The 144,179-nt window shown below is 41.3% G+C and overlaps 7 protein-coding genes and 1 long non-coding RNA gene across 9 annotated transcripts in view; 5 read left to right on the top strand and 3 right to left on the bottom strand.

Moving 5' to 3' along the window:
* Positions 1-378: 378 nt before the first annotated feature.
* Positions 379-70,513, top strand: LOC110529906 (AT-rich interactive domain-containing protein 5B). The gene is made up of 10 exons (XM_021612563.3): positions 379-1,077; positions 1,389-1,643; positions 7,884-8,118; positions 20,083-20,313; positions 44,457-44,587; positions 44,890-45,244; positions 47,634-47,686; positions 48,522-48,619; positions 65,588-65,801; positions 66,226-70,513. The coding sequence occupies exons 1-10, from the start codon at positions 1,057-1,059 to the stop codon at positions 68,161-68,163; spliced, it is 3,531 nt and encodes a 1,176-aa protein (XP_021468238.3). The 5' UTR covers positions 379-1,056; the 3' UTR covers positions 68,164-70,513.
* Positions 70,514-72,951: 2,438 nt separating this feature from the next.
* rtkn2 (rhotekin 2) lies at positions 72,952-80,067 on the bottom strand. Its single transcript, XM_021612577.3, has 12 exons — positions 79,654-80,067; positions 77,452-77,645; positions 77,295-77,353; positions 77,067-77,120; positions 76,746-76,863; positions 76,216-76,416; positions 75,908-76,002; positions 75,679-75,785; positions 75,348-75,479; positions 75,078-75,243; positions 74,853-74,960; positions 72,952-74,519 (listed from the first exon to the last, which is right to left on the bottom strand). Exons 1-12 carry the CDS (start codon positions 79,786-79,788, stop codon positions 73,951-73,953), a joined length of 1,938 nt encoding a protein of 645 aa, XP_021468252.2. The 5' UTR covers positions 79,789-80,067; the 3' UTR covers positions 72,952-73,950.
* LOC110529921 (protein ZNF365) lies at positions 80,059-87,035 on the top strand. Of its 2 annotated transcripts, XM_036986023.2 has the most exons (5): positions 82,950-83,088; positions 83,888-84,672; positions 84,928-85,099; positions 85,583-85,626; positions 85,956-86,239. In XM_036986023.2, the coding sequence occupies exons 1-5, from the start codon at positions 83,080-83,082 to the stop codon at positions 86,110-86,112; spliced, it is 1,167 nt and encodes a 388-aa protein (XP_036841918.2). In that variant the 5' UTR covers positions 82,950-83,079; the 3' UTR covers positions 86,113-86,239. The 2 variants fall into 2 exon arrangements, with proteins under 2 accessions (XP_090039740.1, XP_036841918.2); XM_090183614.1 differs by lacking the exon at positions 82,950-83,088 and adding an exon at positions 80,059-80,503 and having other exon boundaries at positions 85,583-87,035.
* A 10,791-nt stretch (positions 87,036-97,826) lies between these two features.
* LOC110529936 (2-aminoethanethiol dioxygenase) lies at positions 97,827-101,384 on the top strand. The gene has a single exon (XM_021612615.3). It carries the CDS (start codon positions 100,296-100,298, stop codon positions 101,043-101,045), a length of 750 nt encoding a protein of 249 aa, XP_021468290.1. The 5' UTR covers positions 97,827-100,295; the 3' UTR covers positions 101,046-101,384.
* A 747-nt stretch (positions 101,385-102,131) lies between these two features.
* Positions 102,132-104,680, bottom strand: LOC110529928 (early growth response protein 2b). The gene is made up of 2 exons (XM_021612603.3): positions 104,335-104,680; positions 102,132-103,946 (listed from the first exon to the last, which is right to left on the bottom strand). Exons 1-2 carry the CDS (start codon positions 104,510-104,512, stop codon positions 102,961-102,963), a joined length of 1,164 nt encoding a protein of 387 aa, XP_021468278.3. The 5' UTR covers positions 104,513-104,680; the 3' UTR covers positions 102,132-102,960.
* Positions 104,681-111,518: 6,838 nt separating this feature from the next.
* LOC110529943 (kinesin-like protein KIF11-B) lies at positions 111,519-119,747 on the top strand. Its single transcript, XM_021612627.3, has 23 exons — positions 111,519-111,708; positions 111,942-112,050; positions 112,217-112,349; positions 112,458-112,555; positions 112,693-112,771; positions 112,865-113,050; positions 113,778-113,902; positions 114,009-114,099; positions 114,245-114,487; positions 114,586-114,681; positions 114,800-114,888; positions 114,993-115,080; positions 115,194-115,382; positions 115,516-115,723; positions 115,814-115,986; positions 116,097-116,222; positions 116,320-116,478; positions 117,019-117,158; positions 117,306-117,585; positions 117,812-118,034; positions 118,136-118,293; positions 118,509-118,613; positions 118,715-119,747. Exons 2-23 carry the CDS (start codon positions 111,974-111,976, stop codon positions 118,823-118,825), a joined length of 3,177 nt encoding a protein of 1,058 aa, XP_021468302.3. The 5' UTR covers positions 111,519-111,708; positions 111,942-111,973; the 3' UTR covers positions 118,826-119,747.
* Positions 119,748-125,436: 5,689 nt separating this feature from the next.
* On the top strand, positions 125,437-131,327 carry LOC110532710 (uncharacterized). The gene is made up of 4 exons (XR_016483116.1): positions 125,437-126,916; positions 127,120-127,260; positions 127,903-127,975; positions 128,772-131,327. It is a non-coding gene; the product is annotated as an uncharacterized LOC110532710 (long non-coding RNA).
* A 12,019-nt stretch (positions 131,328-143,346) lies between these two features.
* Positions 143,347-144,179, bottom strand: part of LOC110529949 (cytochrome P450 26A1-like) — an 8,875-nt gene continuing 8,042 nt past the window's right edge. The window contains exon 7 of the mRNA XM_021612639.3: positions 143,347-143,992. Coding sequence (XP_021468314.2) covers positions 143,651-143,992 — 342 coding nt within the window. The 3' untranslated portion in view covers positions 143,347-143,650. The remainder of the gene's footprint in view (positions 143,993-144,179) is intronic.

A 144,179-nucleotide genomic window follows, 5' to 3' on the forward strand; every position in this document is an offset into this window, starting at 1 on the left:
TCTTAAGTCAAATCACCATTGACAATCGTGTTAATTAACAAACGGTTCTAGTATGAGTGCCTTTAGCTACATTTGTTTGAAACTTGCACAAATCGTAGGAAATATCTACCTCAGTGTAAGACATGAATCCCAAAATTGTTACCCCTGGTCTCTCTTACACAGTTCTCGGTTTAAAGGTTCAACTGATTTTAAAACCGTAGAAAAATAGCAGGCATGTTTTACAAGTCTCACATTTCAAATAATAATAGTCCTCCTAATCGATTATTGCATATCGGTCCTCAGCACAATTGAGATTAGCCTATAGTCTACAGCCTGTAACCTAATAAGAGAGGCTATGCTTGTTATTTCAGTATAATGGCATGCTTCATAAATGTCCGTAGGCACTCGTGACGCTAGGATTTACCAACTCGGCCAAATTTGTCTTTGAACACTTGTCACTTATTATTTATAGGCTACTTCGTTCGAGAGCACAACCGAACGACTTTGTTCCCACATTAGACTACCTTTGAGAAAACGTTTGATAGCTTTTTTAACTAGTTCAGAGTGTTTCTTTGAGGAATCCAGAGCGAGCGCCCTTGTATCATTACTGTGAGAAATGTTCTTTCATACAAACGATCTTTACACAGGTCCTGGAAGAGATAGACATTCAAATAGATTTCTTAAAAATTATAAAGGTAACACAATATTTTTCCATTGCACATAACTTAAATACACTATTGAGAAATTATCAGACTGATGCAGTGTTAATCTCATAGTTATTTTTGTCGAATTCAAATGATATTAATGGACACATGTGTTTTTCCTGATAGAAAAGGGACGATTTATGGGCACAATATTATCTAATGTTGATTCTTATTAGCTTAATTTATGCACAGCAACAAAAGCCATGCATTTGGTAATTGCGGAGCAACTAAATATTTTTGTAAGTGTTTAATATTATCCACAAAGAGCTTTTAAACTTAAAATAAATACAGGGTTCTTACAGGACCTTCGGCAATCCATTCAAGCCAACAAGTTTGGAGAGCGTGTTGAGTTTAATCAATTCAGAACGTCGAGATGGAGCCTAACTCACTCAAGGTAACATTATAATCATACACCAACATATTCTATTTTCGCATGATATTATCAATTTGAGGACAAACCTTTGTGTTTGCAGCTCATTTACAATTCTTTGGTGTTTTTGTTGTTTTTACATCATATTAGAATAAGTAAATATATAGTTACATGGTTCTAAATCAGTCCTAAAATCAGATGCAGGTGGTATTTTGTGCGTAATTTAATGATTTGTCAAGCCATAGTCATTGCGCATGTCGTCCCATTCAATGTTTCCACATTTTTGAATATGAATAACTCATTCATTAAGTTGCTTATTGCTATTTTCTCCACAGTGGGTAGGCTCGTCTTGCGGTTTACACGGACCATATATATTCTACAAGGCTTTTAAATTTCACCGGGACGGTAAACCAAGGATTCTGTCCCTCGGAGACTTTTTCTTCGTAAGATGTAAACCCGGGGATCCAATTTGCATAGCGGAGCTACAGCTGTTGTGGGAGGAAAGAACTACTAAGCAACTTTTATCAAGCTCAAAACTTTATTTCTTACCCGAAGATACTCTCTTGGGAAGGACAGTTAGTCATGGAGAGGTAATAACCTTCAAACATTCTGTTGATACTTCGATGTGGCATTTTCTGCATTCTTTGGTCATTCGTTGTATAACGTGCATGCATTATGTGATACCCACATTGATCCATCGCAAACTGCATAATGTGTCTGTCTATTACAGTGTTCTTGACTGCTTAGCCTATTTGTTCCTCATTGTGTCAACTGCTGAATGTGCAGTTCAATCGTATCCAGCTGTGCGTAATAACGCTCGTGTGCTGTATAAGGTTAATTTTATTAGGGGAAGAAAAATCCCCTACAAGTCCAGCGGGTAGGCTATGTCATTTTAGTTCTTCATGATGCGTGTCAAACGGTGATGTTGACTGAAATTGCGAAATGGTAAAGCATATGAGATCAAAACGCCTCGATTCAACAACACCATAAATATAATCTTTCATCATATCAAATGAATGGCTGCTGAATAAGCGCACACAACCTATTGAAGACGAGTGCTAGCACGTCTGACTTGTTCTCAATTTGCATAATTTCCATGAAATCATTCGCATTCCTAACAATATGATATTGTTGTCAGCTCAAACGTTCTGCCCTCTTATCCAGAGATTAGGACAGGTCGAAATGACAAAGCGTTATAAAACAACATTTACTGTAGTCTGATATGTTGCCATTGGCAATATGATTAACTGAGGTATTTTGTTAAGTGGCTAAATATGACGCCTGTATCACATTTCATAACCGCATAGAGCGACAAATCTTGGTTTTGTACATTAATTTATTGTGGGGTATATAAAACAATCAAACATTTGCTATATGCTACAGTAGCCTAACCAAATAGGCAATTCTACCGAAACACATTTCACGATGCTCTTACTTGATTTTGAGGTCATATGAAATATGCCAGCGGTTGCATTTGTCATTTAGGAAGGACAAAGCCTAGTTTGTATTTGATTAGCAATGCAAACATAGAAACGGACTTTTCCCCTGCTGATGGTCCTCTTGTGTAATACAGTAGCTATCATATTTCCTTATAGTGGACACTGCTATGAATACATGTAATTGAAACCTTTTATTTTCTTCACTCAACTAGAATCATCCAAATCCTTACTTTACATTAGCCTTTAACACAATGTAATGACTTTGTAAATACTTTGAGTGCATGCACAGTCCATCATTAAGAAACACACTTGTGCAATAAGGGACAAGTCAGCCCCACCCCTTGAGAAGCCTGATTTGCATTGCAAAGTGTTAACATCACGCAGGATTGGATATCTGGACAATATTATTTGACTCCTTCCAAGATCAAAGGACAGAGTGACTCTAGAGTGTTGGCAGTTGGAAATGGATAGTTATAGCAATAGCCTAGAGCAGAGCTGAAGTAGAGTATGACACAACATACGATGACATCTAAAAGTGTGATGTTGATGCCAACGACCCCCTTAAATGTGATTTTAAACTTGATGTTCTCAGCAAATTGCCCTATAAAGATTACATTGGAATTTCACTCAAACAAGTAACTGTCTGCAGTTATTACCAGTCAGTTAATGATCTTTATTTTATGACTGCCCTAATATGCAAATCTGCTTAGCCCGAGACAGCTTTCAGTTTGTAAGATATACGTGGTAGTTATAGCCTCTGACTAATGGGTACGTGTAAGACTACTTATCTACAGCACAAATGTGTTCATGTCATGAATACAATAACAAGTCATTTTCTCAGTGGGATAAAAGGAGGTTATAAATCTCTCTGAATATCCCTTCTTGAGTTCAATGCTCACCATATTATGTCATTTCCCCTCAGGCCTGGGTATTTGTATGCTCTTTGCCCCTCCCAGTGTAGGCAGGGACAAGAGAAACCCATGTCCTACTGTGCTCATTTTGCTTTCGCTGACAACCCTTCTACTCCACCATAAAGACTGACCGCATGCTATGTATAAAGGCATTGTGTTATGTGGCGCACCCATTATGATACAACCTCTATTTGCGTCTCTGCATTCTGTGGTCTGAGAACCGCTTCTTGCAAAGCAGTGACACAGTATTAAGTCTTACCCTCAACGCCCCCCTCCGGTACATGTTGGCTCAATACGCTGTCTTTTTTTGGCTCATGTTTCAAGAGAGCTTTTTTAGATAACACTTACTGCTACAACCATTTCAATGCTGCTACAGCTAATTGCTTGGGCCTGATTGGTGTCCTGCCTAAGGTACCCATCGTGGCAATAGACAATTGGCAAGTAGTCTGGTATTTTCTGTTCATACACTAATAATTTGTTATTATCTGTGATGTCACTTCTTGTTTGCCACTCTATTCCTGTAAATGACAAAGCAGTGAGGTATGAGAGCAGTGACTGCAGCAGTTGTATTGATTGCAGTAGAAATAAATGGTGGCATCTGTCCAGAATCAGCTTTGGTTTATGGCAAAAATCCATGCTTGTGGTGTTTGAGTGCTGGGGACCTGTAAATAGGGAAATCAGATTATATGTTGTTTATTTTCTTCTACTCTGATTTTCCTGGAGGGTGTATGTTTGCAAAAGTAATTCTAGCCATAGGAATGTTTTTGTTCAGTTATGTTATCTGGTAGTCCATATATACAACCAATAGCTCAATAGTCAGTGAGCATGATACCAAATCACCCTATTCACCCAACAATGTCACTAATTTAGGCTTGGGTGGGTGAAAACTATACCCCCACTGCAGAACAAGCCATTAAGTCAGAAACGTTGCCCGCACGTGAATTCCTTTTGCGTTTCGAAAATACATGTAAATTATTGTCAAGTTTTTAGGGCAGTACTGGGGATAATTTAAAATGTAATTTAAACTGAATGTCATGCCCTTCAAAGTAAAAAAAACACATAATTTTGGTTTATGTTATTTCCATACACATAAATGTGTTCTTTAATGCCGCTATTCTGTGATATATGTAATGATATACAGTGTTTTTTCCCTCAACACATGAAGAATTGGTGCTCTTTGGGTTGGTTTACACCTTGTCATTGACAAACCACTTTAACATCAAACATATTTCCCATAATGCATGACTCTAAAGCCCCAAGCTATAGTGGATCATTATAACCTTAGAGGACTGAAACCACAGATGAGCTGTTTCCAGAGAATGTACTTAGCATATTTTTATTCTTTAGTGAATGCTCATAGCACTGCTTCAGCCTAATATGATTTAGTCTGTGGTTATACACCCCACAGTCAAAATAAGTCAAATAGTATTCAGTTCTGTGTGTGTTTAAAGTATTTTTGAAATGACACACTGTACCAAACAACATAGTAGCTGCTTATAGTTTATGGCAGAAATCAGAACGCCAATATCTTGCAGGCATATATATTGTGACAACATATAACAACTATTTAACCAAGTTCTATTTTAAAATAGTTTCAGTAGAATACATCAGACCCTAGCCTCTCCTGTGCTCATTTTTACGTGGTTGAGTTTCGTTTTTGTCACTGTATCCAAGGTCAGTGTTGAGGAGAAAAGATAATGAACTCATATTGCGTTTCACTCTCTCAGCCTAGTGCACCAAAGAGCATTGTTCATGTCACCATGTCCATTACTCAATTACTAATCTCCTTTTGGCCCAAGGAATTCCTGGGTTGACCCCCTGAGCCACCAGACTGAAACCTTCGCAGCATGACAGGGGCTGACTGTGAGACTCTGACTCTTAACTGAAAGGCCTGTCCAACAAATGTACCGCTTTGCCCTACAATGGTGACATTTAGGAATGTCCGTTACTGTTCAAGTACTGTGGTGCTCTTTTCACAGAATGATATGGAATAATATGGATTTTATGGACATTTAGAGATCATGAAATCATAGCACAATTGTTGAATCTTAAGTCATAAAAGCACACCTTTCTATCAATTACACAGTTGACATTCCATACATGTTATATAGGCCTTCATGCATTATTTGTTGTAAAAGTAAAAAAAGGGAACATATCTGCTGTACTATTTCCTGTACTATCATGAACCTGTAATAAATCACATTGTAATATTATTGCTCCATAAACCACTGAGATTGTTGTAAGCCTAGTCACAATATCAACCTTTATTTGCAGTCTGCAAAAATGATATAGCAACAACCTCTCTTGTGAATTGTTTTATTTGAAGTGTCACATCTTCCCATTGGTAGCCTACAGAGACCTCTGACCTATATGCAGCTTGGTGGTTTTATCTTCCACTTCCTTCCACTATCAGTACCTTAACTCTTTATGGTAACTCAGTGTGGGTGTTTCACTGCATTTAAATGGGTGTTGTGTTTTTGAACTCATAAGATAATGTCATGACAGCTGTTGAATGACAATCACCTGTTGCATTCAAGTAAAACACATCACAAAACAGGATAGTTTGACACCCACACGTCACATACAATTGAATGATGTTTGGGAAACATGCAGTTTAAATGTTTCTTTCTGTGAGGAAACTATACAGCAGTGTTTCCTAAACTAGGGGTCGCCTGATTTGAAAGTGGGGTTGCGAGATACATTTTGCGCTTGGTTCATAGAACGGTAGCTGCTAGATGTGGTTGTAATACACAGAGCGGTTTCTGTTTTCTTCCTACAAATGTGGCTCTATCTTTTGAATGGTTTAAGCTACAAAATATTATGACCCCTTCACTGAAAGATAAGACTCTCACGTATGTACATACTTTCCCCCTCTAGTATGCCCACAAGCCGTTAGAACCGAGTGGACAAGACCAGGCACTAAATCAGACCATCAGACTTCTACACAGATCATACATTTTTGCCTGATGATCTTCTGAACTTCCCAATACCTTTCTGATGTATTTCAGTCACTTCAAACCATATCGTCTTCATGTTGAAATCCTGTCAAAAATACTGCCAGACTGATTTGTAATAGACTGTCATAGCCCAAAGTAAATATTGGTTGATTGGTACTTAAATGGAGTTCAATGTTATTTAAATGTCTTCCTTTTAAAAAGAAGACAGTCATGATGCCAGCAAACAGTTTCAACCACCAACCAACCACCACTTGACAGCACATTATAGGAGTTTAAATAACCATGTTTATGTTTGCGTTTACTATGAAGACACAGATATAAGAAGCTAACTATCTCAGCTTTTCTTATTTACAGCTTTGTTTTTGATTAACTCAGTTTTGCTAGCGGTGTGGAACTGGCATTGTGCAAATTTACTCTGTATGAAACGTAATAAAGTCACTGTATGTGTGTGTGTGTGTGTGCGTGTGAATGCTTAAAGGGATAGTTTGGGATTTTGGCAGAGGCCCTTTATCTGAGTCAGATGAACTCGTGGATACCATTTTTATGTCTCTGCGTGTAGTTTGAATGAAGTTGCTAACTAGCGTTAGCGCAATTGCTAACAATCATTAGTGCAATGACAGAAAATCTTTGGGAAATACAGTAGACTTCCAGTCATTACGCTACCGCTAGTTATGATTGGCTCGCGAAACTGCCTCTAACTTCCTTCATACTGGACACAGATACATAAAAGTGGTATCCAAAAGATCATCTGACTCTGGATAAGTAGACAAAGGGCTTTCTTGCCAAAATCCTGAACTATCCCTTTAAAGGTTGCTTCAGGGGAGAGGTGTACAGACTGTTGCAAGGTAAACGTTAAAAAGTGTGTTTCTCCAGATGGACACATCTGTCCTCCAGATTCTGCAGCTTAATAACAATCTCCTACCACTCCGGCCGGATAACAAGCCCATTACTCCTAAAAATGGAACCACATTTCAACATTTCTATGCCACAATTTTTCCATTGGAGTTGCAATTCCTCAAAAGGGATAGATCAAAAAAAGTTATTTTAGTTTGCCTCAAAGGGTTGAAAGAACCAGGAACACAACTTGTTCAAGGGTTGTAGACTCTCTAGAGTATTACATTTGAACAAAAGGTTGCTTAGAAAAGTTCACCCTGGTTACCATGGCAAGCTGCAGATGTAGGATCTTAATTTGATCACAGGAGATGTTCAACTTGTAGTGTATTAGAGGTTTCAAAAGGCTTTGTAATTTCCACTTTTAAATTTCAGACTTGATTTTCCCTTTTTAAAAATGTATCAACACCTACAAAAAAGTCAATTAATTATAATATAATGATAATTCACATTCCTGTTGCTGCAAGATTATTTTCCTGGCTCCTGGCTCAAATTAAAATCCTGTATGACCCCATCTCTAATAGTAACTCTTATAATAGTCTTAAGATGGTGTTATGAATTGACATATCCCTGTAAATTTTTTCCCTCCTGACCTCACGCTCCCTGCCCTCCTTCTCTTGTCTGTCTTATAGCACGAGGTCATTGCTGTGTCAGAGAAGGTGATTGTTCGGTTGGAAGACCTGGTGAAGTGGACAGTCCCAGAGTTTTCGGGATGGTCCCACGGACTGCGGGCAGCGCCTCTGAAGCCCTCTGTCCTGAGGGAGCTGGGTGCCAATGGGCGCAGAGATGCCCTCCACAGATACAGGGAGAGCACCTTCACCAGCGGCCTCAACTTCAGAGACATCCAAAGGGAGAGGGCTCAATTGGGTGAGGGCAACTGCTTTCCTGTCTCTCAAGCCATTTTGTTTGTCTGTCTATGAGTAGTCAGAATAAGTACTAGAATTCTGACCATAACATTTCAGTTATACATGGAATTTTAACTATTTGTTAATACTTATAAGCCTCTTATAGATGAAGGCTTTGTATAAAATAGTTACCAGTTTGGATTACACATCACATGAATGCACTAACACATTTATGACCAATCAAACATTTTTCATTATGCATTTATTTTTGCTCATGTTACTGTTATAATTGCATGTACATTCCTGTATAATTGCCTCAAACCTCTGGCATCCTTAATTTGTACCATTAATGTCGTTGAGGTATTTGATAGCTGCATTGTGGTATTTCACTGCTGCAGTGAAAATAACATGAATCACAAGATATGAAGGAGGCTGATGAGTCATGCTAAGCCTTGCTGATATAAAACAAGGGTTTATTTAACAAAAGAAATGTGAAGGACTTAATATTCCCTTTGAATAACTATGTTTCCCCCCCTTCAGATGATAGTGAAGCAGCAACATTGTCATAGAATGTTAATGACACATACAGCATTCTCTAACTCCAATTTCATATTTTTCTATTTGGGTTTCTCTTTTTATTCGTAGTTAACAGAATACTGACTACAGACAACTTCAACTTTTTTGCAAAAATCTCCCATTGACATCAATACAAGATATAAGGTATAGTCAGTCACACATAGTTGTATCAATTTGGGATTGGGCCCAACATCATCACCATATTCTTGGCACTTTCTAGTGATACTTCTGTAATGTTTTGCAATAATAAAAAAAAATCCATTACCAAAAAAACATTTGACTAGAGAATGACTGAAACAAGCAACAAAATAGAGAAAAGGCCCCTTCAGAATGTGTTATTGATAGTTGTTATTGTTTGGGGGTTGTGGATGATTCATAAATCCTTTAGTAGCTGGAGAGCTTGCTTGGTTTTGCCTTTGAGTGTTATATTGCCCTTGAATACACTCTATATTGTTAGATTCTAAAGAGAAAGTGGATTGGAGAATCAATAATGGCCGCTTTGTCGTTCTACGACATGAGGAATCAATAGTGTGTGTGCGCGAGTGTGTGTCAGTGTGTGCGTGTGCATGCATGTGTGTCAGTGCTTCTCTATGTATATGTGTGTGTGTGTGTGTGTGTAGTGATTGTGTATTAGTCATAACAAGAAATAACGGAGGGATAAAAACAGCTGTATAGATTTATTTGATGTCAGTCAGTCTCGTCACCTTCTAATATTCTCTGTGGCTGTATGATGCTAATGAGTGATGTGGCCGTTAATGACTCCATCAGGCTGTGTGTAAATGCACTTGTCCCTCCAGTGGAGTATCTCCCTGGCTGCCTGCTGAATGTGCCTTGTCAGCAGAACTCCCCTGGCAGGACACCAGCAGCCCTAGCCCTGTGGCATGTGTTCCCACCCCTGCCAGCTTGCCGTTGTCTCTCTAACGATAAGAGAGGGATCATTCAACAAGGACACGCTATTCCAATGAGCTTTGGTTTGGATAGCAATATAGCTGTGATGAACTGATGATTGAAATTAAATATGAATTAAAGAGATATTGCAAGTGTTCATTGAGTGTCCTGCCGCTTTCCTTGTAGGTTTTGTTAGAGCTTCTGAATCATTATTCACATTTTTTGGGAAACGATCATTTATAACCCAATGAGTTTCTTATTGTCGGGAAGAGCTTTCCTGCCTTCTCAGTTCTACTCATAACATTAATGATCTGTTAGCTAATTGTTGTTATAAATACGAGGATGTCCTTTCTGGATCTTGAATATCTGAGCCATTTATTCATAAAAAAACAGGATACTGCCAGAGGTTACATATAAATCAATTGTGCATTAAAGGGTAGTACAGTGTGCTATTGTTATTAAGGGAGGCTTTTTTTTTTACGTGAGTGTTTCCTAATGTTTCCTGGCAGACAGCCAATGAGAAGTACAGTGCATGGAAAACATAAAAAATGCTCTCTACAAATGTGTCATGAATAGCAGGATCACAGTGCTATTGTTCTTTATGTGAATTATATGATGTGATATTATAGCAACTAAGCTACATGCTCTGTTCACAGAGCATAGGGAAACAGAGGTCTCCACTGTCATTAATTAGAGAAAGAGTGCCCTTGCCTTGCCTGCTAGCTATAGCGCCGCATCGACCAGTGATTTTTAACAGTGTGAAGCGAGTTGAGATTGCTGTTATAATTCAAGTGCCATCTTGAGGAAGAATGAACTGTTTTCAAGGCTCTCCACATTCTAGAGTGCTGAGCAATATTACACTTATCTGGACCTGCAGCTGTAAATAAACCAATTCCACAATGCCGCTTTAGCAGGGAAAGTTTACATTCATTTCCATCCATCCCTAATAGAACTGTCCCAATTTTTGGCCTGTCGAAATTTGTTGTTCTATTCCAGTGGACTGGACAGGAAACGGAGAGATGTTGTGTAATACAGTGAGGAATACAGAGATTGTAAGAATATAATCTGGTGTTGAACGGACCACCTGTGTTCTATCTGATCAAGACCTATTTTCTATGGAAGATAGACATAGGAGCAACCTCAATGTGTTGTTACAAGAATAATGTGATATGGGCTCTCTACCGTAAAGGACATCTGGAAAAAGACATATGGCTTTAGATGTTGTCTTTTCACATTAGAGTTTTTTACATACAGTATATAACTGTGACATCAATATCTGCATCAAGCCATCTATTGTATGTTCCTACCATTTCCTGGTTGAAAAAATTCAAATAGTTCGCCTAATTTCAGTTTCTGTGACAAATAAGGCAAGTAAAGTGTAGGTGTAAAGCATCATAGTCCCATCTCAACTGCTGTGAAATATATTTTCCATAACCAATAATATAGTATTTTCAGCTGTTTGAAGCTGGTGTTCAAAACCGAAAGTAAAAGATTGAAAAACTTAACTTAAGAACGGGAAGCATAGAAATATAGCACATAGAACATCTCTACTGCTTTTTAGACTTGCTTTCGAGAGAGAGTGATAGAGAGCAAGAAGAAAGAGAGAACATGTGTGGATCATTAGTCATGATTCATCATTCACAACTGCCGCTCCTTCCCCCAGCAAGATTTGTGCTGTGACATGATGACAGGGATTGTGCAAGGTCACATTTTTGACTCTCTCTACCCCCCTCTCTTACTTCTCACCTAGCTGGAGGTCGATGATGAAATGATTTACAGGAAGCAAATTAAACCATGCTGCTTTCTAGTTAACAACACTGTGCCAACATATACATTCCTACTAGAATGAATATGGTATGTTTCACAGGTGCCCCATAGAAATATAATGAATCCAGTGCATAACGCATTATACATTATTTATGTCTGTCCAGATGCAGCCACTGGCAATCTTCAGAAAATGTTTCAGTGGAATATTTTAAATTGACGCAGTCGATGGATTATAACCTTCGCAGCATCTTTCAGAGTTCACCAAATTATTTATGCTGACACAGACCAGCAGAATGATAAAGAGAATAGAAAACAGATTTCTTTCACTGGGTTGAGTTATCCTGGCAATATACATATGATTGTAGTTGATGTTGCTTTTCTATTATACTATGGTAGAAAACCGACCATGAAAAATATTTTGTGATCCGATAGACAAAGGCATGGATTTGAAATGAAAGAATGTCTTGTTGTAAAGCATATTCTTCATTCAACTGTGTATTAATCCGATAGCTGCCGTACGCTCCCTTTGTCATTTTCTCTCCCCTATGCAATTTCCTCAAACTAATTCTTGGAACTATCCAAAGCTTTTGAAGTAATTCAATGGAGTGTTCTATTGATTGTGTGACTCTGATAGCAATGGGTTTTGGTTTATGGGCATGTTCTCTTCATTATTTTCAGACCTGTTGGAGAGAGAATCACAAGCTGTTTTTCCCTCACTGATCTGCTCATATCATTAATTCCCTTGACTGAAGTTTGGCCGGAAGCCAAAAAATTCTAAACGTGTAAGCAGTAAATTGTGTGGCGGGGTGGAAAAATCTATTAGATGTGGGGAGCGTTTGAGCATGCCTGGAATTTGAATGGGCCAGAAAAACACGTCCTAGCAGGCATGTGCTTTGTAATCAAATTTGGATTCCGATGGCAAAAACGGTTTAGTAATTTAGTCCTTTCAAAATGTCAGATAATATTTGTGTAATTTCCAGCTGTTTTTTTGCCTGTGTGCTCCAGGGGGTGAGAGGCTTTGCTGGTGGATTGTTAAACAATGAGTTTGGATCCCAGGGGTGACCTCACAGAGGAAGTGAAGGGTTTTGTCTGTCCATTAACTGGCTCTGAAACAACAGACTTGTTATTGATGTGACCTCTCCTAGAACATAAAAGGCATCCCAAACAGCTAGTATAACACTCACACACTATGCTAGTGACATAGAGGGAGCATTATTCCATTAAAATATTCCCTAATCTGGTTGCCTTGATTGGATTAGTTTTGTTAAAGTTGAACAGAAAAAAACTATAAAAATAGACATCAACATGGACACACAGACAGACCCAAATACTCAGACACCCACCCACACACATACCCTTCTCTTAAAGCCATCATAGTGACATTATTAATTTCAACCTGGGGGCATTCATTTTGCTTGCGAATAAACAATGTGGCTTTTATTAGATAGGTTGCCAAGGCTTGTTGAGTCAGTATGCCTTACCCTTTAGTTTTTATTGCCAGCCAATCATCCCACCATAATGTCCTTGAATATTTCATGAGAACATATATTAGTCCATCTGTGTTATGAATGCATTTCAAGCTGCTCCAGTTGCAGTCTTTTTGTGCACATTACAGTTACAGCCTGGAATTCAATCAGATCTGCACTGCGGGCAACCCATACTGCAAAAACAGCTTTACCATTCATATTCACTGCATAGGAACAATGTAATTGTTGTCAGTGGGGGGTTATTAGGGCTGTCAAACTCAGGTTAAATTATTGCCTTTCCACTGACATTGTTTAAAAAAAGTTTCAACATAAATCACAAGTTGCAGTATTCGTACATCGTCTTGAATAATGTGCATATTTTAAATGGCACGGTTAGTTTTCGCATACAAGTGTTACATTGCATGAGGAAAATATCACCCAATTCGGGAAGTACTTTTGGACAGTTTGAGAAATGTTTTGTTGTTTCTTAAAAAGTATGATACTTCTCCCCGTGAGAACAAAGAAAGGCACAGGGCTAGTTCATAGACTGTTTTCCGTCCTGTTGTCCTGGCAGTTATTTCATTTCCGTCCTTTGTGTGTTGGCCACTTGGTAAATCCGTATTATTCAGCAGCTCTGTTACTCTCCACCATTTCCCCCAGTCATTTTTGTGAAAACTCATTAAAAAGTGAACAGTTTCTTTGAGGCATAGATAGTGGATCTTTTGAGGAAGTTTGTCAGTTTTATTTGTGCGTTGTGTTACACATCAATATGAACAGACGGGCTAATAGGATATTTTAAAATGTAATGCTTCAAGGTTTTTGGGGTACAAAAAAACCTGTTTCATCAATATGGCGCTAATGTCATTATTCCGTTAGTAGAAATAAATGTTCCAGTAGTTGTTCTTACATTAATCCATGTAAATTGTTCATTGTACTGGATGTAATTATTTAAATAGGTCCAGTTGGCTTAGCCTATTTACTGTTTATTTTAAGCTTCCCTGTACAGATCTGCTGACATGAGAGGTTCTTACATAATGACAGGAATTCACAATGGGCTCTGTTGAGTGACAGCCCCCACCCAGTCCTCTCTCATTATAGTCCTTAGAATGGGAAACATGCATGTCCTGAATAGCCTGTTGTTTTCTCCCCTTTCCTTTCTGTCCTTAACTGAAACATATTAAATCATGTTCCTTTCTATGTCTGTATCCCCTCAGTGGTCTGCCATGATTTACAATGGGGGGCTTTGAGGAAATATACACAGCAAGTTTCGTCAGGAATGGCATGTAATTCCCTCTGACCCAATTCCCAATCTTCAGATGAATAGTTTTCTACCCTTCCCATGTAAACCTCGACTAAAGTGGGAACTCTGTGTCCCATTAAAGGTACATTTAAAGGAAACATCACATCCATTTTATTCCAGAATGCACAGAGAATGTACAGGCCAGGAACTCAGTCATAATCTTTATGATCCAAGATCACAGCTGCTCAATTGAGTTTGTGTCGAACAACGGCGCGTGACAAATGGAAAGGTCGGTCCATCAGAAGAGATTGTATATTATCTTCTGGGAGAAAAGGCCTTTAGATTTAGACATAGAAATAGTGGAATTAAATGCCTCAGATTTCCCCTGACCTTCTTTTCATCCTCAGAACTAGTCATTTACACTGAAAATCTCCTTTGGGCAAGGTTTTCTATGTAACAGCCTGGCCACTGTTAATAATTTGTGAATGAGGAGTAGCGCAACAGTGCAGTATCTAGATTGGGAAAGGCAAACAGAGCCATTCATCTCTCTGGATGAATAAAACAAAGAACAAGGTGCAATGTTGAGGCCTGTTTACTACAGACAATAGCTATTGACTGTCAGTTCTGTAAAATCTCTGTTTCTGCTTGTCTAAGTCGACTTTCTTGTTCCTACCAGTAATACCTCGCTGGTATATACAATTATGGGTCTCATGTTTGGAGTATGATTGTGGTGATGCAGGGTTGAAGCTATAATTTGGTTCAGGCTTAAAAGACCTCTGGAACATTGGGATGCTGCCTTGTTTGTAACCGCCATAGTCTTTGATAGTCAAAGGAACCAATTTGGCACAAGGAGCTCTGAATAATTTTATCATGTATTACAGAGCCTATTAAATGCAAACTTTTCAATCTAGCAATCAATAACACAGACAGCTTACACTGGCCCCATGCCAATGACATTAGAGCTGCTAGCGCTTGTTGCTAGGGAGCAGAGCCCGCTTAGGGGAAGGAATGTTTAATGTAATAGAATCACATAAATCAACTCAGGGAAAGTGCTCTTGTTTTTTTCTAAACCATTTGAAATGGGAGTATGTTTTTGAAAATGTCGTTTATTGCAATTTTTCAATGCAAACTGTGAGAACATCTGGAACCAAATTAAGAAGTGTTCAGAGCAATTGTGCTGCGTTTTTTTTCTGTACGCATATAGCTGTCCTAAATTCTTGCGCAGCACACTTGAATAAATTGAGGTGAAAATTATATAAACGTTTCTTTTTTGTTTCAGGACACCCTCCCCTCCCCCCAATCCCCCCAAAAAATAGAACAGAAAGAGGCACTTTAGTGCCATTAGATAATTAAGAACAGGAACCAACTTGCAGAGAGAGCAGCCCTCTGCTGTCCTTCCTTCATACAGTTTTAATAGAACATTTCCTCTGGGCGTTTGTGCCCTTTTGTGAGAAAACCATTCCCTTTGAAGGCTTTACAGATATGCCTTGTGAATATAACGGCGACTAATAGTTATCTTAAGGCTGATCTAAACCAGGAAATGTTTTGATACAACTGATATTATGGGTTGTTGTGAAGAGGCAAGTCAATACTTGATTGGAGCCCATTGAATCATGGTGGCTACATTATGCGTCATGAATATGAAGGGATAAAAGAAAATCTCCCTAGAGAGGAGAAGCTAGTCGTTACTGAAATATGATTGTCTTTTTGCATTCCGTCCAATATTTATTACTGGCAGATGCCATGCTTTTTTGGTTCAATAAAGACAAACAGCTTGAGAGCCAGCCTGCATATAGCTCTCTGTGTCACGTCCTTTATATGAAAACCGTAGATGCTGCAGGAAAGAGAGGCGGATGAATCAGAGAGGTGTTATACATTATGAAAGGAGTCTTGGGTAAATGGAAACAGGGCAACCTCTGAAATCAATACAGAGCTGAACAGCAAAAAAAGGCAGTGGATGGGGAGAGAATACAAAATAGTCTCCTTGTCCAGTTTCCCTAGTTTATTCCCTGTACTTTGATAAGCTTTACATTTTGTTTTGATATCCGTGCGGTACCTACTGTAAGAACAGATATCAATGTGTCGCTATTGGCTCATAAGACTAGGCTCCAGTAAATTCCTTGTCTGGTTAGATGATGTGGAAATGTTGACAACAGCAAATTTCAGCCGAGTGAGTGATTTAGGACTTAGTGACTGAAAGATAGTATGAGAATAATGTTTTTCAGCATTTTTGCCTCAGTGAACAGAACTTCACTCACGGTGTTTGAAATAGTTTTTTCCCCTGGTGCAATGATTTTAAGCTTGTTTGAAATGTAAGCCATACAACACCAATTTCGTTAATACATTGGGCTGTTACCTAGCATAAAACATTTTTTTTGAGTCTGTGTTGGAAAATAGATGTTCCTTTACTCTTCATCATGTAATCTTTGTTGAAGGAAACCCAGAAGTAGGTTTGAAAGGGTTGCTAGCATTGACCGGAGAAGTGGAAAGCAAAAAAGCTCTCATTGCCTATGGTTGTTCAGAGTAATGGTGATGCAGGAAGCAGCAGTATTATAAATAGTAGGCCTATATCCCAGAATCACCGACCTTGACCTTGAGTTGTCTTGGAATTGGAGTTCTGTACTTACTTATGCAGGCACTATAATCTATCTGCTGTATAATTATGGTTGAATAGCATATTTTGTAATACACTCTTATATGTCCTCGGTTATGAATAGTAATGAACCGTCTTGAATGGTTATGATGACATCCTGTCACATTGTGTTTATGCTGATGATACAGACCCTGTTGTGTATGTTAGCTTTGAGATGACTTGACGATGCATAAAAAAAAAAATATATATATATATATATATATATATATATATATATATATATATATATATACATACATACATACATACATACATACATACATACACACACACGTTACATGGTAGTTTAATCATCACAGAAGGGCCTCTAGGTCCTACACTAAAGGCTGCTTGTCAAAACCAGCTGCTTTAGTAAAGAGAGAGAAAGAGAAACAGCATAATGTTCTTTCTCTCCGTCTTTCAACTCTCTAGTGACAGAGCTAAGGCCCCAGCCAATTCAAATTTGTATGTAAAGATCCTTTATTTGAAAAGATCAGATTTGATGAACAAAGGGACATTAAGTGTGTACATACCATTCCATTCCATTATATACCATTCCATTATTTACCATTACATTATATACCATTATATTACATTATATACCATTCCATTATTTACCATTACATTATATACCATTATATTACATTATATACCATTCCATTATTTACCATGACATTATATACCATTATATTCCATTATATACCATTCCATTATTTACCATTACATTATATACCATTATATTACATTATATACCATTACATTGCATTACACACACACTCTCTTGCACACACCACACGTTTTCTTCTTCTATCTTCGTCAGTACCTAAAATTAATTTCCTTTCAAAATCCTATTTTCCCCTAAACATAACCCTTACCCTAACCTTAAACCAAACCATAAACATAACTCCTAACCACTAACCCCTTATCCTAACCCTAATTCTAACCTTAATTGTCACCCTAACCCTAAACCTAACCCCTAAGCTTACAATAGCCTCTGTCCTGATGAGGACATGGGAAATGTCCCCACGAGGGAGAATTTTTCTTGTTTTACTATCTTTGTGGGGACTTTTGGGAATTTTAGGTCCCCACAATGTTAGAGGAACCAACACACACACACACTTAGTCCTACTATACAGTAAATCCCCCATGGCTTCTTCCCCAAATTGAATATAATCAAAAGAATGCTGGGAGGGCCCTCAGGAGATTGCCAGGTTCCATAGTTGGCTAGTTCAAATAGAATCCTTGACATTTGGAAACAAACCATGTGCCACCAAGCAGTAATTGCATACGACCACAGAAACACACATCTGTGCTGGGTGTGTTTGAGGATGGGGGCTTTCATTGCCTGCCTTTTGAAGTATTATTAATGTGTAGTTATCTGGCTCTGTTGTCTGTGAAAGGTACCTGTATTGGACTATGGTATCTAATAGGGCTGGGCTGTGGACACCAAATTGGAGCAAGGTGTGCCACCAAACCTTGTTCAATAGAAATGCTCATTTTATATTCAGATCATATTTCATATAAATGATTATCATCAACAGTCAATAATATTGATAACTATGATGAATTATTCTCCATATCGCCCAGAACCTAGTTCAGGTACTTCATATTAAAAGTATCATTGTTATATTGTGGAATGTTTGAGTAGGTGCTACTATAGAATGCCTACATTCAAAACCTCATTATGGATTACACCTCTGGCTGGATATGTGCGAAGAAATGCCATCCAGGGATTATTCAACATATTCAGTCTATACTTATACTGTATGCAGAGTGAAAGAGAGCAAAAGAGAGGAGTAGGGAGAGAGAGGATGGTCAATTAGTGTTTAATTTCTGTGTGTGTAAGGTTTCCATTGTACTGGTCTACCAATTTGACCAACTCAACCTTACTCTTCTGTACGAAGGTTGCATACATGGTGGATTTTTATGCTTAGATGGACAAAGGGGTATATATTATTCTTTCAAGGCTAACAGTACTTGTTTGGGCTCAATACTAGTATATTTCACCACTATAAAATATATTGTTTTTCCTGTCACACAATTGCATGATATGCTTATAGATTGGGAAGGCAGGTAGCCTAGCGGTTAGAGCATTGGACCTGTAACTTAAACGTTGCAAGATCAAATCCCCGAGCTGACAAGGTAAAAATCTGCCATTCTGCCCCTGAACAAGGCAGTTAACCCACTGTTCCTAGGCCGTCATTGAAAATAAGAATTTGTTCTTAACTGACTTGCCTAGTTAAATAAAGGTAAAATAAATATGAGGCTATAGGATCTGTGTACTGCAGTGTAGTGTAGTGACGAAGGCATAAGAAGCTATTATCTGATGATAGCACCAGCAGTAAACAAAGGGGTTAGCTTATTTCAACCCTGCAGGCGTTACACAAAACGCTGAAATAAAACATGCATTACCTTTGACGAGCTTCTTTTGTTGGCACTCCAATATGTCCCATAAACATCACAATTGGTCCTTTTGTTTGATTAATTCTGTCCATATATATCCAAAATGTCCATTTATAAAGCACGTTTGATCCAGAAAAAAACAGCTTACAAAAAATGCAACGTCACTACAGAATATTTCAAAAGTTGCCTATAAACTTTGCCAAAATATTTCAAACTACTTTTGTAATACAACTTTAGGTATTTTTAAATGTTAATAATCGATAAAATTGTAGACGGGGCAATCTGTGTTCAATACAGGAAGGAAAACAAACCAGCGCCACTTTTCACGTCTTGCGCAACTCACAAAAATGTACCCAGTTTCTAGTTGGCCTACTTCTTCATTGCACAAAGGAATAACCTCAACCAAATTCCAAAGACTGGTGACATCCAGTGGAAGCGGTAGGAACTGAAAACACGTTCCTAAGAAATATCCCTGGGCAATGACAACCCAGGGAACAGAGAGAGGAAAAAAAAATTCTGAACAGTTAGTCCTCTGGGTTTTGCCTGCTACATAAGTTCTGTTATACTCACAGACATGATTCAAACAGTTTTTGAAACTTCAGAGTGTTTTCTATCCAAATCTATGAATAATATGCACATCTTATATTATTGGCATGAGTAGGAGGAAGTTGAAATTGGGCACGCTATTTATCCAAAAGTGAAAATTCTGCCCCCTAGCCCCAAGAGGTGTTAAGGGGCATTTCTTACATGCTTGTTTTCCTAAAGTGAGAAATCCTGGGAAAACTGCTGCTTGAATTTACTTATAAGTTGCTTAACACCTGCCAATCTAGATGTGAAGATATTTTAGTTGTCTTGACATTTGCCTCTGCTATTATCAGTATATGTCATACATAAAGTCGTACTCATTCCCGTATTCAAGTGAAATGTGTCATTATCAGGGGGTGGGGGTGGGTTTAAACTATATTTGTTTGGAACTAGGGCTGACTGTTTGTTTGAAATATTGTTTTGCTCCAGGCCAGGAAGATGACGGCAGGAAGGTTCTGGTGCTGAGCTATCCCCAGTACTGCCGTTACCGCTCTGTCCTGGCCCGGCTCAGAGAGCAGCCGTCGGCCCTGCTGACGAACCACACCGTGCTGGCTCTGGGCGGTATCGCCTCCCTACACAGCACAACACGCATCCTCTACTGCAGGGACACCTTCGAACACCCCACCCTGCTGCAGAACGAGAGTGTCTGCGACGAGTTCGGTAAGTCCCAAAATGCTAGGGTGCAGGAAGCACCTGCTCTGCTTTAAAAGGTTTTCTCCAATTTTGCACCGACTGAACACCGCACAGGGTTGAGGTCACTTCCACTTTGATTCAAGTCACTTCGAGGGATGGATTGAATTGAAAGTCTCTATGTGACCTTGAATTGAAATTCGCTATGTGGACCTGAGATGATTCAGTTCACTTCCAAAACGGACTGAATTGAAATGGAACTGACCCCAACACTGCAAAACACACCATACTGATGAGTATCATCTGTCCTTAAGATAGTCTTTGTTTAAAGGCCCAGCGCAGCCCAGTGATTTTCCTATGTTATATATATATTTCTACAGTATGAGATTGGAATAAGCCTGTGAAAATTGTAATAATTCCCTTTTAGTGTGAGAGCGGTTTGAAAAGACCTACTGAAATTTCAGCCTGTTTTGGTGGGATGGAGTTTTGGCCTCCCTAGTGACATCATCAGGCGGTAAATTACTTATAGGTCATTATCAATAACACGTCACAATATGGCGCAGAGCGTTTGATTTGTCTGCAAGGAGAACCCCAGCTTCGCTAAAACCATTGACAACTGCATGCCATTTTTAAGGATATATTAAAAAAGTGAACTATTTGGTTGTAATTTCATCAGCTCTTGAAGAGAATAGTCAGAACTACACAGTTCTGATTATTCTGGGAAAAACAATTGCGCACATTTAGCTCTATCATCTCTCAATATTGGCCACCATTAATTTGATATTTGTGTAATATAAATTCAAAGTGAACTATACCTGTCAAGTGTGAGTGATTTAGGTTAATTTCCTATCCTTTGTGGGTTCTGCCTGTCAAGCAGCATAAGGGCGCATTTTCCGATGTACTGTTAGCTGGTAATGTTTACTTTGCAAGCTACCGGTAGAAACTTTGCACAGTTGGCTAAACATAATGGTAAGTCAGGGCCTCCTGGGTGGCGCAGTGGTCTAGGCTCTGGGTTCGAGCCTAGGCTCTGTCGCAGCCGGCCGTGACCGGGAGGTCCATGGGGTGACGCACAAGTGGTCTAGCGTTGTCCGGGTTAGGGAGGGTTTGGCCGGAAGGGATATCCTTGTCTCATTGCGCACTAGCGACTCCTGTGGTGGGCCGGGCACAGTGCGCGCTGACCAGGTCGCTAGGTGTACAGCGTTTCCTCTGACACATTGATGCGGCTGGCTTCCGAGTTGGATGTGTGTTAAGAAGCCGTGTGGCTTGGTTGGGTTGTGTTTCAGAGGATGCATGGCTCTCGACCTTCGTCTCTCCCGAGCCCGTATGGGAGTTGTAGTGACAAGACAGTACCTACTAACAATTGGATACCACGAAATTGGGGAAAAAAATAATTTAAAAAGTGCTAAGTCGAACTAATGTGTTTTTTTCCTCCAACCAGGCCTCCCCTTTTCAACATTGTTTTTAGTCACGATTGCTGCTGACAGACATGATAGGCTGCATTAATTGATTTATGGACCACATCAAATTAGCTAGCTAATAACAGATCACGTTAATATGGCTAATTAACAAGCTACATTTCAGGGGATATACTAGATGGCTATATTGTTCGATTTGCTTGCCATTTATAGTTGTGATGACAGAAGTCTGACTGACAACTTTAACAATGTCAAGCTCTTTCCAAAAGCATAATCTCGGATGAAGCAAGCTAAATATCACATATTGCTATCTAGCTAGCTACATGCCAAATAGATAGGCTACCCTCAAGTGTTTGAAATGAAATGATTAATTGATGTTTACTGATTATGAAAAGCATGTAGTTACTCTGATGATCGAGCTTTTAAATGTGGAATAATCTGAACTGTTGTTCTGACTATGCTCTTCAAGAGGTGATGATATTAAAACCAAATACACTAATATATATATATATATATATATATATATATATATGTATATACACACAAAAGTATATGGACACCCCTTCAAATGAGTGGATTCAGGTATTTCAGCCACATTGTTGCTGACAGGTGTATAATATCGAGCACACAGCCATGCAATCGCCATAAACAAACATTGGCAGTAGAATGGCCTTACTGAAGAGCTCAGTGACTTTGCAACAAGTCAGTTCATAACATTTCTATGAAAGCTCGTCGCCATTGGACTCTGGAGCATCTGGCAGTCCGATGGTCGAATCTGGGTTTGACGGATGCCAGGAGAACGCTACCTGCCCGAATGCCTAGTGTCAACTGTAAAGTTTGGTGGAAGAGGAATAATGGTCTTGGGCAATTTTTCATAGTTCGGGCTAAGCCCCTTAGTTCCAGTTAAGAGAAATCTTAACGCTGTAGCATAAAATTACATTCTATATGATGTGCTTCCAAATTTGTGGCAACAATTTGGGGGAGGCCCTTTTCTGTTTCAGCATGACAATGCCCCCGTGCACAAAGCGAGGTCCATACAAAAATGGTTTGTCGAGATTGGTGTGGAAGAACTTGACTGACCTACACAGTGTCCTGACCTCAACCACATCGAACACCTTTGGGATGAATTGGAACGCCGACTGCGAGCCAGGCCTAATCGGCCAACATCAGTGCTCGACCTCACTAATACACTTGTGGCCCATGATTTTGAAATGAGATGTTCGACAAGCATGGTCATGTAGTGTAGTTATAACAGTTATTCAAAATGGCACGTCAATAGTTTTAGTGAACCCCCAGCAGCCAAATCTAACGCTCTGCACAATATTGTGACGTTTTAGTGATAACGACCTATAGACCAATAAAAAAAGAGTTCCAAACCTCTCTGCCAATAACATCTAGTTTTCAGTTTTTCCTTCCCCACTCAGACCACTCACAGATTTTCCTAGTTAAATTCTTGCTTGAGAAATTGATCTTTGCTAAAAAGCTGCTTTTGTTTCTTTTTGACCATTTTGATTTAAAACAATCACAGTAAGGTACATAATTGATTTGATATTGAGATAAAAACGGCTGGCTTTAACCCATTTTCTTTATAGCTTAACTCTTTGGACCTTTTGAATTATAGCTTAACTCACCGTAATTGTAGAACAGGTAAAAAAAATTTGGAGAGATTGTCTGTGTGGGTAATTTAATTTTAAAAGAAAAATGAGGAGGTGAGGGGAAACTGTTTTATGCGTAGGAAAATCTGGTATGAATGAATAGCAAGCTCACATTCTCCTGCTGCTCATACTGTTGGCTCATTGTGCCAGCACATGTAAGTGTCACACCACATTCAGGCACAAGTCTTTTTCACTCTCTGACTGAAGTGTCATTACGTAAACACCACTTCTTTCAGTACGCCACATTAATGTGTGTTTCATTCGTGTTAGGAAACATTAAATTCACCCATGTTTAATCCAGATTTGTATTAGGTCAAGTGCCAGGGGCAGTGAATAATGGGCCGTTGTTAAAGCTAGAAGTGACTGGAAACGATTGTATTTATGATTTTCCAATGCTAATCCTGACCTTTAACATTGGCCAAGTCTTTTTCTAGCATTGCCCATTTAACAGACGTTCTTTTTTTATTCAAGTGAATTGACAGCCACCTCACGGTGTGTGGACAGAATGTCATTTGTGTCACTGCAGAACTACTGGAACACTGCTAATAATTTAAATGCTGCTATCTAGAGAGGACCAAGGAGTGCCACTGTCATTTAGAGAACGTTAAGGGTTTATTTTGGTTTGGTTACTAAAGGCCCGTGTAATAGCAGGGCAGCTTGACATGATGTCACTTAGTATCATGTACTTACTTCCTATTTCCATATTCATGTAGCCTCATTTCTACCAAACTGTGGAGAGGATGATGACAATGTGACTATTGCATATTATTATCATATTTTCTGTGAACATACTCTTCTGTACAACCACACAGATATGACGGAAGAAAAATGAGTCATTACATAACATATTCTACAAAGAAAGGTTTGAAGAAATGTTAGCGTTCCAAGACATTTCCTCTGGGAGATAGTTAGAGGCAGTAAGATTAACTTTGCTCTGTGGTAATCATACTAAAATTGTAATTCTGTGGTTGGAATATGCTGTGAGAGAACATGTTGTCTTGAACATTGGTATAATTACATGCCTGGCAACAGTGGAACCATGCTTTGAGAATATTGTGAGACAAGTTCTTATTTTCCTGGACAAAGTAATAATGTTGCTTACCCTCCCTGCCCCCACCTCTGAGAAACATAATACCCATTGCTTAAATAAACAGTGTTTTGAAAGCTGATGAGGTACTTATGTTTGAGGTGAAACTACAGGCTCATTCGTTCGTTTAGTCTTTTATTCAAACTGCTATGTCTGGGAAGGAGATAAAATCTATATGTTTTTGTGCAAAAACTGTTGTTATTGTTTGCCTGTTTGAAATGTTTCCGCTCAGATTTTGGGGTTTTATGTTTATTAAAGTGGAACATTTTCTGGAATCCATCTGAATCCTTTTAGTAATCCTCGGGGGGGAAAGATTTATTGCTGGATATTAATGCTACCCAGATGCATAGATCCTAAAGAGATTCTATTTTTATCGTATTGTGAATTGAAGGGCACTCGCTCTGGAGTGTAAACTTTGTAAATGTTCCTGTAAAAGCACTGTAGCATGGCCAGGATGAGAGCAGAATATAAACACACTGATAAAGGAGTGATTTCCTTTGTGTGCCTGTGTCACTCCCCTCCACTGAATCCCAGTAGAGCTGGAGATTGCCTAAGACAGGCCCATTTTTATCCTGCTAAACTGTTAACATGTGCTCCCCTATAGATTGGAAGAATTCCTGCTCTGAAACCTTTCTTCCAAAGCTAAAATCAGGCTATATAGCTGCCACTGTTTTAATGTATTTGGGTAATCATAGAGATGTAATTTTCTTATCTTTCTGAACCTCCCATCAATTCGGAACTGTGTTAACCATGGTCATGCATTTTTTATCATCCATATGCCATATCATGAAACATTAGATTAAGGATTTAAGCATGAAAAAAAAAAATGTTTTCATGTTAAGAAGAACCTCACATTGGTACTGAACTAAAAGCATTTTCAGTCCACTGATAGCATGTGTGGTGAAGCATAATATCCCTTGTTTTGTATCCTAATCAGAAACAAGCTGCCCAGATGCACATTACTACAGGCCTTTTGTCTGTACATTATTACAGGCCTTTTGTCTGTACATTAAACAGCCTGGAGAGGTATGATTTATCTGGACAGAGAGAGTAAGGAGAGGACTTTCACAGGCTCTTGAAGTCACTTAATTCCTACACAACACATCGTATAGAGGTTGTGGAGTAGTATGCTGGGGCCTGGAGTCAATGAGTCACAAGGGATGATATTACACACCGTTGAAGTTTGTATTTTAAATGGGAAGTTTGAGTGAAAATAAGGCCACATGCAAAAATGGATGAACTTCCCCTTTAAGTGCGTTGTGTGGGCAGTCTTTTGCTCCTATCATATTTGCAGGTAGAGGAATGTTGGTATTTTTGAACATCATTTATGAGTATCGTAAATAGCATCACTCTTACTAACACTACTTCCTCATCACGGTACAATGAAGAAGGAAGGCATCTGTGTTATTCAGCGAGGGAAACATCTCACTATCTCTCAGAGGAATAAATTACCCTACAAACAGACAATAGGTAGTGGAAAAGCATGCCCTGACCTATTTGAAATGAGTATACATTTATTATTTATCACCACCACAGTTTAATGCTCAAAGATTTTACATGACAAAGTCGTCACAATAGCTCTTTGGTTAACTCAATCCCATCAAATGTAACTGGAGCATAATCTATTGGAATGCATTATGGTTTATTGATGTATGGCTGTGTTTATTCATGCATTCATTTATTTATAGGTCGCTGTGATTTCTCCTTTCCCGGTAATGAATAGCATAAGTCTTGAGCTCCTCCACTGCTGGGTAGTTATATATGAAACAGATTCTTTGATTTTTAAAAGCCCCAGCCAGACCCATTTCGTTTTTGTTTCACTCTGTCAATATCAATAATCTGGAAACGTTTGAAGGTTAGCCCATTTTTAGCAAATCCCACATTACGTAATTTTGTCTGTTTTACATTCGCTCTCACAGAAAGACATGCCGTATTTGGGACAGCCCCTCTGTGTGTGTTGTTAGGCTTGACTTTCATCCTTAAAAGGGATTTTCTTCTCTCTAAACAATAGCCATTTAGTGACACTGCCAACTCATAGGCACAAGGCAAATCTGAACTCCACTGTATGTAAACTGCTCAGATATATATTTTTAGAACATGACACTTAATGTATTTGTTTGATATTTTCCTCCTTTTTGACAACAGAGCAACACTTGTATCTTTCTTAATGGGCCAGGACAGAGGAGATGTATGTTAGGGTGGGGACAGAGCGTTTGGTGTGTTCAAATCACACACTGTGACTGGATCTAAATGGAGCACGGGGATGTTGTCAGGTTTTTTCAAGGTCAGAGTTCAGATCATTCTTTACTCTGCTTGTCAGCTTGGTTGTTTTTTAAAGCTGGCAGAGTTTGGAGAATGATGTCTGTTAATGAGTCCCAATGGCACGCTGCAAAGATCATGAGTGTATCACATGAGGAGGAAAGTGGACAGCGAGAATGAAAGGCAGAGGGAAAAATTGTGTGTTTAAGTAAAATTCTGATTTATATATGCATAATTTTAAAAGAGCAGGATTAAAGAATGCTCGTTGAACTGTACGTTTAAGTTAAATGTATGGTATTGTACATGTGAGAATGGTATAGGGGCAATTTAATGCTTGAGTGTACTTTGAGTGTATTAGTGTACACTCAAGCACTGCTACTTTATGAGTTTGCTCAGCACAATCACACACATTCACACCCTCTAACACACTCCACCCAATGAAAATGATTTCATAATCCTCACCATAATAAACGTCTTTGAACAGTTTAATTGGCTCTTCCTGGAATCACTCCGTTTCACTTCATTTGATCTGATGAAAGAGTAATGTTCCCTTCCCAAGGGGTGCATACACAACACTGCACAAATAAAGCTGCAGTGGCAAATGACAGCAATAATAAACAAGGCAAATTCATACGCACTTCTGATAATTTTAGCTCAAATTGCTTTTGTTTATTAGCTAATCATGTTAATTAGCGGATCTTGTTTAAAGTGAATTTCATATTTATTCCAGGAGGATGAAAGACCATGGTTATTCGGTAAAAGTGATGTATCAGAGGGTTGTTGGGTAAGATGTGACACAAATATTCTTTTCACACAACATTTTAAAATGACATACAGTAGACACTGCCATCTAAGAAGGTATTTTGAGCCTTTGTGACTTGGAAAGTGGGTCTACACAAAGACATGTAGTATATGTAAAGCTGAAACAGAGGGACAGAGACATGGACAACAAAAAAAGAGTATTGGTCTTTGCAGGGGAACATAATAAACCTTAGGGCCATTATTAAACAACATCCAGATATTACAGACGTGTCTTCAGTTGTATCAGGAGCTTCGAGGGCTGTTAACTTTAACTCAGTGGTTAAATAAAATAAAGATGTTTTATTGTCACACACTGGATAGGTGCAGTGAAATGTGTGGTTTTACAGGGTATCCCAACCAGATGGAATAGTAGTGGACATAAAGGAAGTGTGTATGCCCTCTTAAAAGGAAAGGTTCACCCATTTTGAATGTTATATAATTTTTGGGCATCTCTGAGTGATGTTCTACACTCTTAGAAAAAAGGGTGCTATCTAGAACCTAAATTGGTTCTTCGGCTGCCCCCCTAGGAGAACCCTTTGAAAAACAATTTTTGGTTCAAGGTAGAACCCTTTTGGGTTCCATGAAGATCCCTTTCTACAAAGGGTTCTACATGGAACCAAAAGGATTCTACCTGAAACCAAAAAAAGGTTCTACCTGGAACCAAAAAAGGGTCCTCCTATGGGGACAGCCGAAGTAACCCTTTTGGAGCTCTTTTTTCTAAGAGTGTATCGAGCTCTTGCTGAGCTCTTGCTGTTCATGCAGGCAGAAATAAAGTCGGTATGACGTAGCATTGTGTAAAAGACGCTCTCACTACACTGGAAGTTAATAGGAAGATTACTTTTAGATCACAAATATATCTATCATACAGGTCAGATTTCAATACTGTCTGATGTCATAATGCGGGAAGTCTTCTCTCGAATGAGCCATTGATCATATATATATATTTTTTAGATATTCCTACCTCGATGTGTAATATGTGTAATTTAACAGAGGGTGAACCAGATATGTCCTCTTCAATCCAGGGTGCATTGCATGGTGCGGTTGCAAACGTCAGACTCCAATGCGAAGCACACAATCTGCAGGTTGAACATGGTGAGATTGTAAACTCCTAAATTGATAGTGCAGTTTGTTTAGGTGATTTTACAGCTAACTAGCTACTTCACATGCTGATATTGACTTTCGTATTATTGTGTGTAGCTACGTTTGCTAGCTAGCCAGCCAACTCCACACTCCCAGTCGGTATTAGATAGAAAGTCACGGCTCAGGCCGCCTGTGGGGAAAACAACCTGTGGTTACCTAGGTTTCCCTCAGTGGCTCACAGCAAAACCGTAACCTTTTTCAAACGCAATTTTCTTGTTGTCTGCTTATTTTAGAAAATTACAAAACTACATTGAAGAAAAGTACGACATGTCTAAAGGTGACTTTTCAACATGGCCTGCTCCCAAGCATTCGCACTACTTGGAAAACGTTATATTGTCGGGCTTCCCTCATGCCCCTGTACAGGACGGTGATAGCAGCCATGTGAGTGATTGCTAGCTAGCTACCAACCGGAACAATAAACTAGCCAAGACCAACAACACAAACAAACAGACTATACAGCTACAAGTAGTGAATGGAGTTACAAACGGACTATACTAAACAAGTTAAATACCTTACCCGTGATGAAATGTTTTCCACACACATAGAGCTATAGATACGTGTAGCCATCTTGGACACCGGCTCCCCACAATTTCCCACTAACCCACACCAAATAGCCTGAAGCCATAGGGCTCTTCTCGCAATCTATATCTCCCTACGTGGGTGCATTGCGAACCATAGGTCGGGATTTCTGACCTGGTTACATGTACATCGAACACCACATCACCTTTTCGGCATGTTTTGTTATTTATTTTTTATTTATTTTGTGTGAATTTTTTACCCCTTTTTTCTCCCCAATTTCGTGGTATCCAATTGTTTAGTAGCTACTATCTTGTCTCATCGCTACAACTCCCATATGGGCTCGGGAGAGACGAAGGTTGAAGGTCATGCGTCCTCCGATACACAACCCAACCAAGCCGCACTGCTTCTTAACACAGCGCGCATCCAACCCGGTTGCCAGCCACGCCAATGTGTCGGAGGAAACACCGTGCACCTGGCAACCTTGGTTGGTGCGCACTGCGCCCGGCCCGCCACAGGAGTTGCTGGTGCGCGATGAGACAAGGATATCCCTACCGGCCAAGCCCTCCCTAACCCGGACGACGCTAGGCCAATTGTGCGTCGCCTTGCGGCCGGTTACGACAGAGCCTGGGCACTGCGCCACCCGGGAGGCCCTGTTTTGTTATTTCTGTATAACTAAAAATGTACTACAAAGTTGGCTCTTTTACACTGGGGTCAATGTGAAAGAATCTTTGTTTTCCCGAATTTGGGGGCCGGTCAAGGGGAATTCCTTATTATTACTGAATATCAACTTGGAGTATAGAGTTAGGAATTAGAATACTAGAATGGATATGAACCGTCATATGATGGGAAAAAGGTCAACCATTTTGGTCAGGGTGTTGGTCAACCATGGTTTGCCAGTGCTGTGATAAGATATTGTGTAAAATAATGAATTTAGAGAATTATCTGCAATGCATGTTTGTTAGTTTGCTACAATGCAGTCAATCAACAGCCATACACTGGCTGAAATCAGTTGATACAGGACTTAGACAAGTTGTAAATGCAACAAGTACTATATTGTATAATTTAATTTTAATTTAATGTATTTTTATTTCACCTTTATTTAACCAGGTAAGCTAGTTGAGAACAAGTTCTCATTTACAACTGCGACCTGGCCAAGATAAGGCAAAGCAGTGCGACACAAACAACAACACAGAGTTACACATGTATTAAACAAGCGTACAGTTAATAACACAATAGGGAAAAAAGTAAAGTCTATATACAGTGTGTGCAAATGGCGTGAGGATGTAAGACAATAAATAGGCCATAGTAGCGAAGTAATTACAATTTAGCAAATTAACACTGGAGTGATAGATGAGCAGATGGTGATGTGCAAGTACAAATACTGGTGTGCAAAGGAGCAGAAAAGTAAATAAAAACAATATGGGGATGAGGAAGGTAGATTGGGTGGGCTATTTATAGATGGGCTATGTACAGCTGCAACGACCGGTAGAGTTTTTGAGGCTATTTTGTAAATGACAACGTCGAAGTTAAGGATCGGCATGTTAGTCCGTTTTACGAGGGTATGTTTGGCAGCATGAGTGAAGGAGGCTTTGTTGCGAAATAGGAAGCCAATTCTAGATTTAATTTTGGATTGGAGATGTTTAATATGAGTCTGGAAGGAGAGTTTACAGTCTAGCCAGACACCTAGGTATTTGTAGTTGTCCACATATTCTAAGTCAGAACCTTCCAGAGTAGTGATGCTGGTTGGGCAGCGAACGGTTGGAGCGGGAGGCCACGGAAGGAGTGTTGTATGGCATTGAAGCTCATTTGGAGGTTAGTTAACACAGTGAAAGAAGGGCCAGATGTATACAGAATGGTGTCGTCTGCGTAGAGGTGGATCAGGGAATCACCCGCAGCAAGAGCGACATCATTGATATATACAGAGAAAAGAGTCGGCCCGAGAATAGAACCCTGTGGCACCCCCATAGAGACTGCCAGCGGTCCGGACATCAAGCCCTCTGATTTGACACACTGAACTCTGTCTGAGAACCAAGGCTGTTGAGTCTGCCGATAAGAACACAGTGATTGACAGAGTCGAAGCCTTGGCCAGGTCGATGAAGACAGCTGTACAGTACTGTTTTTTATCAATGAAGGTTTTGATATCTTTTTGTACCTTGAGCGTGGCTGAGGTGCACCCGTGACCAGCTCGGAAACCGGATTGCACAGCGGAGAAGGTATGGTGGGATTCGATATGGTCAGTGATCTGTTTATTAACTTGGCTTTCAAAGACTTTAGAAAGGCAGGGCAGGATGGATATGGGTCTATAACAGTTTGGGTCTAGAGTGTCACCCCCTTTGAAGAGGGGGATGACTGCGTTCACATTCCAGTCTTTAGGGATCTCGGACGATACGAAAGAGAGGTTGAACAGACTGGTAATAGGAGTTGCAACAATGGCGGTGGATAATTTTAGAAAGAGAGGGTCCAGATTGTCTAGCCAAGCTGATTTGTACGGGTCCAGGTTTTGCAGCTCTTTCAGAACATCTGCTATCTGGATTTGGGTGAAGGAGAAGCTGGGGAGACTTGGGCAAGTAGCTGCGGGGGGTGCGGAGCTGTTGGCCGGGGTTGGGGTAGCCTGGAGGAAAGCATAGCCAGCCGTAGAGAAATGCTTATTGAAATTCTCGATTATCATGGATTTATTGGTGGTGACCGTGTTACCTAGCCTCAGTGCAGTGGGCAGCTGGGAGGAGGTGCTCTTATTCTCCATGGACTTTACAGTGTCCCAAAACTTTTTAGAGTTAGAGCTACAGGATAAACATTTCTGTTTTAAAAAGCTAGCCTCTGCTTTCCTGACTGACTGCGTGTATTGGTTCTTGACTTCCCTGAAAAGTTGCATATCGCGGGGACTATTAGATGCTAATGCAGTCCGCTACAGGATGTTTTTGTGCTGGTCGAGGGCAGTCAGGTCTGGAGTCAACCAAGGGCTATATCTGTTCTTAGTTCCACATTTTTTGATAGGGGCATGCTTATTTAAGATGGTGAGGAAATTCCTTTTAAAGAACGACCAGGCATCCTCGACTTACGGGATGAGGTCAATATCCTTCCAGGATACCCGGGCCAGGTCGATTAGAAAGGCCTGCTTGCTGAAGTGTTTTAGGGAGCGTTTGACAGTGATGAGGGGTGGTCGTTTGACCGCGGACCCTTAGTGGATGTAGGCAATGAGGAAGTGTTCGCTGAGATCCTGATTGAAAACAGCAGAGGTGTATTTGGAGGGCAAGTTGGTCAGGATAATATCTATGAGGGTGCCAATGTTTACAGATTTAGGGTTGTACCTGGTGGGTTCCTTGATAATTTATGTGAGATTGAGGGCATCTAGTTTAGATTGGAGGACAGCCGGGGTGTTAAGCATATCCCAGTTTCGGTCACCTAACAAAACGAACTCTGAAGATAGATGGGGGGCAATCAATTCACCAATGGTGTCCAGGGCACAGCTGGGAACTGAGGGGTGTCTATAACAGGCGGCAACAGTGAGAGACTTATTTCTGGAGGGATTCATTTTTAAAATTAGAAGCTCAAACTGTTTGGGCATAGACCTGGATAGTATGACAGAACTTTGCAAGCTATCTCTGGAGTAGATTACTCCTCCCCCTTTGGCAGTTCTATCTTGATGGAAAATATTGTAATTGGGTATGGAAATTTTTGGTGGCCTTCCTAAGCCAGGATTCAGACACGGCAAGGACATCAGGGTTTGCGGAGTGTGCTAAAGCAGTGAGTAAAACAAACTTAGGGAGGAGGCTTCTGATTTTAACTTCTCTAGGGTAGGGGGCAGCATTTGGAATTTTGGATGAAAAGCGTGCCCAAATTAAACGGCCTTCTAGTCAGGCCCAGAAGATAGGATATGCATATAATTAGTAGATTTGTATAGAAAACACTCTAAAGTTTCCAAAACTGTTAGAATAATGTCTGTGAGTATAACAGAACTGTTTTGGCAGGCGAAAACCTGAGAAAAATCCATTCAGGAAGTAGGATGTTTTTTGTTGTTGTAGTTTCCTATTCAATGCCATTACAGTATCCATTGACTTAGGACTCAAATTGCAGTTCCTATGCCTTCCACGAGATGTCAACAGTCTTTAGAAATTGTTTCAGGCATGTATTCTGAAAAATGAGGGAGTAAGAGCAGTCTGAATGAGTGGACCCTTCCGTGTCACAGAGCTTTTTCATGCGCGTGACCGAGAGAGTGCCTTTCTTGTTTACCTTTTATATTGACAACGTTATTATCCGGCTGAAATATTATCAATTATTTAGGCTAAAAACAACCTGAGGATTGAATATAAACATCGTTTGGCATGTTTCTATGAACTTTACGGATACAATTTAGATTTTTTTGTCTGCCTGTTGGGACTGCGTTTGAGCCTGTGGATTACTGAAGAAAACGCGAACAAAACTGAGGTTTTCGGATATAAAGAGAGACTTTATTGAACAAAAGGAACATTTATTGAATAAATTACTGTCTTCTGAGTGCAAACATATGAAGACATCAAAGGTAAGTGATTAATTGTATCTATATTTCTGACTTGTGTATCTCTTCAACTTGGCTGGTTACTGTTTGTAATGATTTATATGCTGGGCTATGTTCTAAAATAATTGTAAGGTATGCTTTTGCCGTAAAGCATTTTTGAATCTGACACTGTGGTTGGATTCACAATAAGTTCATCTTTAAACCTATGTAAAATAGTTGTATCTTTTCTGAATTTTTATAATTAGTATTTCTGTATTTGAATTTGCCGCTCTGCAATCTCACTGGATGTTGGCCAGGTGGGACGCTAGCTTCCCACAAACCCTAGAGAGGTTAACAAGCATGAAACCAAGGCTTTTTCTGTTACAGAAGTCAACAAATGAGAGTGCCTAGGGACACGCAGAGCCTGGGTTAACCTCCACATCACCCGAGGACAGAGGAGGAGTAGGATGAGGGTACGGCTAAAGGCTATCAAAACTGGTCGTCTAGTGCGTTGGGGACAGAGAATAAAAGGAGCAGAATTCTGGGCGTGGTAAAATAGATTCAGGGCATAATGGGTATGGTGGGGTGCGGGTACAGTGGAGGTAAACCCAGGAACCGAGTGAAGATAAGAGAGGTTGCATCTCTGGACGGGCTAGTTATGCTGGGTGAGGTCACCACATGTGTGGGAGGTGGGACAAAGGATGTATCTGAGGCATGTTGAGTGGGACTAGGGGCTCTGCAGTAAACTAAAACAATGATAACTATCCTAAACAACAGTGTACAAGACATATTGACATTTGAGAGAGACATAAAGCGAGGCATAAAGCAATCACAGGTGTTGATTGGGAGAGCTAGCTAAGACAACACCTAATCAGCTAAGACAACAACAACAGGTAAAATAGTGATGAATGGGCAGAGAGGGTCTGTTAACTACACACAGGGCCTGAGTTTGAGGCTGGGGACGACAGATAAACAAAAAATAAACAAAATGGAGTACCGTGATTAATGAACAGTCCAGCAGGTGATCATAGGGTCCAGTGAACAGCAATAGATGGAACAGGGAAACAGTAGGGTAGTCCTTACCAAGCTAGCACGCGGGAGACACAGCGTTTAAGGTTAGCAGGCCGGGGTAAGTAGAAGCGTCTGGTCTGATGTCCGGCAAAGCCCGGTTGACGGCACAGGATGGGGTTACGTCGGCGGACCAGTTGTGGTGGTACGGCAGGGCGCCGTGTCGACAAAGGGTCCGGGCCAGATAGCGAAATAATTATTGGAGTTTGCTAGCCGGGAGATGCGCCTGGCTCGCGGCTAACTGGTGCTAGCTTCGGGGCAGGGGCGTAAGCCACTATAACCACTCGGTAGCAGCTAGCTAGCAGCGATGATCCGATGCAAAGATCCAGAGCTTACAGCAAGGATCCGGTGGAGTAGTGGATTCTAGCCATGTTGTGGCAGAGTCCGGGAGGCATCGGCTGAATAGCCGAATGATCACAGAGTAGGCCGGGAGGTGGGCCTGGCTCAGGGTTAGCTTTGGGGCTGGGTCACTCGGTGGCAGCTAGCTAGCTGTGATGATCAGGAGTAATGGTCCAGGGTTTACGGCAGGAATCCAGCGTTGTAGTGGAGAAAACTGTCCGATACTGGCAGGCTGGCAAGTATTATCCAGGCTAAAACAAACGGCTGGTGTCTGTGCAGAAGGTAAAGGCCGCTAGCAGTGGCTAACAATGACTAAATAGCTAGTAGCTAATTAGCTGGTTAGCTTCTGATGGAGGTTCTGGCTATAAGGTCTAAGAATTAGCGTATCCGTGTCACATTGGGTAAGGCGGGTTACCGGAAGGTATATTTAATTTAGAAATGGAAAAGAGATTGAAAATAAAATGAAATATATACAAAAAAATACAAAAATAAACAAGAGGACAGTTTTTCAAGAAATGTATTAACTTTTATTTATTCAGGATAGCCCAATTGAGACCACGGTTTCATTCCTAATGGTGCCCTGAGTACAAAATAAGACTTCCATTTCCCCCCATTCTGGAACTTAATGACATGGTTTCCTAATTGGCGGTCTTTAATCGGTTTTATTTGTCTCCCCCCAAGTTTTCTGTGTAAAACAAAAATGTAAGGAAGGTTGGAAATTATTATGTTTTAGTAAAATATTTGATCTTTTTGGGATTATTGCCGTCAACTTGCAGTCTACAAATTATTTGCAATTATGTTTTCCGGCCCCTCAACCATCCGCTCAAGAAAAAAATGACCCGCGGCTGAATCTAGTTGATGATCCTTGGTTTATGACATAGCTCCTCTAGTAATTTAATATGTCGTTATCAATAAAACATCACTATATGATGCATAGTGTTCAATTTGGCTGCTGGGAGGCAAGGAGACACCCAGCTCCACCAAAACCATTGGCAAGGGATTGTTAAATAAATGTTATGACTATATTTGGTTTTAATATCATCACCTCAGAACAACACAGTTCGGTTTATTCCACATTTAAAAGCTCGATCATCAGAGTTAAACAGAAAGTAACTGCATGCTTTTCATGATCAGTAAACATCAATTAAATCACGTCATTTCAGATACTTGAGGGTAGCGTATCCATTTGGCATGTAGCTAGCTAGACAGCAATATGTGTTATTTAGCTTGCTTTATCAGAGATTATGCTTTTGGAAAGAGCCTGACATTGTCAAAGTTGTCAGTCAGACTTCTGTCATCACCACTATAAATGGCAAGCAAATCTAACAATATAGCCATCTGGTTTATCCCCTGAAAGTTAGCTTGTTAACTAGCCATATTAACGTGATCTGTTATTAGCTAGCTAGCCAATGTGATGTGGTCCATCAATCAATGTATCGTCTGAGATTCCTAAAGATTGGAAAGCGGCCGCGATTATCCCCCTCTTCAAAGGGGGAGACACTCTAGACCCAAACCTATATCCATCCTGCCCTGCCTTTCTAAAGTCTTCGAAAGACAAGTGAACAAACAGATCATCGACCATCTCGAATTCCACCGTACCTTCTCCGCTATGCAATCTGGTTTATGAGCTGGTCACGGGTGCACCTCAGCCACGCTCAAGGTCCTAAACAATATCACAACTACCAACAATAAAAAACAGTACTGTGCAGCAGTCTTCATCGACCTGGATAAGGCTTTCGACTCTGTCAATCACTGTATTCTTATCGGCAGACTCAACATCCTTGGTTTCTCTAATGCCTCACCTGGTTCACTAGCTACTTCTTAGATAGAGTTCAGTGTGTCAAATCGGAGGGTCTGTTGTCCGGACCTCTGGCAGTCTCTATGGGGATGCCACAGGGTTCAATTCTCGGGCCAACTCTTTTTCTCTGTATATATCAATGATGTCGCTCTTGCTGCTGGTGATTCTTTGATCCACCTCTACGCAGACGACACCATCCTGTATACATCTGGCCCTTCTTTGGACACTGTGTTAACAAACCTCCAAACAAGCTTCAATGCCATACAACACTCCTTCCGTGGCCTTCAACTGCTCTTAAATGCAAGTAAAACTAATTGCATGCTCTTCAACCGATCGCTGCCCACACCCGCCCGCCGGCCTAGCATCCCTACTCTGGACAACGGTTCTGACTTAGAATATGTGGACAACTATACATACCTAGGTGTCTGGCTAGACTGTAAACTCTCCTTCCAGACTCACGTTAAGCATCTCCAATCTGAAGTTAAATCTAGAATCGGCTTCCTATTTCGCAACAAAGCCTCCTTCACTCATGCTGCCAAACATACCCTCGTAAAACGGACTATCCTGCCGATCCTTGACTTCGGCGATGTCATTTACAAAATAGTCTCAAACACTCTACACAGCAAATTGGATGCAGTCTATCACAGTACCATCCATTTTGTCACCAAAGCCCCGTATACTACCCACCATTGCGACCTGTATGCTCTCATTGGCTGGTCCTCGCTACATATTTATCGCCAAACCCACTGGCTCCAGGTCATCTATAAGTCTTTGCTAGGTAAAGCTCTGCCTTATCTCAGCTCACTGGTCACCATAGCAACACCCACCCGTAGCATGTGCTCCAGCAGGTATATTTCACTGGTCATCCCCAAAGCCAACACCTCCTTTGGCCGCCTTTCCTTCCACTTCTCTGTTGCCAATGACTGGAACGAATTGCAGCAATCACAGATGTTGGAGACTTATATCTTCCTCACTAACTTCAAGCATCTGCTGTCAGAGCAGCTAACCGATCGCTGCAGCTGTACATAGCCTATCCAACCAACTACCTACCTCATCCCCATATTTGTTTATTTGTTACTTATTTGTTACTTTAATAGTTCACTTTTATTTTCTATCACTCAAATATCCAATTAATGGTGGCCAATATTTAGAGATATCGTGAATCAACCCTCAAATATCTGAAATTACATGAACAATTGATGTTTAATGATCATGTTGATCATGTTGACTTTGGTGCATGCAGTTAGAGCTTAATGTGTGCAAATGTTTTGCATGGAATAATCAGAAATGTGTAGTTCTAACTGCTCTTCAAGATCGAGGTGATGATATTACAACCAAATAGTTACCATTACAACCAAATAGTTACCATTACAACCAAATAGTTACCATTTATTTGCCAATCCCTTGAGAACGGCACCTAGTTGTCAATGGATTTAGCATAGCTGGGGGTCTCCTTGTCCCCCCAGCAGGCAAATCGAACACTCTACACCTTATTGTGACATTTTATTGATAACAACCTATAGGATCTCAATGGCCAGAGCATAGAGCTAGCATTGCATTGTGGGTTGTGTAGTCAACTTGAGCTGCAACAGATTTCCACAAAGATTTTCACATTGCTACCAACCGTACAATGCCAAAATTATTTGTTCACAAAAAATATTGTTCTCACATGTTAGTGTTATTTAACACTGTTCATTATAGGAATTACTGATTTTGGGTGGATTTTTCCTTTAAAGACAATGTAGTTAAATGCTGGCAGTTAAATGCTGCGTTCACCTGTGAGGTAGGGAAGAAAGAGGCTGAACTGAAAAGGGACTATTTAATTTCCTGTAAACATACATGCTGCGATGTGGGCCTGTTGCCATGGGGACTGGGGTCCAGGCAACCTGCTGTTTTGACTGGATTTTGATGATGATTGATAATTACTACCTGGCATTTGGTCCCCATCTTCATAAACATATGGCTAGATTTGCCCTCCACGTTATATCTGGCAAATTGTTCCCTTTGATAATAGGTTTTTAATGTTCCACAGTTGACGTTTGTTGGGCATAGCAATAATTTTCTCATGTAATTATATTTGCGGTTATACAAGTCCCAGACATAGAATCGATTTCACATTGAATTTATGTGACCTATCCAGGATGGTGGCAGAATTTAATTTACAAATTCTTGTGACAAACAAAAGGATAGAGGGTGTTGTCAGATGTCGCATATTGAAATTTGAGCATTTGAAAATGGCTATTGTTGCATTGACTTTTGTTATTCAAATAGGGATTTGTTGTATTTTTAATTTCCATGATAAGAGCATTATGATACTTGTTAGCTTACATAAAGAGGCAATTGGAAGCCATGTCAGTATACAGTATTAAGCTCTGAAGGGATAACAAGCTGTCACGTTGTTTAACTACCTAAATGACCCACTGTGCACTTACTAGCATACTTCTGTACTTGTCACACTATATTTCACATCTCTGAGCTCCTGCAGTATAAGTAAACCACAGAGATGAAAGGAAATCCAAAGGCAAAGCTTTATATGAGTTACAAAGACTATAGGAATGCAAAAAAGCCTGGGTTCTGTTAGAGAGATAATGATCACTCATCCTCCCCTGTCAGTCAGCGTACTGAAGGAATCGTCTTTGTGGAAAATGGAAAGGACCACATAATACACAATTTGTTGGAAATTAGGAGGTTGGCTGGGGAATAACATGTTAAACATAATGCCAGAGGATGAGAGAAGATCAAATAAAGATCAAATACATTTTTATAAAATCACAGTGCTGCCCCCATCTCCCTTACTCCTCGCCTCTCTGTGTTACCCTCACTGTGTGACATTTCTAAATGAGGATCAAAGGCAACCTGCATACACTGAGTGTACAAAACATTAAGAACATCTTCCTAATACTAATAATACCCCCAATTCGTCGGGGCATGGACTCTACAAGGTTCTGGCCCATGTTGATCACAATGCTTCCCACAGTTGCGTCAAGTTGGCTGGATGTCCACTGGGTGGTGGACCATTCTTGATACACACAGGAAACTGTTTAGTCTGAAAACCGCAGCAGAGTTGTAGTTCTTGACACAGTCAAACCTATGTGCCTGGCACCTACTACCATACCTCATTCAAAGGTACTTACATATTTTGTCTTGCCCATTCACCCTTTGAAAGGCACACATAAAATTGTCTCAAGGCTTCAAAATCCTTCTTTAACATGTATTCTCCTGTTCATCTACACTGATTGAAGTGGATTTAACAGGTGACATCAATAAGGGATCATAGCTTTCACCTAGATTCACCTGGTCAATCGTTGTCATGGAAAGAGCAGGTGTCCTTAATGCTTTGTACACTCAGTGTATATGGAAGAGAGATATATATATACTTGTGTAAACATTAGGTTAAGACCTTAAGGCTGGGTGGGTCCCACCTTAGGCTGTTGTTCACTGGGGGATTTAGCTCATTTGTAGAAGTCTGTTTAATCCTAGAGTACCTGTAATACTGTGTCCTGACCTGTGTTAGGAGTAGTGAGCTGCCCTCTGTTAGAGCCTCCTTTCAAACACATCAGACTCAGTGACTGTGAAAATGTCACATCAATGGAGCTACCCAGCAGGAAAAACATACACAATCAGAAAGTTTGCTTCCAGTAGGGATTTTATGTGCTGTTATTTAAAAAAAGAAAGGTTGTTTGCTGTAGAGTTGTACATATGCTTGAATAATGGGTGAATCGGGAATAATGGGTGTTCACTAAAAGTGGAAATAATGGAAATGAAAAATGAAAAATATGTATGCAAATCCTGTCTCTTTCAACCAGCTCTCGCTTCCTCCATCCTAATCTCTTTCTGTCTCTCTCTCTCTGTTTAGTGAGCAGGTAGAACAGTAATCACTAACGAGTGATTGCATGCTTGGCATTATGTGTTGTGTTTCAACGTCCCCAGTGTTCACTGAGAATAAGCAAACCACATTCTTCATTAAATTTAGAATAGCTCTCAGCAACTAAATTATGTATTCTGCTGTGGTTGCATTTATATTCTACATGGCCTCTTCACTAACAAATACTTTTTTCTGGGAACCTTACAAATATTCGAGTGTACACGACTATCATGCAACATCTACGAATAGGGTGAAATACATTTTTAAAAACCTTAAATTCCTATAAGATTATAATAAATAAACCCTGTATACTGTTTATTTTGAAAACTGTGTCATCTGTAACAATTTCTATTATTTTGTAAATAGAACGTATCTTTTCAATTTTGATGCATCTGATGTTCTGACCATTTTCTCTAAATGACTAGGCATGGAAATAAGCCTGAGGCTACACGAGGGGCGTAGCTCACCTGTCAAATGCCAGAGTGAGAATGATTAGCATGTCAGACAAGTCAGACGCTGACTGCTGTTCATAACTTAATAACACAGATCAAATGTGTTAGCTCACCACATACTAATGTCCTCTCTGAAAAATAAATCGACTTTATGTGGACATTAGCCTTGTTTAGTTGTTCAAATAATACCCTGCACTTTAAATAACACTGGTGCTCAGAGGGGATTTTCAACCTAAAGGAAAAACATGAAGTTGTTCTGCAACTAACAGGCTTTCTTACTGTGTCTCCATTCTCTGTGTATGATCTTTGGCCTCATTTGGGTCACAGGGTTGTAGTGAAACGATCTCTCCCTTTTGTTGGGAAGATGTCGGACTTTCAAAAGCATATTTGTACGTCAATGAAATATAGGCCCTCCCCTAATTTAGTTTCATAGTCATGTGGGAATAAAAAAAGAGAAGTTGCTATTTTGGACCAAGAAAGTCAAAGTGGCACTTGCGTCAGCATTGCTTCAGTAAAGAGGGCAACTCATTGGTATGTGGTTGTGGATTTATTTCACTGAGTACAGCAGCATTTCACAAGATGTTGTTGCAGCAGCACTATTTTAGCGAGGAAGCATTTTAGTGTTATATTGCACCATCGCTCTACCATTGCCAGCTCAGATTTAAATAGTGTAGTTCAAAACAGGAGCGTACAGTATGTGTATGAAATCTGTAATTTCAAGCTATCAAGACATAATCATGGTAGTATTTAGATTGAATGTTATTCAACACTTTTCTACAGTGTTCTTTTTATTCATTGCTGCATAATCTCAGGAAATCTGTCAGATGAATGTCCACTGTTGACGAGTCCTTCAGATCCTGTGGCAGCGCTGTCTATGTGGAACTTCAGAAACCATTCGGAGGTGTCTAAGGGCTTTTGCAAACGTGCCGTCCACAGAATGATAATGAAGTTCTAGCCCTTAATTGAATTGGAGAAATTAGACAAGGTACTGTCAGACGTTAAGAGGAGCGTTGGACTGCATCAAAAGATCAAGTTGTCAGCTTGCATCGCTGTTGAGTTCCTTGTGACTTTCATGCCTCGGGGGTGCTGTTCATTGACAGAAATGATGGATTTGCCCCCAAGGGGTTATTTTATGTCTGCCAATGCCAAGAGAGCAAGCTATTATCCAAGGTAACTTATGTATTCGACCTGCACTCTAAATCTCTGCCACTTTTTACAGCTGGCCATTTAAACAGCTGTGTATTCCTCAAGGGGTTTAAACCAGCAACCTTCATATTCAACCTTAAGTCAGGTCAGTGACCCAAAAAAGGCCAGAGCAGACCTAATGCATGTGTGTTATTGTGAGGAGGGTTCCTTATTTAACTGCCATCAAGGAACATGATCAGTGGCATCCAGGCCCAGAATAATAAAAGGATTCCGCACATTTCTCCACTTGACCTTGAGGCTCATTTGAAGTCGATATCCTGAAAGTCTGAGGGGAGCTTTTTGATGTTTTCTTTTTTTTAACTAGCACAGATGTCCGCAGATCCATGTCAAACCCATGGCTTCAGCTCAAAGACAAATATCTGATGTAGTCAGAGGAGTTAACACACACGATTAGTTCTGCCCCAGAAAAATGTTTTGCACTATAACCAAATTACACGTTATAAATTGTGAGTGAATTGCATTATCAGTTTCTAAATCAAGTGTCAACCCCCTCAATCCTGGACACACTGCTGTGTAAATCAAACACACTTCTAAAAGCACTATCTGGAAATCTGTGAATCTCAACCATAGTCATCATAATGGGCATGTAACCTTTGACTCCCAGTCTTCACATCTGCAGCATTTGACCTGTGAAATGTGCACCGCACATAAAGTGTTTTACGCGATACGCTCTGAGTTACATGCTCAATGTCATGAGTTTACGGATTGGGTTTCTAAAAAAGGCCCACATCAAGAGGATTATTTAGTCACATCCCACTGTGCAAAAACTGGTTGATTCAATATTGTTTCCATGTCATTTCAACCCCCAAAATGTATGTGATGGACATTGAATCAACGTGCAAAAAGTAGTCAATGTAAAGGCATTTTCTTTTTTTTTTTCATCCAACTTTTAACCTAAATCTAATGACATGGTGATATTTTTTGTTGATTTCACATTGAATTCACAATAGTTGACAACTCAACCAAATGTAAACCAAAACTAGAGGTTGAACTGATGTCTGTGCCCAGTGGGTTATTGCTACATAGGCCTGTTCTAGAAATGAAATCTCTTGTTTAAACTGATGATACATGGTGAAAAACAAATCTAAGTGAGGTAGAGCTCAGGTCAGCTCGTTTGTATTACCATTCATGAGTCATCCATTATGCAGACTATTGGATTTCATGTTATTATAAGACTTCAACTTTATAGAGAGAGAAAGAAAGAGAGAGAAAAATACAGTACAGCAAAGCCAAGTAGCCTGAAAACTTGCAGTTACCAAGCTGATTACAGATCTTGGTGTAATTTTCCTTGCCTTTTTCCCTGGCTGTTTTGGAAAGAGCGTGAAGTAAAAGGTCATTGAGTCACAATAGCTTTCACCTCCTGTGATTACTTCCTCCTCGATTTCATTGGGCTTTGTTTTGCTTAATTTTTTTCCCTTCAAACCTTGATGAGAATTTGATCTGGCAAAAAATTATTCCCCTTGGCTGCCTCTAACCTTGGACATGATTTAATTGTAATTGCACACGAAATGCCTCTTTGAACTACTTGACTGAACCTGGCTCGAATCGAGTGCCTCCTCTCTCCTTTGAGTTTATCATTGTTTTTGTTACCAGGGAAGGCAGTCTGCCAAGGTGTTACAATACAGTTGTTGCTCAATGTAAAATGTGGGCGTTCAAATACTTTGGAGGTTTTAAATACTTTATGGTGTAATTAATGTGTACTGTGGAATTATCTGCCTACAAAGAAGTCCAATCAAACATGTTTATGTGTCATTAGCATTGTTGAAGGTCTCAAATCAGCAAGTTACAAGGAAACTAATCATGGGAATAATGATTAGATCAGTGCATGTGTTGTGCAACAACATGACCTAGTGTTCTCATAGATTTAACTTTACAGGATGGGAATTGTTATTCAGTTGTTTATATAGTTCTAACGCTACACTCCTGTGACATAGAAAGGAAATGTTTATTTACGAAGTGCTTATTACACAAATGATTCAGAAGAATCAGCTTGCTTGTCTTCCTTCCCTAGGCTCTGTGTGTGGTTGCCTTCCTTTCCCCAGAAACTTTGCCTCTAGGATACTAACCAGCATGTGTTTTGTCCCCATCTTCTCAGCCCCTAACCTGAAGGGTCGGCCACGGAAGAAGAAGCTGTCAGTGTCCCAGCGAAGGGACTCCCAGGGCCACAGTCAGGAGCCTCAGGGGCCCCAAGAACCCAGCACCCTAGAGAACAAGTCTCCCACCAAGGTATACCACTCACCTAACATTTGATTCAATTGCGGCCATGCATAAAGATGGCGGCCACCATGTACTTACCACAAATATCTGAATTCCTCCATCTTTATGCTCCTTCACCATTCACTTCAGTTTACTTCATATTGATTGAATTCAATTTTTAAAGGTTGTGATTTGTATGAATGACATAATTTTATTTCAGCGGGTGATATAATTATTTTGACAGAATCATTAAATAGCCCCCCCCCCCCCTACACACACACACTTCACGTTGAGTGTAAGCCCTTCAACTTCCACTATTTTATTTCCTACAGGTAAAACCTAACTGCAAGATAACAGTTCCTACCAGCAGGGGCACAACGACCAAACCCAGGATCTGTAAAAAGGCATCTGTGGAGGAGAAGGTGGAGAGGGAGGAGAAGATGGAGAGGGAGGAGAAGGTGGAGAGGGAGGAGAAGGTGGAGAGGGAGGAGAAGGTGGAGAGGGAGGAGAAGGTGGAGAAGGTGGAGAGGGAGGAGAAGGTGGAGAGGGAGGAGAAAGAAGAACCAGAAGAGAACCAATCAGAAGAGAGTGGTGCAGACGAGCAGGCCTTCCTAGTAGCCCTATACAAGTACATGAAAGAGAGGGACACACCTATTGAGAGGATCCCCTTCCTGGGATTTAAGCAGAGTGAGTGAAATATATTTATTTTATGTTCATATGAGCTTTGAATATAGGATATATGATCTTCACACACCTGTCAAAAGCATTATATGTGCATTCATAAGGGTTCTTCACACGGTCAGAACATGCAACACAACTCACTCAGATGTTTCAACAATGAGGTTTCACATGCTAGGGAAGATTATATCTTATATATAGAACCATACAAGAATGGTCATTCAATATTATTTTCATGGCACAGACATGCGTCATTGTGGTGCATTCACTCTATATGAAAAGATGCGATTTGTATTGTACTTTACTCTCTCTATACAAGTTTTACATAAATGTAAGTTCCGGTTCACAAATAACCCCATGTATATATTTAGAAAGAGATGTCATCTTCACACCAAAGATGCAGTTCTTAAGTAGGTCATTGTGGTTGAGATGATATGAGAGTGGCTCAGTATGCATGCATACGGTAGTTACTGAGTCTGCAGCATAGCATCATTTGTATCGAGGCATAATGCCAACTGTTTTACATACAGTACATGTTCTGAATTACAAACCAAGCAACATCATAATGCTTTTCTCATTAAAGCCCCCAATAATGCAGTTTAAACTCGTCCTTGGCAACATGACTGTTTAAAAAAAACCATAACTAATTCAAAATATGCTCAGACGCAATCAGCTTTCATTATTCCTTTCAGCCACTGCAATAGCCTCATTTATCAAAGCAAAACTTTCCTATTATGGAAATTGTGTTTCTGGTATTTTCTTTCATGAGTGGTTTATAATTAAGATAACGACTGTTTAAAAGCACTGGATTGTTGAACGGTATACACATGTATTCCTGTCCTCTTTTGATGTGCCTCCTACACGTTTTGTGTGATTGTTAACAGAAGCCATTCAATTACATCTTCCTTTCTAAGCCACTGGCTCTGAAATGCACACAGAGCAACCAATTCTACTTCGTCTAATGCACAATGTAGGGCAGACAGCGCAGCGTAGATAGAGGCAAAATACTGTAAATGAATCTTTCAATCTATCCCCTTTTATTTGAACGGCATATTCTACACAGTGCAAGGTTATAGCTCTGGCTCAAAGTTTCTTATCTGTTCCACCAGAAAGGAGGCTTATTTTCTTTTATTTAGCTTTAGCAGTTTGCCTGGATGCTGCACAGGACGTAAGATAAATGGACTTCAGAAGAAGAAAAGGTCACATGACAAAAAGAGGTTTCATTATCTTCCATTCAGTTGGGTAAACAGCTATTCCCAGCGTTGGTACCACATTCTGAATGTGCGATGGAAGTGAGTGTGAGGAAAAAATGGGACAGGGAGGGGGCTGGGAGTGTGTGTCAAGGTTGGTATAGTTTGACATCACATTGCACACTTTGAATGGCCTTGGTCACAAATTGGAGAGTGGGGAGTTAGGGAATTGGTATGCGTGTTGTTGGGTGGGGCGGCGGGGGAGGTGATGCGCATTATTTCAGGCTGCCTTTAGAGAGGTTCTTTATGCCTTGTTTCTAATTTGCCTGTTTGAATGTCTGTTTTAGTGTACATTGTGTTTTGTCATCCTTATCGTTGTGATAATGCCCGTTGAATAGAGTGAATTAGAGAAAAAACAGGGAGCAAGTCATCTAAGAAAGAACTATTCTCCCATTTTCTTTCCTTTTTCTGTCCTTCCTAATTCTGCTCGCTGTTGTGGTAATTACAGCCGAAGCATAACAGCCCCATTAATAAGCCATAGCTGCTATCCAGTTGCAAAACACAATGCTACTCTCTGCAGTTCAAATAGAACCCACCAGCTTCCTTTGTAATTCTCCCTGTGTATTGACAACAGACACGGAAGAGCAGGGAGGAAAAATCAATGCTGTCAAATGCGGAGATAGGAAAATGCCATTTTGACAAATGCAAGCCTTTGTGTACGCAGAGATTGAATTTTGATGGATTTCTCCCTAGGCGAGTCTTCCTTATTTATAGGTCTTCATATAAAAATGTTAAACAATGATGTTACAGAAAGCAGATACCAATGTCATTGTTTGGAAAATCTTACAATAACCTGGGTTAATTGTTTGCAGGGAAATATACTGTCTTTGTATTTTGATTATAATCACTATTTTGTACAATACCTATAATCAATTTGATATCGTCTGTTATTGGATCTTTGCATGTAAAATTCTATGCAAAATTGCATTTGCATTTGTGCCAACATTGTTAATGAGTGCTAAAATGTTAAGTATTACCAGATGCTCATAATGGTCTTTATTCAAATCCCCTTCAGCTGAATTGTTACATGAGCTAGCTAGGTGTCAGGCTGTATCTACCTGTAGTTTATGTAGCTATGTGACAGTATCTTTGTATGTGATGATCTAGCTGAATACCATTGATCTCCCTGTTTGTTGTCCCTCTAACAGTAAACCTTTGGACTATGTTTCAAGCTGCTCAGAAACTCGGAGGATATGAGTTGGTAAGTGTTTACATATGTCCTGCTCCATACTTAACTTTTATTTTCTTTAGGCTGCCTCAGTCGTGTTTTTCTCCAAAAATCTTGGTCAGGCCCACATTTTGCAAAATGATGCCGGTGTTTTAAACCCCCTCTAAGTGGAAAACACATGTTACTCTCCCATGTCAAGGAAATTGGTGAAGTCTGTCATTTTTTCCCATGTTCAGGCTCTAAAATAAAGTGCACTATTATACACAGCGAGACAGCAGAGCAGGGACATTTCACTTGGCAGCCTACCCCACATTTGTTCGGTACTAATGTGGGAAGTGTTTCCAACATTTTTAAGTCTTTTGATGTGAAAAGTAAACGCATTGCGAATGCCGGTTAGTTCATTTGCCACATATAGTCATACAGAGAGACGAGCCGCAAACTATAAACAGGAAACTAGTCATGTAATCGGGATGTTTTTCCTTTTAAAGCCTTTTTATCTGTGGATGATTATCAGTCTTTCATGCCTGCTGCTGTCTTTGTGAGCAGGAAGTTGTGTGGTTGGTTTGAGTATATATTTAATGGTGTAACTCGTCACTCTGGCATCTTAATGCATATATTCCACTGTACTGTACTTTTCCCTCTTACCCTTGCTGTGGTACAGATGGTTGTTGCCAGCTACAGCTGGTAGCATGTTATGGAGATGGTTTTGCATTACAGAGTAGTGTTATAGTCTCTGTAGCAAACTAAATAACTTTGTTAGTGTTATCCACTCACGTCGGGGAAATGACTAGCATCTATAACGATGTTGTTACAGCATTTTATTATGTTATATGATACAGCGTTATAAAAATCTGTTTCTCTCTCTCAGATCACAGTTCGCCGACAGTGGAAAAATGTATATGATGAGCTGGGTGGTAACCCAGGAAGCACAAGTGCCGCCACATGCACACGAAGACACTACGAGAGGTGAGTTATTAACAAAGCGCTGTCCCATTTTCCTAATACAGTGGAGGAAGAGGAATGCTACTCTCAGCCTCAGTATCAGGTGCATGTCAACTTTGCTTAGGGAAGTAAGGCTTCCTTCCTATCTCGACATGATGTCCTAAGCCGTGCCCACAGACACTCTCTCACCCTGCTGCTCCATGCATACTAACACAGAGCACAACTATATTCACCAAACCAGTCACACATCTCTCTCTAACCAGCCTTTATTATTGAGAGGGTCCCTGAACCAAAGCAAACAGCAAACAGATATGATCCTGGGGGAGACTGGAGGATATTATGCATGCACACACACATTCTCAAGGTTAAACAAACGCTGTGTGCTTAATACAAGATAACCTCTCTTTCATAAAGCTTTCCTCTTACGGCTAGTCATCTCTGAACCCCCCCCCCCCAGGCTGATATTTTCATGCCTCCGCAATGCTACGGAACAGATTTACCTGTCAAAAGAGAGGCATGCAGAGCAATATCACGCATGCATATGGGTGAGTATGTGTATAGACCTAGGCAAATGACAAACAAAGTCAGGCTGAATTGCTCAGTCAATGTGTGTAGGTTTATCTATGCTCTATGTACGAATGCATACAAAATGTAATAAAGTATTTGAATGATATCAAATAGCACTGCAGCTTTAAACCTCCTGCGCAGCCAGAAGGGACTGTATTTGCTCTGCCATTAAAAGCCCTTTCACAGCCCTGCATGGTTAGGAGGACTGGTATAGACAGTGTCAGCACAGCACACAGCACAGGGGGCTGGAGGGGACCAGTGAGGTGTTACTGCTGGCATTTTCTCAATAGAGCCACAGAAAGCTGGGAAATTGTGCTGAATCAATACAAACCAATAATATCTCCACTGCAGTGAATATCACCCTGTCAGAAAGAGAGCGGGAAATCTCAGCTGAACTCAGACAGACTATGGGATGAGAATTTTAGCTGAGGCTCACTATTCCAGTAGCTAGGAGGGCAATTAACTTCATTGTATTAGCTCAGCAAACAAAGCTATTCTCTCTCCCTTGGAAGTGTATGATAAATGACCCCATTTGTGGGTTTGGTGAAGTATATGTTTGGTCCCTGGTGGCATCTTTTATTTCTCTTAATGATTACTCAGCGTTGAAAACACAATGAGCGATTTAAACTAGAGCATGCAGCATTTCTCCCAACGTCTTTTGATTTGGTATTGGAACATTTCGGTTGTAATTGCACTAGATTAACTGAACGCGCTCATCTTGGTCTTTTGTTTGGGACTTTGAATGTCCCCAAGCCCTGACTCTAATTTGAAATTATCCACATTATCCATTTTCCTCTTCAATGGAAGTCATCTGAAACGGTTGCCTTGGAGACATTATTTTGAATGATAAAGATGGAAATAATGATTGTATTTATGGAGTTGAGCAGCGGGCAGTAGAGAACATAAAACGAACAGAACACAAGATAACCTGAGGTACTTGTCATTTGGAAAGTTGCTCATTGCAGCCATTCTACTGTTCATTAGCTTAAAGGGAAAAATCAATATTTAACATCCAACCCAAGGTCTAAAGCTCCAGCTGGGAAAGCTTTAATGATATTTATTTAAACCGTTTCCGAAGATTAGCTGTCAGAGCTCAGCTCCCTGAATTAAAAATGAGGTCATGAAAAGATGGCATCAATAACCTTGAAATAGACTGCTGCATTCTCTCCCTGCATGTCACTTCATGCTAATTCTTTGATTATACAGGTCAATGCCTTTTAGCTGCCGTTAGTTATTTAAGCTCTCACTTTCTATGTGAGCTGCTGCTGCTGCTACAGAAACAGTACATTCATACCGTACATGTTGTTACTCTAATAGCTCCTGTGTTAATGCAGAATTAATGCCTGCCGTGCATAGGCATTTTTATGTAATTGCAGGGGGGAAATATCCATGGCAACAGTGGAGGCAATTGAGAATAATTTTCTCAGAGGTTGTACCGAGTATAACAAAGAACAAGGAATTCCACTCATTCTTTTTTAATATAGCAGCTAATTTCAGTTATTAACTGATGAATACCAGATGTGCACACTAGATTGTAAATATTTATTTGGTTGGATGCAGTGTTTGTTTCTTTTGGATACATTGCAGACGATATTATTGATTCTTGTATGAATTCCTCGTGGTATTGGTGTGCCTTTGCACTCACTCAAGCTGCACCTCAGATTGAAAATATATCCCTTAGTGTATAGGCTCATAACAAATTGGAAAAACTTGGCCAGTCGCCACCCCGTGGATCATGTTAGAGTAGACTCAATCCTAAATACAGCCCTTGCTCAGCGTTGCATCTAGTTCCTCTATGCAACACACTGGTCTCTTTGGCTATGCCATGGTGTTCATTTTATTTAGTAACGAATCTTACCACAAGAGTTTAAATAGACACATTGCTGTAACAGCCTGATTAAATTTCTAGCTATAGGAAAAACCTACGGGACAGATTACAGCTGTGATAGCACTCAGATGAATGATGTTTGATTGCTCTCCCTCATCCACCTGCCATAATAAAGAAATAACTTACCCACATGAAATATTCTAGGCTTTTAAACCTAGTGCTTTTTGCAATTAGGGGCTTGCAAATGGTGCCATACTTGTGCCATTCAGAAATACTGATAACAAGTCAGAGGATTTGTTGTTGTTGCATTCTTGCCTTTGGCTTAGGAACAGTTCATTAGATATTTCTTGATATAGGACTTAATGATGAACAGACTTTTCACCATATTATAAATCTGGTCCTAATGTTGAGATTGGATCAAAGAACATAATATTCTACATAGTGAACTGAAGACATGATACAGTATCTAGCAGTTAATCCAAACACTTACCAGTCCATTGCTCAGCACCTGTCATGATTAAGGTTTGCTGTGTACAGTTTAATGCGGTTTAGCCTTAGGTGAATGGTAAAGGTCACTTTTAGATCTGGTATTTCTAGACCGGACAAAAGGCCCTAGTTTAGTATTCCTTCACTGCCCTGTTTAACGGCGTGAATCAGGATCACTTGAAGTGACAAAAGAGAGGCTTTGGATCCAAATCTTTCCCGAGCTGAGGGAACAATGACCGTTTATCCCTCTCTGATTTGGCTCTGAAGATCGATATTTGCATTTGTACAGAAAGGAGTTATTGTTTTGCCAGTTCTTTGAAGCAGCCTAATCATAACACATGGTGATGATGAATATGGATTATATTGTTTTTTGCTTCTCCTTCTCTTCCTGAGGTTGTAATACAAATCATTATTTCCTATAAATAGTTTGGCAGCCTATGGGCCTGTCCATCAGCTCTCAAGATATGATTCCTTTAACGAATTTAAGTTCAAATGCAGGCGGTTTAAAAAAAATCTCAAAGTCATGTATTGGTAACAATTAAGTAAGTACCTTACTTACTGTGATCGTTTTTTAATTAAAATGTTCAAAAAGAAACAAAAATAGTGTCTTAGAAAATAGCAATTTCTCAAACAACTATTTAGCTAGGATTGTCTGGGAGTGAGTGGGGAGGGGGAAACTGAAAACTTGCTGTTGGCAGAGAGGTTTGGAACTCTCTTTCTTATTGATCTATTAACTCATTTACCGCCTGGTGATGTCACAAGGCAGGCCAAAACTCCGTCCGACCAAAACAGGCTGAACTGTCAGGCGGTCTTTTCAAATAGCTCTTTCACTAAAGGGGCATTATCATATTTTTCACAATTTGTTTGGGTATTATTCTAACCTACAGTACCAGTCAAAAGTTTGGACACACTTACTCATTCCAGGTTTTTTTGTATTTTATTTTTTTACATTTTTCTACATAGTAGAATAACATTGAAGACATCAAAACTATGAAACAACACATATGGAATCATCTATTAACCAAAAAAAGTGTTTTATATTTGAGATTCTTCAAAGTAGCCACCCTTTGCCTCAATGACAGCTTTGCACACTCTTGGCATTCTCTCAACCAGTTTCATGAGGTAGTCACCTGAAATGCATTTAAAATAACAGGTGTGCCTTGTTAAAAGTTAATTTGTGGAATTTCTTTCCTTTTTAATGCGTTTGAGCCAATCAGTTGTGTCAAGGCCAATCAGTTGTGACAAGGTAGGGATGGTATATAGAAGATAGCCCCATTTGGTAAAAGACCAAGAACATATAATGGCAAGAACAGTTCAAATAAGCAAAGAGAAATGACAGTCCATCATTACTTTAAGACATGAAGGTCAGTCAATCAGGAAAATTTCAAGAACTTTGAACGTTTCTTCAAGTACAGTCTCAAAAACCATCAAGCGCTATGATGAAACTGGGTCTCATGAGGACTGCCACAGGAAAGGAATACCCAGAGTTACCTCTGCTGCAGAGGATAAGTTCATTAGAGTTACCAGCATCAGAAATTGCAGCCCAAATAAATGCTTCACAGAGTTCAAGTAACAAACATCTTAACATCAACTGTTCAGAGGAGACATGGTGAATCAGGCCTTCATGGTCGATTTTACTGCAACAACAAAAATCACTACTAAAGGATACCAATAAGAAGAAGAGACTTGCTTGGGCCAAGAAACACTAACAATGGACATTAGACTGGTGGAAATCTGTCCTTTGGTCTGAGGGGTCCAAATTTGAGATTTTTGGTCCCAACCACTGTGTCTTTGTGAGACGCAGAGTAAGTGAACGAATGATCTCCGCATGGGTAGTTCCCACAGTGAAGCATGGAGGGGGGGGGGGGGGGGGTGATGGTGTGGGGGTGCTTTGCTGGTGACACTGTCTGTGATTTATTTAGAATTCAAGGTACACTTAACCAGCATGGCTACTATAGCATTCTGCAGTGATACTCCATCCCATTTGGTTTGCGCTTAGTGGATCTATCATTTGTTTTCAACAGGACAATGACTCAACACACCTCCAGGCTGTGTAAGGGCTATTTGACCAAGAAGGAGAGTGATGGAGTGCTGCATCAGATGACCTAGCCTCCACAATCACCAAACCTCAACCCAATTGAGATGGTTTGGGATGAGTTGGACCGCAGAGTGATGGAAAAGCAGTTAACATGTGCTCAGTATATGTGGGAACTCCTTCAAGATTGTTGGAAAAGCATTCCAGGTGAAGTATGTGAACACTTCTTCAAATTAGTGGATTCGGCTATTTCAGCCACACCTGTTGCTGATCGGTGTATAAAATTGAGCACACCGCCATGCAATCGCCATAGGAAAACATTGGCAGTAGAATGAAGAGCTCAGTGACTTTCAACGTGCCACCTTTCCAACAAGTCAGTTCGTCAAATGTCTTCCCTGCTAGAGCTGCCCCAGTCAACTGTAAGTGCTGTTTTTGTGAAGTGGAAACGTCTAGGAAAACAACGGCTCAGCCGCAAAGTGGTAGGCCACACAAGCTCACAGAACAGGACCACCGAGTTCTGAAGCACAGAGACCTGACCTCAACCCCATCGAACACCTTTGGGATGAATTGGAACGCCGACTGCGAGCCAGGCCTAATCACCCAACCCCTCACTAATGCTCTTGTGACTGAATGGTAGCAAGTCCCTGCAGCAATGTTCCAACATCTAGTTGGAAAGCCTTCCCAGAAGAGTGGAGGCTGTTGTGACAGCGAAGGGGGGACCAACTCTATATTAATGCCCATGATTTTGGAATGAAATGTTCGACGAGCAGGTGTCCACATACTTTTGGCTATGTAGTGTAGCTACAGTAGTTGCCGTGGTATCCAAACAGACTAGTTTAGCTAACCAAACTGTTATGAAAATCAAATTCAGCAAACGCAATACTGTTTTCAATTCGACTTTTGCTTTCAAAAGCAGCGCAAACAAAACTTGTAAAAATGAACTATAGCCAGTGAAATCTATCGTGCATTATATTGAAATAATGCACACTCTAGAATGCCCTTCAAGCCAATCAGAAAGGAGTATTCAATAATGCCATGGTATAATTAAGCAATAAGGCACGAGGTGGTGTGGTATATGGCCAATATACCACGGCTAAGGGCTATTCTACTGCACGACACAACACGGAATGCCTGGATACAGCCCTTAGCCATGGTATATTGGCCATATACCACAAACCCCCAAGGTGCCATATTGCTATTATAAACTGGTTACCAATGTAATTAGAGCAGTAACCAGAAATGTTTTGTCATACCCTTGTTATACGTTTGATATACCACGGCTATCAGCCCATCAGCATTCAGGGCTCGAACCACCCAGTTTATTTCACAGTTTTGTCAAGTTGGCTTGATGTTCTTTGGATGGTGGACCATTCTTGATACACACGGGAAAATGTTGATAATGAAAAACTCAGCAACGTTGCAGTTCTTGACATTATTGACCGGTGCGCCTGGCACTTACTACCATACCTTGTTCAAAGGCACTTAAATATTTTGTCTTGCCCATTCACCCTCTGAATGTCACACATACACAATCCATGTCTCAATTGTCTCAAGGCTTAAAGATAATTCTTTAACCTGTCTTCTCCCGTTCATCTACACTGATTGAAGTGGATTTAACAAGTGACATCAATAAGGGATCATAGCTTTCACCTGGTTAGACTATGTCATGGAAAGAGTGTTCTTAATGTTTTGAATTCTCACAAGATTGGGGTCACTTAGAAATGTCCTTGTTTAAAAAAAATAAAATAAAAAAATAAATAAAAAAAGTCCATTAAAATGACATCAAATTGATCAGAAATACAGTGTAGACATTGTTAATGTTGTAAATGACATTTTAAAAGGCTAATTGATCATTAGAAGACGCTTTTCAATTATGTTAGCACAGCTGAAACTGTTGTTCTGATTAAAGAAGCAATTAAACTGGCCTTCTTTAGACTAGTTGAGTATCTGGAGCATCAGCATTTGTGGGTTCGATTTGATTTGATTACAGACTCAAAATGGCCAGTCCTCAACTGGCAGCTTCATTAAATAGTACCTGCAAAACACCCGTCTCAACGTCAACAGTGAAGAGGCGACTCCAGGATGCTGGCCTTCTAGGAAGAGTTCCAAAGAAAAAGCCATATCTCAGACTGGCCAATAAAAAGAAAAGATTAAGATGGGCAAAAGATCACAGACACTGGACAGAGGAACTCTGCCTAGAAGACCAGCATCCCGGAGTCGCCTCTTCACTGTTGATGTTGAGACTGGTGTTTTGCGGGTACTATTTAATGAAGCTGCCAGTTGAGGACTTGTGTGGCGTCTGTTTCTCAAACTAGATACTCTAATGTACTTGTCCTCTTGCGCAGTTGTGCACTGGGGCCTCCCACTCCTCTTTCTATTCTGGTTAGGGCCAGTTTGCGCTGTTCTGTGAAGGGAGTAGTACACAGCGTTGTATGAGATCTTCAGTTTTTTGGCAATATCTTGCATGGAATAGCATTCATTGCTCAGAACAAGAGTAGACTGACGAGTTTCAGAAGAAAGTAGTTTGTTTCTGGCCATTTTGAGCCTGTAATCGAACCCACAAATGCTGATGCTCCAGATACTCAACTAGTCTAAAGAAGGCCAGTTTTATTGCTTCTTTAATCAGGACAACCATTTCAGCTTTGCTAACATAATTGCAAAAGGGTTTTCTAATGATCAATTAGCCCTTTAAAATGATAAACTTGGATTAGCTAACACAACGTGCCATTGGAACACAGGAGTGATGGTTGCTGATAATGGGCCTCTGTATGCCTATGTAGATATTCCATTAAAGATCAGCCGTTTCCAGCTACAATAGTCATTTACAACATTAACAATGTCTACACTGTATTTCTGATCAATGTTATGTTAATTTAGTAGACAAAAAAAAATGCTTTTCTTTCAAAAACAAGGACATTTCTAAGAGACCCCAAACTATGCTTTTACACAAGAATAGAATAACAGTAAAGACATCAAAACTATGAAATAACACATGGAATTATGTAGTAACCAAAACAGTGCTAAACAAATGAAAATTTAGTTTTGATTTTAGATTCTTCAAAGTAGCCACCGTTGCCTTGACGACAGCTTTGCACACTCTTGGCATTCTCTCAACCAGCTTCACCTGGAATGCTTTTCCAACCATCTTGAAGGAGTTCCCACAATGCTGAACCCTTGTTGGCTGCTTTTCCATCACTCTGCGGTCCAACTCATCCCAAACCATTTCAATTGTGTTGATGTTGGGTGATTGTGGAGGCCAGGTCATCTGATACAGCACTCCATCACTCTCCTTCTTGGTCAAATAGCCCTTACACAGCCTGGAGGTGTGTTGGGTCATTGTCCTGTTGTAAAACAAATGATAGTCCCACTATGTGCAAACCAAATGGGATGGCTGCAATTTCTGAAAAACACTGGTTCCAACTTGCGCAACGTGACTACAAAATATCTCAAAAGTTACCTGTAACCTTTGCCAAAACATTTCAAACTACTTTTGTAATACAACTTTAGGTATTTTTTTTACGTAAATAATCGATAAAATTGAAGACGGGATGATCTGTGTTCAATACAGGAAGAAAACAAACTGTAGTATGCTTTCTGGTCACGTGCCTCTATCTAACAGTACACTTCAAGTGACCCTCGTTCAAGTTGGCCGTACTTCTTCATTACACAAAGGAATAACCACAACCAATTTCTAAAGACTGTTGACATCCAGTGGAAGCGATAGGAACTGCAAGAAGGTCCCTTAGAAATCTGGATTCCCAATGAAAACTCATTGAAAAGAGAGGGACCTCAACAACAACAAAAAATCTGAATGGATTGTCCTCAGGGTTTTGCCTGCTAAATAAGTTCTGTTATACTCACAGACAGGATTCAAGCCGTTTTAGAAACTTCAGAGTGTTTTCTATCCAAATATACTAATTGTATGCATATCTTATCTTCTGGGGATGAGTAGCAGGCAGTTGAATTTGGGCATGCATTTCATCCTGACGTGAAAATACTGCCCCCTGTCACCAAGAAGTTAACACTTTTTTGGTTACTACTTGATTCTGTGTGTGTTATTTCATAGTTTTGATGACTTCACTGTTATTCTACATTGTAGAAAATAGTAAAACAAAATAAAGAAAAACCCTTGAATGAGTAGGTGTGTCCAAACTTTTGACTGTTCTGTATATGTAAAACACACATATAAAATCATGTTTTTGGCTGCTCTGGGCCTTTAAGAAAGCCTCTGAAATAAACAGAGCGCCAGCTCAAATTAATTTCATCACCAGGAAAAGTACTTAATGGAATAGTCTGCAGGGGTTTTCCACCACTTTGGTGACTTGGCCTTTCCTGGATTCCACAAACCAATCCCCCTTTAACTCAGATGAAAGACCAGCTTGTTGTTAGTAAAAACATAATGTTATTGCTTAGTTGCTTGTTTGGCATGTAAATCCATTATTTTAATGGGACGCACATGCTTAATTTAATTTGTCACTGAATTACAATTGTATTGATTTCCAAAGAATCTTACAATAATAGGCCTACATTATATTAAGAAATGTAGTTGTAGCCTAATTACATTCCAATATGAAAGAGAAAGACCTGTCTGCCTCTTTTGCCTATTTAACTTTTGTATTTTTTATTACTGGTTAGGTTGCATACTGGAATGTACTATGAACATCATGGAAAATGGCTGCTCATGTAAAGAAAGGCTCAATAGCCACAACCGGAAGTTAAGTATTTATTGACCTCGCCAAAATGTAAGCTCTTGTTCCCTCATTGAGTTATTCCCTCATTAACTTTTCCATGTCTGTCATGTTGTGCTCTTTCTGCCCTCTAGTGTGCAAGAAAATACCTTGCATTTGATTTTGATATTGTGTGTCATATTCATTACTAGAAGTGTTCCTCTGAGACGCATTTTCTGCTTTGAACTCCACCAAGGATTTATATAAGAGAAATCCCTATATTTACATAAATGTACCCTATTACTGTCCAAAGAGCCTTCATAGCGGACTGAATTCCTTTCATGGCCTCTCGATTGTAGACTGTCCCAGGCACCCTGCTTTCAGGAAATTACATAAGTCATATTGTATTACCATTACTGTATTACGTGATCAGGAGAATATTATATGCTCTCCCTGTACTTATTCTCTCAGTGAGTCTTTTACAGAGCAGGTGCTATTTATAGTGTGACTCTTCATAGTTAACTGTTCAGGAACAGAGAAGCAGAAAAGAATCAAGCATCCTGTCGTGCCAAAAGAACATTGTTATTTTTAGTTAATTTCCAAATAAAATTTAAATGTCAAGATACTGTGTCTGGAATATTAAGTTTAACACTTTGTGTGATGTAACATGGATTTTAGGAGAATGTTCAACCGAGGTGTGATAACCACACCAGTGTGGACGGTACCTTCACCTCTCAATGGCATTCTTGAGAAGTGATATCGGGAAAAGCAGTCATGTTCTTACCCAGATATAAGACAATGGGTCATCATCTCCCAACACAAAAATGCCGGATTATGTAATTCTCATCCATGTCTGCCGATAGATACTGATTTATAATTGGTATTGCTAGGTGCCAAACTTAGCATGGCATGGTATTCAATCTTACAGCAGATGGTATCCTCACAGATTGGAAACGTGAGAGCAGCTCGACAGTGTGTATATGAAATTACTCACTATTTTCCTCACCCTATTTATATAGTTAGTCACGTCGAGTTCACCACATTATTTCTCAACAGTGCAGTGGTTTATGGTGAATAATTGTTTCTCTACATTAACATCTGTCTTTCTTCTCTCCTCCCTCTCCCTCTTTCAAATAAGTCACATTTAATTGTATATTTCCTTTCTTGGCCTGGGGCCTGGTGCCAGCTGTATGAAATGTAGTTTTACTGCCTCTGCTGCCAGCAGTTTGGTTTGTAGAAAAAATAACAAAATTCCCACTGAGCCACTTCAACTCTTAAAGGCATTTCTCTTTGTGAAGAAGAAGCAAACCACTCATGCATGATTCCTGGTTTGTTCTACCACAATGTCCCTTAAAGAGGAAATTGAGCAACAACTTTATGTGCACACATGAGAATAATTCTATGCCTTGAGAAGGTTTGAGAAGTTATTTCCAAATAGCATTTGGATTGTTATTATAATAGCTGGCCTTAAAGTTATGGGCGAGGCTTTCCAAATAATATTGAACATTCCATCACTGGTTGCTACTACCTCTTTTCAATATTTGATACTCTGTTTTGTGGTGTTCCACCTGTACAGTATTATTCAACATGTTTTTCTCAGTATTTATGTTGGTCCATATTTTGTTTCACACATTTGATAAGATCTTGGTAATAATAGCCCCCTTCATGTCACAATCCACCCTGTAATTAGTCTCATCAACAGCACAGCTCAGTCAGAATGGATGGTTCTTTAGTTACTCTAGTCTAGCAGCTGTAGTGTGTTAACTGTTTCCACGGTAATGTGATGTAAAGATTAACAAGCCCTGACTGGGGGCCTCTGCCTTGCCTCATCTGCTGGCTCAGTGCCAGGTGTTAGTTGGCTCCCCAGCTCTCTCAGCACATACCAGCTCTGTGTTGCAGCATGCTCTCTAGTCTATGCTAACTGACTCACATCCACCACCACTGTGTACTCTGGTCAGTCAAGTGTCAAAATGAAGGTTAAAGTTATGTGTTTTTGTCTACGCCACAGTTGTAGGCCTAGCATCTCTGGTAAAGGGATACTTCGGGATTTTGTCAATGAGGCCCTTTATCTATTTCTCCAGTCAGATGAACTCATGGATAGCATTTTTATGTCTCTGTGTCCAGTATTAAGTTTGAGGTAGTTTCGCAAGCCAATGCTAACTAGCGTTAGTGCAATAACTCCCCGCTGATCCTCAACACTGGGGCCCCACAAGGGTGCGTTCTGAGCCCTCTCCTGTACTCCCTGTTCACCCACGACTGCGTGGCCACGCACGCCTCCAACTCAATCATCAAGTTTGCGGACGACACAACAGTGGTAGGCTTGATTACCAACAACGACGAGACGGCCTACAGGGAGGAGGTGAGGGCCCTCGGAGTGTGGTGTCAGGAAAATAACCTCACACTCAACGTCAACAAAACTAAGGAGATGATTGTGGACTTCAGGAAACAGCAGAGGGAACACCCCCCTATCCACATCGATGGAACAGTAGTGGAGAGGGTAGCAAGTTTTAAGTTCCTCGGCATACACATCACAGACAAACTGAATTGGTCCACTCACACAGACAGCATTGTGAAGAAGGCGCAGCAGCGCCTCTTCAACCTCAGGAGGCTGAAGAAATTCGGCTTGTCACCAAAAGCACTCACAAACTTCTACAGATGCACAATCGAGAGCATCCTGGCGGGCTGTATCACCGCCTGGTACGGCAACTGCTCCGCCCTCAACCGTAAGGCTCTCCAGAGGGTGGTGAGGTCTGCACAACGCATCACCGGGGGCAAACTACCTGCCCTCCAGGACACCTACACCACCCGATGTCACAGGAAGGCCATAAAGATCATCAAGGACATCAACCACCCGAGCCACTGCCTGTTCACCCCGCTATCATCCAGAAGGCGAGGTCAGTACAGGTGCATCAAAGCTGGGACCGAGAGACTGAAAAACAGCTTCTATCTCAAGGCCATCAGACTGTTAAACAGCCACCACTAACATTGAGTGGCTGCTGCCAACACACTGACACTGACTCAACTCCAGCCACTTTAATAATGGGAATTGATGGGAAATTATGTAAATATATCACTAGCCACTTTAAACAATGCTACCTTATATAATGTTACTTACCCTACATTATTCATCTCATATGCATACGTATATACTGTACTCTATATCATCGACTGTATCCTTATGTAATACACGTATCACTAGCCACTTTAACTATGCCACTTTGTTTACATACTCATCTCATATGTATATACTGTACTCGATACCATCTACTGTATCTTGCCTATGCTGCTCTGTACCATCACTCATTCATATATCCTTATGTACATATTCTTTATCCCCTTACACTGTGTACAAGACAGTAGTTTTGGAATTGTTAGTTAGATTACTTGTTGGTTATTACTGCATTGTCGGAACTAGAAGCACAAGCATTTCGCTACACTCGCATTAACATCTGCTAACCATGTGTATGTGACAAATAAAATTTGATTTGATTTAACTGGAAGTAATAACTGTTAGCATTATGCTAACACTAGTTAGCAACTTCCTTCAAACTGGACGCAGAGACATAAAAATGGTATCCACGAGTTCATCTGACTCTGGGGAAGTAGATAAAGGGCCTCATTGATCTCAAAATCCCGAAGTATCCATTTAATCTTAATATAACTTCCTAGAGCGAATGTCCTCTTCCAATATAAGTTGGAGCTTTTCATTACTAAAGGGGGCGGTGTTGCAATCTACTGCAAAGATAGCCTGCAGAGTTCTGTCCTACTATCCAGGTCTGTACCCAAACAATTTGAACTTCTACTTTTAAAAATCCACCTCTCTAAAAACAAGTCTCTCACCGTTGCCGCCTGCTATAGACCACCCTCTGCCCCCAGCTGTGCTCTGGACATCATATGTGAACTGATTGCCCCCCATCTATCTTCAGAGCTCGTGCTGCTAGGCGACCTAAACTGGAACATGCTTAACACCCCAGCCATCCTACTATCTAAACTTGATGCCCTCAATCTCACACAAATTATCAATGAACCTACCAGGTACCTCCCCAAAGCCTTAAACATGGGCACCCTCATAGATATCATCCTAACCAACTTCCCCTCTAAATACACCTCTGCTGTCTTCAACCAAGATCTCAGCGATCACTGCCTCATTGCCTGCATCCGTAATGGGTCAGCGGTCAAACGACCTCCTCTCATCACTGTAAAACGCTCCCTGAAACACTTCAGCGAGCAGGCCTTTCTAATCGACCTGGCCGGGGTATCCTGGAAGGATATTGACCTCATCCCGTCAGTAGAGGATGCCTGGATATTTTTTTTAAATGCCTTCCTAACCATCTTAAATAAACATGCCCCATTCAAGAAATTTAGAACCAGGAACAGATATAGCCCTTGGTTCTCCCCAGACCTGACTGCCCTTAACCAACACAAAAACATCCTATGGCGTTCTGCATTAGCATCGAACAGCCCCCGTGATATGCAGCTGTTCAGGGAAGCTAGAAACCATTATACACAGGCAGTTAGAAAAGCCAAGGCTAGCTTTTTCAAGCAGAAATTTGCTTCTTGCAACACTAACTCAAAAAGTTCTGGGACACTGTAAAGTCCATGGAGAATAAGAACACCTCCTCCCAGCTGCCCACTGCACTGAAGATAGGAAACACTGTCACCACTGATAAATCCACCATAATTGAAAATTTCAATAAGCATTTTTCTACTGCTGGCCATGCTTTCCACCTGGCTACTCCTACCCCTGTCAACAGCACTGCACCCCCAACAGCAACTCGCCCAAGCCTTCCCCATTTCTCCTTCTCCCAAATCCATTCAGCTGATGTTCTGAAAGAGCTGCAAAATCTGGACCCCTACAAATCAGCCGGGCTAGACAATCTGGACCCTTTCTTTCTAAAATTATCTGCCGAAATTGTTGCCACCCCTATTACTAGCCTGTTCAACCTCTCTTTCGTGTCGTCTGAGATTCCCAAAGATTGGAAAGCAGCTGCGGTCATCCCCCTCTTCAAAGGGGGGGACACTCTTGACCCAAACTGCTACAGACCTATATCTATCCTACCATGCCTTTCTAAGGTCTTCGAAAGCCAAGTCAACAAACAGATTACCGACCATTTTGAATCTCACCATACCTTCTCTGCTATGCAATCTGGTTTCAGAGCTGGTCATGGGTGCACCTCAGCCACGCTCAAGGTCCTAAACGATATCTTAACCGCCATCGATAAGAAACATTACTGTGCAGCCGTATTCATTGATCTGGCCAAGGCTTTCGACTCTGTCAATCACCACATCCTCATCGGCAGACTCAACAGCCTTGGTTTCTCAAATGATTGCCTCGCCTGGTTCACCAACTACTTCTCTGATAGAGTTCAGTGTGTCAAATCGGAGGGTCTGTTGTCCGGACCTCTGGCAGTCTCTATGGGGGTGCCACAGGGTTCAATTCTTGGACCGACTCTCTTCTCTGTATACATCAATGAGGTCGCTCTTGCTGCTGGTGAGTCTCTGATCCACCTCTACGCAGACGACACCATTCTGTATACTTCCGGCCCTTCTTTGGACACTGTGTTAACAACCCTCCAGGCAAGCTTCAATGCCATACAACTCTCCTTCCGTGGCCTCCAATTGCTCTTAAATACAAGTAAAACTAAATGCATGCTCTTCAACCGATCGCTACCTGCACCTACCCGCCTGTCCAACATCACTACTCTGGACGGCTCTGACTTAGAATACGTGGACAACTACAAATACTTAGGTGTCTGGTTAGACTGTAAACTCTCCTTCCAGACCCATATCAAACATCTCCAATCCAAAGTTAAATCTAGAATTGGCTTCCTATTTCGCAACAAAGCATCCTTCACTCATGCTGCCAAACATACCCTTGTAAAACTGACCATCCTACCAATCCTCGACTTTGGCGATGTAATTTACAAAATAGCCTCCAATACCCTACTCAACAAATTGGATGCAGTCTATCACAGTGCAATCCGTTTTGTCACCAAAGCCCCATATACTACCCACCATTGCGACCTGTACGCTCTCGTTGGCTGGCCCTCGCTTCATACTCGTCGCCAAACCCACTGGCTCCATGTCATCTACAAGACCCTGCTAGGTAAAGTCCCCCCTTATCTCAGCTCGCTGGTCACCATAGCATCTCCCACCTGTAGCACACGCTCCAGCAGGTATATCTCTCTAGTCACCCCCAAAACCAATTCTTTCTTTGGCCGCCTCTCTTTCCAGTTCTCTGCTGCCAATGACTGGAACGAACTACAAAAATCTCTGAAACTGGAAACACTTATCTCCCTCACTAGCTTTAAGCACCAACTGTCAGAGCAGCTCACAGATTACTGCACCTGTACATAGCCCACCTATAATTTAGCCCTATCAACTACCTCTTTCCCAACTGTATTTAATTAATGTATTTATTTTGCTCCTTTGCACCCCATTATTTTTATTTCTACTTTGCACATTCTTCCATTGCAAAACTACCATTCCAGTGTTTTACTTGCTATATTGTATTTACCTTGCCACCAAGGCCTTTTTTGCCTTTACCTCCCTTCTCACCTCATTTGCTCACATTGTATATAGACTTGTTTATACTTTATTATTGACTGTATGTTTGTTTTACTCCATGTGTAACTCTGTGTTGTTGTATCTGTCGAACTGCTTTGCTTTATCTTGGCCAGGTCGCAATTGTAAATGAGAACTTGTTCTCAACTTGCCTACCTGGTTAAATAAAGGTAAAATAAAATAAAATAAAAATAAAATTACTGTGTGGGGGAGTTATCTTATAAATTGATTTATTTTCTTATTCCCAGACCTATGATGGTTTGCATTTAAACATTCATCTTTAGCCTCCCGAGTGGCGCAGCGGTCTAAGGCACTGCAACGCAGTGTTGAGGCGTCACTACAGCCTGGGAGTCGTTACTGGCTGTGGCCGGGAGTTCCATAGGGCGGCGCACAATTGGCCCAGTGTCGTTAGGGGAGGGTTTGACCGGGGAGGCTTTTTGGCTCATTGCGCTTTAGCGACTACTTCTGGTGGGCTGGGCGCATGCAGGCTGACTTCGGTGGTCAGTTGAACGGTGTTTCCTCCGACACATTGGTGCAGCTGGCTTCCTGGTTAAGCGAGCGGGTGTTTGGCGGGTCATGTTTCGGAGCACGCATGACTCGACCTTTGCCTCTCCCGAGCCCGTTGGGGAGTTGCATCGATGAGACAAGATCATAATCACGAAATTGGGGAGAAAAAGGGGGTAAAAATAAATCATATATAATAAAAGAACATGAATCTTTAAAGACTTGTTGCTTTTTAGACATGTTATGTTGCAGCTACATGGGCAGGGTAAGAGGTGATAAATCCATATTAACTTTGTGTCAGATTTAGGTTAACTCAGTCTCTTCCACTCTGACCTTTCCAGGCTCCTCCTACCTTACGAGAGGCACACCAAAGGAGAGGAAGACAAACCCCTCCCCTCAGCAAAACCCAAAAAACAGGAGCATGGAGCCCAAGAGGGGGGTGCCAAACACAAAGGGGTCACAGCAAAACGACCTAAAGGTGGACTACACCAGAGGCAGGGGGCCAGGAAGAAGAGGGAGAGAGGGGACACTGCAAAAAGCCAGGAGCTCTCACAGGTCAGTCCCACTAGTTTTCTGTCCGTCTGTCTCAGGCTCTCACAAACACTGGTTCACACACATTCTTTCTTAGAAAAGATAACATATGCTAACATCACACACGCATCATGTCTATGTATCGAATAACAGTATGGAGGCCTCCCGAGTTGCACAGTTGTCTAAGCCACTGCATTGCAATTCTTGAGTTGTCACTACAGCCCCGGTATCGATCCCAGGCTGTGTCACACGGGTTAAGCGAGCAGTGTGTCAAGATCTTGTTTCAGAGTAAGCATGGCTCTCGACATTTGCCTCTCCCTAGTCCGTACGGGAGTTGCAGCGATGGGACATGACTGTACCAATTGGATATCACGAAATTCAGGAGAAAAAGGAGTAAAAAGTACACACAAAAAAAGAATAACAGTATGGCATGTGTTTTCCCACTAAGGTATCTGAGAAGAAAGGGGACAACCAGGAGCCAGCAGCCATGAAGCAGGATCCTCTGCCCAGAGAAGAGCCTGAAGAGGAGGAGTTACAACTCACCCTGAAGAAAGAGGAGACAGTGAGCGAGGAGGAACCTTCGCGACTGAATCCCCCCAACACAGACTGCCACAGAGCCACACCTGTCCTCCACAGTGAACTGTCTCCACTGTCCGAGTGGAGACATCCCCAACAGCCACAGTCAGACAAACTCAACCCTGAGCAAAGGGACCAAGCTGATGGAACCCTGTCTAAGACCCCATATCCATACCACTGGGACAACAACAGTAAGCCTGGGTATAGCAGTCTACCTGACCCAAGCAATCCTGACATTCCGGTAACTAAAGACACAGACAGTCTCAGTTATGGACATGGTGGGAGGGTGGGGAAGGTGCTGCCCATGTGTAAGCAGAGCCCACCCCCACTGCAGCAGTACTCCACAGAGCTAATCACAGACAAACAGGACTCCCCCAGTAAAAACAAAGAGATTAATCAGTGTCACATGCCCATGCCAACAGCGTACTCAAAGGACAACCTGGGGGTCATGTCCCCACTAGCCAAGAAGAAGCTCCTCTCCCAAGTCTGTGAGACAAATCATTACTCATTCAGTTCCCCTCCTCTTCCTCTTCCTCCTCCCACTCCGTCAGCCAGCGTGGGTGATGTGAGCGACAGTTGTGTTGAAGAGGTGGTGAAACTGAGGCAGGACTCCCTGCCGGATAGCCCAGAGATGGCTCCTGTCTTCAGGCCTTCTGTCATCCAGCACGCCCAGAGCATCAAACCCCAGCAAGAGAGGAGTCCTCTGGGGGATTTGTCTGAGCCCTTCACTTGCAGAGTGAGCCACTTCCAGCCCCAGCTCCACCCCCCCTGGCACCCCTACCTCCACAGGACTGAGACCCAGGATGGAGAGGAGAACGCAGGGGAGACACGGATGCAGCAGCAGCCCAGTCAGGCACCACCAGGCTACGCAGGTGACTGCTACTCCTCCCCTCACTTACACAACCTCTACCGGCAGACAGAGAACTGTCTGAGTCAAGAGCGAATGGACAGTTATCCCAACAGAGACAAACATGGACATTTTATCAGGGAACGCCAGAGCAGCGAGGTATTCTCCTCAAACAACTCTGACAGAGAATATTTGACTTACAGAGCTCCCCACTTCTCTGAGAGGACACAAACACATGGGGATATACCAATGGAAGAGGAACCTCGAGATTTCAGTATTTCCAAGCCTGTCTCTCAAAGGATGTCTTTCACAAAGCCCTCTTTCTGTGGCCTCCCGTATCCCATGGTGCACCAGAGTTTAGACTGTCACCCCAAAGCGTGCAGAGTCCCTCCGATGACTATATCTAGCACCAAACACCTGGAACCCCTTCAGCCCTTCTTCAACCCTAAAAGCCACGCTGAGGCTGTTGGTGCCTCTAGACCCAGTAAGAGAAGCCTGGGGGAACTAGAGAATGAGGGGGTGCCAGACCGCAAGGTGCGAGTGGTGACCCCCATGCACCCCGCCGGCTCTGTCCGCCGAGGCGACCCACAGGGAGAGGAGCTCAAACCAGCCGAACCGGCGCACGCCGTCCACTTCCACCTCCACAGCCACATTCCCGAGGGCCACACCTACCCTCCCCACGCGCCCTTCTACCCAGGGATGTACCCCGGGATGCAGGATGCCCTCCATCACAACCTCCAGTACCTGAAGAGCCAGACAGCCGTGTCCCCTCTGGTCCCTCCGCTAGCCTTCCACTCCATGATGCTACAGAGGCAGTTGATGGCCTCCCAGCCCAGCCCCCACCACTTCTACAGGCACCCTGGGGGGGCGGCCCTGTACGGGGACCTCCTGCACCACCTGTACCCCCTGTCCACCCTCACCCACCCACAGCTGTCCTCCATGCACCCCAGCACCAGACTCTAACAGACGGACCCACGTGGAGCTTAACCGTCTCACCCTGGGACAGTGGATCTAGTGTTCTATTCTTCAGTAAGCATGACAACACTGATTAACTGTAGATGGTGGATTAACTCTTTAGTCAGGCACACAGTTCCATTTTTGTGTATTTTTGTGTTTTTTTGCACTGTATCACCACTTAGTTACTTTGGATAAATTTGCACTCTATGTAGTGTTTGTGTTCACCAACCAGGTTGTTTCTCTCACTCAACAGTCAGGTTCTTATTATCTTTGAGTGTGGAGGGAGACAGAGAAAAGCCATTGGCATGCATGTCAGGGGGATAATCATATTTGCTGGGACTCCAAAGGATTGGATTCCAAATCACTGCAATGCGACAACTTCATCCTCCAAATGTGTTCTGGGGATTTTTATCAGGTTGAAACACTTAAAAACATGAGGGGACTATCTAAAATAAACTATTTTCACAAGATTTACCATCGGAAAAGTTCATGCAACTGTTAAGCATTCGGCTACTCCACCTTCAATCAATGTTCTGGATCTGTTTACAGCTCTCTAGTGTGGTGCTGTGGCCTCTTTGTGTTCATGTATTAGACCACTACACGTCTTAGAAATGACTGTGTTAAAACAAGGTGCTGTACAAAACCACAAGGTGCTGAGGTATTGTATGTAGATAACAGCTCATTTTCATCAGAACACCCAAGCTGTGAAGAAACCACATTTGACGTTTTTCATCAGTTGTTTTTAAGGCAAGTCGTATCGTTTGTCAGGAACATTCTCTCAAAATGTTTTGTTGACCCTTGAGAGGTGGGAAAGTGACCCAGATACATTAATATATTGAACAGAAGGTATTTATACTGCGCTTAACATGAGTCACTGATGCTGCCTACTGTGACATCTGACAGCTCTTATCTTGACATAGCTCTGAAACATCACTGGTCTAAGGCTGTTTACTGCGCCTCCTTCATTCAACAGCATAATGCATGATAAATACGAATGTGTCTTGTAGATTATTGCTTTGTGAATATCTGTGCCTTTCTTAATCTTCGATTAGGGGTTGCAGCACTAGTTTTCGATCATGACTGACTTTCAGGAGACTGTTGTAGGCTTGGCCTACAGTATGTGCAGCCCACCGGAGTTGGATGTGGCCTGGACGCGCCAGCCTCAGTTGAAGACCATTGTCCAGCCCAAGAACTGCATGTACTTTAGTTTTTTGTTTTTAAGCGTATTTGAGATTATCTGTATAATGGAAAGCGCTATATAAAATAAATCTATTACTATTACAGTTATAAGGTTCCATTCTATCATCACATTGCAGTGCAAACTCATTGGACTGTAATTGTATAGTACTATAGTTACCGTTTAGCACAGGGATAGTTAAGCACTGGTGTAGAGAATGGCTACTATAATAGATTTATGTGCCACTGCCAGACATAGTGATCAAAAGGCAGCGTGTACCGCCCGAGGAATAATAGCACCTGGTCTGGGTTAACAACCATCATAACTGCGCTTAATGGGTATTTGGAACATGTGAAATATAGGTAACACATTTGCTGTTTAAATTTGTTTTAAAGCCAATCGACTGAGATTGAGCAGACACTTATAGGAAAACTCCACCCAAAAACTATATTTTGGTATTTGTTTCATTAGTCCATTGTTGATATAGTTTTTGATATATACATGTTTTGCATGTCAGCAATCAGGTTTTCAAGATATACAACTTGCAAGATACAGAAATACAGCCGTTACGATCTATTTCGCATCATATGCTGCTGCGTATTTTCTGTTTTTTTAATGTTATACATCTTGAAAACTTGATTGCTGAAATGCAAAACATTTTGGGACTATATCAACAATGGACTAATGAAACAAATAGCAAAATATAGTTTTTGGGTGGAATTATTTTCCTTTAAGAATAACATTCATTCCCAATGACATGCTCTTAATGTCATGTTTGCCTCAGCAGCGTCAGTAAGTGACGTTTAAGTTCCTTAATAACGTTCAAATCCATTCTCTGGCATCTTTCTATGTCTGACTTTTTAATAATGTAAATACTTTTGACTGTCTGTTATCATGTGTAATATGTTATAATCTGTAAATAGTATAAATGCATACAGCTGGTTACACAATCTAGATGTCACAGGTCACCTTACATTTAGATCTGAACACTAAAGTTAGGACATTTTTTTATTTGCTTGTTTTGTGTTCTTGTTTTCCACATTGTTTCCATGTTGTTTTTCTTTCAAGTGTTTTTGATACTATGTGCCATCTGTTTACCAATGATTCAGCTGGCAAACAAGAAAAACATTTTGTATTATATGATCCTCTGTATATTTAATTAAAATATTTTACTATCTACGAATGTCTTTCTCCCCTTAATTGTGGTGGTACTATACCACAGATGGGTGGGATTGGGAAATGGAACTCATTTCCTAAGAAGATTCATTGTGAAATATTGAAATGTCATGTAGACCCAACTACAAATCTATTCCAAGGCATTTTACCAGTGTTGGGTCATACTCATAACATCTTAATGCAATTTGCTGACAGTATGTCTGGAACAGAAGGTTCCTAAAAATTCAAAGAAAGGTTTTGTGTTCCATTAATAGTGGCTGTATGCAGACTGGTAATACGTTTTCAGTTGAGAGATATTTTAGATATTTATAAAAGTACAGACCGTACCTAGGTCTGATTAGGGAGTGATGAAGTGTCCTTATATTAGAAAGGTATTAGCTGATATTGGGTGTTATCTTCAAATGCTGTTATCTAGGACAAGCAGTATTATTCACATTAAAAAGGACAGCAGTGGTCATTTATAGCAGATAGTTTTATGCAATGTTACGTCAGTGAGTCTGCCCTTTCTAAAAGTGATTTGAGTCACGTTACCCACAACTGATTATACAGCATTTGCTGCAGTATGTGGATGTGCTTAGCCTGCTTAAGGTGTTACCGCCATCTCCTGGTACAACTGCACTATGATGGAGGATATTTTGGTTACTAGTTTTTACTAGAGGTCAACCAATTAATCGGAATGGCCGATTAATTAGGGCCGATTTCAAGTTTTCATAACAATCGGAAATAGGTATTTTTGGGCGCCGATTTTTTAAATAACTTTATTTAACTAGGCAAGTCAGTTAAGAACACATTCTTATTTTCAATGACGGCCTAGGAACGGTGGGTTAACTGCCTTGTTCAGGGGCAGAACGACAGATTTTCACCTTATCAGCTCGGAGGATCCAATCTTGCAACCTTACAATTAATTAGTCCAACGCTCTAACCACCTGCCTCTCATTGCACTCCACGAGAAGCCTGCCTGTTCTGCAAATGCAGTAGAAGCCAAGGTAAGTTGCTAGCTAGCATTAAACCTATCTTATAAAAAACAATCAATCATAATCACTAGTTATAACTACACATGGTTGATGATATTACTAGTTTATCTAGCATGTCCTGCATTGCATATAATCGATGCAACGCAGGGGGATGATTTAACAAAAGCGCATTTGCGAAAAAAGCACAATCATTGGACAAATGTACCTAACCATAAACACCAATGCCTTTCTTCAAATCAATACACAGAAGTATATTTTTAAACCTGCATATTTAGCTAAAATAAATCCAGGTTAGCAGGCAATATTAACCAGGTGAAATTGTCACTTCTCTTGCTCATTGCACGCAGAGTCAGGGTATATTCAAGTTTGGGCAGCCTGGCTCATTGCGAACTAATTTGCCAGAATTTTACGTAATTATGACATAACATTGAAGGTTGTGCAATGTAACAAGAATATTTAGACTTAGGGATGCCACCGTTAGATAAAATACTGAACGGTTCCGTATTTCACTTAAATAATAAATGTTTTGTTTTTGAAATTATAGTTTCCGGATGCGACCATATTAATGACCAAAGGCTCGTATTTGTGTGTGTTACGTTATAATTAAGTCTCTGATTTGATAGAGCAGTCTGACTGAGCGATGGTAGGCCGCAGCAGGCTCGTAAGCATTCATTCAAACAGCACTTTTGTGCGTTCTCTTTGCAAGCACAGCGCTGTTTATGACTTCAAGCCTATCAGCCTAATGGCTGGTGTAACCGATGTGAAATGGCTAGCTAGTTAGCGGGGTGTGCGCTAATAGCGTTTCAAACGTCACTCGCTCTGAGACTTGGAGTAGTTGTTCCCCTTGCTCTGCAAGAGCTGTGGCTTTTGTGGAGCGATGGGTAACGCTGCTTCGAGTGTGGCTGTTGTCAATGTGTTCCTGGTTCGAGCCCAGGTAGGGGCGAGGAGAGGGACGGAAGCTATACTGTTACACTGGCAATACTATAGTGCCTATAAGAACATCCAATAGTCAAAGGTATATGAAATACAAATGGTATAGAGAGAAATAGTCCTATAAATACTATATTAACTACAACCTAAAACCTCTTACCTTGGAATATTAAAGTCTCATGTTAAAATGAACCACCAACTTTAATATGTTCTCATATTTTGAGCAAGGAACTCAAACGTTAGCTTTTTTACATGGAGAAGTAAAAGTGCGATATGTGCCAACACTTTGTTTTTGCATTATTTAAACCAAATTGAACATGCTAAATTTATTTTTATTGATGTATTAAGTTACGTGTTCATTCAGTATTGTTGTAATTGTCATTATTACAAATAAAATAAAAAGATTGCCGATTTAATCGGACATCGGCGTTAAATCATAATCGGTCGACCTCTAGTTTTTACATTTAGAAATGGCACAAGAGCGTCAGCAGGCTAAAGTCAAAGCTCACATTAAGCATTAGTTGGACCAAATCAAAGTAGTAGAAATGGATTTTAATCCACAACATCAAAGACCGTTAGATATTTTACAGTATACGAGAGGGAAACAAGATAATCGAATACGTTAGGGCTACACAGACCATCAACAATATGCATTTAACAATAACAAATCAGAAATCTCTAGTACAACCATTAACTTTAGACATATTTCACCAAATATTGTTAACGAATACGCATTAAAAAATTTATTAAAAAATGACAAACGGCATGGTGCTTTGAAATCCTGTGTATTTTAGCAAATGCTAGCCTAACTACTAAACAAGTGCTAACGGCTAAATAAATGGCTAATTATTTGGAACAATAATGATACATCTACAATTCCAAAACAGCTCCTTAAAACGCATTGTTGCTCTACTTATTAAAAAAAGTTTTTAAAAAGAATAGAAAACAAAGTGATAACTGGCTCAGGCCACAGTGTACTGTGCATTAGTTTGGTCCGCTAGAAAGTGAATTGTTCCATTTCAATCTTCAGGCCACTGCTTATATCGAGTGCAGTGCAAAACTGAAATTATTTTCTGCTCTACTGGCCTATTCGATTATTTCATGCAATGCTTACATTAGATCCACTATTCGCTGATAAGTGTTCAATATATATTGATTCAGTGATATATTACGGTTAGAAAGGCCAATGCATTAAGGACTATTATCATAGTCTATTATCATAGTGGTTAGGCACACCATGCCAAAAGAACCAAGAGAACATTATTTATCCCAAAGGTACCACATTCAGAAGTGTATTTGCAGTCTATACATGATAATATTCCTACAGTGAGTTATTGGACACACATTGGAATAAGACAGTTTCATTAAAGGAAGGTTGCTTAGTCATTAAGAAATGTCCCTAAAAACACCCAAATAGGTCCTATTAGTAAAAGTTAAAAGGCATATTTGGGCCACTGGTGACCCTGGCTTCAGGCTTTAGTCCCAGGTGAGGTTCAGTCAGTCACCAGGCTTTAGTCCCAGGTGAGGTTCAGTCAGTCACCAGGCTTTAGGGTTCATCTTCTCCCTAAAGGACTTCCTCAGTTTGTTGCGTGGAGCAGGGACGGGGGCAGGCCTGTGGGGGACATCAGGAGTCTGGGGGTACTCCAAGTCCTGCTGGGGAGGCTCTATCTGGCCCAGGGGGGCGTTCTTTCTGGACAGGCCACCAGGGTTCCTCTGCAGCTGCTGGATGATGGCAGAGAACTTGGCGTCCAGCGAAGGTCGTCCCGTCTTGGTTCGCGCCCCAACGTTCTCCTTTTCCTGATACGGAGGAGGGGGTCTGGCTGGTGGGAGGCTGAAAGGCTGCTTGTCAGCAGGTGGGGGCGGGGCACGCCTTTTCTTGTTGTCATTGGAGACAGAGCTGGGAGTTGGGCTGGGACAGGGACTCTCTTTGCCCGGAGATAAAACACTCTTCTGCACCAACATGGGGATGGACCCGTCAAACAGAGCAGACCATTTAGGAGGCTCCCTTGCCTCCTCCTCACCAATGAGGAAGTGGCCCCCTGTTTCCTCAATTTTGCTGTGGATGATGTCGGTGATACTCTCAAACTTTCCAGGAGAATTTATACCTTTAGAACAAGATGGAAAATTTAATAATTTAATCATATAGTATATAAATAGTGTCTGACAGCAAGAAGGTCCCAACACTGGTTTCTGTAAGGCAGTTTTACAGAAACTTAGTGACCTCTTCAGAGTTCACATGATCTGACTGATTATTTGATTATGTGATGGATTGTATTCATTTGATTTCTTTATTATTTGATTGATGGCATTTTATATTTAATTTGTGTGTATTGCAGGGCTCATTTGAAAAATAAATAAGTTGTATTTTCTCACCCAAAACTGCATATCAGAAAAATCTAAGACAATATGTAGTCAAAGGTTTAGGGCACTGGACTTACTCAGGTCATTGTAGACAGAGTCAGCCTGTTTGGTGAGGAAGAGTGGGGGTTTCTTTGGTGACGTAACCTCAATCTTCATCAGCTCACTACAGCAGTGCTGCCACTGACCTGGGAGAGAGAAGATAAATCAGATCAGATAGTTGGGTGGAGAAATACAATTTGGATTAAATCTGTGAAAGAAAGAGCATGAGATTAAGGTTTTTGCTAACTCTTCCAAACACTCACTCTGGTCGTAGAAGTGCTGCCAGAATGCTTCCATCCAGTCCTCCAGCTCCTCCCTGCTGTCAGTTGTGAAGATGTTGGTCAGAGCCCCCCCCACCACTGGGTTGGTGATGGTCAGACTGTTGGACCTCTTCTGAGGGCCCTTATCCACCACACGGATCCTAGTGTCCTGGACAGAAACAGCAGGAAAGCCCAGGGATGAAAAACTGAAAACTAACAGTTATGTGCTGTTCTATCACAATGATTTTGGTCGGTTACCATGGCAATGTCTACCTTGTTGGTGGGTATGATGAGGCTGGGATCCACCTTGGCAGTAATCTCCTCAGGGGTGTAGTAGCAGAACAGCCTCCCAGCCTTGAGCACACAGTACAGGCTGCAGTATCGGGACAGCCCCTCCACACTTTGCTGGAATAGAAGACAATTATTATGGGTATTATGTAGTGAGCTACGGTAAGACATTGGTTTACTTTTCTACGCCATAGAATGGTATGTTATATGATTAAAGAAGGTTTTAGCTCTACTTATCAGGGCTTGACTGGCAGGGCCAGATATGGTACTCTATAGTTTGTCAGGGAGCAGTCAGAGAGTTGATAAGTTAGCTCACCTGCTGAATCAGATAGCCATTCATCATGTCCTGGGTCATACAGACGGGCTGGGCAACTAGACGACAGCAGAGGTTCCCATAGAGGGGCAGCCAGGAGGACGACTCAGCTAAAGAGAAAAGAGTTCAAACAAGGCATAGTGTGACCATTTCTGAAGCCAAAAACATGCAATGAAATGTATCTTTAACGCAATGCGGTATATAAGAATGTCCAATGAAGTGTTGCTCTTACCATCCTGGAGGACTATGAGAGAATGGGACTGGAAGGCCCCATCGGCCCAGGCCAAGCCCAGAGAGGTGTACGCCAGCAGGCTGTACCTTGCCCCCCTAGGAAGGACAGACAGAGACCCAAAGTGATTTAACATACAAGACTAACCAGATGACTTACTAGGCAAAAGGCAACAACTGCCAAACCAAAAGGGGTGACTACAGTGCAGTAAAACTGGGGCCTACCCATTACATATAATCAGCACCCAACGTTGTTCCTGACCATGAGACCTGACCAGGGAAAATTCTGGGTCTTAACTACATCTCACGTACAGCGGTATTGGGTTGGACTGCAGGAAAGCATCAGGGTCTCCAGCTTCAAGCAGGGGGCAGAGTTTCCTCCCAGATGCCCTGCCAAAAGAGCTGCGTAACTTCTTGGCCAGTTTCTTTGGGGTGTTGACCAGGATGGTCTCCTCCTCTATGGCACAGCTATACAGCTCCACTTTCAGCTCGAAGGCAGGCCCAACACCGTTACTGTCAATCAGGAGGGAAATGTCCGATTCAGAACACTTAAAGATGCATTCTCAAACTTTTGTATAATTTCAGCCAGTAGTTTTGAAAGTGGTGCTCACACGCCAAAAGTGGTCCCTGTTTTTTGTGTACTACGTCATCCATTTTGTATGATATGATATCATCGAGCTTTGTAATTCGTTTGATATGTTACGAATCCAATATGTTACAAATTTGGATCCCGGAGTGCATCTTTAACAAGAAACTGGAGAGAAGATGATAGGGTCCTGCAGACATAGAACCAAGGTATCCCATTTCAACAATACGAGTTTGTATTTGTGGTGAATACTTACAAAACTGTTACACCCTCAAAACAAACATCAGTCATCGATCTGTCCACAACCACCATCTCAGTGTCAAAAACTTCAGATCCAATTCTCATCAGGCAGAAGATGGCAACCCGCCGCGTGCCTAAAACCAGGATTCACAACCATAACTACATCCAGACTCAGAATACATATTTTGAATATTGGCAAGGACATGTCTTGTATATGAGAATTGCTTTAGTTATTAGGTTCAGTCTAAATGAAATGCAGTGAATTTCCAGGGAATCGGTTTCTCCTATGTTGCTTTCCTTTTCCTTCACTGAAAACAATAAATGACAATCTACTCACTCCCTTTGTTATTAAAGTGGTCAGAGTCTTTCCACATCAACGGTATGCGCAGCCCTACAGTGGAGGACAAAGACAAACCTGTCAGTAAATGGAAGAATCCCAGTATACTTTCCAACAACGGTGCTAAGACAAGTGGCTCGGCTCAAATATCTAATGATCTCCATGAATATCAAAAATGATACAGGACAGTCATTGTTCCCTTCTGACAAATAAAGAGAAGGATCTTACCAGACAAGGCCACTCTTCCTCTGCAGGCCACACGATCATCTGAAACTCGATCTGATAGTCTATGGCACACAAAACACATTAGAAATTCAACTTCACTTACGGAGCATGACTCCACAAACAAACACACATAACCAGACAATAGGAGGCCTATCTTTACCTCTGAGATGCGACTCTCATATCATGGTTCTCCTTGTGCATTTCTGTCATGTAGGCCTTGATCCGAGTGTTGCAGGTCAGGAGGTTCTTGGAGGCATTCAGGATCTGCTCTCTATTGGTGCTGGCCACCAGGAGCTTGTAGGTCCCGTCCCGCATGCGGATCTCAAAGTCTATCTTCTCCTGCATGTTAGAGTCCTGTAGGAGGGGATAACACCATAGTAATATAAAGAGTGAATTACAATAGTGTGGATTCACAGGAGACAGGTAACTAAGGAGTTTGGTGATCTCCTCTAGCTAAAGGATGTGACATGTCACAGACAGGAGACAGTGATGGGTTCTGGGTGAGGACACAGATCTTGGTGAACGAGGGATACTGGAAGGCATGTCAATAGAGCCAAGACAAAATGTGAAGAATGTTAAATGGTTCAAAAACACTCATTTGAAACAGAATTTAATCCCTCTGAAATAAAGAAACTCAAAACATGACACAAATGTATGGTTGGGCAGACAAAAGATTGACAGGGTTTGATGTGCATGACATGTTGGGTGGTCTTTGCTAGAACACAAGAGGAAAGCCAACAAATAAACCATTAACATAGGGATGACTTTTATTAAAAAACTAAATCATTTATTTACACCACAGACATCTGATGGTGTGAGAGGCTAAAGAAAGTATAGGCTACAAATAGTACAGTTTTCTGATTATTTAGCCTGGATCTCTTTCTCCTCTATTTTGTCACCTGTTAGTTTCTTAGAAATCTGTTTTATGTACAACAAATTCATGTCCTCTTTAATTTCATGAGTGTCATTCAGATGTAGACATTTTCAAGCATTTTGCCTGCAAGAACATTAGTTTGTTAATAGAGCCAAAAAAATGAACGTTTCGATAAACATGTAAAGCAGAAGTGTTCTTTGTGACCACTGAAAAATCGTTATGTAGGAGAGAAACGGGTCCAATCTACGCAGCTAGCATATTGTAACTGGCTAATGTGACGCTCCATTAGCCGTCACATGACAGGTGCAATTTGGCATAGCAGAGATTTTTCGACCAACCTTATCTTGGCAACGATGCCATATTCGTTCCCATTCGGCCAATACATGCATATTCTAAAATGTCCGTATCCAGTTGCAGGTGGTTCGTTTTACATTTTGAAAATGCTCAGTTATAAAATAAATATTTTTTTTGTTCCGTGAAGTTATCCAACAAAGTGTACCGTCTCTGTCTGAATCAATGAGAGGAGATTTGAAATAGAATATTCTTGTCTATGTGCTATGCCAAACAGTACCTATCCTGTAACCGCTAATGGAGTATCACATTACATAGAGTAAAAGTACAGATACGTTAATAGAAAATGAATCAAGTAAAAGTCTAAAAGTATTTGGTTTTAAATATACTTAAGTATCAAAAGTAAATGTAATTGATAAATGTACTTAAGTATCAAAAGTATAAATCATTTCAAATTCCTTATATTAAGCAAACCAGACAGCACCATTCCCTTTTTTAATTTACTAATGGACAATTTCCCTGTCCTGCTAAGCATTCAAAATGTAATGAATACTTTTGCCTGTCAGGGAAATATATGGAGTAAAAAGTACATTATTTTCTTTAGGAATGTAGTGAAATAAAAGTACTCAAAAATAAAAATAGTAAAGTACAAATATCAACAACAAAAAACACTTAAGTAGTAGTATTTTTACTTAAGTACTTTACACCACTGCTGCTAGCTAAATTCTATTCAGAAATAGCCACTATCAGAAGGAAATATACATCTCCATAAGTGTCAGTATAAGTGCCTAGACAGAGGCTATGTAGCCAAGTAAAACTCAACATATCGTGGAGATGACGTTTACATAACTTGGCTACAGCGACGCTGGGTTGTTTCTGGACAGGGCCAGAGTGGATGTAGTAACGTATCACATAGATTGAATTGAGGCTAGTGTTTTACAAAATCAGTGATCATAAAAGAAAGCGTTGGAACAGTTAGCAAACCATTAATATTTCTGCATTTACGTTAGCTAGCTAGAGCGCAAATTATAACACTACTGTAACGCTATACATAGCGTTAAATCGTAAACTCAGCTGGATACGTTAGTTGTTAGCTAGCTGACGCGTTCGTTAGACAGGCATCAGTTACCGAAAAACTTCAGTTTGCTAGCCTAGTAGTTAGCTAATCGGTTGACAACAAACAAACTGGCACATTACCTCTGATTGCAAGAATACAGTGCTCTCACTTATCTTCTTTCTTTTTATCTCCATTGCAAGAGAGGAACACGAGGACCGAGCACTTGCATTTCTCCTGAAATTTTGAACGTCCCGCTGATAGTCCATATTCGCCATTCGTCCAGACAAGCCCCCAGTGCTTTTCCTATCAATTCAGTGATGACGCGTTCCGCTGCCAAACAAAACTGGATTCTACCATTTTCAAATTCGAATTTCAAATTCGATTCGAGGATGTCTGATAACCACAGCAGTGGTGTGTGTTTGAAATTATCTGTATGTGTTTTTATCTGCAAGTAATACGTTAAACATTACATTGATTCATGCATTTTACCAAGATATGGTCTGATTGTATACCCCGTCTGTCTCAGAGAGTGGTCACGCCGAATTGTCTGAGCTGCACATTATGGGATGAAAGCAACAATAAAAATTCAATGGCCTGACAGTTAATAATTTACCATTTGTTATTTATTAACTTAGTTGGCAATTTGTACAGTTACATGACTATTTATTCCATTCAACAAAAACGTATTTTGCGCCGTCATATATGCCATCATGTGCAACGCTGCTGTTCTGTTTCAGTAGCCATTAAACGCGACATTTACTAGCAACATTCCATTGATAATTTGTTGCTGATCGTCACTAGCTAGTATTCTTTCCCTCCGCAGCTTCCCAGACGCGTCTACCTAGGATCTATCTAGGAGGTTGGGGAGGCTGTGCTCACTACTCTCACTGACTAACAATTTCCAAAGCGTTCGCAGGACATTTGTGTGGAGGGGGAATTCTAGCTTTTTTTCTTATTTTTTTTTGGCATGACACTGTTATTCAAATACAGGTAAACTATATGCACTCGAGATTACATGTATACACAGCTTGAAATAGATAATGTTGTACATTTATTAAACACCATATGGCGCTATGTATCGATAGCAGCCGCCTGGCTAGCTAGCTAGTCCTGGTGAGCCATGTATGGGGTAGGAAGAGATGCTAGCAGCGTTAGCTAATAACTAGCCTACATAAAACATTACCCGTTACATGTACGACATAATCTGTTGTACACAGTTAATATTGAATGCCGTTATGTATCATTGCTTAGCTAAATACTTGAATTGCATGTGCTTGAGTCTGCTGTCAACCCAGCCTGATCTCATAAACTAGACGTAACATAGTAAACGTACATCCAGGTAATTCAAATTAGTATGATACGTTTGGTATATTAACATAAGACCAGGGGTGAAAGTAAGGTGGTCTGGTACATATCCCTGCAAATTAATAGTGGGGGCACGCCTTACAAAGCGGAGATAAGCGGCCGAGACCGAGGTGCCCATGGACAACAGTGGATGCACCAATTCAGGCTACAAGTGTAGGCCTAATGACAATCGCAGAATGTCATTAAAATACACATACAGTACCAGTCAAAATGTTGGACACACCTACTCATTCAAGGTTATTTCTTTATTTTTGACTATTTTCTACATTGTAGAATAATAGTGAGGATGTCAAAACTATGAAATACATGAAATAATGCAGTAACCAAAAAAGGGTTAAACAAATCAAAATATAATTTATATTTGAGATTCTTCAAAGTTGCCACCCTTTTGCCTTGACAGCTTTGCACACAGCCAGCTTCATCTGGAATGTTTTTCCAACAGTCTTGAAGGAGTGAGTTCACACTGCGCTCCAACTCATCACAAACCATCTCCATTGGGTTGAGGTTGGGTGATTGTGGAGGCTAGGTCATCTGATGCAGCACTTCATCAGCACTTCACTCTCCTTGGTCAAATATCCCTTACACAGCCTGGAGTTGTGTTTTGGGTCATTGTCCTGTTGAAAAACAAATGATAGGGGCCTCCCGAGTGGCGCAGTGGTCTAAGGCACTGCATCGCAGTGCTGGCTGTGCCACCAGAGACTCTTGGTTCGAGCCCAGGCTCTTAAGCAGCCGGCCGCGACTGGGAGGCCCATGAGGCGCGCTGTGTTAAGAAGCAGTGCGGCTTGGTTGGGTTGTGTTTCAGAGGACGCATGGCTCTCGACTTTCACCTCTCCCAGTAATTGGATACCACAAAATTAGGGAGAAAAAGGGGGTAAAAAAGTTGAAATAATTATAGCAAACCAGATGCTGTGGTAGACATGCTGTGCCTTGAATTCCAATCAAATCACACCAGAAAAGTACCATCACAGCCCCTCCTCCGAGCTTCATGGTGGGAACCATGAAGTCTGCGTCTCACATTTGGAACCCAAAATCTAAAATAAGAAACCAAAGGACAGATTTCCACCGGGTTGCTCGTGTTTCTTGGGCCAGGAAAGTCTCTTCTTATTGGTGTCCTTTAGTAGTGGTTTCTTTGCAACAATTTGACCATGAAGGCCTGATTCACACAGTCTTTGAACAGTTGATGTGTCTGTTATTTGAACTCTGAAGTATTTATTTGGGCTGCAATTTCTGATGCCGCTAACTCTAATGAACTTATCCTCGGCACTTATCCTCATGAGAGCCAGTTTTGTCATAGCGCTTGATGAGACTGCACTTGAAGAAACGTTCAAAGTTCTTAATGTTCCGTATTGACTGTAGCTGGAAACAGCAGATTTTTAAAAATGTTTTATGGAATATCTACATAGGCGTACAGTTGCCCATTATCAGCAACCATCACTCCTGTGTTCCAATGGCATATTGTGTTAGCTAATCCAAGTTTATCATTTTTAAGAGACTAATTGATCATTAGAAAACCCTTTTGCAGTTATGTTAGCACAGTTAACTGTTATTCTGATTAAAGAAGCAATAAAACTGGCCTTCTCTAGACTAGTTGAGAATATGGAGCATCAGCATTTGTGGGTTTGATTACAGGCTCAAAATGGCCAGAAACAACGTGCTTTCTTCTCAAACTCGTCAGTCTACTCTTGTTCTGAGTAATGAAGGCTATTCCATGTGAGACATTGCCAAGAAACTGAAGATCTTGTACAACGCTGTGTACTACTCCCTTCATAGAACAGTGCAAACTGTCTCTAAGCTGAATAGAAAGAGTGGGAGGGCCCCGGTGGACAACTGAGCAAGAGGACAAGTACATTAGTGTGTCTAGTTTGAGAAGTCCTCAACTGGCAGCTTCATTAAATAGTACCCGCAAAACACCAGTCTTCAACGTCAACAGTGAAGAGGCGACTCCGGGATGCTGGCCTTCTAGGCAGAGTTCCTCTGTCCAGTGTCTGTGTTCTTTTGCCCACCTTAATCTTTTATTTTTATTGGCCAGTCTGAGATATGGCTTTTTCTTTGCAACTCTGCCTAGAAGGCCAGCATCCCGGAGTCGCCTCTTCACTGTTGACATTGAGACTGATTCTGACACTCTTTCTATTCAGCAAAATTCTTAACTTAGGCTACTGTTTGTTCAATTATTTTATTGGCACCAGCGGAGAACATCGGGCATGTTCCCGGTGAGTAAGACAAAAACAAAAGTAGGGTGGATTTGTGGGTGTATATTTAGCTACGTCTAGCAACCCAATGGTTGCGAGTTCAACTCTCATCAAGGACAACTTTAACATTTAAACTTTTCAACTACTTATTACTTTTTATCTACTTTGCAATTACTTAGCGTGTTAGCTAACCCTTCTCCTAACCGTAACCCTTCCCTTAACCTTTTAACCTAACTCCTAAACTTAACCACGATTTCGAACTCCTAGACTAGGTAAAGTTAGCCAGCTAGCTAACGTTAGCCAACTAGTCACCTAGCTAGAATTTGTTACATACCATACGTTTTGCAAATTCGTAACATAATACGAATTGTAATTTGTAACATATACGAAATTGGTGATGGACATCCACAAATTAATACATACAAATCGGAACATATACTAAATGTAGTGTCTCGGATTTACATACAGAATAACATGAAATGCTCAGACCAGGTAACAGCAACCCATATTACTGTCACTGTCATCTATTGTTGGCTGGTTGTTGATGGGGATCTGCAGGCCTTTTTATTTTACGAAGGTATTTGTCTGTTAGGTGACATTGATTGAATAGCATTTTTATAGGGACAAACATAGTCAATGGTTTTGATTCAAACAAATGTAGGATTGATTTGATAGCATAGCCTACTATAATATGAGTATTAATCCTTTGCAGTAATATAGCTGAGTGCTGTAAGGATGAGGTGTTCGCCTTATCATAAGTCTGCTGTATTTGGATTACTTATATCAAAGTCATATCAGCCATTATGTGTTTGGCTTCCAGGTCGTAGGTGAAATGCAGCAGAAGGTATGTGCCAGGAGGACCTCTCTCTTCACTGAGAATGGACAGGCTCGTGGGGCATCTGCTGACCCCCAGCTCCCATTCAGGTGCCCTCGGTGTGGGGAGCATAAGAGGTTCCGTAGTCTGGCCTCCTTGAGAGCCCACCTGGAATACAGCCACAGTTACTACCACACCATGCACGAGCTGAGCCTTCCGACCCGCAGGGTGCATTCCCACCCAGAGAGAGCCCTGCACGGAGGCTCCCTGAGTGACACACGAGAGGTCACTATCTGCATAGAGAGGTGTCGTATGCACCCTGTGGGGACGCAGGCAGCTGAGGAGATAAAGACTGAGAATGAAGAGGAGGAAGAGGAAGAGGCCAGTAAAGATGGTCTCAAAATCCACAAGTCCATCCCTGGGACAGATCATATCCCTTCCCCCTTTCCATTTGACGAACCTCCAGACCCAGGCAGCAAGCTTGAGGTAGTGTTTCCAGAGCGGAATGTCTGTACCGAGGAGATGACGCTCCGGCGCAGGCTGGCCGAGGTCCTACGGGTGGTGGACAGCACCATGCAGAGGAGGCTGCACAGGGTCACCACGGAGCTTGCCAAGACGGACACAGAGCTGCTGTGTGAGTGTGCCCTCTCCCAGCACCTGGCGCAGGAGAGGCAGGAGGTACAGGAGAAGGAGCGGGCGCTGAGCCGGCAGGCGGACGTGGCCATGATGGTGATTGCCACGCTGAAGGAGCAGCTGAAGGAGTCAAAGTACGAGCTGGAGAGGCGAGAACAGTGAGTGTCTGAGCCAGTAACTCAATCTTAACCTAAACCTTTCCTTACTGTATTTTTAGTCACAATCTTAACCATGAGGTCAAATGGCGGACAACAGTTACCAATACACTAATCTGGCAACTCCTTATATTGATGCTGTTTCAAGTGGAGTAAGACTGTAATCATTGCAGTAGCAACATTCGTTAGTATGTTACTCGCTACTCTCCTCATTGCTCCCTTCATATTTTCAATTAGTATCTGTTTTTTTTTATTTAGAGAAGTCATCACCATTCAGAATTTCCTTGAGGCTGCCACCCAGCATGAGATATGTGGTAAAGTTCGGATCCAATGTTTCATTGAGAACCTGCTCAAACGCATCGCCCTGGCTGAGAGGCTACTGGAGTACTATCAGAGCTCCCCCAGTCCACCGAACTACACAGATTACATGGTACTGTACAATATCACGCCTTTTTCTTTACTACTGATGGCAATATGTTTACAATGGCAGATATCTTTTCTGTGGTAGCTGTTATTACATTTTTGGTTTTACACTTGTCATGAATGGCCATGGAAAGACTGTCAGGGAGAGAGTAGAAGATATCATAATTGTTACACATTTGAACCCTTGTGAGATCTGTTGATCCTAATTGGCATCCCAGATTCCGTTTGGGAATTGAGAAGAATCAGAATCACCTTTATTTGCCAAATACATTTGCCGATACAGGAATTTGAAATGGTGCTGTCACAATAAACAGAATATACAGACAGCCTATTCAAATGTGTTTTCTTCCTCCCTCCCTACTGATCTATAAAAAATAAAAAAAAGGGAAACATGATAATTTACAAAACATTTCAGAACGGGATAATATCAGCTTTTGAGCTTGGGTGTCAACAGTAGAAATACCTGACATCCTTTTCATCTCCCTTGCAGTACCAGACAGCTGAAAACAGACCTCATATAATCCCCAAAAGCAGGCAAGTTTGTGAACTAGATCTTTTTACTGTTGATATACATGATCTACACTTTCCATCCCAGGCCCATGTGTTTTTGGCCATGGCTTAGTGTCTCCCTTTGATTATAATCCTACATTTCCAGTTTCAAAGGTTAGTACATGGTTACATATCAATTATGCATAGGGATCCCTTGTCGCCAATGAGATTTTGTCAGCCTCATTCATTAGTAATGATTCTACACGTGAGACGTTTTATCTTCTCCACTAATCCTGAGTCTGTCATCTTTGCCTGCTGTTTGTTGAAGCATTGGTTTCGTGTCTGACGTTTGTTGAGTTGTCCTCTGATTCTAGGTCAGCGGGTTGTCAGCTGTCACAGTCCTGTCCCCAGGAAGGTAAAACGCACCCCTCCCTATTAGGGCGGAAAGTGGGTCACTCTAGCTACTTCAGACCTGATCACAGAGATGAAGTCTGGACCCAAGGCAGCAGATCAGTTGGATTTGAGGACTAGGTAAGCTGACCAGGGTAGAGAAATGAATGTATATATGATATGTATTTACTCAATGTATAGCTAATACTGAGCAGGGTTGTATAAAAGTCTTTATGGCCATGTGTACGCTGGTTTTTGCTCCATTCTCAAATCTTATTTTGTCACATGCTTCGTAAACAACAGGTGTAGGCTAACAGTGCATTGCTTAATAATGGACCCTTCCCAAAAATACAGAGAGGGGGAAAAAATAGACAAATTAATAAATACACAATGAGTAACAATCAAATCAAATGTATTTATATAGCCCTTCGTACATCAGCTGATATCTCAAAGTGCTGTACAGAAACCCAGCCCAAAACCCCAAACAGCAAGCAATGCAGGTGTAGAAGCACGGTGGCTAGGAAAAACTCCCTAGAAAGGCCAAAACCTAGGAAGAAACCTAGAGAGGAACCAGGCTATGTGGGGTGGCCAGTCCTCTTCTGGCTGTGCCGGGTGGAGATTATAACAGAACATGGCCAAGATGTTCAAATGTTCATAAATGACCAGCATGGTCGAATAATAATAATAAAGCAGAACAGTTGAAACTGGAGCAGCAGCACAGTCAGGTGGACTGGGGACAGCAAGGAGTCATCATGTCAGGTATTCCTGGGGCATGGTCCTAGTGCTCAGGTCCTCCGAGAGAGAGAAAGAAAGAGAGAATTAGAGAGAGCATATGTGGGATGGCCAGTCCTCTTCTGGCTGTGCCGGGTGGAGATTATAACAGAACATGGCCAAGATGTTCAAATGTTCATAAATGACCAGCATGGTTGAATAATAATAAGGCAGAACAGTTGAAACTGGAGCAGCAGCACGGCCAGGTGGACTGGGGACAGCAAGGAGTCATCATGTCAGGTAGTCCTGGGGCATGGTCCTAAGGCTCAGGTCCTCCGAGAGAGAGAAAGAAAGAGAGAAGGAGAGAATTAGAGAACGCACACTTAGATTCACACAGGACACCGAATAGGACAGGAGAAGTACTCCAGATATAACAAACTGACCCTAGCCCCCCGACACATAAACTACTGCAGCATAAATACTGGAGGCTGAGACAATAACTTGGCTATATACACAGGGTACCAGTACTGGGTCTATGCGCAGGGGTACAATGTAATTGATGTAGATATGTACATATAGGTATGGATAAAGTTTCTACGCAACAGGATAGATGATAAACGGTAGAATGTGATGAGCGCAAATAGGATCAATGCAGATAATCAATAACTACCCGGACTAACTATTTAACTAACTATTTAGCTGTCTTGTGGTTTGGGTTAGAAGTTGTTCAGGGTCCTGTTGGTTCCAGACCTTCCGTGTGTTAGCAGAGAAAACAATCTGACTTAGGTGGCTGGAGGCTATGACAATTTTTAGGGCCTTCCTCTGACATGTCCTGGTATAGAGATCCTAGATGGCAGGGAGCTCGGCCCCAGTGATGTACTGGGATATACGCGCTACCCTCTGTATCGCTTTGTGGTCAGATGCCAAGCAGTTGCCATACCAAGTGGTGATGCAGCCAGTCAAGATGCTGTCAATGGTGCAGCTGTAGAACTTTTTGAGGGTCTGAGGGCCCTTGCCAAATCTTTTCAGCCTCCTGAGGGGGAAGAGGCGTTGTCTTGCCTTCTTCACGACTGTGTTGGTGTGTATGGACCATGATAATTCCTTAGTGATGTGGACACCGAGGAACTTGAAGCCCGCTAGGTTGTCTCATCGTTGTCGGTGATCAGGTCAACCACTGTCGTGTCATCAGCAAACTTAATATTGGAGTTGGGCGCGGACACATTGTCGTGGGTGAACAGGGAGTACAGGAGGGGACCCCTGAGTGGCCACTGTATTGAGGGTCAGCATGGCAGATGTGTTGTTGCCTACCCTCACCACCTGGGGGCGGCCCGTCAGGAAGTCAATCCATTTGCAGAGGGAGGTGTTCAGTCCCAGGGACCTGAGCTTAGTGATGAGCTTGGAGGGTTCTATGGTGTTGACTACAAATCAGCGGTCAATGAAGTCTCTGTCCTAGAGGCTACTACTGTCCTATTTGCAACTTTTGAAGTACTATAGTAACTTGATGGATAGGTATTTCTAGGTATCCTTATTGTTTTCATTTTAATTAGTATTACAGTATGTCATACTGTTGATTAGTGTCAATCTAAGAAAACAATGTTTTAAAAAATGTTTTTACTAGGTGGTGGAATTGTTAAAAACCAGCATACTATGTCCTCCAAGGGCACAAAACAGCTGATGCAAAGTAGTATTTTATTCCAGCCCAGGTATACAGGTCTATATTGTGCTTCTGCACCTAACCGTATATATTAGTGTAATTCAATTATTCACAAATCATATACTGTACATTAGGCCTAGGTTTGTGAACTGAGGAACAGTAGTGAGTTCCAGTAGAAGTCTATGGAATTAAAACATCCTGGTACCTGAGAATGCAGCTGTGTCTGACGAGCATAGAGCCTAAAGCTGTGGTCGTCAACAACAGGCTGATCATGCTTGCCATTTCATAACAGGCGTTAAGGTTTCATATCACGTTCTTCTTTTTTAATATACAGAGATGCATACTTTGAATTAAAGGCCTGAGATTTGTTTCATCAACCAAAACACTTTGATCTGGTAGGTCAGAGGCATTTTTTTGTTTCAGATCTAACAAGCACGCATATATATATATTTTTAAAACATTTAAATTGAGGTGTGAAGGGTCATCCTTTCTATTGTAAAAAATAAATGGAAACTAGATGAATGAAGCAAAATATAAATTTGGTATCACTTTACTTGACACCCAGTGTCATAACACAGTCATAATGTCATAACAGCTGACATAACTTGTCATAATGTGGTCATAACACTGTCATGGCCCATATATTTACACCTGTTGTGACATATAGCGTTATTCAAATTAGTTTTAACCTGCCAAGAAGTTTCCTTTAGTTTGAAAGTTTGTTTCGGAAATCCTTTGTTGTTATAAATTCTTTACAGTCATGTTTTTTCATCAAATACACTTTGACAATTTCATGAAGCATTATGAGCATCCTGTGTCACTTTACTTGGACTAAGAAAACACACTTTATGACACTGTCAAAAAGCATTATGACCATCAGACAGATAGGCCAATCATGTACATGACCTTATATATGTAACGTAAACTTTTTGGGGAAAAGTCGAGGGGTCTGAATACTTTCCGAATGCACTGTATGTTACAACAGGTCTAAATATGTCATGACAGTGTTATGACATGGTTATGATCGTGTTATGACATGGTTATGATCGTGTTATGACATGGTTATGATCGTGTTATGACATGGTTATGACATGGTTATGACATGGTTATGATCGTGTTATGACATGGTTATGATCGTGTTATGACATGGTTATGATAGTGTTATGACATGGTTATGATCGTGTTATTACATGGTTATGATCGTGTTATGACATGGTTATGATCGTGTTATGACACTGGGTGTCAAGTAAAATGTTAGGGTACATTTGAATGAAATCCTGTTTTATGAAATCATGCATCCTAATTGGCTGTGATGTAGTATCTATGTTTACAAGTCATTGTACTCCATCAAGCCATGAGAATATATTAGAAAGAAATCCAAATAAAACGTCTCTTTTGGTATTTGTTGTAACTGTATGTTTTGTTATCCATTCATGATTTTGGTACTGGATGTCTCAAAGGGAAATGTAGTTTTATGGGGAAATGAAGGCAATGTAGCAAATGCATGAATATAGCCAATCTTTTTATAGTTAGTGTTATTTACATGGTGCTGCTGTATAGACCACGGTTGAAGTCTAAATTCTGAAAAAAAGTTTTATTTTCAAAATGGAACTCCTGAATTGACATAGCTTTATAGTTATATTTACGTCATTTAGTGGCGAAATGAAACGCACACCTATTTAGGCGAGATGCTGGCTAGCAGAGTAGAACACTTGAAAATGAAAGGACACTCTAGGAACTCGGATGCATTAATAACCTAATAACCAACGTTTGTACAGACAAGCTGTCTTCATCAGGGTGTAATGACAAACACTGTGGGGTGACTAGTTTATATAGTGTCAGAGGACACACAGGTGTCTATAATCATGGCCGGGTGTGGCCTGATATCAATGGTTAATTCTCAGATATAAAGATACCAAAATCATGAATGGATAGCATAGGATCATAGATACAATTTGGCTACATTTCCATCATTTAGCAGACGTTCTTTTTTTTATAGTAATTTGCATTAGGCGCATAGCTATTGTCTATTGTGAGAGCATGCTCCTTATATTTTGTCTTTATATATTTATGTTTATCTTTTGTAGCAGAACGAGATGTATTTTAATGGCAACAGAGTTGCCCAATTGAGTAAAGAGCACTTTGGGGCTTATTGGTCTCCTAAGGAGATTGTTGCTAGCACTAGACAATCAGAAAGAGAGAGGAGGATTCAGGTATTGAGTATGACCAGAGATAAAGTTAGTTTAATTATGTGCTACTGTTATATTTCAAGTCTAGTCTCCCTGGTTTATGTTTGTAGGTAGGTGGGTTTATTTGCAAGAATATTATTTTGTTTTGTGCCTTCACTTGAAACACTGTAGTCTAACACTGCAAAATCCAATACTGTGAACAATTATACTACTTTTGTTTAAACTTGATGGTTCGATGTGTGACATGAAGATTAAAGAACAAATTCCTCAAACTGTTGTTTTCAGATGTGAAAATGATTGATTTCCTGTGTACATAGGGAGAACAACCATATGTTCTGTAGTTTTTGTAGTGTGGATTTATTTCTGTCTTTTCAGTCATCTTTTGTGACATTTAGAGATTCAAGAGCAGTATTGATGGTGGGATATTAAGCTACTACTGTACTTGAAACACCATATTACTCTACATCAATAAAGCACTTAAGCATGATCATTCACAGAAGTGTATAGAGTGGAAATTGAAATCTTTCATCCGGCATGCAAATCTGTGAGTAGTTTAAAGGTTGCAGATGGAGAGAACAGGCTAGTCTTGTTGAGAATTAATAGGTCGCTCTCATTTCACATGAGCAGTGCGTCACGAAATACTGTTCATTTGACGTCAGCCCTTTGTCCAGTGCCCTTTCATATTCTGTGTGTAGTGGTTGGAGCTTTGGTCATCCATGCACACCAAGGTGTGTGTGTGTGTGTGTGTGTGTGTGTGTGTGTGTGTGTGTGTGTAATGAGCTGTCACATAAAATAACAAAAATGAATGTATGAGCTGTTTTAATTGTTAAATGACCACAATAGTGTGCAATTAAGAGGCATTGGGAAGTCATGATTTTTAGAAGTTGATGTCAAGTTATCAGGACATATTATTTGGGAATATATAAAAACATATCCTATAACAGGATTTCCCAAACCTGGTCCTGGAGCCCCCCCTGGGTGTGTTTAGTTTTTTTCCCCTACACTACACAGCTGATTCAAACTCATCATTGAGCTTTGATTATTTGAATCAGCTGTGTATAGGGCAAACAAATAGTTTGGGTGACCCAGGAACGAGTTTGGGAGACCCAGGACCGAGTTTGGGAAGCCTTGGCCTGTAACACACAAATGCCTGTTTTTGGAAGTGCCACATAAACATGCAATACTCACTGGTGCCCACTGAGTGTCTCCCCTGCTACAGTTATAATAATGTACCTGACTAGCAAAGATTGTTAGTAGGGTATGGGTACGAGTATAACAAAGATATTTGGTAGATTGTGAAAACTTGAAATTAAATATCCAAAATGTTACATAAAAATATATATCCATCCCCCTTCTTTGAGTGACAGAACTTTGAGTAAGAGAGTTTTGCCCATAAAATCATATAGCATGCACTGTAGTTGCTACATTGTAATTGCAATACTGTCAACATTGCGAGAACATAATAAGACAGGATTCATGGTAGGCAAGTCCTTTGTAGACTTTTTCTATTTGATTCATGTCTGTCTACTCTACACTGTTTCCAAACGAACCCTTGAATGCCCTATAATTGTTGATCCATTCACAAAACTGCATTTTGAATGAGATTCTTATGAGGGGCTGCTTTGTGCCTTTTGGGGGGGCAATTGGTGAGACAGTCCCTTCTCCTTTCTCTCAGTTCCCATGAAAAGGTTGACAAGTTCAAAATCTCATAATGAATGAAAGTGTTGTGGATGGATCATAGAAAAGAGAAAGAAAAAAACTGCAATTGTCCAGGCAGGAAGTTCACAGGTCAGGGTGAGATCTTTAAAATCTGTGGGGATGGCTGTAGGCCTGGTGCAGAATGAATGAATGATATGATCCTCCTAGACTTACACACTGTATCTCTCATCGAAAACTAGTGTTTGGAAAATGACAGCTCACAACTGGCTTGTTCTCAACACAATACACAATACTGATATGGTAGAGATGAGCAATACTTACATTTTGTGTTGTCATCATTAAAACGATGTGGACATTTAGTTAATTGTTGCATCATGGATGCAGTGGATTCTTTGCTGATGTCAACCTCTATGAATCAAGTTGACCTTTCAAACTACACTGGACAAGTGTTGGTCCCATGTTTCACGAGCTGAAATAAAAGATCCACAAAATTCTTCATATACAGAAAAAGCTTATTTCTCTAAAATGTTATGCACAAATTTCTTTACGTCCCTGTTAGTGATAATTTATCCTTGCCAAGATAATCCATCCACCTGACAGGTGTGGCATATCAAGAAGCTGATTAAACAGCATGATCATTACACAGGTGCACCTTGTGCCAGGGACAATATAAGGCTCTAAAAGGTGCAGTTTTGTCACACTACACAATGCCACCAATGTCTCAAGTTTTGAGGGAGTGTGAAATTGGCATGCTGACTGCAGGAATGTCCACCACAGCTGTTAATTTCATGTTAACCTCTACAATAAGCTGCCTCCAATGTTGTTTTAGAGACTTTGGCAGTACGTCCAACCGGCCTCACAACCGCAGACCACTTGTATGGCGTCGTGTTGGCGAGCGGTTTGCTGATGTCAACATTGTGAACAGAGTGCCCCATGGTGGGGTTATGGTATGGACAGGGATAAGCTACGGAAAACAAACACAATTACATTTTATCGATGGCAATTTGAAAGCACAGAGATACCGTTAACGACCCATTTGTTTTTTAAGGTATCTGTGACCAACAGATGCACATCTGTATTTCCAGTCATGTGAAATCCATAGGTTAGGGCCTAATAAATATTTGAAATTGTTGCATGTTGCTTTTATATTTTCAGTATAAATTGAACAGAAATGAAAGCCAATGCTTAGTGGATTGATTATTAGAAAATAGAACATGGTGGTATGGAATACCTGTCAGACAAATTACATAACTTGTTATTATGAGGAGTATTAGTGATGCCGCTGCTGCTTTCCAATGTGAAAAAGGAACTGTCCAGGTTTAGCATTCTATCCAAGAGTCATGTGTGGCTCGGATGAGGTACATTTAGCTGATTACTCATGAAACACTTATTTTTAATCCTGTCTTCTCCCCTCACACACGCACAGATGACACACACAAATGATGTACCAACACATTGGCTAACTGTAACTAATAATAACATTCCTGATGACAAATCATGTTGACTGACAGAAATGGGATGTAAATAGGTTATGTTTCTACACATTTCTTGGCAACGGTAAGTTGATTGTGTGGTGCTACCATTTATCACTGAACCTTTACCATATGCCAGCCGTTGACATTATCATCTCAACTCTGCTTCATACATTTAACAGGGACTTGAGTTGTGTGCACAGAAACTCATGTAGTCCATTTGGAAGTGACATTCTAAACATACATTATATATACAAAAGTATGTGGTCACCCCTTCAAATAAGTGGATTTGGCTATTTCAGCCACACCCGTTGCTGACAGGTGTATAAAATCAAGCACACAGCCATGCAATCTCCATAGACAAACATTGGCAGTTGAAGGGCCTTACTGAAGAGCTCAATGACTTTCAACGTGTCACTGTCATAGGATGCCACCTTTCCAACAAGTCAGTTCGTCAAAATTTCTGCCCTGCTAGAGCTGCCCTGGTCAACTGTAAGTGCTGTTATTGTGAAGTGGAAACGTCTAGGAGCAGCAACGGTTCAGCCGTGAAGTGGTAGGCCACACAAGCTCACAGAACTGAACCACCGAGTGCTGAAGCCCCTAGCGTGTAAAAAATCGTCTGTCCTCGGTTGCAACACTCGCTACCGACTACCAAACTGCCTCTGGAAGCAACGTCAGTACAATAACTGTTTGTCGGGAGCTTCATGAATCAGGTTTACATGGCCATGCCTAAGATCACACAAGCCTAAGATCACCATGTGCAATGCCAAACATCAGCTGGAGGATTCTGGAGCAGTGGAAACGCATTCTCTGGAGTGATGAATCACGCTTCACCATCTGGAAGTATGACGGTCAAATCTGGGTTTGGTGGATGCCAGGAGTATGCTGCCTGATGCATAGTGCCAACTGTAAAGTTTGGTGGAGGAGGAATAATGGTCTGGGGCTGTTTATCATAGTACGGGCTAGGCCCCTTAGTTCCAGTGAAGGGAAATCTTAACGCTACAGCATACATTTGCATTCTATTCCAACTTTGTGGCAACAGTTTGGGAAGGCCCTTTCCTGTTTCAGCATAAAAATGTCACTGTGCACAAAGCGAGGTCAATACAGAAATAGTTTGTTGAGATCGGTGTGGAAGAACTTGACTGCCCTGCACAGATCCCTGACCTCCACCTCATCGAACACCTTTGGGATGAATAGGAACGCCTGCGAGCGTTCCAGCTGCGAGCGAGGCCTAATAAATATGTGAAATTGTTGCATGTTGCTTTTAGATTTTTGTTCAGTATAAATTGAACAGAAATGAAAGCCAATGCTTAGTGGATTGATTATTAGAAAATAGAACATGGTGGTACATGAAAATGGAATACCTGTCATAGTACGGGCTAGGCCCCTTAGTTCCAGTATTTGGGGAGTTAATCCAGAGGCCCAATCGCCCAACATCAGTACCCGACCTCAGTAATGCACTTGCGGCTGAATGTAAGCAAGTCCCCACAGCAATGTTCCAACATCGAGTGGAAAGCCTTCCCAGAAGAGTGGAGGCTGTTATTACAGCAAAGGGGACCAACTCCATATTAACTCCTATGATTTTGTAATGAGATGGTCAATGAGCAGGTGTCTACACACTTTTTGTAATATAGTGTATAGTGTATATCAGTATCTTGTTGGCTCTGTATTTATCATTTTATTTAAATGTCACCTTGACTATAGGATTCATAAAGCCACCTTGGTTAAGTCTAAATGTCTGCTTAATCATAACTTTTCACCCTGTAACACAAACTCAAACGGACAATATGAAATTGAGCATATGAAGTCAGTGGGCCTGGCCAGCGAGAATGTTTGAATATTCCTCTGCCAGAGATAATAAACCTCTCAAATGGGAAACAAGCCCCATTAGTAACAGACCCCAAGTCCTCGGAGTCCCTTGGTCACAGTGCAGGGACCCTATGTCGAGAGGAAACAAGCAGAGAGAATGAGCTGTTAGTGGATTGGAGCCAGGAGGCCCTGCACTTGCAAACCAAATCTTAAGCTCAATCTTCTTCCCGCCTCCCTCTCTCTATCCCTCTTCCTCCTTTTCTCCCTGAAAGGCCAGCTTGGATCTAAGGCTCAGGCCAGAACCTTTGTTTTCCTTGGAAGCTGTGTAAACACATTAAGGGGCTTTATGAAACCAGTGGGCTGGATTCTTAAGCATGAAACAAGGTCAGAAAGACAATCAGTGATGACAAATATGACTTTTTTTTTGCAGTCAATAGCGTTTTTCAAATGTTTCTCTGTTGACAGAATGTAGTGCATGCAAGATTTTGCCCCCCTTCACCCTAGAATACTTTGTCGTCAATGAGTTGTTGTTTTTATCTGATTTACAGTGCCTTCTGAAAGTATTCAGACCCCTTGACTTTTTCCAGATTTTGTTACATTACAGCCGTATTCTAAAATGTATTAAATAGTTTTTTCCCTCATCAATCTACAGTACACACAATACCCCATAATGACAAACAAAAACAGGTTTTTAGAAATGTTTTACTAATTTAGAAAATATTTTAAAATGAAATATCACGTTTCCATAATTATTCAGACCCTTTACTCAGTACTTTGTTGAAGCACCTTTGGCAGCGATTACAGCATAGAGTCTTTTTGGGTATGATTCTATAAACTTGGCACATCTGTATTTGGGGAGTTAATCCCATTCTTCTCTGCACAGCTATTTTCAGGTCTCTCCAGAGATGTTTGATCGGTTTCAAGTCTGGGCTCTAGCTGGGCCAGTCAAGGACATTCAGAGACTTGTCCCGAAGCCACTCCTGCGTTATCTTGGCTGTGTGCTTAGGGTTGTTGTCCTTTTGGAAGGTGAACCTTCGCCCCAGTCTGAGGTCCTGAGCGCTCTGGAGCAGGTTTTCATCAAGGATCTCTCTGTACTTTGCTCCATTCATCTTTGCCTCGATCCTGACTAGTCTCCCAGTCCCTGCCGCTGAAAAACATCCCCACAGCATGATGTTGCCACCACAATGCTTCACCATAGGGATGGCGGCAGGTTTCCTCTAGACATGATGCTTGGCATTCAGGCCAAAGAGTTCAATCTTGGTTTCATCAGACCAGATAATGTTGTTTCTCATGGTCTGAGAGTCTTTAGGTGCCTTTTGGCAAACTCTATCTGGGCTGTTATGTGCCTTTTACTGGGGAGTGGGTTCTGTCTGGCCACTCTACCATAAGGGCCTGATTGGAGGAGTCCTGCAGAGATGATTGTCCTTCTGGAAGGTTTTCCCATCTCCACAGTGGAATCTAGAGCTCTGTCAGTGACCATGGAGTTCTTGGTCACCTCCCTGACCAAGGCCCTTCTCCCCCGATTGCTCAGTTTTGCTGGGCGGCCAGCTCTAGGAAGAGTCTTGGTGGTTCCTAACGTCTTCCATTTAAGAATGATGGAACCCACTGTGTTCTTAGGGATCTTCAATGCTGCAGCATTTTTTGGTACCCTTCCCCAGATCTGGGCCCTGACACAATCCTGTTTCGGAGCTCTACGGACAATTCCTTCGACCTCATGGCTTGGTTTTTGCTCTGACATGCACTGTCAACTGTGGGACCTTATATAGACAGGTGTGTGCCTTTCCAAATCATGTCCAATCAATTGAATTTACCCCAGGTGGATTCCAATCAAGTTGTAGAAACATCAAGGATGATCAATGGAAACAGGATGCACCTGAGATCAATTTTGAGTCTCATTGCAAAGGGTCTGAATACTTATGGAAATAAGGTATTCTTGTTTTTTCCAAAAACGTGTTTTCACTTTTTCATTATGGGGTATTGTGTAAAGATTGCTCAGATGTTTTGTTTATTTAATCAATTTTAGAATAAGGCTGTAACGTAATAAAATGTGTAAAAAGTCAAGGGGTCTGAATACTTTCCAGAGGCATTGTATCTACAATTGATATGTTCCATATAAAGTGTGGTAACAGAAGGAGACAGAAAACCAATGTTGTCAACTGATGTTTCCCCGAGTATCGGTGTCATAATACCATGTCAGTGTAATAATACAATGTCAGTGTAAAAATACAATGTCAGTGTAATAATACCATGTCAGTGTAATAATAACTGAACGGTCCTCTCAAGCCCTCTACCTTATAGTGGTGTAGTGGTCTGGGTGTAGCTGGTGCAGAGGAATCAGGCTCAGGACAGCAGAGATGAGTAACACAAGTAACTTTACTCAAATATTCCAATAACATGTTGTAGTACCGAGCCCACAATAACGGACCAAACATACATAAAACAATCACGCACAAAAACCATGGGGAAAACAGAGGGTTAAATAATGAACATGTAATATGGGAATTGAAACCAGGTGTGTAAAACAAAGACAAAACAAATGGAAAATTAAAAGTGGATAGGCGATGGCTAGAAGGCCGGTGACGTCGACCGCCAAACGCCGCCCGAACAAGGAGAGGGACCGACTTCGGCGGAAGTCGTGACAAGTGGCTCCCGATTGGCGCAGCGGTCTAAGGCACTACATCTCAGTGCTAGAGGCGTCACTACAGACCCTGGTTCGATCCCAGGCTGTTTCACAACCGGCCATGATCGGGAGTTCCATAGGGTGGTGCACAATTGGCCCAGCGTCGTCTGGGTTAGGGAAGTGTTTGGCCAGCGTAGGCCGTCATTGTAAAATAAGAATTTGTTCTTAACTGACTTGCATAGGCAAAAATAAAGGTTAAATTAAATTTTAAAAAATGTTTTGCTCTAGTTGGGACCAACTGTTCACTAACAAAGATTGGGGCTATAAGTATAAGTTGTTTATAAGACTGTATCAGTTAGCAGTTAGCCACTCCTTATTCATCCTTAGGGATAAGATAGCATGTGTGGAGACTGTCCAACAGCCCTGCTTCCTGCAAATACCCAGTGGAGTGTCGGGAGCGCACACATTGACTCTGGTTTGAGAGACCCAACAGCTCTAAGCACATTATATCCATCATGACCTTGAGAGTGATTCTGGAAAACATAAATCCTGTTTATTGCCCAAGTGTAGCATTCGATGTGAGGAATTTTTGGGGAAATAGACTTGTCTTGCCAAAGCACAGTGGATATCTGTTTAAGATTAAACCCCAAATAGCCCTATGTAATTTAACTGCAACAATGCCCTATTACCATACTGCTGTTTCACAACAAATCAAGCCAAGTGGAGTCCTCCACAGCTCATTGCAGGCCCAGAAGCATAACCTTGATGTTGTTTTCAAAGATGCTACTGCTGCTCTCGCAGAATTTCTAAGACACAGTGATAAATATACAAGTGGCGTATGGGGTTTGCTTGCAAAACAAGTCCACAAATAAACAGCTTCTTGCAGATATAAATCGTGCTTGTTTTGTTTGGACAGAAACACCACAATGGAAGCAAGGAGGCATGACAGAGTCCTCTTGCTTTAGCTATGCTTCTTGCTAAGCTTTGCTTTAAATTTAGCTCTCCAGAGTTTCCACCTGCTTCCATCGAGTTGATACCTCACACGAACCCCAAATAGGGTATCAACCTATTCAATCAAAGGTGCAAAACCCATTTATAATGTGGTTAGGCTATGCATAAAATGATCTGTTGCTGCAATATGCGGATCTGGGAGCCAAGAAGAAGCGGAACAAGGGAATGGACGTGGGCGTTTGTTTCATTTCCTACACATGAGTGTATCCTATTTTTAGATTTTAAAGTTGACTGTCATGGGTGCATGTGTGTGCGTGCTCTGAATATCGAGAATTCTGGAGGGAAAAGAACAAAAAACAACCCGATGAGGAACGATTACCAAATGTGCCACCATCTGTCACTCTTTTTAGATAACATGCAAAATAGCTTCCATGACAGGTCACACATGATTCATAAAATAAATTTGGGTGGCCAAATTGTTAAAAGGCATTTCGGTTTTTGTAACCTACATTGGGCTTGCTGCTGGGTGAGATTAATAGACCCTCTTAATTTCCAGAGGAAATTCTACCATTCTTTCAATGTCTAATGCTGCTCAGCTTTTTCCATTGATAGAATAATAAATGAGTTTAGTCTTATATGGTAGGCATACTCATACTAAACTGCTGGCACTGCTGCTCTCTGTATGGTCCAGAATCAGTCAACTCATGTAGAAAGGTCAACAACCTCACAGCTGTTCCCCTTTAATGAGGTGAGGAATGGTATTTTGGTTATTGTAGTACATAATTAAGTAATAGTATTATCTCTCACAATTGTGTATTATTTAAGACGTGTAATTCAAAACAGTATCATAAAAAATAGCATACACATTTCATATGCATAATTTTTTTATCTAATAATGATGTGTTTTGGGGGAAGATAAATACTAATACAGTCCATTATTAAATCACATTTCCCATGATGCCCCGCGTTAGGTACGAAGCGTTTTCTTTGCGGACGTGTGTGAAAGATATCCATGAATGGTGTGATGGGAGATACATTTGCGGTTGTGCCAGGCAGTGTACCCTTCACTTAAAATTGTATTAGACCTTCTGCTTTATTTATATTTTATTTGAATGTGAAGTTGGAATATATATTTCACTGGGTTTAATCAATCATTATCAAGGAGAGAGAGGCAGGCAGAATCATCGGCAGCTGTGCTTGGAGCCCTAGCCTGCTGCTAAAGCTAGCAAGCGCGAGACTTCACGGGCTAGTTAGCGATCATGCTTCGAGACAACATGACCTCCATCGTACAGAAAATTGCTAGACAGGCGCTTGTAACTTTTAGAAACCCATCTTCATTTGGTGATAAAGCGTTTTTGGGTAATCAATGTAAACTCCAAAGCCTCATGACCGAAATCAGAGCTGCGGATCTGAAGATCGCTCCAAGGAAAGTTGACAGCGCTTCTACGCCTTTGCCACACAACCCCCCGGTCACATACATGCACATATGCGAGACAGACGAATTCAGCATGGGGGTGTTTCTGCTAAAAAGCGGTGCTTCCATCCCCTTGCACGACCACCCGGGAATGTACGGAATGTTGAAAGTTATGTATGGCAAGGTCAGGATCACCTGTTTTGACAGGTTGGACAAATCAACTAGCGTGGCCAGTGACACGCAATTCAGCCCTCCACTGCTACCTTTTCAGAGAGGTGCGCTGAGGAGGTCGATACTCGGGTCGGTCGGGGAGTTTACAGAAGAAAGCGGGCCGTGTATCTTGACCCCTGACCGAAACAACCTTCACCAAATCGATGCAGTCGATGGGCCCACCGCTTTCCTCGATATTTTGGCACCCCCATATGATCCAGACGACGGGAGAGACTGTCATTATTACAAAGTTCTGCAGTCTGCCCCGGATTCTGAGGACAAAAAGGCTGACGATCAAAAAGAAATTTGGCTGATGGAAGTATCCCAACCTTCTGAATTCTGGTGTGGTGGTGAACCATACCCCGGCCCTGAAGTGAAGATCTGAAGCGCACTAGCTATGAACGCTGAATTGATTTGTGAACAATTGATTCTCAGGACCATGTCAAAACAATATGTAAATGTATGACGACCATGATTCCTACAATGGAATGGGATGTGTCACAGTGCTGTGTAATGGGAAAACATGTCTTGTGAACTAAAAGCACTTATCCTAAGTTGGACTATGCATTCTGCCTGTAATGAAAGTACTTAAGCAGTTGATAAATTGTGATCTTTGCACATCAGCTCTAATGTATTTGAATTTTTGATAAGCATTTCATGTCTTGAAATGAACTGAAACCATTCACATTACTCAAAATAAAAACAAAGGTGTATTACAACTAAATGGCTAATTGGTGGTGTTCAAGCACTTTAAAATGTCAAAATCCATGATTTGCTCAGCATGTTTTGATTGGGTCAAACTACATTATTTGAGTTAATCCCATGGGACATGGATTACTGAATGACCATTTTATAAATTGCTTCATTAATTGAGCTTCCCTAATTAAACTTAAATCCCATAATAACCTTGCTTGCTTCATCATTTTGGGAGCTTGGCTAAATGTGCTGTGCTTTTAGGAGAGCACTATTGAATTCATTGCTTGTGACCTAGGGGCCTCTTGTGGACATACTGGGTATTACCTCAGAAAGACAATGTGACTAGTAGCTCACTGTACAGTTGGAGTTTTTACAGCATAAACCTTGACCTATACAGTAGCCTATAGCCTACTTTCAAATGACCAAAATAAGACCAAAAAAAATAAACATTCTACAACACAAAGTGGATTTCATTGTTGTTTAAATAATAAACTATGTCCTTTGCCCAGTTATTTGGAGCGGCAGGGTAGCCTAGTGGTTAGAGCGTTGGACTAGGAACCGGAAGGTTGCAAATTCAAACCCCCGAGCTGACAAGGTACAAATCTGTCGTTCTGCCCCTGAACAGGCAGTTAACCCACTGTTCCTAGGCCGTCATTGAAAATAAGAATTTGTTCTTAACTGACTTGCCTAGTTAAATAAAATAAATACATTTAATTTGGATTAGGTTTAAGAATACATTAATGAAACAAAGAACAAACACACAAACAAGCAGTTATCTATGTCACCTACGACAACATATTCTACATTTATTGCAAGAAGCATCAAATCAGTTAAAGAACAATGTGTGTGTAAAAACATGTCAAATGACGCATGTCAAATGAACGTACTTCTCCTTAGTTACTTCCTGTAATGATCTTACACAGATTTTACTTTCATCTTCATCCAACAAGTAATAGGAGATTTTTTTTTAAATGAAAACTTGAGCAATTCAGTTCTTAATTGTCTCTCTTGACAGTACAGGGCTTCCAGTTTTTACACACATGGGACTCTAACCCCCCACTCTCAAAACTGGATGTGAGGATAATATACAGGAACTACATGCCCCTGGCCAGACCACTCAGCTCTGTGATATTGGTCATGGCACTCCTTTACCAGCTATAATGCAGGAATACCCATCATGGTATTCACTCATCTCATCACTCATCTCTTGTGGGAAGTCTCTCAACACTGGCAAAAGTGAGGCTACTTGCTGGCTGATACCACTCAGTGTTGGAGCTGAGTCTTGCTCCTTGCTGGCTATTCAGCATCTCTGACTATTTCCCCACCTACTCTATTGAAACACTTTCTATACTGAGCACTTGTGTTTGTGCACATTTACAGTTAAGTTATGAAAAAATGTATTCTATACCTAATGTAAATGTGATAGCTCTGTCCGTTTATGTTGTTATTCATTCAGCACCATATATCCAAATGCATTAGTCAACCTTAATTAACCCTAGTCTGCTAAATTCAGTGTGAATGTTTGATTTGGATATTATTTAATTAATTGGTGCTGCAGGGAAACATAATTTATCTGAATGTTTAAAACCATTCTGCCTGGGTCATTATGATGACTTTTTCTCTTTCTGTCTTAAGTGGATTTTCGTGTGTCTCCTTCTTTCATCACTCCTGGCAAACTTTCTTCCACAGTGGTCGCAGGAGAAGGGTTTTTCTCCAGTGTGTGTCCGGATGTGCGTAGTGAGGTGGTCGCTGCGACTGAAACTGCGCATGCAGATCCGACACTGGAAGGGTTTGTGCCCTGTGTGGATCCTAACGTGTCTGCTCAGCTCGTCCGACCGCGAGAACCTCCTATCGCAGCTCTCTGCTGGGCAAGGGTATGGTCGCTCATGGACAGGCGTTTTGCTTGGGAGGTTTGGATACTTTCTCGGTCTCAATATTGGCCTCAGGGGTAAGTTCGAAGTGTTGTAGGGATTTGGTGGACAAGGGCCCTCTATCGCAGGTCCCCCAAGCGTAAAATTCCTTATTGTGTTCAGAGGTGTCAGAGGTGGTGGAACCCTCAGAGAGTCCAGTGAATATGGTAACGCTTTCCTGTCAGGAAATGCCTGGATGTCTCGTTGGCAGTTTGGCTGGAAGAACCCGCTGTAGTCAGGCATGATGTTTAAGAGTGCGCTGTCCACTGTCGACTTTGGTGATGTATAGGATGAGTACGACGGCTGTGGATAAGACATGGGGCAGGTCGACGTTGCCAGGTAGGTTGATTGATCCTGGTACATTTCCCCGGTACAAGAGTAAGACGGCGTAGCATACATGTGGTTTATATCGTGTTGACTCTGCGCCATGGTGCAGCTCACAGTTCCTGCGTAAAGGTTTGGTGGTTCAGGCGAGGGCGAGGTAGACACCGGGGACGAAGCTGCCACCCTTATGTCAGCACTAGCTACGTTAATGGCACCCCCGGGATTCCAGTATTCTACACCTCTAGAATTGATCGAGACCTTCCCGGTGTATGCCACAGCCTGAGTGCGCGGTGGCTGCGTAAAGTTGCCCTGGTAAATAAACTCGAGGGTGCCCCTTTCTTCACTAAAACAATCACCTGCGAAGCAAAGAAAAAATAAATGTTAGTTATGTCTCCAAAAAACGTTGATTATTGCTTTTACGCAAGGGTTTTTACTTTAACGCTTTTTGTTTTTCGCGCGGTTGCGCACCACTTTGTGGTTTTGTAATGGGTATGTAGGAGGTTTCAAGTCACATAACGATTAAGAACAAATACATTGACTTACCATAGCAGACCATCTACTTGATTAATATTGACCAATAATATGGATTATCCTCAATTTAGGATAATCTCAAATATGACTAATAATGCATTTTAATCCTCACATTTTTGTAAAGTTGATGAGGACATATGGCTTCTTTTCTATTGGCCATAACAGCAAAATAGAAATTAATATTTAATAAAAATATATTAAATGAATTCTTACCCCCCTTGGTTTCACCCAATTGGTCGTGCTGTTTCCAATATGACTCAACTTTTAACCCAGTTCCCGTCTCTGGCAATGATGCGGATATTTCCTCTTCCATTGAATAGATTACCTCTTGAATGTCTTGTATAAAACTACTGGTGGGTACCCAAACTTTGTCAATAGTTTTAGCTGTCATTTTTTTGACAATACAGTGCGCTTCAAGCCTTTACGCGCCTTTACGCACACAATATATAACCTTCAGCTGTCATGGTAAAAACTCTCCAATGCTGTATTCTCTGCCATATCATATAGTGTTCCCTACGCGTGGGAAATATCATCTCATCTCGTTATATTATGGGGATGCAATATTGTAATATGCATTTAAAGGGAGTCTCTGAATGTCCCGGAACGTCACTGACCATACAAGGACTTGGTGGTTAAAAAAGGAAAAGGTTGGGCTAGGGTTGGGTCTCAGGCTTGATGACGACATCAATGAACACTTGTCAATGAATTAAAAAAATACATAACCAAAATTACTTTTATTTTTGCATCGTTGTTGTTAGCCTGTTTAAGTTGAGTAAATATTAACACATGTATGGCCTATTTTATTATCAATATAATAATCGGCATGCTGCCAAAAGCCTGCAGGAATTCCGGTAACACTTCACCAAAAATGGATTTATCCGGTTTAATAGACGACACCCTCTTTTTACTTATATGGAATACATCCGCTAAATTGGTGTTCATTAAATATCGGGTCGTGCCAAGAAAGAAGCCCACACAGAAGCATACGAGAAGAACGACTTCCCGCACTGTGCTTTAGAGTGGAGCGTTCCTTAGGAAAGTTGTATCAGTTGGTTAAAATTAAGTGTATTCATTTGTCGTTCTATATCCTTTTATAGTCTGGGCTAACATTTTGCAAAAATGGAAACTTGAATTGATCGAAGTGCTATATCTACGTACATGTTTTTTTGTTGTTGAAAAATCTGTATAGGTTAACAACACATTTATGAAGCCTCCATAAACCCTAAATTAGGCATGTGCTTCAGGATGCTTTAGAAGGAATATTCCTTAGCCTATAGCACCCTTTATGTAGTATGACTGTTTATAAATGATTTGTGCACTATATATGTAGTGCCATGAGTTGTCCATTTAGAGTTGTCCATTTAGAGTTGTCCATTTAAAGTTGGCCTGTTTGTAGCCTGTGTAAAGGAAGTTCATTAGATAAGCTATTAATCATTTGTGAATCGTGAGTTATGGGTTGCCCACATGTATAGACTGAAAATATGTATGACATATCTCTCCACCTACTCAAGACCCCACTGTATTGAAGGGATCATCTTGGGACAGCAACCCCTTCCTCTCTTCTCAGCAAGCTGCCCTCCGTTGGTGTAAATGACACCTGGCTGATGTCTGTAGGCTTACATGTGACAGGGTTGTTGATCCAAGGGCTGTGGTAGATAGTGATAAAGCAAGGGGAAGCCCTTTAAACACTGTCTCAAGCCCTGCATGTCCACTATGACACTCAGGTAATGAGACTGCTCCTCACGCAAGTAGAGCTAATTGCTATTCTGTCACAGGGGACACTGTCTCCTGATAATGGAGATGATCTTTGGTCTAAATATGCAAAATGTGTCTGACATGTTCCTAATGACATCATACTCCCTAGGAGTTGTTGGCATATTTGTTTCCGAAGGTAGTAATCCTTAAAAGACTGGAAACTTTCCACATATGCAATTGTAGGCTAATGTATGTCATTTTCTATACCCAATATGACAATGTAGGAGACACAAAAAAATTGTCCATAGGCTTTTTTATATTGTCTATAACACCAGCAACAACTTTAACACTTGTCCAATTGAACATGATAGACCTACTTAAATAAGACGAGAAGAGAGAGGAGAGAAGAGAGAGAAAAGAGAGGAGAGAGGAGAGAGAGAGAGAGAGAGAGGAGGGGGGAGAGGGATGGGAGAGCAGAGGAGAGAAGAGAGGAGAGACAGAGAAGAGAGAAAGAGAGAAGAAAGAGAGGAGATAAAGAGAGAGGAGAGAAAAGAGAGAAGAGACAGACAAGAGGGAGGAGAGAGAGAAGAGAGAGAGAGGAGAGAAAGTGGAATTGAACATGATAGACTTACTTAAATAAGATGAGAAGAGAGAGAGGAGAGAAGAGAGAGAAGAGAGAGGAGAGAGAGAGAAGAGAGGAGAGAGAGAAGAGAGAGAGAAGAGAGGAGAGAGGAGAGAAGAGAGAGAGAAGAGAGAGGAGAGAGAAGAGAGAGTGGAGAGATAAGAGAGAGAGAAGAGAGGAGAGAAGAGAGAGAAGAGAAGAGTAAGAGAGAGAGGGGAGAGAAGAGGAGAGAAGAGAGGAGAGACAGACAAGAGAGAAAGAGAGAAGGGAGAGATGAGAGAGAAGAGAGAGGAGAGAAGAGACAGACAAGAGAGAGGAGAGAAAGAGAAGAGAGAGAGAAGAAAGAGTAGAGAGAGCGGCGAGAAAGAGAGGAGAGGCAGAGAAGAGAGATAGAAGAGAGATGAGAGAGAGAGATGAGATGGAAGAGAGAGAGGAGATAGAAGACAGAGAGAAGAGAGAGAAAGAAGAGAGAGAAGATAGAAAAGATTGAGAGGAGAGAGGAGAGATAATAGGAGAGAGAGAAGAGAGAGAGAGGAGAGATAATAGGAGAGAGAGAAGAGAGAGAGGAGAGACAGAAGAAAGAGAGAACAGAGAGAGGAGAGAAGAGAGAGAGAGGAGAAATAGAGAAGAGAGAGAAAGAGAAGAAAGGAGAGAGAGAGCAGATATAGAGGAGAGAAGAGAGAGGGGAGTTATAAGAGAGAGAGGATATATAGAGGAGAGAAGAGAGAGAGGAGTTAGAAGAGAGAGAGGAGATAGAAGATAGAGAGGAGATATAGAGGAGAGAAGAGAGAGAGGAGTTAGAAGAGAGAGAGGAGTTAGAAGAGAGAGAGGAGATAGAAAATAGAGAGGAGATATATAGGAGAGAAGCGAGAGAGGAGTTAGAAGAGAGAGAGGAGATAGAAGATAGAGAGAAGAGAAAGAGAAGAAAGAGAGAAGAGAAAGAGAGGAATGACTAGTGAGAAGTTTAGAAACGGTGTTCCCTCCCTATCCCCTCTCCCCTTGTTGGGGGGAAAAGGGATCCCTTTTTAAGTACTCTTTTTAACGCCCACAGTTCCAAAAATGTTAGTGTATTGTGTGAACGCCGCCTTCCTCAGGCAGATGGGTTTTTTCCAGGTCCAGTGTCCGGCCGATAGGCTGCACAGCGTGCCTCCGTGGGGAATGGTGCCCTCCTTGCACCCCTCGCCCACGCTCCGCCACATTGAGCGGGATTTAGAGGGAGGGGCGTTTTGTGTTGCCTATGTCTCAGTGTCACCTAGGGGTCTGGAGAGCCCCGCATGACGATTAATCAAGTGTCATGTGTGGTTTTTGTTAATATGGATCTTTGTTTTCTATCACTAGGCTGATATAGGAGAATTTGCTTTGTTATTGTGTTGTGTTTTTTTTTTTGTCAAATAGTTAATACATTCCAAATATATCATGTTTGAGGTTTGCATTAAGCTATCTTATACATTAAAAACTGACCAGAGAATATCCATTCATAAATGCACATATTGCAAATGGAATGAATGTATGTCTAGATGTGTTTAAATCACCCCTGACTTGAATCTTAGACATCTTTGAAATCACAAAAAAACTGTTTTAAGAATGACTTTACACTACAGCATCAATAATTAATAGTACACTATTGTACCTCACTTTCTTTTGTGCTTACTTTCAAAACCCTCTATTGTGAAATTGAGGCCTGCTTGCTTGTCTAGTATTTTGAGCAGCAATAAGATACATTGTCCAAATTATAGCCTAGTAGCAGCCTACCAATACACAGTGGCACTCGTTAGAAGTAGTGTGTGTGTATACAGTGACATACTGTACTTCATCAAGAGTGAGTTGCATTTGTAATGGATCCTACTCTTCTATTTCCAAAAAGACATTGATTACACTACCTTCATTTCATACCTAACAGTTAACATATTGGGTATATATTGTAAAGGTTTTAATCATTTCATACCTAACAGTTAACATATTGGGTATATATTGTCAAGGTTTTAATAATTTCATACATAACAGTTAACATATTGGGTATATATTGTCAAGGTTTTAATCATTTCATACCTAACAGTTAATATATTGGGTATATATTGTAAAGGTTTAAATCATTTCATACCTAACAGTTAACATATTGGGTATATATTGTAAAGGTTTTAATCATTTCATACCTAACAGTTAACATATTAGGTATATATTGTAAAGGTTTAAATCATTTCATACCTAACAGTTAACATACTGGGTATATATTGTAAAGGTTTAAATTATTTCATACCTAACAGTTAACATATTAGGTATATATTGTAAAGGTTTAAATCATTTCATACCTAACAGTTAACATATTGGGTATATATTGTTAACATGTGTATTTAGAAAGTGATCTATTCTACATATTTTTTACAAGCTTAAAACAACAACACTGTAACTTTGGTCCGGTTTCCCGGACACAGAATGAGCCTAGTCTTAGACTTAAAGGTATGCTGTGTTTGGGGAAACGGGCCCTAAGATTTCTGCATGTTCAAGAAAACTGCAGGGGACAAAGAAAACACACACACACACACACATGAAACAGCCCATGGATTGCTTACCTGTAATATAACAAAGATACTGGTATGTCTCCTCGTTCAGGCCCCGAGGCAGTGATAGCAGGGCCTCAGATAGAGACAAATGCTTCTGCTGTGGCAGTCCCCTAACATCTGAGCAACCACAGTTACCCGCTAGATTCTTACTCCTCCAATGGAGTGGGTCATATAATGTTTCTTTTTCTGAGCGACTGATGGAAAAAGAAACAATAGGATTGTTCCCACTTCACTTTGCTTCCACCCTCACAGTTAAAATTGTTATGATAATGAAGTGGATTTGTGAGACCCAGCAGATTGGAATAGAAAAGCTCTCTTTGATCGGAGGAATCTGAGGTGTTTGGGTCACTCAAACCCCATGCCTGGGGCGTGGCCTGGGTGACAGCTGCTCTCATGACGATGGAACTCCAGGAGAGGGTCATCTCAGAGACCCAACAACCATCTATGAAGAATTAATTTCCAAAGAACATGTAGTTTTAGATTCCTCCAAATTTGGATGAGCTACATTGTAGCCTATGAGTTAACCCTCATTTGCTTCATATCCTCCATCAGGTGTCTCATGTGATTTTGGAAATGGAAAACACAGAAGATGCATGCAATGTGCATTTATTTGTTTTGACTTTTTGATTACCTAGATAAGTTGTTTATTCTTGTTCTAAAAGTGAGGGAATCGATGGACTGTGTGTGTCCATTGAGAACCACCGTTCAAAAACACAGGTTCAGATTATTTTTTTAAGTGCTTTATAATTGCTGAATAATCACACTGGGGTAGGGAAATTGTGTGTGTCTGTGTGTGTGTGTGTGTGTGTGTGAGAGAGAGAGAGAGAGAGAGAGAGAGGCACACAAGGGAATAACCCCCTCCCCACTAGGATGAGTGGGTAGATGCCCACGAGGAGATGGATGACTGTGCTCTGGAAGGTTGATGGGTGGTGTCATGTCTTAAAATATGAGACAAAGAGAAAATGTCTTACTTGGCAAATAAAGGAAATAACTCACTGCTAGTTGTTTTACTTTATCTTGGGAAAACATGATGAAATACTGGAACAATTGATTATTAGAAACAATTATATCAACTTGCCATATATATATATAATGTCCCCTGTTCTTTAATTTGGGTGTTACAATCTCCGTTATTTATTATTCAGAATCATATTATATTTCAATAGTCAGACATAACCAACTTAAGAAAAACTCAGTTGAAAGTAAATTATTGTGCAAGCACAGAAGGATGTGTTATGTTCTTGCTGCTGTTTGATGTATTAATTAATCACAGAGAGTAGGCTATTGTATTCACCAGTGGGCTTACCAGTCCAGTGCAATCTCAAACACAAATGCAAATCTCAAACACAAACCGTTGTTCATCTACAACAATCTGATTTCTGAATGTTGGCACTGGATGGAAAAGTGTGCTCCTCAAATGGCTCATACTGTGTATCTATGAGGGCAGACAATATTGGCATAACGAGCTGCGTGTCAAAAGGACATGGGCATTTCACCCACCTGTCAATCAAGTAGTGGTCAGAAGCCACGCAGTTAAACATAAATGGATTCTGTGCTGTTTGTTCAGCTTCAAGTCTGTAAGGTGATTGATGAACTGATGAATAGATAATGTAGACTACATTATTAGCCGACACAAGATACATTTGTTAAATTTGACTTTTAGGCTAGATTGGAAAATAGTATATAGCATGCATGCTACTCCCACAGGCTATTAGGCCCAGGAAGTTATGTATTTAAAGGCGCAGTGCAGTCAAAAATTAGGATTTTTTTTGTGTTTTATATATATTGCCAAACTATGAGGTTGGAATAATACTGTGAACTTGTGAAAATTAGGATAATGCCCTTTCAGTGTAAGAGCTGTTTGAAAAGACTGCTTGAAATTTCAGCCTGTTTTGGTGGGATGGAGTTTTCACCAGGTAGTGAATTAGTTAAGAAAGAGAGTTCCTAACCTCTCTGCCAATTACAGCTAGCAATTACAGCTAGTTTTTCCCCTCCCCACTCAGACCACTCCCAGACAGTCCTAGCAACATTCTTGTTTTAGAAATTGTTCTTTGCCAGGAATATATATACTTTTTTCCCCCTCCATTTGAATGGAAAACAATTACAGTAAGGTACTTAATTGTTACCCAGAAATGATTTGATATTGAGACAAAAATGGTTGCATTGGACCTTTAATAGATGTTGGCATTTTCCACATGATTAATTCCACAAAATGAACAGCCATATAACTGACTATAAAGAACTGACGATTATGTTTTTATTTTATTAATATGACTATTCCTGTATTCCGGATTATGTAAATGCAAAATGAACAACATGTGGGGAGAAAATTAAATGACAGGATCCAATAACTTTCCATTTGGTGTTTGTCATGTAAATGTATTTACCTTGAATCACACATTAAGCTAAAACGGGATTCTTTTTTGGGGCATACCAAAAAGAGCACATTAGCGCCATCAAGTGGATATGTGTTCCAATGTAAAGCTCAGTTCCCGTGATGCATCACGCCTCCATTTTTCATGTGACCCCAGACTGCCAATAAAATCGCGTTTAAGAAATTCCGCTTAATCCATTGGCTGTACATCTCGGATGAAGAACATTTAAAGTTGTGTTTGAAAATTCCGCACGATAGAGCGCCAGCGGTGACGGAAGTCATATTTGTTTAAAATTACTTATCTACAAGATAGTTGTTCAAAAGAAAGAATAGAGGTAAGACTTCATCACTTGGTAAAGACAATTTTGGGGCTCGTTTCCAGTAGTTAGCGTTTTTTTTGGTATATCACAATATTTGCTAACGGTAGCTAACATTCTAAGTAACGTAGGCAGTTATCTTGGTTAACGCTAGCTGGCTCACGTTAATGTTAGCTGACTAAACATAGCCCCTACTCTGACATCTAGTTAATACATTTATTTTTTAATGTGGGAAACTGTTTGTGTTACAGTTGACGTTTACAGTATTGAGTGTTCTGCAAACATGTCCACGCACAACTCGTTCAGTGTCGCAAAAAAGGATGAGAAGGGGAGAAATATTCAAGTCGTTGTGAGATGCAGGTAAACTAAACTTGTATGAAACCAGTGGGAGTTGGGACTAAAAGCAACTTGATCGTAGCTAATTAACTTGCTAGCTAAATGGACAAGAACATCAGTGATTATCACAGCAACAGTAGCTAGTTAGCCTAATGTTGTCTTGCTAACTTCTCTGCCCATGCCTCTTCAGACCCTTCAACAATGCGGAACGCAAGTCTGCCGCCCATGGAGTCATTGACACAGTAGAAAATCGAAAAGAGATCAATGTGCGAACGGGGGGAATTGGCGACAAGGCAGCTAGGAAGACGTACACCTTTGATATGGTAACTAATGTAACGTTCTTTGTCTAAACTAGACAAACCACTATACTTGGGTTGCAATGTCATTTGTTCCTAATGTGCAAATTAAATGTTATCAAACCCTCGTCTCAGGTGTTTGGTCCATCTGCCAAGCAAATTGATGTCTACAAGAGTGTTGTCTGCCCTATTTTGGATGAAGTGATAGGTGGATACAATTGTACAGTTTTTGCGTAAGTACTACCTAAGCAGGTATTAAGTGGCATGTCCACAAGGTTACATTTAGCCATTTGAAGCTGACACCTGCTACTGAAGGTGATTGTCAATTTTGTACATGTTTTTGACTAAATATTTTCTTTCTGTCATTTAGGTATGGCCAAACGGGAACAGGAAAGACTTTTACAATGGAAGGAGAAAGATCTCCAAATGAAGAATTTACTTGGGAAGAGGTATAACATAACTTGTATCAGATCTGTCAATTAACTTATTTAAAAAAAAAAAAAATAGTTTTCAGTATTTGTGATTTGAATGGACTCTTTCAGGATCCTCTTGCTGGTATCATTCCCCGGACACTTCATCAGATATTTGAGAAGCTGTCTGAAAGTGGGACAGAGTTTTCTGTCAAGGTTTCCTTGCTGGAGATCTACAATGAAGAGTTGTTTGACCTGCTGAGCCCTTTTCCTGACGTCACTGAACGTCTTCAGTTGTTTGATGATCCACGTAACAAGGTACTAACCAGTCTCTTATGTACGTACCTAATGGGTTGAGTTACACGTGTCTGTCAACATGTCACTGCTGCCCCCCCCCCCCCCCCCAGGGTGATTTTCTTAATCTAATGGTCATATTAAAACCTGCATTTGAAGGTTAAATATAATTTCTGGGCCTCCCGGGTGGCGCAGTGGTTAAGGGCGCTGTGCTGCAGTGCCGGCTGTGCCACCAGAGACTCTGGGTTCGCGCCCAGGCTCTGTCGTAACCGTCCGCTACCGGGAGGTCCGTGGGGCGACGCACAATTGGCCTAGCGTCGTCCGGGTTAGGTAGGGATGTCCTTGTCTCATCGCGCACCAGCGACTCCTGTGGCGGGCCGGGCGCAGTGCGTGCTAACCAAGGTTGCCAGGTGCACGGTGTTTCCTCCGACACATTGGTGCGGCTGGCTTCTGGGTTGGATGTTAAGAAGCAGTGTGGCTTGGTTGGGTTGCATATCGGAGGACGCATGACTTTCAACCTTCGTCTCTCCTGCTAGTTGTAGCGATGAGACAAGATAGTAGCTACTAAACAATTGGATACCATGAAATTGGGGAGGAAAAGGGGTAAAATTCAAAATATAAATTTATATTTTGAATTTTACCCCTTTTCCTCCCCAATTTCATGGTATCCAATTGTTTAGTAGCTACTATCTTGTCTCATTGCTACAACTCCCGGATATCTATCTATCTATAATTAATTTCTGTCCTTCAGAGGGGTGTTATCATCAAGGGCCTGGAAGAAATCACAGTACACAACAAAAATGAGGTTTACCAGATTTTGGAGCGTGGATCTGCCAAGAGGAAAACTGCCTCCACTCTCATGAATGCGTACTCCAGGTAAACCTGCATGTCTGACCAAATAAACTTGTCTCATACTAAACCACAGGGTATAAATGTTTAGTTGAGTGTTTGTTTGTATTTATCTGCCCCTTTTGTTTTTCAGCCGCTCTCACTCAGTGTTCTCCGTCACGATTCATATGAAGGAGATAACTGTTGATGGAGAGGAACTGGTCAAGATTGGAAAACTGAACTTGGTATGGTTAACTGGTATTACCTACAAATGCATTGTCATGCACGCTTTACCAGTGACATACAAAGATGGATAGCACATTTGACCTGTATGTGCACCTGCTTGTGTTGCCATCGAGAATTCTAGCTAACCTGACCCTCACCTTGTAGGTTGACCTTGCTGGCAGTGAGAACATCGGTCGGTCCGGGGCTGTGGACAAGCGGGCGCGTGAGGCTGGCAACATCAACCAGTCTCTGCTGACACTGGGCAGGGTGATCACTGCACTGGTGGAGAAGAGGCCCCATGTGCCCTACAGGGAGTCCAAACTCACCCGCATCCTCCAGGACTCATTAGGAGGCCGCACTAAGACTTCCATCATTGCCACAGTTTCACCAGCCTCCATCAACTTGGAGGTGTGTTTGTCTGGCTTTGTTATTTTCTCTTGGCACCAATGTCTAGATTGATATCTAATTTGATCAATACTCAACTTTTTGTTTCATGAAATCCCCAGGAAACTCTGAGCACACTGGATTATGCCAACAGGGCCAAGAACATCATGAACAAGCCTGAGGTGAACCAGAAGTTAACAAAGAGAACTCTTATTAAGGTATATAAGCACAGAACAAAACCTCTCAATTTGAGTATGCATGCTCTGTTTACTTTAAGCATGTGTATTTTATTTGTGGTAAAACATCTGGACTGAAAATATTGAATTTCATCATCAGGAATACACAGAGGAAATTGAGCGTCTAAAACGGGATTTGGCTGCCACTCGTGACAAGAATGGAGTGTATCTGTCATCTGAGAACTATGAGTAAATGCCCATTGTACAACACACAAATGTGTATGAATCAAATGTTTATTTCTAAAGTCTGAATCCCTTCAAAAGGAGAAAGTATATTTCATTAATCCCCTTAGGAGCATGGCAGCTGCGATATCTTCCCAAGAGGATCACATAACTGAATACACAGAGAAGATTGCTGCAGTGGAGGAGGAACTGAAGAGCGTAAGCTTATTTAGAAAGTACTCATATTTTACTTCCTGTTTTTGAATGAGCAGCACCATGGTTACCGGCTCCACTTGACTCATCAAACATGTGTAACCATCCCTCCTCCCCAGGTTACAGAGCTGTTTGAGGATCGCAAGGAGAAGCTGGACAAGTGCACCAATGACCTAGAGGAGAAGAACCAGAAGCTGCAGGAGACTCACAGGGACCTGCAGAAGACCAAGCAGAAGCTCACTGAGGAGGAGTTTATAGTGTCTGAGCTGGCGGCCACCGAGGAGAAACTGTACACCACTGCAGACAAGGTTAGGGTGACATCATTACGACCAGTTAGGACAATGTATAAGGGCTTCTACTAAGCGACTAAAATTACACTTGAGTATGTACAGGATATTCAAAACTGTTTTAGTCTAAAGTTATGAGTTAATGTTATCTCAGTTGCTGACAACTGTTGACGAAAGCACCAAAGACGTGTCTGGCCTGCATGCGAAGCTGGAGAGGAAGAAAAAGGTTGAGGTGCACAACTCTGAGATCCAGATGAGTTTCGCAGACTGCATGGATGCTATGTTCAGCCAGATGCAGAAATCTGTAGAAGACCAGCACAGCAAGCACCAGGGCATGCTGGACTCCTACAAAACCTCAGTTGGTGAGAAGCTTGAAATGGTTCAGTACTTTGAGTGATATGAGCGCATCATAGAATTTGATATCCAATTTAGTCTTTTACTCTCCCCCTCAGAGGGTCTTCTTGCAGTCAACGACAAAGCTTTCAAAGGATCCATGGCTACTGTAGCCACGTCCTTCTGCAGCATCAAAGACCTGGTTGCTGATGGCATGACCAAGTGTCAGGCTAAGATGATGGAGCAGGAGACGCTGTGTGTGGAGGCTAAAAACAGTCTGCACCAGGTTTTGGTAAGAAATTAAGCTCTCTATTGTCTGATCATTTCTATTTTTTTGTTGCATGAATCTGTATGAAGAGAGGTGGGAGAGGTTTCATGATAAATGCAATCCTGGGTTAACAGGAGGAACATAAGCTGGAGCTTGAGGAGGTCCTTGTGGCCCAGGTGTTGCCTGGTCTGAGTGCTGTCATGGCCATGAATGACAACCTGAGGAAGACACTGGAGACCCACCATGCCCTGGCAGCTAAGGTAAGGGAAGCTGGCTGAAATAATGCACAATACTGTTCTCAAAATACTTTTGAGTATACATGATGGACAACTTCGTGAATGTATTCCTTTTCTCCAGATGGAGTCCATGAAGGTGGAGACGGCGTCGTTCTTCAGTGGCCATGCCCAGGACCTGGCTACCCTGAGGGAGACTGCAACAGAAGGTCTCGGCTCCCTAAAGACTGAGCACGACAACCTGAAGGAACAGATCAGCAGAGCAGACAAGGAGCACCAGACGGTACGGCCTGGGATCTGCTTGGGGTTGTGTAGTCTAAAGCAGGGGTGTCAAACCTACAAGCCATGGGAAAATATCGATATATTTTAAAATGTAATCGAAACTGTCAAAATAATGGACCAACGTTCAGTTCACTGTGTCCAGTTTGCTAATCATCATCACAAATGAAACCTAGACAGTGAGAGAGCATGAAATTACAAAAACGATGGACTATTGTTTTGGGCAAATGTTGACAGCAGTGTTTCAATGTGTGCCCCCGGGACTAAATTTGTCTGACACCCCTAGTTTAAAGTGTTCTCTTATCACCCTCTTACTTATCTTGTTTTCTTTTTCAGATCATTGCAAAGTAATACTACCCCTTGAGATTCACAATAGTGTTGCTCTTGCAGTGGTCTACTCTGCTTTGATGCCATTGATCCAGTCCCTGTTCAACATCTAAATGTTAATGAAAACCCCTGTCATTCTCACTATCAAGGCTGTATGGTCAACAAGTGTGCTTTTCTATCTGACTTTGTGACATCCCTTCTGTTTCTGATCGTACAGGGCATGACCCAGGTGATCCAGTGTCTGCAGAACCAGCTCAACCTCCTGGCCATGGAGACCCAGAATAACTATGCCGGCCTGATGAATGCCTCCGACGCCCTGCAGGTCCCTGTTCAGTCCCTTCAGCAGACCCTTCAAACGTAAGTGCAACTGGGCTGTCTTAACTGGGCCATTGACATGTCTAATGATTTCTGTCCATAGTGTGGGCTTTGTTCATTTGAATCTGCATATTTTTCACCTGATATGTTTGCCAGGGCAGAGCCACTAACTTTGCTGCCCTTCTCCAGGAGATGCAGTGTGTCTGAGAACCAGACCGCCACCCAAAAGGAACATCTAGAGTCTACCACTGCCAGCTTGATCTCTGAGGTCCAACAGACTGTCCAGGAGGCCATGCGCACAGTGGACGAGTCCTCCGGCTACTGCAGCCACTTGCACAGCTCTCTGACCCAGCTGGGTGAGAAGAGTCTGCAGTGGTGTGCCTCTACCGAAGATGGCATTGACTCCCAGACCCAGGCTCAGCTCACCCTGATCAGAGACCAAACCGCCTCTGCTCATACCCTGCTAACGGTAAACTATACACTCGGATAGATTGTTAGGCAGTTTTACCTCAAACGGATACTTGTTGGTGTATGAAATGGAGTACTAAGTATTTTTTTTAGCCCTTGACAGTTTTTCTGGCACTGCAATTTTTGTTTTGCAAAATTGGTTAGCTTTGAAATCCCTGCGCAGCTTCTTACATGTCTGAAATCATTATGACAAATCTAAACCTGTGTTTCTCTGTGGTGTGATTCAGAGAGTGGAGCAGAGCTGTGAGGAGAGAGTCCAGGAAGTGAGTGGGCAGCTGAAGCAGCAGCAGGAGATGGTGAAGGAGGGTCTGGGGTCCATGAAGGAGCAGACGTCACTGGACCAGAACACCCTGGAACACCACCAGACGGAACTCAAGGCCCACTTGGAGGATGGCCTGGCCCGTGTCCACAGCTTCCTCAGCGATGAACTCCTACAGGATGTCCCAACTGGTGAGCCTGACATGGATGTAATGTTAATCTGGCTTTTTTTCTTTTCTACATATTTGTCTGAGTCACTGACCTGTCATGTTTCCTTCAATTTGTTCTGGTAGGTGCAACTCCTCGGAGAAGGGACTTTGTGTACCCTCGTCTCCTGGCCAAGTCGAAGAGCAGAGCAGAACTGCTGGAGAACCTCTGCCACAAGCAGGAGGAGCTGCAGACGGCCCTGTTCCCGTGTGACGCATTGGAGGAGGAGAAGCAGGTTGATCAGGTACACTTCAGAAAATTAGAGCCCAGTGTTTCCTGGTTGGGTCATGTGGGTTTGGGGCTGTATGGCAGATTACATTGACATGATTACATGAAGTCAACTGTACAGACTATGAACTTCGACTGATCAGGACTGTTCAGCATGTATGACATGTAATGACAATGAAAAGGGTGACTTTCAGAGAGTACAGAGTAGCTTTAACCTGACTGTTGCCATAGGACTCTCTGGAGGATGAGGTGAGCGGCTATGGCTACGTCACTGAGACGCCTTACATAGACGAAAACCTAATGTGCTACGAGAACGGGAGAGTGCCGTTCTTCAAGGTAAGATTACTTTGGTATTTCTCTGTTTGGTTAAGTACTGTCATCTCCCAGTCCCAGCTATAGATGGCATTGTTTGATTGTAATGTTCTCTTTCCTTTCAGCAAAAGAAGGCCGGCAAGAAAGAAAAATCTGTTAATCGTTCCAAGATGGTAGATAATGATACTCAGGCAACGCCGGTCAGGTCAAAGTTACCACTCAGGTGTCAGAACTAGTTCTAGATTTTCAAAAATTGTAGCCCCTCCATGAGTTTCACGGTTGATGTTGTGCTCCATCCACTCCGTTATCCACCACAAATCAGTCAATGGCCAAAAAGGGTAGAACTAGCGCACCTGCTTTTACACCATGATTTAACCATTAGATGTTCAGTGTTTATTTAGAAAAACATTTTAGGCTGCAATATGGACCTGACCAAATTCCAATAGAAATGTTATAGATCTGTCATTCAAAATGAAAGCAAGTAAAAAGTAATAGATCTGTTCTATGCTACCTGTTTTGTTTTTTGGGTGTTTTGATTTTGTACACCAGCTTCAAACTGAAAATACAATATTTTTGGTTATTGAAATATATTTCACAGCGGTTTAGATGGTACAATGATTCTGTACACTATACATTGCTTGTTTTGTCGCAAACTGAAATTAGGTAAACTAAGAATTTTAGCAACCAGGAAATGGCAGATTTCTGCATACTGCACCTTTTTTTAAAGGAGTAGTTTCACCATATTAAAACAAGTGATTCACGTGAAAGGGTTTACCTTCAAATCAGGAACTTTTTTTATACCTTAATGTATAAGTAATTACATTCAGAAGTGACTTTCAAAGCAACAATAAATAGGGCTTTCTAAAGGTGGTAAACATGAGATGTTGGTTAAAATGTCCTTTGCATACTCTGACTTCTAGGGAGATGCTAAAGTGCCAATAATCAGCATTTTGACAAGTCTTTATTCATATAAAATCTTCTGTTCTATATTAAAGGCACTTCATTATAATATAACATGCTTTTAAAATGAGGATTTGTGCACAATTTCTACTTAAAACAAAGGGGTGCAAAGTTATTTGTGGAACTGCCCTTTTCTGTCATTTTACTATTCATTGGTTCAAACCTTTGATTTATTAAAGTTGTTTTGACAAATGTAAACGTGTAATTTTGTCACTCACGGGGTTGGCGTAAAAACATGTTCAATTAAACAGATTGGCTGGAATCTAGGTTGTGCCTTTAGATTTCGAGAAAATCCGAAAATAAGGAAGAATGTTTCACTTCTCTTTGACTATTCTAAACCCAAACATCGGCCAGGTCTGCCTTTGGGTTTAGAAACTGGTGTAACTACACCCAGATAGTAAGGCGGACATTTCTGAGTTTCCTAGTTCCGACTAATATAGCTACGTTTTCCAGACAAATGTGCTTTGATTTGGCGCGTTTGTTTAGCATCGCCTGTATAGGCGGAATTAGTTTATTTTAGACAATGACGCTATTCCTGGAGTTATCCTCCTGTAGGTTTTCGCTCCAACCCCAGTTGTAACTAACCTGATTTAGTTTATCAACCAGATAATTATGAGACTGTGTTGGATTAGGATTGGAATGAATATACAGAACGGTAGCTCTCCAGGAACAAGGTTGGAGAAACCTGTTTTAGACCATTCAATTTTGTCCTGAAGTTAAATCTCCAGCCATATGCGCTTTTTTTTCTTTTTTGTTCAAGGAGACTGGGGAACCAATCACCTTTCCTAGATAAATTCGATAGCAATCCACGTCTGCGAAAAGTTTGCCTAGTTTGACCCTCCGTGGTGTTGATTCTTGTGTTGCTACAGGTTTGTTTTATGAACGTCCCTTGCTTTGGAGGACATACGATGCTTTGGATAAAAGCATCTGCTAAATGGAATTATTACTAGCTATGTATGTATTATAACATAATGCCACCCTAACCCTATATATGACGCCGCGCCGTCATATAGAAAAAGCCACTCCAGCTAGCTAATTTATTACCTTCACCTTGCTTTATAACTAGCAAGCTGTATTAGCTAGCTATCTTCATTTCCTTTGAACAATTTACATATACTAAGTAGGGAAAGCCAGATAGTAGTATATCCGTCGCTGCTAATGTTATTCTGACAGAGATAATGAAATCCCAGAAGCATCTTGTTGAATCTTAGCTAACTAGTTAACTCTCCAGTCATTTGCATAAGCATTAACGCTACAGCACAGTCTGCACGATTTCCCGCTGTTCAATGACCATTTCAATTATACTAATTAATTTTTGAAGAATATAACTCTCATCCTACCATAGCCCAATATGTACTCCTAATGAACCTACCATTACTCCTTATTGGCCCAAGGACCTTAGTGCCTTCAGAAAGTATTCACACCCCTTTACATTTTGTTGTGTTACAGCCTGTATTCAAAATGGATCATTTCTGTCACTGATCTCCACACAATATCTCAATGTAAAGTGGAATTTTGTTTAATACATTTTTAGAAATGTATTTGCAAGAATAAAAAGCTGAAATGTCTTGAGTCAACACGTATTCACGTATAAATTTGCATCCTGTAGCTCTAACTCCAAAAAGTTCTGGGACACTGTAAAGTCCGTGGAGAACAAGAGCACCTCCTCCCAGCTGCACACTGCACTGAGGCTAGGTAACACGGTCACCACATTTCTCAACGGCTGTACTTGCCCAAGCCTCTCCAGGTTCTCCTTTACCCAAATCCAGATAGCAGATGTTCTGAAAGAGCGGCAAAACCTGGACTCCTACAAATCAGCTGGGCTTGACAATCTGGACCCTCTATTTCTGAAACTATCCGCCGCCATTGTCTCAACCCCTATTACCAGCCTGTTCAACCTCTCTTTCATATCGTCTGAGATCCCCCAAGGACTGGAAAGCTGCCGCAGTCATCCCCCTCTTCAAAGGGGGAGACACCCTGGACCCAAACTGTTACAGACCTATATCCATCCTGCCCTGCCTATCTAAGGTCTTCGAAAGCCAAGTCAACAAACAGGTCACTGACCATCTCGAATCTCACCGTACCTTCTCCGCTGTGCAATCTGGTTTCCGAGCCGGTCACGGGTGCACCTCAGCCACGCTCAAGGTACTAAACGATATCATAACCGCCATCGATAAAAGACAGTACTGTGCAGCCGTCTTCATCGACCTGGCCAAGGCTTTCGACTCTGTCAATCACCATATTCTTATCGGCAGACTCAGTAGCCTCGGTTTTTCTAATGACTGCCTTGCCTGGTTCACCAACTACTTTGCAGACAGAGTTCAGTGTGTCAAATCGGAGGGCCTGTTGTCCGGTCCTCTGGCAGCCACAGGGTTAAATTCTCGGGTCGACTCTTTTCTCTATATATCAATGATGTTGCTCTTGCTGCGGGCGATTCCCTGATCCACCTCTACGCAGACGACACCATTCTGTATACTTCCGGCCCTTCCTTCGACACAGTGCTATCTAACCTCCAAACGAGCTTCAACGCCATACAACACTCCTTCCGTGGCCTCCAACTGCTCTTAAACGCTAGTACAACCAAATGCATACTTTTCAACCGTTCGCTGCCTGTACCCGCACGCCGACTAGCATCACCACCCTGGATGGTTCCGACCTAGAATATGTGGACATCTATAAGTACCTAGGTGTCTGGCTAGACTGTAAACTCTCCTTCCAGACTCATATCAAACATCTCCAATCTAAAATCAAATCTAGAGTCGGCTTTCTATTCCGCAACAAAGCCTCCTTCACTCACGCCGCCAAACTTACCCTAGTAAAACTGACTATCCTACCGATCCTCGACTTCGGCGATGTCATTTACGAAATAGCTTCCAATACTCTACTCAGTTTATCACAGTGCCATCCGTTTTGTTACTAAAGCACCTTATACCACCCACCACTGCAACCTGTATGCTCTAGTCGGCTGGCCCTCGCTACATATTCGTCGCCAGACCCACTGGCTCCAGGTCATCTACAAGTCCATGCTAGGTAAAGCTCCGCCTTATCTCAGTTCACTGGTCACGATGGCAACACCCACCCGTACACCTGCTGGAGCGCGTGCTATCTCACTGATCATCCCTAAAGCCAACACCTCATTTGGCCGCCTTTCGTTCCAGTTCTCTGCTGCCTGTGACTGGAACTTATTGCAAAAATCGCTGAAGTTGGAGACTTATCTCCCTCACCAACTTCAAACATCTGCTATCTGAGCAGCTAACCGGTCGCTGCTGCTGTACATAGTCTATTGGTAAATAGCCCACCCAATTTACCTACCTCATCCCCATAATGTTTATTTATTTACTTTTCTGCTCTTTTGCACACCAGTATCTCTACCTGTACATGACCATCTGTTCATTAATCACTCCAGTGTTAATCTGCAAAATTTTAATTATTTGCCTACCTCATGCCTTTTGCACACAATGTATATAGACTTTTTTCCCTCTTTTTTCCTACTGTGTTATTGACTTGTTAATTGTTTACTCCATGTGTAACTCTGTGTTGCTGTCTGTTCACACTGCTATGCTTTATCTTGGCCAGGTCGCAGTTGTAAATGAGAACTTGTTCTCAACTAGCCAACCTGGTTAAATAAAGGTCAAATAAATAAAAATGTTTATGTAATTGCTAAAATATACTCAAGCACTATTTTCTTGTTTAAAAAATATATATATTTACAGATAGCCAGGGGTACACTTCAAAACTCACACATAATTAACAAAGAAATCATGTGTTTAGTGAGTCCGGCAGATCAGAGGCAGTAGAGATGACCAAGGAATTTATCTTGATAAGCATTCAAAATGTAACAAGTATTATTGGGTGTCAGGGAAATTGTATGTAGTGAGAAGTACATTATTTTCTTTAGAAATGTATTGAAGTAAAAGTAGTCAAAAATATAAATACTAAAGTACAGAAACTAATTGAGTAGTACTTTAAAGTATTTTTACTTAAGTACTTTACACCCTTTACACCCTACTTAAGTACTTTACATCCTTCCTAACTCAGTTGCTGGAGAGGAAGAAAGTGGTCAGGGATATCACCATGAGGCCAATGGTGATTTTAAAACAGTTAAAGAGTTTAATGGTTGTGATATGAGAGAACTGGGGATGGATCAACAACATTGTAGTTACTTCAAAATACTAACCTACAAAGAAAGAAGCTTGTACAGAGTTATAACAATATTCCAAAACATGAATCCTGTTTGCAAAGGCACTTTGTTAATACTGCAAAAAAAGGACATTCACTTTTTGTCCTGAATCCAACACAGCACATCCCTGAGTACCACTCTTCATATTTTGGTTGTGGCTGCATCATGTTATGGGTATTCTTGTCATCGGCAAGGTCTAGGGAGTTTAAAAAAAATAAATACACGGAATACAGCTATACGCACATGCACAATCCTAGAGGAAAACTTTCCAACAGACACAGGGAGATCAATTCACCTTTCAACAGGACAATAACCCAAAACACAAGGCCAAATCTACACTGGAGTTGCTTACCAATACGACACTGAATGTTCCCGAGTGGTCTAGTTACAGTTTTGACGTAAATTGGCTTAAATCTATGACAAGGCTTCAAAATGGCAGTCTTCCAATGATCAACAATTAACTTGACAGTGCTAGAATTTTTTTTTATATTATAATGGGCAAATATTATACAATCCAAGTGTGCAAGGCTCTAAGAGACTTACCCCCAAAAGACTCACAGCTGTAATCGCCGCCAAAGGTGCTTCTACAAAGTATTGACTCGGGTGCGAATAGTTTTGTAAATTAGACTTCTATATTTCATTTTACAATAAATTTGTACAAACTTCTAAAAACATGTTTTCACTTTCATTATGCAGTATTGTGTGTAGATGGGTGAGAGAAAAAATATAGTTTAATCCATTTTGAATTCAGGCTGTAACACAACAAAATGTGTAATAAGTCAAGGGGTATGAATACTTTCTAAAGCATTGTATGTTATTTTCAGGTATACTGGCTCTGGTAGCCAAAACAAAGTACTCCATCTAAACGAATCAATTCTCAATTGCAACAGATTCATAAAGCCCTTTACTTTCATATCCCATCAAAATAATTTCACAAATGCAAAATACACACTTACTGTCCACTGTTTCAACCGGCTTTATCACAGTTAGAGCCGACAGTTTTCAGTGACAACACGTTTCTGGAGGCTTTATTCTGTTACACGCAGGTGTTCGGAGCATTCTAGATGGCTAATTAGCACAAGTGGTTCCTCTGTCTTCAGTCTGTCTTCTGTAAGCATGCACTGTAACATGGAGATATGGCCGCGAGGGAACACTAACCCTATAAAGGTGTGTATCAGTTTAACTGTATGTATTAAAAAAAAGATTTCTCGCTGATATGAAAGACAAGGTCTTTATGTTTCCAAAACCGTGCCGCAAGTGGTGCATGTCAATGTTCAGGCCGAGCCTATGGGGCTCTTAACAAAACTCCCCCGTACAGAAGACGCCTTTGTCCAATGACTCTTATGTGTGATGTAATGGAATTGCGAGTCATGACTCATGATCAAGGGCTGATCCTATCAAAACCCAAACTCTTAAGATTGTAGTTTGTTTTTGTTGTCAATCTAAGTGTTTGTAAACAAACAATGTGTGCTGTGGATCTAAAATGTTTTTAAAACCACCATGCCAAATTCATAGACTGTCAGTCTGTTCAGAGGATTTGAGCCCATCCCTTAGTTAACCCCACAAAGTGGCAGCTCAAGCTGTTGAATTGCTGAATATGTGAAAGGTAAATGCAAGCACCAGATAACTAAATACCAGTGATGGATAGATCACTTGGCTAGCTAGGCCTGTATTACTTGCTTGACACTCAGCTTGGTTTTGTTTTCCAGGTGTGTATGGCATGCCAGTGCATGCTCATTGCTTGTGTTGGAGCTGTACCAGAATACCACATTGAACAAGGTGACTACACCAACCATGAGGAGCTCATCAAACACGTTACATTTACAGAGGACGTCAACTCTATCGTCACGATAGAGAGAGGCCACTGTTCATGATTCAATGGGAACTGTGCTGTGCTTGAGAATGTAGTGTCATTCACACTTGTATGGAATTGAACATATTTCCAAATACTCTAGACGCTGGAAAATATATGAATGACGTCTTCCAGTCTCTGTCCTTCCTTTCTCTTAGTGGTTCCTTATAAACCAACAGGTCAGTTTGGCAGGCTCTTTGTTCTTCGCTGGGGTCTTGGTTGGTAATGTTTGTTTGGACCCCTCTCTGACAAGATTGAAAGGAAACCAGTCTTCCTAACAGGTGAGGAGAATGACGCTCACAACTTTACATATTATGATCATAATCCATATCCTATGAAGTAGTTGACAGGCTAATATGATGTAGTCTGCTTTTCAGCCCAGCTAATAGTAGTGTCACTGGTAAAAATCTCAGAGATATGGTTAGGCCTCATCATTCATCATAAAAAAACAACAACAATTGGCCGTAGACTGCTAGTGCGTTGATAATATGCTCTTCTACTGACTTTCTGTTTGATTGACCCACTGTTTCTCTCTCTCTCTGCTTCTCTCTCGGTCTCTCTCTCTCCCAGCTCTGTTCTTCGATGTTTTGTTTTGGTTATGCCACAGCCTTTGCTCCCAGCTATGAGGCGTTTGCGTTGTCCTGCCTGCTAATGGGTCAAATGAATGGGGGAATGTCCCTCGTCTGTTTCGTGCTTACTCAGGAGTATGTGGGCAAGGCCTACTGGGCCATGACAGGTACAAATAATCATCATGACACTGACAGATGTTTGTCAGACACAGCTACAGTAACGGAGGAGGGTGGGACTAGGATTCGACAAGGGTAAATCGTAGTAAAGAAGAGTCAGAGGGAACAAAGTGAAATAAGATGGTGGTCTGGCACTATTGGAAAGTGTTTTGTCCCAACTATTTCAATTTAGTTTTTGGTGTTTGTGTTTTTCAGGGACCTTGCTAATATGACCTTTGCATTAAAGGATTGACTGACACCTTTCCCAATACATTTGACCCCATATGTGAGACTGCAGTTTGCTGATAGAACAAATGGCAAGATGCCCATTTTGTCACCTGTCTTTGTCTTGTTCCTGTTTTTCGGGCTGAGGCAGGACTCTCCCGGAGTCTCCCCGCTGGCTGTATTCCCGTGATTACACGGAGCAGGCGGAGGAGGTTCTGCAGTACATGGCCGTGCGGAATGGGAACGGCAACGCCACAGCCAAAGTGAAGCTCCGCAGGTGTCCTGGCTTCGTCAAGATGTAACTAGGACAACGATGGCCCTGGTCTCCTCGGTCTCGTCACCCACCTAGTGCTCCGCTGGAGGACCGTGGTGTCATGTATGTCTGGTGAGCATACAGACCATAACCTGAACCACTGGGAAACCACAAAGGGACTCGCTTTTTACCATGTCATTAACATGCACATGGACAGTGTCAACAGCTCACAATGATGCTTTTCAGTTCAGTATACATCGTTTTAAAGACCTTTCACACTGAAGACGGCAAACACGAATGACCATAAATTGATGCTGTCTCTGGATGTGCTCTAGGTATTCCTGCAGCCTGGTGTACAATGGGCTCATCGTGAATGCCAGTGAGGACGATGGGAACCGCTACTTCAGTGTTGTCATGTATGGATTGGTGGAGCTCCCGGCCTACCCTCTCTGTATCTATTTCATATACAAGCAGTGGTAAGATTCTCACCACCTGTCATGATATCCTATGAATTGAAGTGTGTCAGTGGTGCACTGAATAAATGTCTTGTTTTGTGGTTAAAAATAAAAAACGTTTAATTGTAATAGTTTCACAAGACTGTTATTCTCATCACACCTGTGCTAGACAGTTAGAATGTATGCTTGTTTTTAGGTCTGGGAGAAGGAAAACATGGCTAGCTTTCTGGGGTTATATCTATGCACTATGTTAATCCCAGTAAACGCTGGTAAGGGCATCCCATCTACAGTCTGGCAGAATATACATTTTTATTCATAATGTGTTTTTTTAAAGCTTTGTTACCCTGTCTTTATTATTTAGGGACTGTGTTCAATGCTACCTCTTTAGATTTTCTTTTTAGGAAAGCTGTTGGTCAGTGCGTCAGTGTGCGTCTACGCTACTGAACTGTAACCCACTGTTATAAAGTGAGTGCAGTGCAGACAGAGCCCACTAACAGATCCCACAAAATTACTTTTATATAGTACAGTAGAGGGCGCTGTTTTTTAATTTTGGCTTCAATGAACTTCTGCATTTCAATTGAAGTTCTCGAAATGCAATATGTTTTTGTACAGTATGTTGAAGAGGTACTTAAGAAAACGTTCTTTGCTTTTTCTTGATGTCAGGAACGCTGGTCTTGGGGTCTGCTCAATGTCCTGCTGAGTCGGAGGGATCCTGGCCCCTCTTTTGCCCTCTACGGTACGTCGGCAGAATATAATTAATATGATGATGGACAAAGAAATCATCAAGATTGTAGTTTATCAAGTACAAGGACCACTTTGGGCTTTCTGTAAGTGTTGAAAATGTGGTATATAGAAGTTTTGTTTTGCCTTCTGTCAGATTGTATGGTATTCACTTGAGCCCCTGAAGCTCGTGCTGCACTTGGTTTGCGGGCAGTTGATAGCCTAGCGGTTAAGAGCGTAGGGACAGTAACCGAAAGGTCTCCGGTTCGAATCCCCAAACCATATTGGGTTAGTTACGGCCCTAGCCTCGGATGCCGGGCTTCTCACGTAGTTTGAAGACCTGGGGAAGTTCTCCTCAGGAAAAAGATAAAAAGGAGTGGAGTATGGCAGGGCTTGCCCACAAAACCAATTACATATTTACATATTTTGTATCGGTGGAGCGCCGAACAGGGTTTGTGTTTCTGAAATGTTTTCTGATTTTCAACAGGCTAGCAAGCATAAGATACAAAACTAATGTCGCAAAGACTACAAAAACATTGGCTGACACGGTAAGAAAAGAGACACAGACAAAATCAAGAGAAAAAGGAAATGCCTCTCCTGAGGGGGAATGTAATTTCTACTCAGAGCCAATCAAATACAAGCGCTGAAAACAATACTGAAGTTCTCCAGAATTCCAATAGTCGAGACAGGACGAGAAGGATGGTCAAGCATGACTAGTTACGCCCTATCCAAATGTACATTTACAATGCTCTTAAAAAGAACAATGCTTAACATTCTGTATCTTGGGGGTTGGTTTGTGTTCCCTTTTACAGACACTTTGTTTGAAGAGGACCAATTGAAAACAAGCCACAAACTAAATCAGTGACTATTGTGGAAGGACCACCAGAGGGCAGGCTGGGCTCACGGATAGTAGCCCAACAAGGCATGGGAGACAAGGTAACCAGAGGCAATTAAGCACAGCTGAAGGTACTAATGACATACTCTCCTTCCCCTATAAGAGAGAGAATGGAACCAGCAGAGAGGGAAGGGGAAAACTATCTCTGGAAGATGGCCACCGAGCGAGAGGAGCTATCCAGGAAGAACCACTAAGACGGTGACAAGCCTGTGACTTTTTGTTGTAGATTAAAGATAATCCTATTATGTTCTTGTTTCATCTGGAGAAGATGATGTATGTTTTTCCTTGGAAGATTTTCATTGATTATGTTGGAGTGTTTGTGTTGACCAAATGCCCTCAATAGAGAACTGTGTTCAATCAAGAAAACCTACTCCTGACTCGTTTATTCCACCTTCCCGCTTTAGAGTGACGCCCAATCACTTGGTCCGCTCACACTATGAACGAGAAAACAATCTGACGAGAGGGGCTATCGAAGCCTGTTCACACACAAGTGCTTTCTCACATCAAATCAGATGTCCTCTTGTTTCCATGGTGAAGCAAGGACAGGGCTAGCTACATGCCCATGATGGATGGTGGACCATTTTACAGGGAACAGCACACATGTTTTGAATCTTTTCATGTTATTTTGTTTCTGTGTGGGGGTTGTGTGATACGTTTTGTACTGTACAATGAAATGTGAAGTGCCTTCTAAAATCGCTGTTTGGCAATGTAGATAATGTCAAATGGGATTATAAAGTAACAATGAATCATTTGATATCAAATGGAAGAGAATTACAATTACTGTCAAAGGTTCTCCGTTTCTAACAATTTGAAGCCTGTAGTTTAAATGGTGTGTTTCATGATGTTGGGTGATTAGGCCTGGCTCGCAGTCAGTTTCAATTCATCCCAAAGTTGTGTTCGATGGGGTTGAGGTCAGGGCTCTGTGCAGGTCAGTCAAGTTCTTCCACACCGATCTCGACAAACCATTTCAGTATGGACCTCGCTTTGTGCACAGGGGGCATTCTCATGCTGGAACAGGAAAGGGCCTTCCCCAAACTGTTGCCACAAAGTTGGAAGCACAGAATTGTCTAGAATGTGATTGTATGCTGTAGCTGCTGCTATTTGCATTGAGAATACAGATTATGTAGTAAGTGTGTATATATATTTTCACACAGGCAGCCCAATTCTGGTCTTTTGAACAATCACATCAGATCTTTTTCAGAGCTGATCTGATTGGTCAAAACACCAATTAGTGGGAAAAAATATTGGAATCGGGCTGCCTGTCTAAACACAGCGAAAATGTGAATGGTTTGTTCAGTATTCTAATGTGTACAGTATTCTAGTACACCCCCCAAGTCATTGGTTTACGTTGTGCTCCAAGGTGATGCCAGAGCTATAATTGTGATTGTTAACATGACAGCAAGTAGAACAGTGGTGTGTGTGTAATACGGGTAACTGCCAAAATATAGGGAACACCAACATAAAGTGTCTTCATGGGCCACCAAGAGCCAGAACATCTTCAAAACACCAGTACAAGTGTCTGGAACTCAATTGGAGGGATACGACATCGTTCTTCCACGAGAAATTCTATAATTTAGTGTTTTGTTAATGATGGTGGAAAACGCTGTCTTAGGTGCCGCTCCAGAATCTCCCATAAGTGTTCAGTTGGGATTGCATATGGTTTACATCGTTTTCATGCTCATCTGACCACTCGCGCCCTGTGGATGGGGTCATTGCCATCCTATTGGGGCCTAGCCATGGTAGCCAAAATAATGGCCTACCCAGCGTTTATATACAGTACATGACCCTAAGCATGAGGGGATGTTAATTGGCTAAGTAACTCAGGAACAACACCCGTGTGGAAGCACCTGCTTTCTATATACTTTGTATCCTTAATTTACTCGTGTTTCCATTCATTTGGAAGTTACCTATATATTTATGAGAATGACTTGAACATGATCATAAATTACACAAACCTGCACAGTGTTTATGCCCTTCAAAATTACGCGATGAAATTTCTCTTCTATTAAAGCAAAATGTGTTACACTGTAACAGGGTGTATTGTAATGTTAATGGTCACTAATGTATTACTTTTTTATTTTGAGGGGGGGGGGGGGGGGGGCATTGTAATGTTTTATAGCTATATAAATGATGTTGAATAAAAGTGATATATTGATACCAGAGGGCGCTCTAGTAACAGTCACTGCTATTGTCAGGGGTTTGTGTCACCATTGACGCAGACAGGAGAGGCCCAGTTCAACCATATCGCCCAGAAGCTGTCTCATCAAAGACTGAGAAGTAACCGCATAATGTTTTTCCCCATCATTTATAATTATGCCTTATGGCAGAGTTGGCCCATACCACCGGTTCAACAAGTAGTTGGAGCGAGTTGAAGAGTTTAAACTGTAATCATTGTTTTCATTATATACCTCTGACACTGTGCTTGCCAGCACAGAAATCCCCTTTTGAAGTAAATAAACAGTCTTCAACAAAAGTTTGTTGAAAATGTCTTGAATATACTGTATATAGAATGATTATAAATGACGTGAGGTCAGCTTAATATCAAGCTCACAACCACAAAGGTTGGATTCACTTCAATTGCTAGAGTGTACATCCTAATGCAAGCTCAAGTGCTTATTCTACTTACATAAAGTAACTCTTGTGGTCTGCTACCATCATTATTTTATGACTGAGCTTGAGGTTACTGCCCACCACTGATTTGAGGTCATGGAATTGCTGCACCTCACACTGAACAGCATATTGTGTGACAAATCGATTTGTCACACAATTGCTCTTGCTGCAGCATATTTTTGTGGATGGGTGAAAGAACGCAAAGCAGAGAGGTAGATAGCACACATGATGTGGCTGGGTGAGGTTACTTCCATTCCCTGTCTAATTAGAAGCCAATTTAAAGGCATGTCAGATGATTCAGCTGAATGGTTGTATAAACTAAATAACAAACAGGAAAGTCTGAAGCCGCAAGGTGATTTCATTATTCAAACTGGCACTGGAGACTGGGTAAACACACAAAATATTGTTCACACACTTGCCCACATACACACTCAAATAAAAAGTTAAGGAACTGGTCAGATAACTAACCCAAACCCCAATTTGTCACTTAACACTCAAAAATAAGCATTTTCCAACAGTATAAATACTGTATCTTGATATTTATAGTTACAGTGCATTCGGAAAGTATTCAGACCCCTTAACTTTTTCCATACATTACAGCCTTATTCTAAAATGGATTAAAATGTTTTTTCCCCCTCATCAATCAACACACAATAGCCCATAACAACAAAGCTATAACAGGTTTTTAAAAGTTTTGCAAATGTATTAAAAATAGAAAACTGAAATATCACATTTACATAAGTATTCAGACCCTTTACTCAGTACTTTGTTGATGCACCTTTGGCAGCGATTACAGCCTTGAGTCTTCTTGGGTATGACGCTACAAGCTTGGAACACCTGTATTTGTGGAGTTTCTCCCATTCTTCTTAGCAGATCCTCTCAAGTTCTGTCAGGTTGGATGGGGAGCGTCGCTACACAGCTATTTTCAGGTCTCTTAGATAGGGGTCAAGTTCGGGCTCTGGCTGGGCCACTCAAGGACATTCAGAGACTTGTCCCGAAGCCCTTCCTGCATTGCCTTGGCTGTATGCTTAGGGTCGTTGTCCTGTTGGAAGGTGAAGCTTGGCCCCAGTCTGAGGTCCTGAGCGCTCTGGTGCAGGTTTTCATCAAGGATCTCTGTGTGCTTTGCTCCGTTCATCTTTGCCTCGATCCTGACTAGTCTCCCAGTTCCTGGCGCTGAAAAACATCCCCACAGCATGATGCTGCCACCACCATGCTTCACCGTATGGATGGCACCAAGTTTCCTCTGGATGTGAAGCTTGGAATTCAGGCCAAAGAGTTCAATCTTGGTTTCATCAGACCAGAGAATATTGTTTCTCATGGTCTCAGAGTCTTTTAGATGCCTTTTGGCAAACTCCAAGTGGGCGGTCATGTGTCTTTTACTGAGGAGTGGGTTCTGTCTGGCCACTCTATCATAAAGGCCTGATTGGTGGAGTGCTGCAGAGATGGTTGTCATTCTGGAATGTTCTCCCATCTCCACAGAGAAACTCTGAAGTTCTGTCAGAGTCAGCATCGGGTTTTGGTCACCTCCCTGACCAAGACGCTTCAATTTCGAGTCTCATAGCAAAGGGTCTGAATACTTATGTAAATAAGGTATTTCTGTTTCTTATTTTTTGATACATTTGCAAACATTTCTAAAAACCTGTTTTCTCTTTGTCATTATGGAGTATTAGAATAAGGCTGTAACGTAACAGTCAAGGGGTCTGAATACTGCCTCCAGTCATCTCCATTAAGTTGATGAGGCATAAGGAGGGTAATGGGAGTGTGGTTATGGGTTTGAGTGGGTGTGGGAGCACTGAGCTTGTGGCCAGGTGAGTAATGTCGACACTGACCCACTGCTGAACTTTCCAGGAACAACGCTGTCAGATCTCTAGAGAGAGTGTGTGTGGGGGTGGGAGTGCAGGGGTTGGAGTGTGTGCGTGTTCTTGAGAGCATGCAGGAGAGTGTGTATTTGTGCTTGTGGTAGCCTATTGTGTGGGTTGCTAACAGTAAATGTGCTTTCACTAGTCCATATTTATGTGTTTATTTAAGCAATAAGGCACGCAGGGGTGTGGTATATGGCCAATATACCACGGCTAAGGGCTGTTCTTATCCACGACGCAGCACAGAGTGCTTGGATACAGCCCTTAGCCATGGTATATTGGCCATATACCACAAACCCCCAAGGTGCCTTATTGCTATTATAAGCTGGTTATCAACGTAATTAGAGCAGTTCAAATAAATGTTTTGTCATACCAGTCGTATACGGTCTGATATACCACGGCTGTCAGCCAATCAGCATTCAGGGCTCGAACCACCCAGTGTATAATTAAGATTTTATCAGTGTTACATTTTTTATTAATGTTAATAGTCTTTTACCCACAAAATTATCCAAGTAAAATGCTAATAGTAGCACACTGATTTTTTTTTGTGTGCTTTATGGTCAACTCAAGAACAATCTAACAGCCAGTATAAGCCAGTATAATCTTTTCTGCTGGTTCCTTGCTATCTTTTCTCAGACAATAAGTTAAAGGGCAAATAAATTATTCTGAAGTACTTCAGAGAGGAGTCAAATCATTACTAGTAGATTCCCCTTCTTTTGTCTAACATGGGTATAACAACTCTGACTCTGAATTGTTGTGATTGTCAGTGAGCTCGTGTCAGAAGTGGACATTTTGATAGATTTGTGGTGGCTAAACAAACAGTTCCTCTACACAGTAAGAGGATGGGCCATAAACCCAGCAGTCTAACAGGGAACAATGCAGGGTCACTGCTCTCCACAGTGAGAGGATGGGCCATAAACCCAGCAGTCTAACAGGGAACAATGCAGGGTCACTGCTCTCCACAGTGAGAGGATGGGCCATAAACTCAGCAGTCTAACAGGGAACAATGCAGGGTCACTGCTCTCCACAGTGAGAGGATGGGCCATAAACTCAGCAGTCTAACGGAACAATGCAGGGTCACTGCTCTCCACAGTGAGAGGATGGGCCATAAACTCAGCAGTCTAACAGGGAACAATGCAGGGTCACTGCTCTCCACAGTGAGAGGATGGGCCATAAACTCAGCAGTCTAACGGAACAATGCAGGGTCACTGCTCTCCACAGTGAGAGGATGGGCCATAAACCCAGCAGTCTAACAGGGAACAATGCAGGGTCACTGGTCTCCACAGTGAGAGGATGGGCCATAAACTCAGCAGTCTAACAGGGAACAATGCAGGGTCACTGCTCTCCACAGTGAGAGGATGGGCCATAAACCCAGCAGTCTAACAGGGAACAATGCAGGGTCACTGCTCTCCACAGTGAGAGGATGGGCCATAAACCCAGCAGTCTAACAGGGAACAATGCAGGGTCACTGCTCTCCACAGTGAGAGGATGGGCCATAAACCCAGCAGTCTAACGGAACAATGCAAGGTCACTGCTCTCCACAGTGAGATGATGGGCCATATACCCAGCAGTCTAACAGGGAACAATGCAGGGTCACTGCTCTCCACAGCCATCGCTCCTGCCAACCATTTTCTACCTACAACCACCTAGGGGGACAGACGACAAGTGGGGTTGAGCACTACCAGAGGGGACAAGTTTAATCCTCCTGTTGTGTTCGTTTCATGTTAATTAGTTCTGTATTCCCGGTCCAAAATGACTGGCCCATTATAGCTGATTGGAAATCCATAATAATACATACTGTATATTATTACCTAATGTTGTGTTAGATCTTTTTATCAACTCAAGTTCTTGTGAACATTACAAGTTTTGAACTTCTATTTGCTATTTATGGCCTGTAGGCCTCATTGACCTGATCTCAGGCAACTTGTTTTTGAGTTTTAAAAAAAAGCATAATGTATGGATTATTTTGACTATAACAAATACTCAGATGAAACATATTGTGCTATATATCACAGACTACTTTGAGTCAAAGTTTATCAAGGACTCTCTTCTTCCTCATCAGTGTCACGATCAAAGATATGATCAAGAGCCTCACTTACAGTATATTGTTTGGTCATTGTGCTGCCACAGAATGAATTGTGAGCAAGGCCTCAAAAAAGCTTTATATACCAGAGCTGCAAGAAAAGTTCTATATATTATTGAAACAATGTTGAGATTGTTTGTGAGAATGCCAACAGGTGTGGTTCCCGTGGGGGAAAGGTTCTCATGGGGGTTGCCATGGAAGCCAAGAAGAGAGTGAGGTGTGTGTGTGTGTGTGTCTTCAAACACACATGAATGTGGGGGTCTGGGAGAAGAAGTGTGTCCATCTGATAAATGGGCATGTGCCTGACCTCAATTTTTTACACTAATTGTAATCTCACCCATTCATTTCTAATGACCAGTCATTTTTGACCGGGAACATCACAGGTATACAAAAGTTAAATAAAACACCCAAAATGTTATGAAAATCATCTAAATGTATTTTGTGTGTTCAGATGCCCTATGTGGACAAAGTCATGGAACCTTATGACAATCAGAATAAATTAACTACATTTTTCAGAGAGAACTTGTAAATTGGTCCAATTTGACCGGAACCCAGCAGGAGGTTTAAGTTACATTTTTAATTTGTCAGAGTTCTGCATACAGATACACACCTGCTACACTCTAGACGTGTGTATATGTGATTGTATATTGTACGTGCGCGCCCGGGTGTATTATTTTCTTAGAATCAACATAAATCTCTATCCCCAAATCCCTGAATATTTCCTCTGTCTTTATTACATTGTAATCTGCAACTGTGACCGTTCTAAACCCTACTCCTTGCTGCTGCAGCACAGTGGGTGTGAGCAGTGAACGGGCGTGTAGCATAGGGTTGGGCCAGGCTGAAGCAGTTCAAACATTGAGCCATAACTCAGCTGCTGCCACTCCACTGTGCTCCCCTCCACTGGGCTCTGTGTGAACTCCTGCTCGCTGGATGACCTGATGTTATCTGCTGCTTTCACACTCGCTGCGGCTTCTGGTTGTAATTACACTGTGTATAAAGCCTCCTGCCGGTGAGTCTCTCAGAGACGGAGGCCTTTCCACTCTTTGAGAGAGAGCTGGAGGAATGGAGGGAGGGAGATGTGCAGGTGGGGGTTAGAGAGGGAGGAAGGGGTTGGGGAACTTTCCATAGATGGAGATAGCAAGGATGAGAGTAGGCCAAGGTAATGAGAGTAGGCCAAGGTGATGAGAGTAGGCCAAGGTGATGAGAGTAGGCCAAGGTGATGAGAGTAGGCCAAGGTGATGAGAGTAGGCCAAGGTGATGAGAGTAGGCCAAGGTGATGAGAGTATGCCAAGGTAATGAGAGTAGGCCAAGGTGATGAGAGTAGGCCAAGGTAATGAGAGTAGGCCAAGGTGATGAGAGTAGGCCAAGGTGATGAGAGTAGGCCAAGGTAATGAGAGTAGGCCAAGGTAATGAGAGTAGGCCAAGGTGATGAGAGTAGGCCAAGGTGATGAGAGTAGGCCAAGGTGATGAGAGTAGGCCAAGGTGATGAGAGTAGGCCAAGGTGATGAGAGTATGCCAAGTCTGATCTATGAGGAAATGGGACACATGCATCATTCATATTCTTAAATACCATATTTCTCTGTTTCAGTTTTGTTATGTGTGGGGAACATATTGCCTCTTGCATAGACTCCAAGAAACTTCTTGGACTTGACTCTGTTTTAGTGATCAATCAACTTTCAGCTCACACCACCCATTTCAGCTCACACCACCCTGCTTGCAAACATACTGTACCATCCTGAAATTTCTGATAAAATGTTTAATTAAAGGTATAATTGTCTATCTGATTTAGTAAAGATAAGAAACTCCAGCAGTACACTGTCTGTTGATTCATGCCAACATGAGATCTGTACTGACAAGGCCAAAGCCAAGTGTCTTACTTGCTGTAACATGACCTGTTTAACTGAGTGCATTCTCCTGATTTTTGGCAAGAGCCTCAAAAGGGTCTGGAACGTGATACTACTCCGTCTGACAGTTGAAGATGGAAAGTAGCGCAATATTAAAATAAAATAAAATCAACGTTTATTGGTCGCGTACACAGTTGAGCCAATGTTATAGCCTAGTTAAATAAAGGTTACTTTTATTTTTATTTTTTATAAATAGCGGGTGCAGTGAAATGCTTATGTTACTAGCACCCAACAATACAGTCAAATGTCAAACAAGTACAAAAATAATACATATTGAAATGTTAGAACGAATCCTGGGACACTGCAGCGACACTTCATTCACATAAATACAGACAGACAATCTCTGATGCACATACTACACACTTTAGTGCACAGGGGACCAACATGAGCAGCCATGTACACATACGTTTTGTAGGGTTTGTTGTGGGTTATTTATATTTATAGGATTTATAGGTCACTACTTTCAGTTTATTTTTTTACTCATACATTGACGTTCCAAAAGGCTGGAGACTTTAAAAGCATTCACTCCACAGGTTTGGGTAAATCCACTGCACTGTGTTTTCCAGCTTCTCAAGTTCGTCTCATTGCACCTAATTCCAGGTTAATACGTATCATCACAATTCATTAGAGGGAACAGCCGTCTCCTCCAGATTCTGGCCACACATTCATCATCTGATTTCCCTTTTTCCAAGGCTGAGCAGCAAGTCATCCATCTTTTTGTCACCCCCAGACAACATGTCTAGCCTCCTCTACATCTGTGAGATAAATAGAAATCAGCAGCTCAGTGAATAGTGAATACTTGCTATTTGGGTTAATTGGATTCGTTCTAACATTTCAGTCTGCCTGCGACTGCTATGAAAAGTAAATGCACCTATTCACAGAGTGGAATTTGGGGAAGCACTCTTCCTACACACAGATTCACATACCACAACGGCTAAAAATAACTTTGTCCGTCGTATTGTGCCCTGATGGATGGGGAAGGGTTTTTAAAGAGCCTACCTGCCAGTCAAGCGCACCGCCTTTTCTTAAAAGCTCTGAGGAGAGATCTCCCCAGAAAGCAACGCAGCTTTCAAGGCACTTGTTCCTTATAGAGGGATATTTATCCTAACAGCAAACACGCAGGGGCACTTTCAGGTCAATGCTAAAGGCTTTCAAAGGCAAGCAGTCCGGGCTTTCTTTCCAAATACATTAAACAACTTCTTGACTAAGGCTTCTGGTAAAAAGCAGACCAAAGCCTGAACAAGTAAGAATAGTCAACTTCATTTATGTGACTCCTCCTCTCCCTCTAAAGCTTATTGGAAAGGCAATAAACCATGAGCCCTCTTAAAAACAATAATCATTTTAAGCAAATGAAAAGGCCTATTATATGACAGAGTCAGCAATGAACAACATGGTATGTGAGGAACAGTAGGCTACACTGATCAAGTTAAACACTCTGTATTCTTTGATAAGTCGGTGAAAACACGAGGAAATTATCAGTAACAACAGCTAAGGTTTTGTTTTCATTCCAGAACCAGTTATGCCTGCTGCTGGTTTGCACTGCTAGGCTGCGTTTTGGATCAGGAGGTGACACAAAACGTATCTTTAAACAAATACACGCAGGTCATAACCCTCTGTATTTATTCCCTGGTCCGTCCCAGACAGACACACACCACACAGACGTACACAAAGCCTAGGAGAGGATGCCTCTCACCACAGTGATGTCCTAGACCCTCTTCATTTGGGCACTGGGCAGGGCAGCCCAAAGCACACACAACTGAAAGAACTGATCAAACAGCCATGCTTGTATAAAATAAAATTGTCAAGTCTAGGACCAAAAGGCTCCTCAACAGCTTCAACCCCCAAGCCATAAGATTGCTGAACAATTAATCAAATTTGCCACCGGACAATTTACATTGACCCCCTGCCCCCTCCCTTTTGTACACTGCTGCTACTCACTGTTTATTATCTATGCATAGTCACTTCACCTCTACATGTACAAATTACCTCAACTAATCTGTACCCCCGCACACTGACTCGGTACCGGTGCCCCCTGTATATAGTCTCGTTATTCTTATTGCGTTACTTTTTAGTATTACTTTTTATTTTAGTCTACTTGGTAAATATTTTCTTAACTCTTCTTGAACTGCACTGTTGGTTAAGGTCTTGTAAGTAAACATTTCACGGTAAAGTCTACACTTGTTGTATTCGGCGCATGTGACAAATAAAGTTTGATTTGATTTGAGTTTCATTCACAGCGACTGTATTTGTGCGCCTAAAAGGGGTCGTGGGGGTCGTCAGGGGGTCATAAAGTGAATCCAGCAGGGGGGAAGTACAGATCAGGAAGGAGGAAGGAAGGGGGGCAGGAGTTGTGACACCTCTCACCTGTCATTGCCCTTGAAGGTAGTGTGCAGCACTTTCCGGGTTGTTTTATGCTGCTCTGAGCCGCTCAGTTTCTCTCTTTATTTGACGCATGGGTGGAACTTCCTGCTGTGCCCTGACAGAGTTCATGGTTCAGATGAACTTTTGAACTTCTGCTGGCATGTGGCACACGGTAGTACAGTGTATATCAACCCCACACAGGATTTTATAGCATAAACAACTCTGTCCCGAGACTCAGGGGCTCATGCAGTTCATCCTCCCCCTCTGCTTCTGCTCTGTCAAAGAGGGTTCACAGCTCTTATTTTGTCCGCCATGTGCAAAACTTTAGGAAACTAAAACAGTTACCCTCAGATACTTCATTTAGCTCGGATTGTTTTAACTTTTCTACGAACTCTGCCTGACCTTGAGGCACAGGTTGCCACGAAACAAGCTTTTGCAGTTATTTGGTGATGAAACGCATGCTTCCTATCTCATTTTATCATGCTTCAGGGCTGGGAGTTCACTCTAACTGTATTCAACAAACCCAAACGTTTACAAGGTGAGCCTTCAATGGGTAAACGTGAAAAATGTGAAAACTGTAGCTTTATAAGTTTAGCAATTTCACAAGTAAACAACATATACTCCTTCCAAATACGTACAAGATCATAAGGCTACTTGTGCTAACAAACACACACACACACCCAGACACACCCCTACAGATGTAGAATCTTAACTTGATCACCCTTTTACAGAAACATTTTCTTTTCTAAGCAGGACATGTTTAACTTGTAATGTGTTTGAGGTTCAAAAATGCTTCTGAAATTACTATTTTCCCCAAACAAAAAATGTATCAACCCCTACACAAATGTCCATTAATTATCCTCTGCATAATAATTCACATTTCCTGTTGCTGCAGGATTATTTTCCTGCTGTAGAAAACTGGCTCAAATTAAGATCCTACATCTGTATACAAACCCCAATATGAACCCCCTACACACCTGTCTGATACACCATCACACACAAATAAAAATGTGTGTCGTATCATCTCTTAATCTCTTCTCTCACCACTATCATGCCAGATGCACTTTATTGTGATGGAAATGGGAGGGTGAACTCCAAAGGGAACAGCCAGAGGGCTTTGTCAGTCATGAACTCTGGAGGAGGTTTCAGCTTGTCCTCAGAGAAGCTGACTGCTGGAATGTCACAATAACAGATGCTGTCTGACAAAGCCAATAATTAGCGCTCACCTTGGCAGATCCCAGTTTAATTTCGCCTTATTCCTCCTGTGTGAACAGTTTGTGTCCTTTTCTGGATAAGGTCACAGCAGAAGGATGCTGTTTCTCTCTCTCTCTCGTACTGTCTCTCTATGTTTCTCTCTCTCTTACTGTCTCTGTTTCTCTCTCTCTCTCTGTTCCTCTCTTTATCTTACTGTCTCCCTGTTTCTCTCTCTTACTTTCTCTCTGTTTCTCTCTCTTACTTTCTCTCTCTGTTTCTCTCCCTTTTACCGAGTCACATGATTAGAGCATTGTTTGTGGCTTGGATCATGTACTGCGTTTGTGTGTATGCGTGTGTGTGCGCCTGTGTGTGAATGGTTTTGCCATTAAATAGATATTAGACTAGGTCATATCCACTTTTGTCTTCACCAGGTTATGACTGATGGACACTGTGATAATAAACAGTGCTGGTTTCTGCAGTGGGCAGTGTGGTGCAGTGGGGTTAATCTAAATGGTTATTTCCTTATGTTCTCAAGATGTTTGTCTTCTGAAGGTATTTCCTGGCAGCTTCTCGTAAATTTCAGTAAACGTTGTTACAGTAATGTTTCTCTTTCCTTGTTGGTATTTTTTAATTTTTTTGCCTTTGTCTCTGAAATGCTGCAAAAGAAAGTCTCAAACAAAGTCTATTGCCTAGCCCTGACTTCACCGAAAGAGTCAACATGGTTTCTGGATTTTGTTTTCTTTCTATGAAGTCTAATGTGTCTGGGCTGGTATAGTTTTCTCTGAAGACCTCTCCTTTACCTCTTTATTGTAATGAACTGTTCTCTCAATGACCTGGAAAAGCTATTTAAAGAAATCATTATTCATGTATATCTTTTGTACCATACTAGAATACAAGTCACATGATTCCAGAGGGAGGTTAGGGGGTCAGTTATCATTTACATTTCATTTGGTACTAAAGGTGGCATTACCTAAATTTGGGCTTGATGTTTTAGGAGCCCAATCGTACCCTCCATCTGCCCTGGTTACCTCTCATTTCACAAATTGTTGTCCCTTATCGCTTTTAATGTGACTTTGAACCAAAGCTCACACAAGTGGAGAGCAAGAGTTCTAAGAGTGCATGAACGAACATACTTGTTAAAATGTGAAATGCACTTTGATTATGAAATATCCCTATTAAACTTCTTGCCGACAATTCTTTTCATTTTCTTTACTCATTAGCGAACTATTTGAACAGGCAGATGAAAAGCCACCCCCAACCACAACACTGTAATTTCAGGGTCCTTTTAATTATCACTGAACTCTTCTTGACCCCAAGGTGCCCTCTGAAAAGCCTCTCCTCTCGATTATAAATAATACCAATGGGTTCCTAATAGGTAACCTGATTGAGAGTTAGGGGGATTGATATGGTTCAACTAGAGGGCAAGCGTGCACCAGACATGCAAATGACATTAGAAGTTCTTTCATCCACCCTGCTGCGAAGTGAAAAGTTCCTATTTCACTCACATGAGGAGGAGCAAGGTGGGAAAGGATCTGTTTAAGTGATCATTATCTTGCCCTTGTCCTGTCCTCTGTTTTGCCACACTTGCCCTCTATAAAGCCTGGTTCAGCCTACTGGCTGTCGTGTGTGTGTGTGTGTGTGTGTGTGTGTGTGTGTGTGTGTGTGTGTGTGTGTGTGTGTGTGTGTGTGTGTGTGTGTGTGTGTGTGTGTGTGTGTGGGTGTGTGTGTGTGTGTGTGTGTGTGTGTGTGTGTGAGCACAAAAAGTCTTTAAATAAACATTGAGGGGATAAAATTTTACCATTATTTTAAGCGTCGGCTTCCCATGAAGTCCCATGCCACCCCTCTCCCCACTGATCTTGGGGGTCTAACATCCTGTCCCCCATATGCTGCCTTTGGGTCCAAATTCCTCACTGTTGACATTGTCTAATGTAATTTGGGGTCTTATGATGCCTTAAGTGTAATAGTTATTGTAGTATGGAGTGAATGTCAGTAAGAGTAGGCTATGTAAACTGCCATTCTACGTTGGTTCAAAGTAATTGAAATGACGTGGAAACAATGTTGATTCAACCAGTGTGTGCCAAGTGGGTAGGTCCATAGAGTGTGATACAATAACAGGAACTGGTACCAATAACTGTACATTTAAATTTCTTCAAGAAATTGAACCCCCAAAGAATATTTGGGGATAGAGGGACATCTGACATGAAAAGATTTCCCACTGGACAAAAACTGGTTCAATCAATGTTGTTTCGACTTCATTTCAACAACTATATATGATGACATTGAATCAACATGAAAAACTGATTGGATTTGCAAAAAGTCATCAACGTAAGGGAATTCCATTTTTTTAATATAAATTCAATGGCATGGTGAAATGTGTTGATGATTTCACATTGAATTCACATCAACCAAATGTGCACAGTGGGTGGGCTCTATCAATGCCAAGTCAGAATATTTGGGAAATGGAAATAGTTTTGTTCAAAATAATAGTTTTCCATGTGTTTATTGAAAACATTCCACATGCAACAACAGAGTTAAGTTGCATGAAAATGATAAAGTACCGCTTTAAAACAATTGTATTTCAAAATATCCATAAAATGATTTGTCTCAGAACTATTGGAGTGCAACATGAAGTGCTTTTAAAAATGTTGCTTTTACAACGCTACTGGGGTTGACATAAATATCTGTCGTACAAAATATATGTAATATAAAAAATACACAATATGTCTATCTTAAATATTTAGTGTATTTACATAAATGCCAATACATAAATGCCAATATTTCATTATCAGTAGGTCTGGATACATTTGGTGAATTTTGTGGGCAGATTGTCCACTGGATAAACGGTTGGGCCTGTTTTCATTGTCGGTGGTCCATTCAACAATGTCCAGTCGCATCTGGTGACCACCTCGACCAGGAACACCTTAAGTAAAACTTTAGCAAACTCTTTACCCACACATGTCCTCGCACCACCCCCAAAGGGGATGTAACCGAACCGGGAGGAGTCATCTGGTGACTTGTCCATAAACCTCTCTGGCTGAAACTCCTCCTTATTAATAAGTGTGTCCAGCACGTCGTGAGTGTCGCAGATGCTGTAGATTATTTTCCAACCCCTGGGAATCTGGTAGCCCTGAGGAGACACAATATAGGATGTTAGGTTGGGGTGAGGATGGCAATGCTTTCAAATAATTTTATTCCAATCGTTATACAGTTTCTGAAGGCATTGATGTATGTCACAGGAGGTTGGTGGCACCTTAATTTGGGAGGACGCGCTTGTGGTAATGACTAGAGCAGAATCAGTGAAATGGTATCAAATA

This window comes from Oncorhynchus mykiss, chromosome 1 (assembly GCF_057628025.1).
Source record: "Oncorhynchus mykiss isolate SJ-2025 chromosome 1, ASM5762802v1, whole genome shotgun sequence".
Lineage (NCBI taxonomy): Eukaryota > Metazoa > Chordata > Actinopteri > Salmoniformes > Salmonidae > Oncorhynchus > Oncorhynchus mykiss.

Coding starts and splice junctions, on each gene's coding strand:
- LOC110529943 (XM_021612627.3), top strand. CDS start 111,974: ATGTCCACGCACAACTCGTTCAGTGTCGCAAAAAAGGATGAGAAGGGG. Junction 114,889..114,992: donor CTGTCATCTGAGAACTATGA/GTAAATGCCCAT, acceptor TAATCCCCTTAG/GAGCATGGCAGCTGCGATAT. Junction 117,586..117,811: donor CTGCTCATACCCTGCTAACG/GTAAACTATACA, acceptor GGTGTGATTCAG/AGAGTGGAGCAGAGCTGTGA.
- LOC110529928 (XM_021612603.3), bottom strand. CDS start 104,512: ATGACAGCTAAAACTATTGACAAAGTTTGGGTACCCACCAGTAGTTTT. Junction 103,947..104,334: donor ATTGGGTGAAACCAAGGGGG/GTAAGAATTCAT, acceptor TTTGCTTCGCAG/GTGATTGTTTTAGTGAAGAA.
- LOC110529906 (XM_021612563.3), top strand. CDS start 1,057: ATGGAGCCTAACTCACTCAAG. Junction 8,119..20,082: donor AAGGGAGAGGGCTCAATTGG/GTGAGGGCAACT, acceptor GTTTTGCTCCAG/GCCAGGAAGATGACGGCAGG. Junction 65,802..66,225: donor AAAGCCAGGAGCTCTCACAG/GTCAGTCCCACT, acceptor TTTCCCACTAAG/GTATCTGAGAAGAAAGGGGA.
- rtkn2 (XM_021612577.3), bottom strand. CDS start 79,788: ATGGCGAATATGGACTATCAGCGGGACGTTCAAAATTTCAGGAGAAAT. Junction 77,121..77,294: donor AGGAAGAGTGGCCTTGTCTG/GTAAGATCCTTC, acceptor CCTCCACTGTAG/GGCTGCGCATACCGTTGATG. Junction 74,961..75,077: donor GCAGCACTTCTACGACCAGA/GTGAGTGTTTGG, acceptor TCTCTCTCCCAG/GTCAGTGGCAGCACTGCTGT.
- LOC110529921 (XM_036986023.2), top strand. Junction 84,673..84,927: donor GAGCTGGAGAGGCGAGAACA/GTGAGTGTCTGA, acceptor TTTTTTATTTAG/AGAAGTCATCACCATTCAGA. Junction 85,100..85,582: donor CGAACTACACAGATTACATG/GTACTGTACAAT, acceptor TCTCCCTTGCAG/TACCAGACAGCTGAAAACAG.
- LOC110529936 (XM_021612615.3), top strand. CDS start 100,296: ATGCTTCGAGACAACATGACCTCCATCGTACAGAAAATTGCTAGACAG.